Source organism: Oncorhynchus nerka, linkage group LG13 (genome assembly GCF_034236695.1).
Source record: "Oncorhynchus nerka isolate Pitt River linkage group LG13, Oner_Uvic_2.0, whole genome shotgun sequence".
Classification (NCBI taxonomy): Eukaryota; Metazoa; Chordata; class Actinopteri; order Salmoniformes; family Salmonidae; genus Oncorhynchus; species Oncorhynchus nerka.
The window spans coordinates 61,203,201-61,325,096 of NC_088408.1; the positions used below are offsets into that span (position 1 = coordinate 61,203,201).

At 42.8% G+C, this 121,896-nt stretch overlaps 2 protein-coding genes and 1 long non-coding RNA gene across 5 annotated transcripts in view; 2 read left to right on the forward strand and 1 right to left on the reverse strand.

The window, feature by feature from the left end:
• The window catches only part of LOC115139778 (solute carrier family 28 member 3), an 18,334-nt gene extending 15,666 nt beyond the window's left edge, over positions 1-2,668 (reverse strand). The window contains exons 1-3 of one of the 3 annotated variants that reach the window (XM_029677540.1): positions 2,561-2,668; positions 1,391-1,449; positions 1,195-1,286 (exon numbers count right to left, since the gene is read on the reverse strand). In XM_029677540.1, the coding sequence (XP_029533400.1) occupies positions 1,195-1,286; positions 1,391-1,449; positions 2,561-2,629 (220 nt within the window). In that variant the 5' untranslated portion in view covers positions 2,630-2,668. The remainder of the gene's footprint in view (positions 1-1,194; positions 1,287-1,390; positions 1,450-2,560) is intronic. The other 2 variants (XM_029677542.1, XM_029677543.1) reach the window with 2 other exon arrangements.
• A 5,207-nt stretch (positions 2,669-7,875) lies between these two features.
• Positions 7,876-12,446, forward strand: LOC115140544 (uncharacterized). The gene is made up of 3 exons (XR_003865256.2): positions 7,876-8,287; positions 8,583-8,706; positions 11,570-12,446. It is a non-coding gene; the product is annotated as an uncharacterized LOC115140544 (long non-coding RNA).
• Positions 12,447-33,662: 21,216 nt separating this feature from the next.
• LOC115139779 (BDNF/NT-3 growth factors receptor-like) lies at positions 33,663-120,160 on the forward strand. The gene is made up of 16 exons (XM_065026528.1): positions 33,663-34,414; positions 41,592-41,666; positions 41,772-41,843; positions 42,286-42,354; positions 42,665-42,813; positions 44,579-44,715; positions 46,074-46,206; positions 46,390-46,698; positions 48,484-48,521; positions 48,867-48,966; positions 76,803-76,988; positions 82,550-82,680; positions 85,913-86,085; positions 91,234-91,474; positions 116,592-116,750; positions 117,129-120,160. The coding sequence occupies exons 1-16, from the start codon at positions 34,200-34,202 to the stop codon at positions 117,312-117,314; spliced, it is 2,373 nt and encodes a 790-aa protein (XP_064882600.1). The 5' UTR covers positions 33,663-34,199; the 3' UTR covers positions 117,315-120,160.
• The last annotated feature ends 1,736 nt before the right edge of the window (positions 120,161-121,896 follow it).

A 121,896-nucleotide genomic window follows, 5' to 3' on the forward strand; every position in this document is an offset into this window, starting at 1 on the left:
AATGGAGAACACCATCGAGTCTCATCTTTCCATAGAGTGGTCAAACTCTTCGGGCGCAACGGGTGTTGTTTTCTTGAGAAGACCGATTTTCTGGATGTCTCCATGGTCTGACTATAACAGCTGTCGTTCGGCCACCTTCCACTGTAGAAGGCCAACATAGGTGGATGCCTATTGTATGCAGCCCATTAAAAAAAACATTTGTTACAGTTTATTAATATATTACTTAGATTGACGCACTGGTGCATCAATAGACACTTAAGGACACTATTACAGCACACCGAGTGAGTCCACGCAATTTATGTGACTTGTTACGCAAACGTATACTCTTAAATCTAAATCTAAATCTTGCCATAACAAAGGGGTTGAATACTTATTGACTCAAGACATTTCAGCTTTTCATTTGTAATACATTTTTAATTCAGGCTGTAAACGCAACAAAGTGTGGAAAATGTTGAGGGGTGTGAACGCTTTCTGAAGGCGCTGTAGGTAAAAAAAATGTGAAAGTGATTCCGATCTTTAGCTCTGGGGGGGGGGGGGGGGGGGATCCAGGAGAGCCTCTGCCTTTTTAAAAATATTATTTGACGATGTTCTTCTTTTAGTGTCTGTGTGTCCTTTGTTGTGTTTTGATTGGTGTTACATGTATTGGCTGGTGTAATGAAATGTCCCCTTTAGGGGATTATTAAGGTGCTATTTTACACAACAAAAGGCAAGTTAGTACTGTTAATGTTTCCCCTAATGGGGAAACTTGGTGAGATAATGGTCAGAGAATGATTTATGGGCAAGTTGTTGAAAGGTTTCTTTCTCTAAATACATGTTTGCCAAGGAGTAATGTGGAGCAAGTGTAAAAATCGCAGCCAAGTCTTTGAAGGGCTTTGTCTCCTACGTGGGTTTACAAGTTGATAAACTTTCCAAGCAGTATCCTCAAATTGCAGTGTAATGATACACCCTACTCTGAACTTTTATAAACTGTAAAAAAAAAAAAAACGTATATTGAATTTTGGATGATAAGCTGTGTTAGACGTGTTGAGTCACATTTATTGATGGATGACTGTTGCAGGAACCCCCCCCCCCCCCCCCATGTAATTACAGGAAATGTAACCATCAAACACCAAATACAGTATCCACTAACAACTATACTGTTTAAACAGCTCATTACATGTCAGACTGGTCAGAGGCCTGCATTACATTTTTTACCTGCAGCCAAGACAATGCCCAACACCAGCCTGATCCTAGTCCTGTGCTTCTCCAGATATCGGTGGATCCCTTCCATTCTCTTTTCCAAGAACCTGGAGAGATATCAAGCAGTACATACACTGTCACTTAGGGCTGACTTAGTGTAATTTTGAGGAATTGCTTGAAAATAAGTTACAATTGACAAAACCATAGAGACCTTTTCTTTAGCTCCTCTGATGGCCGATGAGCAACTTCTACATAAATGCAGATAGAGTCCTGTGACAGACAGACAGACAGACAGACTATAATACCCAGAACTTTGTATGTCAGGTGCAAAAGGTATATTGTTAATGATGTGCAAATAGTGGGGTTATTGTAGCTGGTAAATTACATTATGGGCCTGTGAACTCCAAATTTTAGAGGTGCAGCGCTTGCGCTTGGCAACCTTGTTGGCAATTCAAGTCATGTAAACAGACTTGGATATAGGGAAGTATAGTCTGTCTGAATGTTCACTCTCACTGTGTATGTGCAACAGGTAAAACAAATATTATGCAATCACAGGTGTGATTTGTTTGCACATTGTGAGTTTAATCTCGTGTTGAGTTTATTATTAATCTGTTCAAGAAAAACTTCACTGTTTTTCATCGATTTCTCGTAATGATTTCCAGTAACTTTGGATGGGGAGAGCACATCACCTTCTGTCCACATTCAGAACCCACATATTTTAGGCAGAAGTTGTTCTCCCTTAGTCTGTTTCTGCTCTCTTGTCAATTCCTTATGGAAATTGTTGTTCTGCAAGAGGTAGCAGGTAGCCTAGTGGTTAGAGCGTTGGACTAGTAACTGAAAGGTTGCAAGATTGAATCCCAGAGCTGACAAGGTAAAAAGCTGTCGTTCTGCCCCTGAACAAGGCAGTTAACCCACTGTTCCTAGGCCGTCATTGAAAATAAGAATTTGTTCTTAACTGACTTGCCTAGTAAAATAAAAGAGAGCAAAACAGACTGGCACCCAGGCTATTTCTTCTATTGTTTGAGAACAAACCCACACTCCTCTCTATCAGAGTTTATCTCTTTGAAATGTAATTGATTTCAGGCAGTGAATGGAGTGTTACAGGAAGTGAGAGAGTAAACAATTGAACATGAGTGCATGAAAAGCCTCATTTTAATCATCCACACACTCATCCAAGGATTGCACACACATAGCACCAGAGTAGTACATTATATTGAATGAGAGAAAGGGTCAGCAAGTGAGTAGCATTTAAGTCTACAGCGAGTGGATATCGAGAATTGTGTTTGTGCATTCGTCTGTGTCTGTTTGTGTACCTGCACATCTACCTGTGGATGTATGTTTCTAGTGTGTTTGTCGAGTATGAGGATGTGTGTACCCTTACCTGAGAGTGGAAGGCCTGGTTGTCCAGCCCATTTCTCTGGCTATTCTCTGATAAACCATTCAGCTCCATAGTAAACACCGACTGACTGCAGGTAGGCAGGAAGCTCTCTTATAGGAGACCTGCGCCCGCCTATTAGTGCAAACAGGGGTGCTTGTGTGTATGTGTGTGCGCGTGTGTGTGTGTGTTTCAAGTTCAGTTAGCTTTAGTCTAACTACCAGATTTATTTATTTTTACTTCCATGATTTTATATAAAATAAATACAATAATAAAACATATATATATATATATATTTTTTAAACTAGAATGACGAAGCTGTAAAACATTATCCAAAATATAATAAATACTGTTTGTGTTCAATATGAGGGTTTCAGCATGAAAGATTCTACCACGTTAGAATTAGAAGTTGTTCCAAATGTCACATTTTGATGTGTCTAAAGTTGAGTTTAGGCATTAACTCCACATTTTTATGGTTATGGTTAAGATCAGGCATTAACTCCAAATTCTTAAGGTTAGACATTAACTCTAATTGGTTAAGGTAAGGTTGAAGGTTTGGGATAAAATATCAAAAACAACTTTCTACAGCTGGATTTGAACTTACAACCTTTGGAATCAGAGGCAGAAGTGTATGTCTATTAGAGGTCGACCGATTATGATTTTCCAACGCTGATACCGATACCGATTATTGGAGGACCATAAAAGGTGATACCGATTAATCGGACAATTTATTTATTTGTAATAATGACAATTAAAACAATACTGAATGAACACTTATTTTAACTTAATATAATACATCAATAAAATCAATTTAGCCTCAAGTAAATAATGAAACATGTTTAATTTGGTTTAAATAATGCAAAAACAAAGTGTTGGAGAAGAAAGTAAAAGTGTAATATGTGCTATGTAAGAAAGCTAACGTTTCAGTTCCTTGCTCAGAACATGAGAACATATGAAAGCTGGTGGTTTCTTTTAACATGAGTCTTCAATATTCCCAGGTAAGAAGTTTTAGGTTGTAGTTATTATAGGAATTATAGGCCTATTTCCCTCTATACCATTTGTATTTCATTAACCTTTGACAATTGGATGTTCTTATAGGCACTTTAGTATTGCCAGTGTAACAGTATAGCTTCCGTCCCTCTCCTCGCTCCTCCCTGGGCTCGAACCAGCAACACAACGACAACAGCCACCATCGAAGCAGCGTTACCCATGCAGAGCAAGGGGAACAACTACTAAAAGGCTCAGAGCGAGTGACGTTTGAAACACTATCAGCGCGCGCTAACTAGCTAGCCATTTCACTTCGTTTACACCAGCCTCATCTCGGGAGTTGATAGGCTTGAAGTCATAAACAGCGCAATGCTTGGCGCACAACGAAGAGCTGCTGGCAAAACGCACGAAAGTGCTGTTTGAATGAATGTTTACACGCCTGCTTCTGCCTTCCACCGCTCAGTCAGATACTTAGATACTTGTATGCTTGTATGTCAGATTATATGCAACGCAGGACACACTAGATAATATCTAGTAATATCATCAACCATGTGTAGTTAACTAGTGGTTATGATTGATTGTTTTTTATAAGATAAGGTTAATGGTAGCTAGCAACTTACCTTGGCTTACTGCATTTGTGTAACAGGCAGTCTCCTTGTGGAGTGCAACCAGAGAGAAGCAGGTCATTATTGCATTGTACTCATTAACTGTAAGGTTGCAAGATTGGATCCCCCGAGCTGACAAGGTGAAAATCTGTCGTTCTGCCCCTGAACGAGGCAGTTAACCCACCGTTCCTAGGCCATCATTGAAAATAAGAATGTGTTCTTAACTGACTTGCCTAGTCAAATAAAGGTATATATAAAAAAAAAATCGGCACATCGGCGCCCAAAAATACCGATTTCCAATTGTTATGAAAACTTGAAATCGGCCATAATTAATCGGCCATTCCGATTAATCGGTCGACCTCTAATGTCTATCCACCATCCCCATCCGCAGCACCCTAACAAAACTGAAACTTACTTGAAGGTAACAGCGCTCACTGTTACTCCTAGTGGCCAGTTTCCAAGTCATGTCCCAACGTCCTCAGACATGGATGGATGTCAAATACTGACTTGTATCATGGGTGACCTGGCAGGAAATATCCTTCATATATTTACATACTTATTTATTTTACTATGTCAATATGTCTTTGTTGTAAATGTTTTGACACCACACTGGTGGCAGTTGTGAAAAAAAGTTATTTGGAAGAGTTGCAGAGTTAATTGAAAATTATGACATTGGTGATTAGCTGCTTTCATTAATAAGGCCATTTTTTTCTTGAACTAAAACTCATGGACAATATGGACACAGATACACATTGAGAAAAAAAAAAATTATATGCATAATTTTTGTAAAAGTTATTCAAGTTTAAATTAGCAAAAATACCATATAGATTGCCAATTAATTACCATAATTACAGATAATGTATTGTAACTTTGATAAATTACAGGTAGTTTTGCAACCCTAGTTCCATTGTTTTAAGAGGGCCTTTCCTTCTATAGTCAAGGGGTCTGAATCCTTTCCGAACGCACCGACCTTTTACGCATTTTGTTACAACATTATTCTAAAATGTATTAAATAAGAAAAGTCCTCAGTAATCTACACACAATACCCCATAATGACAAAGCAAAAACAGGTTTACAAATTTGACAAAATTAATTAAAAATAGAAAGCAGAAATACCTTATTTACGTAAGTATTCAGACCTTTTGCTATGAGACTCAAAATTTAGCTCAGGTGGATCCTGTTTCCATTGACCATCCATGAGAAGTTTCTTTAATTGAATTGACCGTAGGTAGAATCCAATCAAGTTGATTGGACATGATTTGGAAAGGCACACAACTGTCAATAAAAAGGTTCCGTAGTTGACAGTGCATGTCAGAGCAAAAACCAAGCCATGAGGTTGAAGTAATTGTTTGTAGAGCTTCGAGACAGAATTGTGTCGAGGCACAGTTCCAGGGAAGGGTACCAAAAAAATTGAAAGTCCCCAAGAGCACAGTGCCCTTCATCACTCTTAAATGGAAGAAGTTTGACACCACCAAGACTCTTCCTAGAGCTGAATCTGATCGAACATCTCTGGAGAGACCTGAAAATAGCTGTGCAGCAACTCTCCCCATCCAATCTGACAGAGCTTGAGAGGATCTGCAGAGAAGAATGAGAGAAACTCCCCAAATACAGGTGTGCCAAGCATGTTGCTTCATACCCAAGAAGACTCGAGACTGTAGTCACTGCCAAAGGTGCTTCATCAAAGTAGTGAGTAAGGGGTCTGAATACTTATGTAAATGTGACATTTCAGTTTTTTTTAAATGTATACATTTGGAAAAATGCCCAAATTCAAAATGGATTAAATATATTTTTTCTCACCCATAATGACAAAGAGAAAATATAGAATTTTAGAATTTTTTGCTAATTTATTGAAAAGGGTATATAACAAAGTATTGAGATTAACTTTTGTTATTGACCAAATACTTATTTTCCACCATAATTTGCAAATAAATTCATAAAAAATCCTACAATGTGATTTTCTGGAGAAAAAAAAATCTAATTTTGTCTGTCATAGTTGAAGTGTACCTATGATGAAAATTACAGGCCTCTCTCATATTTTTAAGTGGGAGAACTTGCACAATTGGTGGCTGACTAAATATTTTTTTGCCCCACTGTACATGGCTGCCCCAGGGAGGTTTAGGAAACCCTCCGGGCCAGTCAATCGTTCATGTCAAAATATTGTCATAATGCTATTTTCAATCTAATTTCAATATAATTAAAGTAAGAACATAATTTCCAGAAGCTGTTAGTACGTTATGTAGGTTATCACACACACAGCACAGCCTGAGCGGAATGGGCTATTATCTGTTGGGGCAGCAACAGCATGTAGCTCTCGACTGGTATAAAAACATTTTTAAATACATTTTCTAAACAGTTATGTTTGTATTGCATTGTTCAATAAATCCCTCTTGTAACTAAGGTATTGTGTTTTGTCATGCATATGACAGTCTTAAAGGGAAATGCAAACATTTTTCTACTTCATATTCATAATCTCCAGCCTCACCCCAACATATGTGAAAATGGTTTCTATGTTTTGTAGTAAAAAAAATGAGAAGACAAGTGTTTCCAATGACACCATCGGTGTGTATCATGTGATTTTAACCAAATTGGTTGATGATGTCAATGGAAACATCCATCTCCATCCTTCTCCTTTTGTAGATGAGGTGGTGCTGGAGTTGGGGCGATTAAACAACGGAAGCCCATTCATTTTCAATGAAGGAAGTGAAGTGGGTGATGCAAGCATGGGCGAGGGACGTAAACAGGGCGGGACCCAAGTTGGAATAAACTGAACTTTATTATAATACTCTGCGACATCGCATTTTGATTGACCAATCGAAGCTCACTGTAGTTTCCAACCCCTGCTGGATTGGCTGTTGATACCTAGCACTACCGATCTTGCTTGATAGCTTGCTAGCACAACATGAGGGTGAAGATGGTGTGGCTATCCGATATGATGGCATTTCCGCAGTCAAATGACCAAATCTTCCTCTAGTGGCCTCATGGGTGGAACGTTTTTAATATTTTTAATGATTTATAGTTAATCAACATTATAGATTAAAAAACAGCCCAAAATCTGGTGTCTATGTCAAAGGGTTCAGTTATATTTCAGTCTTCAGTGATTTATATAAAGCGTAATATTAGGATGCAAACTCAAAATGTGATACATTTCAACTCTACATTGGACATGGTGAAGGTTTCATTTTCTTCAGACCATAACCATGTGTGTAACGGTTTTCTTGAGTCGAAGGAGAGGAGGACCAAAACGCAGCGTTGTTATTATTCATGGTTCTTTAATAAAGAAACTATACATGAATAGACTAACAAAACAAGAAATGTGGAAAAAACCAAACCAGCCCTATCTGGTGCAAACACAGAGACAGGAACAATCACCCACAAAACCCAACACCAAACAGGCTACCTAAATATGGTTCCCAATCAGAGACAATGACTAACACCTGCCTCTGATTGAGAACCATATCAGGCCAAACATAGAAATAGACAAACTAGACATGTAACATAGAATGCCCACTCAGATCACACCCTGACCAAACAAAACATAGACACATACAAAGCAAACTATGGTCAGCGTGTGACAATGTGTATGAGGTGTATACTTTTGTTTCAAAGTATATTTGTTTAAGACTAACAAGAAACACTGTGTGACCCTGATTTAGCCCACTGCAATAAAAGGTTGTCATGTTTTTGAGGAACTAGTACATTTCTAGTTACTCTAAGTGGGCTGTACTTGTACTCTTAATCAAGTAATTTCACAAGGAAGGAACTTACTTTTTACTGGGTTAATTTGACCAAATCCCTTCAGTGACATAGATGTATATTATTATATATTATGTCACAGGGCTTGACATACAGGGCTGCCCACTGACCCAGGGAGATTTAGGAATCCCTCCAGGCCAGTCAATCATCCACATCAGTGACCCAGTTGGACCGTAATGCTGTTTTAAATCTAGGCTTCATAATTGATGAAAAAACAGATGGCTTCCCAAAGCTGTTAGTTCGTTATGCAGATTATTTAGTCTATCACACACACACGCAGCACAGCCCGAGGGGAATAGGCTATCATCTGGCAGGCAGCAAGAGAGTGCAACTCTTAACTGGTTGTCTGTTCACAAAAGCTCACAAAAGAACGACAGTGGTCGGGAAGGTAGGAAATACTTTTCAATTGATGATATCTAACAGTAAATTATGATTTGATGATGATTCGTATCAATCATGTCAGCATTTATTTTGCAAACTCTGCCATCATATGTAGGCTACGTCACTGTACATTGTAGCTTTGGCTACAGAAACACTACTAGTAGAGGGAGACAAGATGGCATCGCTGTGAGAGGGACTGTTTTCTCGCTTGTCCAAGCAACTTTGAGGGTTAGGTGTTTAACAGTCTAATATTGGCTATCAATGTGGCGAGAAACTAACAATAACTTGTTTTAACTACATAGGACAAGTTTGGAGTTCATTTTGGTCAAGTTGAATGGGAAGAACTTGGTAGAAGATGGAATATCCAAGTCTCACTGTCACGTCTACTCCCGCTCCGCTCCTCCCCTCCGGTGTTCTACGTCGCAGGTATACTAACCACAGGTCCTGGGAACAATCATTACATGCACCTGCACATCAGTCACACCTGGACTCCATTACCTCACTGATTACCCCCCTATATCTGATACTCCCTTAGATTCTTTCCCCAGGCAGTATTGACTGTGTGTTTCATGTCTATATGATACTCGTATTTGTTATATTGTTCGATGTTCCGTTTATTATTAAACTCAACACCTGCACTTGCTTTCCGACTTCCAGTGTATACATTACAGAATACTGACTCCAACAATGGAAGCAGCAGGAAAACAGAATATCTCCCAGACGGTCGACGAACAAGGACACCTTGTACATCAACACCATGAACAGCTGGAACAACTGGGGACTCTATGGAGGAGACTCGTCGCAGTGTGCAATGTCTCAAACATGCCCGGGAGGCATTGTCGTCAACTAGTGGAGGATACTCTACAACCAGTCAACCCAGCACAAAGCCCATTCTGCAAACCGCTCAGGTCAGCGATGCCTGTTTGTCCCTCCTGGATAAATATGACCGTACCCCATCTAAATGCAGTGGCTTCCTACATCCGTGCTCCCTCTACTTTACACACCAGATGGAAGCCCCCACCACCGAGAGGTCCAAGGTCGCCACGGTTATTTCTCTGCTGACTGGGCGGGCGTTGGAATGGGCCACGGCCGTCTGGGAGAGAGGAGAGGAGGAGCTAGGTTCATATGAGGGGTTCATGGCTCTGTTCAAAGGCATCTTCTATCATTCCCCGGAGGGCAGAGAGGGGGTGGGCACTTACTTCAATTACGGCAGGGGGACCAGACGGCTGCCGAGTATGCTCTCACTTTCCAGACAGTGGATGGTATGAGCCGGTGCTTCGCACACTATTCAGAAGAGGTCTGTGCGAGGAAGTCCAGACGGAACTGGCCTGTCAAGACCACTCCTTGGATGCACTCACTGCGATGGCCATCCGTCTGGATAACTACTTCAGGAGCGTCAGTACTCTCATCGCTTCTCTCCCTCCCTCAGTGAACACTCTGAATCAGAGCCTGAACCCATGGAGTTTGGGGTCACGCGTCTACCCGCGACGGAGCGATGCAGACAGAGACAGCTGGGGCTCTGTCTGTCCAACACTTCCCAATCCGGGATCCACAAGAGCAGAGGGACGGTCAGGTGATCTTCCACCTCCTGGGGCAGGAGTGAGTATTCCATCTTCATCACTTTCTGCTAAGCTCTTTTTGGTGTCCATCACACTAGTTTACTGTCCCTTATATACTGTCTTCAGCGTTATTGGATTCCGGTGCCACGGGGAATTTTATTTACCAGACCCTTGCCTCTCTTAACATCATCTCATACCCTCTCCTCTCATTTCCCGGTTCAAGCCTCGATAGTCGTCCATTAGGATCCGGAACTATCACCCAACCACTCACCCTCACCGTGGAGTCCATTCATCTGGAGAACATCACCTTCTTCACCACCAGCACACAGTACACAAGATCATCCTTGTGATCATCCATCGGCCTCCCTTTGCTCATCCTCAACGCCATAACCCCACCATCTCATGGTCAAGTATAAGAATCACAGACTGGTCACCTGAATGCTGGAGGACCTGCTTCCCCATCCCCTGTGGTTCCACATCAGTAGAGAGTCCTGTGGTTGCTCTTCAGCCCAACATCCCGGAGGTATACCAAGACCTGCGGGAGGTATTCTCCAAGACCCGCACCACCTGTCTTCCTCCTCATCGCCCCTGGGACTGTGCCATCAACCTGCTGGCTGGGTCTGCGCCTCTGTGAAGACGCATCTACCCTCTGTCTGTGGCTGAGACCCAGGCCATGGAGGATTACATCCAAGAGGCACTCCAACAAGGCTTGTCCACACGTCCACTTCTCCTGCGTCGGCTGGTTTCTTCTACGTGTCCAAGAAGGATGGAGGGCTACGTCCATGTATAGATTACAGAGGACTCAATGAAATCACCACGAAGTACCATTACACTCTCCCGTAGGTGCCAGCAGCCATAGAACAGCCCCGGGGGGCCCGGTTATTTATCAAACTGGACCTGTGGAGTGCATACAATCTCATCCGCATCTGGGAGGGGGATGAATGGAATACTGCATTTAGCATGATGCCTGGTCACTACGAGTTCTTGGTGATGCCATTTGGTTTAGCCAATGCTCCGTCAGTGTTCCAGGCATTCGTTAACGAGGTGTTCAGGGACATGTTTGGACACCAGGAGGAGGTTGTGTACATCAATGACATCCTGGTCTACTCGGCTACCCTAGAGGATAACATCACTCACGTTCAAGCAGTACTGGAACGACTCTTGGCTAACCACCTGTTCCTCAAGGCTGAGGAGTGCCAATTTCATCAGAAGGCTGTCTCCTTCTTAGGCTACCAAAACTGTCCCCATGGAGTGAGGATGAAAGACAATAACCTTATTGATGCGGTCAGGTCATGGCCAGTGCCAACCACCTTAAAGGGGCTACAACGGTTTTTGGGGTTTTCCAACTACTACCGCCATTTTATCAGGAACTTCAACTTAGTCGCCGCCCCTCTCACCTCTCTCCTCATGGGTGGTCCCCGTAGGTTGGTGTGGAGCCCAGCAGCCAATGTATCCTTCTGTCTACTCAAGGGATGTTTCACCTCTGCCCCATTGCTCAAACAGCCAGGTCCCACGATCTCCTTTGTGGTGGAGGTGGATGCTTCAGAGGTGGGCTTGGGGGCAGTTCTGTCTCAAAGACTGGGTAATCCACAGAAATTGTATCCGTGTGCATATTACTCTAAGACACTGTCCCCTGCAGAGAGGAATTACAACGTCAACGAGGTGACGTGTAGGTTACCGCTTCCCAGTGACTACCGTATCTCACCATCTTTTTATGTCTCCCTTTTCAGGTCTGTGGTTCCTGGTCCCCCATCGACTTGGGAAACGAAGATCTGATGGACCCCCTCGCAATGTCATCCTGCGCTTCACTATGCGCCACCACAGGAACATCATCTGGAAAATGGCCAAGGGCAACAAGTTTCTGGACGAGAAGAAGTTCCGCATCAAAGAGGCTCTGATACCGCAAGATCGGACAGCCAAGGAGAAACTGTGGCTGCTTATATAGAAGGCACGACAAGAGGAAAGCAGGCTGGGTTCAAGGGCCCAAACGTCTTCTTCGAAGGAAGAAAGATCACTTGAACTGTGAGTACTGCCAAGAGCACATGTACTGTACTGCCATGGGTAAATTTACAGTTTGAAATACAATTTATGAACACTTGCCAACTAAAAAATGGAAAAAAGGGATTTGTTATCCTGTTAACCACCGCTACATCAGCTGAGCATTGTTGGGCAATGTCAAGGTTCACTGTTTTGTTCACATTACTACATATGTTATCTAGTTTGTGTCTTTCTTTTTTTAATGCAGGAGTTTGTATTCAACTCACTCAATATCGTTAGTCCTGAATGCTAGGGGTTTGAGAGATCTTACGAAAAGAAAAGTCTTATTTTTACATTGTAAATGCAGTAACTTTCACGCCCTGACCTTAGAGAGCCTTTTAATGTCTATTTGGTTTAGTCAGGGTGTGATTTGGGGTGGGCATTATATGTTCTGTTGTCTATGTTTTTGTATTTCTATGGTTCTCAATCAGGGACAGCTGTCTATCGTTGTCTCTGATTGGGAATCATACTTAGGCAGCCTTTTCCCCTTTTGTCATTGTGGGAAGTTGACTTTTGTTAATAGCACTATAGCCCTGTAAGGTTCACGGTTGTTTCTTCCTTTGTTTTGTTGGCGTCATTTTAAATAAAAGGAAAATGTACGCTCACCATGCTGCACTTTGGTCCACTTCTTTCGATGGCCGTGACAGTAACGTGACAGTACTCCAGATATAACAAACTGACCCTAGCCCCCGACACAAACTACAGCAGCATAAATACTGGAGGCTGAGACAGTAGGGGTCAGGAGACACTGTGGCCCCATCCGAGGACACCCCCGGACAGGGCCAAACAGGAAGGATATAACCCCACCCACTTTGCCAAAGCACAGCCCCCACACCACTAGAGGGATATCTTCAACCACCAACTGAAAGTGAAAGTGACGTGAAATTTTCGAAGTCACAATGGGGAGACATGGCCTATTTCAGTCATGATTCAAACCATTCTGCTGGTGTTTTGACACTTATCCACAAGGTTAAAGGTGACATCCTAGAATCCACATCTTCACAGGATGGGAAATGAGTCGTAACTGTTCAAATGTGTATTTTATAATGTGTGTGGACATGCACCAAATAAGACCCTTTTTGCCCAACTTACCAGAAAATGACAAGATTTACCCAACAAATACTCAGAGGATTTTCTAATTATTTCAGGGGATTTTAATGAAACATCTGACTCTGCTGATCGTTTTCCTCCTAGAATGAGTCAAAGCTCTCAAAATAGCAATATCGTCACAACATTATGCAAGGAACTCTGTCTGATGCCTGTCGTGATTTCAATCCGGATCCAAAGGGTTATACCTGGACCAACAACTATGTCACGGAAATATAGAATAGATTTATTCCTAATTTCCCCATTTTTGTTACAATTTGTTATAGATGTAGATCTTCAGTTGGCTCCCTTTTCTGATCATCGTTTGATTTCCCTGAATTTCCAGGCTACTAAAAATTTGAGGATAATGGAAAATTAGCCACACACTACTTAAAGATCCTATTCTCATTGGAAACATAAAATTGTTAGCCAAAGATTTTTTTGCAAGAAAAGACTTGGGTCATGGAAGTAGATGGGAATTCTTCAAATATAAAGTCAGAGTTGAAGCCATTAAACATGCTGAAGCACCTAAGAGAGAAATATTTAATGAGCAAGCTTGACAGTTTTCTAAAGATAATCTATCTCAAGAAGAGTCTGTATTTAAATCTTTACAACTAGAATTAGAACAGCTTTACATGGATTTGGCAAAGGGTGCCTTTGTCAGATCAAGACCAAAATGGATTGAAAAAGGGTTAGAAACAAGTAATTTTTTGCACTTGAAAAGAGAAACCAGAAAATGAAATCTATGTCACAACTTCCGCCGAAGTCGGTCCCTCTCCTTGTTTGGGTGGAGTTCGGCGGTCACCGGCTTTCTAGCCACCGCCGATCCACTTTTAATTTTCCATTTGTTTTGTCTTAGTCTTACACACCTGGTTTCAGTCACCTAATTACCTGTTTATTATTTAACCCTCTGTTCCCCATGTTTGTTTGAGTGATTGTTTATTGTAATTCGGTCCGTGTTTGTGGGCTATCATTGCCTGTCAGTTCAATCCCCCAGCACCTCCGCTCCGACGCCCATGGAGCTGGGAGGTGCTGCACGTAGGGCGACTGGAGGAGGGGCCATTCCCTGCACCATCTGTGGCCTCAGAGGGCACACTGCTGGTCAGTGCTGGGGGGGTTGCTCAGGGAGTCGAGGTAGCAGGCAGGGCACTATCGTATCACCCCAGGTGAGTCGGCACCAGGCTCACCCAGAGCCCCTTGTTGCTCACATGTATATGTTTATTTCATTTCCTGAGTTTTCCCCGCATTCCCAGCATAAGGCGCTAGTAGATTCAGGCACAGCTCGGAATTATATTGACCATTCATTAGCTCATAGTTTAGGGATTCCCCTTGTTCCTGTGGATATGCCCTTCCCTGTGCAGGCCCTAGCATTTCCACTTCAGGGGTGGAGATGGAGAGTGACCGCATTTCAGCTGTGTGTAATTGGCCGACTCCCACCATGGTAAAGGAAGTGCAGCGGTTTCTAGGGTTTGCCAACTACTACCGGAGGTTATCCGGGGTTTTGGTCAGGTAGCAGCTCCCATTACCTCACTGCTGAAGGGGGGACCGGTGCAGCTGCAGTGGTCGGCTGAGGTGGACAGGGCTTTTGGTCACCTGAAGGCTCTGTTTACCTCGGCTCCCGTGCTGGCTCATCCAGATCCCTCCTTGGCGTTCATAGTGGAGGTGGACGCGTCAGAGGCTGGGATAGGAACCATGCTCTCTCAGCGCTCAGGCACGCCACCAAAGCTCCTGTGCTTTCTTTTCGAAGAGGCTCAGCCCGGCGGAGCGAAACTATGATGTGGTGGACCGGGAGCTGTTGGCTGTTGTCAAGGCTCTGAAGGCGTGGAGACATTGGCTTGAGGGGGTTAAACACCCTTTTCTCATCTAGACTGACCACCGCAATCTGGAGTATATCCGGGCGGCTCACTCCCCCCAGTGTCCAGCTGGGCGCCTGTACGTTCCGTCTGCTGTCCGCGACCGGTTGATCTATTGGGCCCACACGTCACCCTCCTCTGGTCACCCTGGCATCGGGCGGGCGGTGCGTTGCCTTAGTGGGAGATACTGGTAGTCCACCTTGGCCAAGGACGTGAGGGTTTATGTTTCCTCCTGCTCGGTGTGCGCCCAGTGCAAGGCTCCCAGGCACCTACCCAGAGGGAAGTTACTACCCCTACCCGTTCCACAACAGCCGTGGTCGCACCTGTCAGTGGACTTCCTGACGGATCTTCGTCCCTCACAGGCAACACCACGATTCTGGTCGTTATGGATCGGTTTTCTAAGTCCTGTCGTCTCCTCTCTTTGCCCGGTCTCCCTACGGCCCTATAGACTGCAAAGACACACGTCTTCTGGCACTACGGGGTGCCTGAGGACAGTTTCTGATCGGGGTCCCCAGTTCACGTCCAAGGTCTGGAGAGCGTTCATGGAACGTCTGGGGTCTCGGTCAGCCTCACCTCAGGCTTTCACCCCGAAAGTAACGGGCAGGTGGAGAGAGTAAACCAGGATGTGGGTAGGTTTCTGCGGTCATATTGCCAGGTCCGGCCGGGGGATTGGGCAGTTGTGAAAGCTACGTTTGCCACATTCAGAATTATATCCCTGTAATTGAGGATGATTTCCACTCAGTTTGTGATTCACCTGTGTCAATCGAAGAAATTAGAGAGGCTCTGAATTCAATGAAAAATGGGAAATCACCTGGCCCTGTTGGCTTGTCAGTTTAATTCTATAGGCAGTTTTGGGAGTTACCAGAAGACCCTATTTTTTATGTTTCAAGATTGCATTGAAAATGGTCTCCGCTATGAAACATGATTTCACTGATTCCGAAGCCTTATAAAGACCCTTCTCTCATTGACAATTGGAGATCATTATAAATGCGACTCAAACAGGATTTATGAAGGGCCGTCACATTAAGCTCCAACATTCGTTTAGTCTGGACCTCTTAGATTATTCAGTTGCAATTGATTCAGATGCTGTTGTTGTCACGCCCTGGCCTTAGATATCTTTGTTTTCTTTATTATTTTGGTTAGGCCAGGGTGTGACATGGGTGATTTATGTGTTTTGTCTTGTCTAGGTTTTTTTGTAGATTTATGGGGTTGTGTTCTTTTAGGTGTCTAGGTAAGTCTATGGTTGCCTGGATTGGTTCTCAATCAGAGGCAGGTGTTTATCGTTGTCTCTGATTGGGAGCCATATTTAGGCAGCCATATTCTTTGGATATTTTGTGGGTGATTGTTTCCTGTCTTTGTGTTTTATGCACCAGTTAGGACTGTTACGGTTTTCACGTTTATTGTTTTGTAGTTTGTTCATGTTTGAGTTTCCTTATTAAAGAACCATGAACTATAACCACGCTGCGTTTTGGTCCGCCTCTCCTTCCCAGGAAGAAAGCCGTGACAGTTGTCTTATTTTGGGACTTCTGCAAAGCCTTTGACACAATTGAACATGAAATTCTCTTTCGGTCTCTTAAACTTTTTGGTTTCGGGGAACATTTGATCAAAGTGATTTGGATGTTTTACGAAGATATAAATAGTTCTGTGTTACTAAACCCTAATGCATCCAAAATATACAGTATCAACAGAAGTGTATGGGATGCCCGATTTCACCCTTTTTATTAATTTTGCTAGTGGAACTTCTATCACTAGATATTCTGAATTATGCAAATCTGCATGGTTTATCCATTTTTAACAGACTGGCTGGATTAAAACTGAACGTTTCTAAATGTGATGTTTATATGACTCTGATGATAAAGAAATAGAAAATATTTCATTTTTTACTAAAATGTCATTATATTCCTGAAGATTACCCACTAAATTGCATAGGTGTACTGCACAAATTCCCCCCCAAATAAAGCTCTGTCATGACGTTGGCCTCTTTGGGTATAGCAAGCACATCCCTCTCCCCCTTGGCTCCTCCTCCTCTACAACAGCAACACGTGCTAAATGACTACGCTAAACCTGCCACAGCTTTGAAATTAGAATTCAGTGGTTCCGCGACTCACAAACACGATAGCTCACTGGCTAACACCGTCAAACAAGCTCGGAACGAACACCCACAAGCTTACTATCATAGGCTTCGTTCTGCTTACTTTGGCCTACTCACTGAAACAGGCATGGAAGACCTGTTACCTTTTAAACAAATGTTCCTGTCTAACATGTATCCTACCTTCATTACCTACTTGGGCCCTGCCGCCCAAGTTGGCTTGCCTATCTTACAACTCAGAGTTCACAACGCTAAGAGCCCTGACCACTCGGTTCTGAAGTTTGACCAGGAGCACTCCCTACAGTTAGAGGGTGCATTATCAGGTATTGGAGCGTTGAGAGATGACGCACAACAACAGTTTCTACCACGAAACCACGAATCCAATAACCTTCGCGGTCTCAATAACTGTAAAGTACGTCGCCATCAACATGACTACCGCTACAATCGACCGGTTCGCTACGTTCCTGCACCCAACACACAAAGTGTCAGAGCACAAGGGTAACAAAGGGGTGAAGAACGATCAAAACGTAGACCAATGTTCTCCAGAAGTTCCGCTACGTGAAGAACTAAAGCGAGAACAATTTGAGAAAAGGGTAAAAGACTAGACGGGGAATTACCGGACACCAGGTCCACAGGAATTAACACCCATAGCAAGGATGTTAAAGTTCTAATTTCTCCCGCTCTCATTCAAGACCCTATCCAGGGTCCGCTTGATCAAGAAACAAGCCTCCGTGCTTTGTCTATAGACTCTGATACAAAGGTTGCGAAGAAAAAGGTCAAACGCTTCGTTAAAGCCAAGCCCACTCAAAATCAGAAAAGTCAATCTGCTTCCACCTTGAACAGAAATGGCACATTACGTCGTTGCGAACAACCACTCCACTTTGTGGGGAATATGTCCACTAACCATGAATCTAAACGGCCATACCTGGAAACTGCTTAACTTGTCATGTGCTAATTGATTGGGGTGCGACAATATCACTCATCTCTCAAACATTGTTTGATGATCTTAAAAGGGCTTTGAAGCCAACTAAACGTTGGTTAAAAGTGGAACGATGCGACACTACACTTCGAGGGGTCTCTCAGACTACCTCGCCTCTCACATTGAGAGTCATGCTGAAACTACACTTCAAGGACGTATCGCTCGTTCACCCTGTGTATGTTACCAGCCTCGAAACTGTAACCCTGCTCCTTGGATCAGACTTGATGGATCGGTTACTCCCATTGATGGATTGGAAAACAAACCAGGTATGGTCACAGGCCACTGTGCCTCCTCCACTGACCATACTGTCTTCCCCTAATGCTAGCTGCAACGCAGTCATTCACGACAGGTATCTGTCGAAAGCACCCCTTGGGAAAAAGATGTTTAAAAACCTCTTGGGGCAGAATCCGATCCAAGGAGATATTACGATATCTCGACACATTCCATCAGCCAACCTGATTGACCATTCTTTTCATGATTTCGAGCCAGCTGTTTCTGTGAATAAGCAACTTCCCTCCTCCTTGCAGTCGTGCAATACGGTAGTTGAGAGGAACTCCTCTTGCCCTTCGAACACTTCCACAAGCACTGTGGCCGTCTCAGCAAGAAAAACATTGATGCGCAGAGTATACTCTGCTTCCGATGATACACCTTCTGCTATGTTGGGGACTGTCACCCCTTACAATGACACTAATGGTGTCAGTCCAGCAACTGACACGATGACTCCCACTGGTGAAACACTTTGCGATATCACAGACCGATATCCTCGTCTCAGTTCGCAGGTACTGAAGAGGTTGCCACACGCGGACGCGGTGATGACTGACATGCCTCTACAGCCACTGAGCGTTTTGAAGCACAAACACCAGGAGATTTGGTTGAAAAGTTACAGCCATTCTCATAACAACGCCGTCGCTGACAACTCGTACATAGGGTCTGACCTTTTCGTTTGCGCCACGAACACCAACACCACCCGCTGGTGGGGGGGTCCAGAGACACAAAGGGGGGGAATAGTAGCCCAGACCCATGATGAGCCTCATCGAGGCCGGTGGGGGGGGGTCGAGACTACGGACAACACCATACGAGGCCGCCAGAGCATAAATTCAATCTAGTTATAAACTCCCCTATGAGAACAGTGAGGAGCAGACAGGCCCCTAGACGGGGCTTATCTTAGAACACATCTAAGATAGTACTGAGGTGTACCACACTGGTCGTAAAGGAAGTCCAGTGGACTTGTCCACCTCCAAAACAATTGGCAGCAGTAATCATTCCTTGCCATGTGTAGGTTCAACTACAATACAACTAGTAAAATGCTCCAATCATGTGTTCCCGTAGTATGATATTTCAGAATAAATCGGTAGGATAACTGGTCCCTTTGAGCACCAGTACCAATACCAGCGACAGTCAGTCTAGCTACAATCAGTTAGAAGGTTAGAGACCTAACCAATCAAATTACCCTTGACGATAGCGACATAGGAGTCACTCAGAGTGCAACACGTGGAAGGGAATCTCCAGTGCACTCTTCTGATGGTTAACACACATGTCACTAATAAATAGAATCCTCAAAATTATTAGAATCATTAACCACAATCACACCACGTACGACTGGTCCAATACTTAAAGAGTACTTCCGTAGTGAGGTTAGCTCCTCCGTGGATAACATAGCTATTAAAGAGACTTCATACCTATCGCCACTACAATAGTGGAAGACACAGTGACTTGTAGTAAAAACTACTACAGACTCCCTCAACACCAATTCTGACTGACCTCTAGGCATTGACCTGAAAATTACCTGACTATGTCAGACTCATTCTGAACAAGTTGTAATCTGCCAGGATACTTGGTTTTCTTCCCTTGACATGCGCGCTTGTGTAAGCATAAACGCACATGCACAACGGAACATCCAATTAGGATTTATGCTAGGACCACTTAAGGGTTCAAGCAAAATACCAGCCTTAGTAAATAAAGTTGAACATTTACTTCTAGGCCTTTGACTCTACAGCACTCATCAGTTTTCTTCCCAGAAGTCCATAGGTCATCCCTGTAGACTGCCCAAAACTAGTGCCTTACAGCTGTGAACTTATCATATAGTTATCAACTTAGGATAGTGCCTAAGCAACACACCAAGTAAGAAAACCCTAGATATGGCATTAGAGACAATGCCATGATAGTCATTTTGCCAGAGCATTGGACGTATATAGAATACAGTCCAATTAGATGATTTTTATAGAACTATATTTTGTATATCTTTTGTTTATGCTTCCATTCATTTACATTTACATTTACATTTAAGTCATTTAGCAGACGCTCTTATCCAGAGCGACTTACAAATTGGTGCTTTCACCTTATGACATCCAGTGGAACAGCCACTTTACAATAGTGCATCTAGGTCTTTTAAGGGGGGAGGGTGAGAAGGATTACTTTATCCTATCCTAGGTATTCCTTAAAGAGGTGGGGTTTCAGGTGTCTCCGGAAGGTGGTGATTGACTCCGCTGTCCTGGCGTCGTGAGGGAGTTTGTTCCACCATTGGGGGGCCAGAGCAGCGAACAGTTTTGACTGGGCTGAGCGGGAACTGTACTTCCTCAGTGGTAGGGAGGCGAGCAGGCCAGAGGTGGATGAACGCAGTGCCCTTGTTTGGGTGTAGGGCCTGATCAGAGCCTGGAGGTACTGAGGTGCCGTTCCCCTCACAGCTCCGTAGGCAAGCACCATGGTCTTGTAGCGGATGCGAGCTTCAACTGGAAGCCAGTGGAGAGAGCGGAGGAGCGGGGTGACGTGAGAGAACTTGGGAAGGTTGAACACCAGACGGGCTGCGGCGTTCTGGATGAGTTGTAGGGGTTTAATGGCACAGGCAGGGAGCCCAGCCAACAGCGAGTTGCAGTAATCCAGACGGGAGATGACAAGTGCCTGGATTAGGACCTGCACCACTTCCTGTGTGAGGCAGGGTCGTACTCTGCGGATGTTGTAGAGCATGAACCTACAGGAACGGGCCACCGCCTTGATGTTAGTTGAGAACGACAGGGTGTTGTCCAGGATCACGCCAAGGTTCTTAGCGCTCTGGGAGGAGGACACGATGGAGTTGTCAACCGTGATGGCGAGATCATGGAACGGGCAGTCCTTCCCGGGGAGGAAGAGCAGCTCCGTCTTGCCGAGGTTCAGCTTGAGGTGGTGATCCGTCATCCACACTGATATGTCTGCCAGACATGCAGAGATGCGATTCGCCACCTGGTCATCAGAGGGGGGAAAGGAGAAGATTAATTGTGTGTCGTCTGCATAGCAATGATAGGAGAGACCATGTGAGGTTATGACAGAGCCAAGTGACTTGGTGTATAGCGAGAATAGGAGAGGGCCTAGAACAGAGCCCTGGGGACACCAGTGGTGAGAGCGCGTGGTGAGGAGACAGATTCTCGCCACGCCACCTGGTAGGAGCGACCTGTCAGGTAGGACGCAATCCAAGCATGGGCCGCGCCGGAGATGCCCAACTCGGAGAGGGTGGAGAGGAGGATCTGATGGTTCACAGTATCGAAGGCAGCCGATAGGTCTAGAAGGATGAGAGCAGAGGAGAGAGAGTTAGCTTTAGCAGTGCGGAGTGCCTCCGTGATACAGAGAAGAGCAGTCTCAGTTGAATGACTAGTCTTGAAACCTGACTGATTTGGATCAAGAAGGTCATTCTGAGAGAGATAGCGGGAGAGCTGGCCAAGGGACGGCACGTTCAAGAGTTTTGGAGAGAAAGAAAGAAGGGATACTGGTCTGTAGTTGTTGACATCGGAGGGATCGAGTGTAGGTTTTTCAGAAGGGGTTCAACTCTCGCTCTCTTGAAGACGGGAGGGACGTAGCCAGCGGTCAGGGATGAGTTGATGAACGAGGTGAGGTAAGGGAGAAGGTCACCGGAGATGGTCTGGAGAAGAGAGGGAGGGGATAGGGTCAAGCGGGCAGGTTGTTGGGCGGCCGGCCGTCACAAGACGCGAGATTTCATCTGGAGAGAGGGGAGAAAGAGGTCAGAGCACAGGGTAGGGCAGTGTGAGCAGAACCAGCGGTGTCGTTTGACTTAGCAAACGAGGATCGGATGTCGTCGACCTTCTTTTCAAAATGGTTGACGAAGTCATCTGCAGAGAGGGAGGAGGGGGGAGGGAGGATTCAGGAGGGATGAGAAGGTGGCAAAGAGCTTCCTAGGGTTAGAGGCAGATGCTTGGAATTTAGAGTGGTAGAAAGTGGCTTTAGCAGCAGAGACAGAAGAGGAAAATGTAGAGAGGAGGGAGTGAAAGGATGCCAGGTCCGCAGGGAGGCGAGTTTTCCTCCATTTCCGCTCGGCTGCCCGGAGCCCTGTTCTGTGAGCTCGCAATGAGTCGTCGAGCCACGGAGCGGGAGGGGAGGACCGAGCCGGCCTGGAGGATAGGGGACATAGAGAGTCAAAGGATGCAGAAAGGGAGGAGAGGAGGGTTGAGGAGGTAGAATCAGGAGATAGGTTGGAGAAGGTTTGAGCAGAGGGAAGAGATGATAGGATGGAAGAGGAGAGAGTAGCGGGGGAGAGAGAGCGAAGGTTGGGACGGCGCGATACCATCCGAGTAGGGGCAGTGTGGGAAGTGTTGGATGAGAGCGAGAGGGAAAAGGATACAAGGTAGTGGTCGGAGACTTGGAGGGAGTTGCAGTGAGGTTAGTGGAAGAACAGCATCTAGTAAAGATGAGGTCGAGCGTATTGCCTGCCTTGTGAGTAGGGGGGGAAGGTGAGAGGGTGAGGTCAAAAGAGGACAGGAGTGGAAAGAAGGAGGCAGAGAGGAATGAGTCAAAGGTAGACGTGGGGAGGTTAAAGTCGCCCAGAACTGTGAGAGGTGAGCCGTCCTCAGGAAAGGAGCTTATCAAGGCATCAAGCTCATTGATGAACTCTCCGAGGGAACCTGGAGGGCGATAAATGATATGGATGTTAAGCTTGAAGCTTGAAGGGCTGGTAACTGTGACAGCATGGAATTCAAAGGAGGCGATAGACAGATGGGTAAGGGAGAAAGAATGAGAATGACCACTTGGGAGAGATGAGGATCAGTAGGAGTAGCAGTGTTATCTGTGTGCCACCACCCAAGAAGTCGCTGACCAGAAGCTCTCCTTGGGGTGTGGCAGTTCCAGAGGCTACAGACGTGTGGGTCGGGCGAAGAGAGAGCAGTAGGTCTGTAGCAGTGTTATCTGTGACAAGTGATCCATGTTTCCGTCAGTGCCAAAATGATTAAAATGATACAGAGGGACTGGAGGGAGGCACTTTGTAGGCTGAGATGAACTCTGCCTTGTTGGCCAGCAGATCGGCAGTTCCAGAGGCTACCGGAGACCTGGTTAGCTGGCTAGCTAACAAATCAAACCGTTCTGTAAATGAAATAAGATAATCACTCTAAGACTACACACTCTAAACTACACAATTATCTTGGATACGAAGACAGCAAAGACAACTATGTAGCTAGCTAACACTACACTAATCAAGTCGTTCAGTTGAGTGTAATAGTTTTTTACAGTGCTAGTATTCGGAAGACGGTGGACGTTTGCTAGCTGGCTAGCTGGCTAGCTGCTGGGCAGATAGCAGTGTAGACTACGTTAGGACGACGAAATACGATAATTACGCAATTATCTTTGATACAAAGACGGCTATGTAGCTAGCTAAGAAGAAATTGCTAAGATTAGACAAATCAAACCGTTGTACTATAATGAAATGTAATGAAATGTAATGAAAAGTTATACTACCTGCAGACCGAAGCGCTCGGATGCGACCGCTCGCTCCAACCTGGAAGTAGATCGCTCTACTGTAGGCAAAGGAGACATCCAGGTCGCTTCAGAGACTTTGTTTGTTCCCTTTGTGGAACAAACAGACAACTGTGTGTTATGAGTTATGCTGTTCGTTTGTTGTGTTGTACTTACCAGTACCCAGTGTTCATGGGGTCCGACATGCCAGTCAACCTGCTATCTGCCAGCCTCGGGAGGGGGGGCACCGCATGTTTAAGACCATGGTTAGCCATTGTTCTCTCTCCTACGTTTTGTCTTAACAAGGGATGGTCATTGTTGTTTTATATTGGGATATTTTATTTATTTATTTATTTATTCGGCATGGATTTATTCGGCATTTATTCGGCATTTATTCGGATTTACCCAACAGTAGTCTGAGTTGGGTTGGGTTAATAAACCGCGAATTCGTGAACTCAAGCCTCTGTCTGACCTTTGTTTATTTATGACCTAGCCAGATCCTTACAACATGTTACTATTGTTCCTCTTTGGTGCATTTAACTATATGTCGCAAGTAAAAGCCCTGGGTGGCGAGTTGATACAATTCCAAGTCTGGAAGGTTAAAACCACCGTCAGACTTAGGGAGATGTTAAACTTTCCTTTTTAATTCTATGAGTTTTATTTGCTCATAAAAAAGTGTACTTTTTTAAAGAATGTCTTCAGTGGGGTAATTGGTATTACTGAGAATAAATATAACGACTTTAGGAGCCATGCCATTCTGAATAAATGTATTCTACCTGTAAGATTTATGGGAAGATTGTTCCATTTAATTAGATCTGCTTTCATATAGTTAAGTAATGGGATTAAGTTATCTTTATATATTTGTTGTTTATTGTCACTTACTGTACTTACTGTATTAAGACCCCTAGGTATTTGATATTTTTTTGGTCCACAGTAGATCATGAGTTATTATTTTTGAGATTTTAGAGTATTCTGAAAATATTTTTAGACGGGCGTTGACTTTTCAATATTGATCAGGTATATCAGGAGATCATCTGCAAATAGGTTTAGTTTATATTCATGTTTACCAATACTGATACCTGTTAAGACGCACCCATCCCGTTAGCGGGATCATTTTCATCAACATCCTCTGAATTGCAGTGCGCCAAATTCAAATTAAATTACTAAAAATATTAAATTTTCACAAAATCACAAGTGCAATATAGCAAAACACAGCTTAGCTTGTTGTTAATACACCTGGCGTGTCAGATTTCAATAAAGCTTTTCGGGCGAAAGCATAACAAGCGTTTATGTAAGAACATCTCTCTCAGTAGACAAAATATTACAAACAGCTAGCAGCCAAGTAGATTGGTCACGAAAGTCAGAAAAGCAATAAATTCAATCGCTTACCTTGGATGATCTTTGGATGTTTGCACTCACGAGACTCCCAGTTACACAATAAATGTTCCTTTTGTTCCATAAAGATTATTTTAATATCCAAATATTTGTTTGGCGCATTATGTTCAGAAATCCACAGGCTCGAGCGGTCACGACATCGCAGACGTAAATTCCAAATAGTATCCGTAAAGTGCGTAGAAAGATGTCAAATGTTTTTTTATAATCAATCCTCAGGTTGTTTTTACAATGTATAATCGATAATATGTCAACCGGAATGTAGCTTCTTCCAAAGGCGAGAGAGAGAAAATGGCCGTTGCGCATGATAAACTCTGCTGGCACCCAGCCATCCACTGACGTGATGGGTTCTTTCTCGCTCATTTTTTAAAATGAAAGCCTGAAACTATGTCTGAAGACTGTTCACAGCTTGAGGAAGCCGTAGGAAAATGAATCTGGTTGATATCCCTTTAAATGGAGGCAAGGCATCCAATGGAACAGAGAGTTTTCAGGAAAAACAGCACTTCCTTGTTGGATTTTCCTCAGGTTTTCGCCTGCAATATCAGTTCTGTTATACTCACAGAGAATCTTTTGACCGTTTTGGAAACTTTCGAGTGTTTTCTATCCTAATCTGACAATTATATGCATATTCTAGTTTCTGGGCCTGAGAAATAGGCAGTTTCAAATGGGTACGTTTTTTAGCCAAAAACGAAAATACTGCCCCCTACACTCAAGAAGTCAAATTTGGGTCCTGTCTAATTCTTTGGGTCCTGTCTAATTTTTGCATGCAGTTCAATTGCCAGCTCAAACAGGAGGTGGAAGAGAGGACATCCCAGTCTTGTTCCCCTTTCTAAAGCAGTTAATCAGATAATGTATTATTTGTGTATTTTTTTGCTTTAGGACATTTATATAAGATTTGTATTTAATTTAAATGATTTCAGCTGGAAAGTTGAAATCTTCCAAGATTTTGAATAGAAAGGGGCATTCAAGATGGTCGAAAGCATTTTCGGCATCAACAGCCATTATTAATATATCTATATTTTGTTTTTTAGCGTATTAAATTGAAACATGTTCTTGTATTTGTTTGAAGTTCTAAATTGAGTGACGTGTGTTGTCTTTTGTATAAATAGGTGCGGTACTTTGTCCCAAAATGTTAATTAGAATTCCATGGGAAAGCTGTCCGTTCCTGGGGCTTTTCTCCTCGTGAATGTTTTAACAGTGTCTGATATTTATTAACTCTGATGTATATAGATTTTCATAGAAGCTTTTAAAATTGTAATTAATCGCATTGGACTTCCTAATTAATGCATCTGTATTAAATTATAACTAGTTTGGCGTGTATTTGTTTTGTGAGGGCTGCAAGATGTTTACCAGGTTTATTTGCCATTAAGTAGTATGCTTTATTTGAGTTCAACATGTAGTTGTTGACTCTTCAAAAGTAAAGTATCATATTCCTGCTTAAGTTCTGACATTTTATTTTCTTCTTTACCTAGTAAAGATTTTTTATGGGCATTTTGTAAGATATTGATTTATTTTTTATTTCTAACACAGATTTAACTTTTGCTGTGTATGAGATTATCATTCCCCTAATGTACGACTTAAAAGCATACCACATTATATTGGGGTTCGGCTTTTCTCTGTCCTCTATGTTTACATTTGTAATGGTTTTTATTTTTTTATTTACATATTTAAAACATTTCGGGTCTTGAATATGGCCTCTGTTAATTCTCCATATTCTGTCGTTAAGTGTATTTTCTGTTGGTGTAATTAAGCATGATACCAAAGAATTATCAAATATCACAGATATTTTTGAACACAGTAAATTCTTGAGTGCATTTTTCGATAATGTCCATTATTTATGTCCAAGTAGTTACTTTTGTTAGCGCGTTTAGTACACAAATCCAAACGCTTGTGCAGGTCCATCCGAACATCGGGCGAAAACTTCAAAAGGTTATATTACAGGTCGAAGAAACTTGTCAAACTAAGTATAGAATCAATCTTTAGGATGGTGTTATCATAAATCTTCAATAAAGTTCCAACTGGAGAATTCCTTTGTCTGTAGAGAAGCAGTCGCTATCATGTGAATTGCGCATGACCAGGACCTGGCTCTTTGCCAGACATCTAACTCATTCAGCTCTCATTCAGCTTGACAACACAGTAGAAGCCTCATTCAAGTTTCTAAAGATGGTTGACATCTAGTGGAAGCCCTAGGAAGTGCAACTTCATTCATATCCCACTGTGTGTTCAATAGGGGCTGGGTTGAAAATCGACCAACCTCAGATTTTCCACTTCCTAGTCACGTTTCGTTGTTAGTTTATTGATTTATTGTTTTGTTTTTGCTAAGTTTCACTTTATAATAAATATGTGGAACTCAACATCCGCTGTGCCGGATCCAGCCATGGATCACGGTGTCAAGGAAGGCTCCTGCCATGGAGCGGGACTGGACACCAGCCCTGGCCTGGACATTGGTGCAGAAGAAGGTTCCTGCCATGGAGTGGGACTGGACGCCATATCTGGACTGAGCACCGGCGCAGAAGAAGACTCCGGCCATGGAGCAGGACTGGACGCCGTGTTTGGACTGGACATGGCCGGATCCGCGGGATAAGCGAGTTCTTCGTCCCGCACCAGTGCCGCCACCGATGCTGGCGTATCTGCGAGCTGAGTGGGTACTTCGCCCCGCACCAGAGCCGCCACCAACACTAATCACCCCCCCTACCCTCCCCATTTGGTTTCAGGTTTTGCGGCCGGAGTCCACACCTTTGGGAGGCCTGACCATAGAGAGCCTTTGTTTCTCTATGGTGTAGTAGGTCAGGGCATGACTGGGGGGTATTCTAGTTTATTATTTCTATGTGGGGTTCTAGTTTATTTTTTCTATGTTGGTAATTTGTATGATTCCCAAATAGAGGCAGCTGGTAATCGTTGTCTCTAATTGGGGATCATATTTAGGTAGCATTTTTCCCATCTGTGTTTGTGGAATATTAGTTTGTGTTTTGTGCTTGTGCACAATGTAGTCACATTTCATTGTTAGTTTATTGATTTCTTGTTTTGTTTTTGCTAAGTTTCCCTTTATAATAAATATGTGGAACTCAACATCCGCTGCGCTTTGGTCCGTCTCTCCACACGAACTTGACGGGTAGTTAGAGGTCGTTTTGTGAGCCAATGCTAACTAGTGTTAGTGCAATGGCTGGAAGTCTATAGGTATGTGCTAACATGCTATAAACATGCTATGAAATATGTACAATATTAACAGAGCTCTCTGCCTAGGCTACCTCATGGTGTCATGGCAACCACGAAACCAATATATACAGTACCAGTCAAAGGTTTGGAAACACCTACCCCTTCCGGGGTTTTCCTTTATTTAACTATTTTCTACATTGTAGAATAATAGTGATGACATCAAAACTATGAAATAACACATATGGAATCATGTAGAAACCAAAAAAGTGTTAAACAAATCAAAATATATTTGAGACTCTTCAAAGTCGCCACCCTTTCCCTTGATGACAGCTTTACACACTCTTGACACTCTCTCAACCAGCTTCCTGATGAATGCTATTCCAACCGTCTTGAAGGAGTTCCCACATATGCTGAGCATTTATTAGACACCCAGTGATGATTTAACAATGAAAAGACTCATTGAGGGCTTTAAAAAGTGACCATTTCAGCAACAAGTCTGACTGTTGTTCAGATAGTATTGGTTGACTGATACTGAACCTAAAACATGACCAATTAATAATTTATTCCAGATCATAAAGTTAGTACATCATTCCTGAGTCGACCTATTAGAATAAAGCTCAAGCCAAAACATAATACATTAGCCATTGTGACATCACTGCTGTACAATTCACTTCCTCCCAAACTTTTTAGCGCTGTGACCCACCTAAAGCTTTGGGAGTCTCTCATGACTCAACATGTCAACACAACCACTGCCATAATGCCATACTGTCTAATGTGCAACAACAACAATGTTTCTAGGCAGGACTGGACTATAACCGGTCCTCTTCCACCATTTGTGAAACGGTGAAGTAAGCACTGGAGAGCTATATTTACCATTGTAAATGTTTTTTTTTTAAACGGACTGAAACAGTGAGGGACTTCCTGGTATTGTCCTCAAAATATATATATATTTTTACGTTTTCCATTGTGTGCCCTTATAAACACTGCCCTGATCTGAAGGGATTAGAGAAGTGAAAGCAACATGGCTGAGATCCAGCTTGTTTCAGAGGCCAGGAAAGGAAGATTGGCATAGACAAACTTTGACAGATATTGATCTGCAGTGTCATGAGTAGTTAAGTATGCCTACTACACCCAAGTTCATTTTAATAACACACATAAATGAAATTTGCTGCAATGGATAATTGGGCAAATATCAACTTAAAGTCTGAATAGAAGAAAATTAAGGACTCTGAATGAATGAAACAAACAATAAAATAAGATTTTCATCATTATCTTAATATATTACACTATAGTGCCTATATGAACCATTAATATAGATATTAAGATCTTACTTTAAATAAATATTGGATATTTTTGTCACTCATTGGATGCAGCCACAAAGACAGTCATAGCTTCAGGACAATAGCCTACAATGTTTTTTCTTACCCATTGAGCTACTGTGTGGGCATGCATTCTTGCTCAATGACCACAGAGGGGCAGTACATGATTTGTCTTTAATACCATGGCGATAAGCTAGCTTTGAAATGGACTTGATTTCCCAGTACAAGCTGTAGGCCAATTTTGGGGGGATAAGACCACAGACGGAGGGGAAGTCAGTTATAAGCGAAGCCATACATGGCATATTTTCAAACCATTTTGCGAATGAACTAACTAGAGCTGTTGTAACTAGCCATTACAATGAAAAGGCTAATGGGCCTACTGCTTATCGACATGATATTCGGTTTACCTATGTTTACCAATCGATTGTTATCCCGTTGGATGATTAATGTGGACTATTTTCCCTGGAGTATTTGACAGAGTAATTGGAAAAGACGTTTAAGGTGTGGGTGGTGCTCCCCGGCAAGCACCAACTCAGTTAAACCAGTTCCGGTGCAAGAGCCACAGACCACTAATAAAACGTCCCACAATTCCACTCTAACGCTTTTCCATTTCACTCACTCACACCCCGTCCCACCACACACAAACTCTCCTCTGTTTCCTATAGGCCTCCTACGTCATAATATTAACACGACTTTAAACTGCTCTGTAGCTCATCCCAAGCAAGGTGAGAGAGGGTTAAGTGCACTGGCGCCAAATCTTATGATAGGCTCAGGCGGGCGTGTCCCTATCATCACATGGCACATCATTTTGAAGCATGTAACCAGAGAGGAAGAGGCAAAGCGAGAGTGTTTACTCCTCCCAACATCTTTCCATGAAAATAAGACCATGAAGTGAAACATTTTTGTATGAAGGTCAGTCAGCCAGTGTCGAATTTGATCAACAAAAAAATGTAGTTGCTAATTTGCTACCTGAGACTTATTTGATCGAATAGACGTTTCATCGTGGTTATTAGGTGGTTGTGAATGCACTGATTTAAAGTGGAAGCACTGGGTATTTCGGAAACTAAAAAAAGAATAGGACTTTATCTCAGAGTTGTTTGTACCTGTTGTTCACATGCGTATCTGCCCTCTCATTGGCTGAATAGTCCCACCTTATCTCGCATCCTCCCCCACTGCCTTACATCAAACAGCACAGTGCTTCCATCTTTGAGGACGTTTATTTCCATTGTTAAAGCGGTCACTCAACAATCTTGTCAATATAATAGATCATCTGTGGTGTAACAGCGTGTACCATGGTCTATAGGGGCTATATCATGTGTAAACATATTGTTACTTTTGGATTACTATTACAGTGTTATTTGGTTGTTAATTTGATTCGTTCTGACATTTCTTGATTCCTTGTTTTTAAAAAAAGAGATTATTGTGTACTTTGGCATGTAATGCATTGTTAGGAGCTAGTAACATAAGCATGTCACTGCACCCGCTACAACATCTGCTAAGCTGTGTATGTGACCAATAAACTTGTATTTGATTTGATATGCACACCGTGCTATGCTCAACCTCAATTTGGAGACACCCCCATAGATTTGTAGAGACAGATTCACCTCGGTAATTAGGCATATGCTCCTCAATGCAGACATAGGCTACATGTTGTGCGTCAGTGCGCACGTCACATCCTATCCTCACATGGGGAGAACGCGCGACTGAGAACTGGTGTGTGTGCGTGCGTGCGTGTGTGTGTGTGATCTGGCAACCCACTCAGCACGGACAGACACTGACGTCTTTTGGACGTGTTTTTTTTGTTTATGTTTGGTTCAGATTTTGTCCCATCCTGTACTGAACTATACTGTAATCTACTGTATTCTACTCAACTGAATTAAACTACTGTGTAGCACTGTACTGTAATGTGCTCTACTCTACTGAATACAACTCTACTGTCCTGTAACATACCATCAGTGCATTCAACTAATGTTTTGAAAAAACAACTTGTTGCAGTCATAGCAAGAAAAAAATATTTAAGTAACCATTACTGGGAATGTTATTGTAGTTGAAGTGGTCTGTTTAGTTAATTCTGTAGGTTGGACCACTTTGAACATCATCACTGACAGTTTTAAAGCTTTTAAAAAAGCTTACATAAGTGCATGTGACAGATGGGAGCAATAATAAATATGCTATGTTGCAATCTTCATTTGGCTCCTCTTTCCTATATTAAAGATTGAACAATCTTTATTTTGATATAATGCTTACTTAATTGAACATGTACAGTGACTTCAGAAAGCATTCACACCCTTTGAGTTTTTCAAATTTTGCTGTGTTACAGCCTGAATTTAAAATGGATTAAATTGCGTCTTTTTTTGGTCACTGGCCTACACACAATACCCCATAATGTCATTGGAACTTTGTTTCTTGAAATTTTTACACATTTAAAAAAATGAAAAGCTGAAATGTCTTGAGTCATTAAGTTCAACCCCTTTGTTAAGGCAAGCCTAAATAAGTTCAGGAGTACACATTTCCTTAGTCACATAATAAGTTGCATGGACTCACTCTGTGTGCAATAATAGTGTTTAACATGATTTTTGAAGTACCTCATAACTGTACCCCACACATACAATTATCTGTAAGGTTGCTCAGTCGAGCAGTGAATTTCAAACACAGATTCGACCAAAAAGACCAGGGAGGTTTTCAAATGCCTCATTAGGAAGGGCACCCAAATGGGTAAAAATAAATAAAATCAGACATTGAATAACTAATTGACACAGTGAAAAGAAGGAATCATGTACAGAATAAAAATATTCCAAAACATGGATCCTGTTTGCAACAAGGCACTAAAGTAATACAGCAAAAGAAATTGCAAAGCTATTCACTTTTTGTCCTGAATACAAAGTGTTTATGGGGTGGCAAATCCAATACAACACATTACTGAGTACCACTCTACATATTTTCAAGCATATTGGTGGCTGCATCAGGTTATGGGTATGCTTGTAATCTTTAAGGATTGGGGAGTTTTCAGGATACAAAGAAATGGAATGGAGCTAAGCACAGGCAAACTCCTAGAGGAAAACGTGGTTCAGTCTGCTTTCCACCAGACACTGGGAGATGAATTCACCTTTCAGCAGGACAATAACCTAAAACACAAGGCCAAATCTACACTGGAGTTGCTTACCAAGAAGACAGTGAATGGCCAAGTTACAATTTTGACTTAAATCTACTTTAAAATCTATGGAAAATCCTGAAAATTGTTGTCTAGCGATGATCAACAACCAATTTGACAGAGCTTGATGAATTCTGAAAATAATAATAGGCAAATGTTGCAGAACCCAGGTGTGGACAGCTCTTAGACTTACACAGAAAGACTCACATCTGTAATTGCTGCCAAAGGTGCTTCTACAAAGTGTTGAATCAGGGGTGTGAATACTTATATAAATGTGACATTTCTGTATTTAATTTTCAATAAATTTGCAAACATTTCTAAAATCACGTTTTCACTTTGTCATTATGGGAATTGTGTATACATGAGAGACAGAAATATGTCATCCATTTTGAATTCAGGGTGTAACACAACAAAATGTGAACAAAGTCAAGGGGTGAATACTTTCTGAAGGCACTGTATGTATAGTTGACATTTGACCATACAGTCAATTACCAGAAAATATATATCTTCAACATCTGTAGGCCTCTTTTCAGGTTCATTCAGAGCCGAAAATGAACCAACATCTGGAAAATACATATTTTTTACGTTTAATTTAGAACCTTAAATTAACTTAGCTTTTAGATGTCTTTTCAATGTCCCTCCATTACAGATGACATGTTATTGATTCACTACATGCTGAAATATTTATGGTTATGAAATTGAGCATAATGATTTAATAAGGTGATGGAGGCTGGTACACGGCGACTAAAGAGGGAATGATTGGTGACTGAGAGTAGTGCCCTTATACCCCGCTGTGCCAGTGGGATAAGTCAAATGTCATTGAAGCAGATGCACACCTGCGTTGTCATTTTGTTTTTTAATTAACACATGATTTTCTATTCGAATACACTCTGGCTGTAAACCTAGCCCCGTATTTCTCATGCCCGATGTTATGCTATTTGTCCATTATAGCCTACAAGGACACCAACGCATCTCGTCCGACCGAGACACTTCTAAACACAAGTCCGCCGGTGAATGACCGGGAGGAGAGCCCTTTAACCCCTGGCCATCTGGAACAATCAGCGTGGAATCGGAACTAAAACAATGGCTGGAGGGCGTATTCTTGACGGCGATCTATAACATGCTGTATGTTTTGATGTTGGTTGGCCTACCCGCGCCGCCTCCTCCTCAGTGCACTGCTTGAACAACGCAACAATAAACGGTGTGCGTATCAGCGCCGTCGTCTCTGTTCATTATCTATTCATCCACGGCTCTGCCTCTGGCAGACCTGCACAGGACATAGGGTTTTGTGTGGAATTATAAGTGCCAGTGTTTATCTGACTGAGAGAGAGAGAGAGAGAGAGAGAGAGAGAGAGAGAGAGAGAGAGAGAGAGAGAGAGAGAATCCTTGGCATACACACACGTCGGTGTCTCAATGTGAATTTGAGTGACTGGCTGGATTCTTGTGGAGACGAACGGAACGGATAAACCCATTTTCAGCATCTCAGCCATTTGCGCGGAGAGCGGCTGGTGCCTGCTCGTCTGGATTGAGCATTTGACAGCGTCTCTTTCTGCTGGAGCTTGGTTTATCCAAGCCGTCCCTGGTCGGGCATGGAGGGAGCCGAGATGAGCGCCTTTCGGAGGGGTAGTGGGGTGTTTCTGTTCGGGTTGTGTTGCGTACTAATGGGACTGTGGAGGCTCGGGACCGCCTGCCCCGCGTCCTGCTCCTGCAGCGGGACCAGGATCGCCTGTGTGGACCAGGAGCGGGGTATCATGGCTTTTCCCGTGTTGCAGTCGGAGCTGGAGATGGACAACATTACCGACATGTGAGTCACAGTCCATGATCCATCACCGGACCCAACATACAGGCCTCGGCCTATGACAGATGTGTCTTCCACGAAACGAGTGCCTTTTGAGTCACTTTGATATTTTAAGTAGCAATTGTGCACCAATATTGAATCGTAAAAGCCTATTATATTAATTCAATTGCCCTTTAATATAGACCACATGAGAATTCAATACATCTGAATTGTGACATGTCCTTCCATGCACCCTCTATGACTTCTAGGAAGATTTGTATCCACATAATCCCAACATTTCTAAAACATGTCATCATCGTTGTAAAGCTCTAGTTATGCTGTTTCTCTGACAGTAATTTCTGAAGATTATTATGTGATCCATTTACACCTGTCCCTCATTTTAAGGTAAACCCTATTAAATGAACTGAACTCTCATTTTAATGTCGTGAAACTGTTCCTTTGTAATACATCCTATAGTCAAACCACAGTGTAAAAGCAGGTGAGCTAGTTCTACTCTTTTTTTGGCCACGTTCTGGTGTTTTGTGAACATGTGCTTTTTATGACAGAATGTTAAAAGGAGGTGAAATCCAACGTTTAAAAAAAATCAGGTTACACTATTCAAAAGGCACACAATTGGTGGAAAGACCAGACATAACCTTCCTAATCGGCACACGATAAAGAGGTGAAAAAAAGTTCATGCGTTTTAGGCTATCAAGGAGTAGAATTGAAGGTTCAATCGAATGGCCAATTCTCAGTCAAAAGTTGGGCTATTTGAATTAGCTAATAAAACGTATTTTATATTTTTGCAGCAGTGATGTTAGGAAAATACATGTGTGTGTGTGTGTGTGTGTGTGTGTGTGTGTGTGTGTGTGTGTGAGAGAGAGAGAGAGAGTGTGTGTGCGTGTGTGCGGGTACATGCGCTCGAGTGTGTATGTCAGTGTGAGAGCGGTGGGGACTACTGAACCGCGAGGGAGACTGTTGTGGTGCTATCCGTACCGATCGACGCTCCACGGTGGCTCCGGGAAGAGGTGTAGTCCTAATCCCGCAAATATTTGCAAGGACAATGGGCCCGAAAACCTACAATTATATATTCAGATTTGTTTTGCATCTATTTTGGGGAAAAAAATGAATTGGAGTAGACGAAATTAATTTCCACACACGTTTCAGAGCTGAAGACAAACAGAGAATCAAAAGTAGAGCATTTGGAATGCTGAGGACATGATGTGAGCATCTCTTTGTCAAGACCATAGCATACCCTTTGATGCATAGCCTCTATTTCAAAAAGTTATATATTTTAACTTTATTTAACTAGGCAAGTCAGTTAAGAACAACGTTTTATTTACAATGACGGTCTACCGGGGAACAGTGGGTTAAATGGCTTGTTCAGGGGCAGAACGACAGATTTTTACCTTGTCAGCTCAACCTTTCGGTTACTGGCCCAACGGCCTAACCACTTGGCTACCTCGCGCTCGATTGTAAAGTTACAGTGTAAACATATGCAAAAAACATATACACTTAAAAAAATGCTTTGTTGATAAAATATTGAATAAATGTATTTATATGGAATAGACGACTGTTAAAAATGACAACAAGTTGACGAATGGAGTTAGGGCCTATCCTATATGTTGACAATCATCCCTCCATTTGTGAAATTTGTATTTTCAAACTACCTTGACAAAAGTCTTCATCAAAAACTCCCATCACGGAAAAACACCTAAACATTCAATGCTTGAAAGGGGCCTTACAGATAATTACATGAGGTAGTCATTCAACAAAACTCTAAAAGTCTAAGCTTTTGGGGGTGGTTGGGGGGTGTCTACTAACCTGACATATGGAATTGTTTTAAGATGGTCATACCATGGATCCTTTAGCTATTTGATTTGGAATTTTAGGACCCCTGTAGGTGAGAAACAAAAGAAGAAACCCGCACACTGCTTTCACTGCTCTTTAATAAGCTTAACTATCGGCCGTTTCCCCTATAGGTAAAAAAAAATCATCAGAAGGAATAAGGTTTTGAAGTGCCTCTCCTACATCTAGGAGATATAAACAAAGATCAGGAAATATATCTATTTTTCGAACATACAGTGCATTCGGAGAGTATTCAGACCCCTTGACTTTTTCCACATTTTCTTACATTCCAGCCTAATTCTAAAATTAATTAAATTATTTTTTTCCCCTCGTCAATCTAATGACAAAGCATAAACAGGTTTTTATACATTTTTCAAATGTATAAAACATTTAAAAATGAAATATCACATTTACATTAGTATTCAGACCCTTTACTTAGTATTTAGTGATTACAGCCTCGAGTCTTCTTGGGTATGACGCTATGAGCTTGGCACACATGTATTTCTCCCATTCTTCTCTGCAGATCATCTCAAGCTCTGTCAGGTTGGATGGGGAAAGTTGCTGCACAGATATTTTCAGGTCTCTCCAGAGATGTTAGATCAGGTTCAAATCCAAGTGGCTGATTATTTATTTAATCAGTTTTAGAATGAGGCTGTAACGTAACAAAACATGCTATCGTACACGTCAATCCAGAGCATCCCAAACATGCTCAATGGGTGACGTGTTTGGTTAGTATGCAAGCCATGGAAGAACTGGCACATTTTCAGATTCCAGGAATTGTGTACAGATCCATGTGACATGGGGCCAGTGCATTATCATGCTGAAACATGAGGTGATGGCGGTGGATGAATGGCACAACAATGGGACTCAGGATTTCATCATGACATCTTTGACCACTCAAATTGCCATTCATAAAATGCAATTTTGTTGGTTGTCTGTAGCTTATACCATAACCCCATTGCCACCATGTGGCACTCTGTTCACAATGTTGACATCAGCAAACCCCTCACCTGGTACAGTTGAAACAGGGATTCATCCATGAAGAGCACACTTCATCAGCATGCCAGTGGCCATCGAAGGTGAGCATCTGAAGTCGGTTACGACACCGAACTGCAGTCAGGTCAAGAACCTGGTGAGGATGACGAGCATGCGGATGAGCTTCCCTGAGACAGTTTCTGACAGTTTATATAGAAATTATTCAGTTGTGCAAAACCACAGTTGTCCTGGTGGCTAGTCTCAGAGGATCCCGCAGGTGAATAAGCCGGGCGTCCTGGGCTAGCATGGTTACACATGATCTGCGGTTGTGAGGCCGGTTGGACGTACTGCCCAAAAGACATTGGAGGTGGCTTATGGTAGAGAAATTAACATTACATTAGCTGTCAACAGCTCTGGTGGACATTCCTGCAGTCAGCATGCCAATTTCACGCTCCCGCAATACTTGAGACATGTGTGCATTGTGTTGTGTGAAGAAACTGCACATTTTAGCACGGCCTTTTGATGTCCCCAGCACAAGTTTCACCTGTTCAATCATCATGCTGTTTAATCAGCTTCTTGATATGCCAAACCTGTTAAGTGGATGAATTATCTTGACAAATCAGAAATGCCACTAACAAGGATGTAAACAAATTTGTGCCAAAAATCTGAGAGATATACGTTTTTTTTGTGTTACCTCTGCTGCAGAGGATAAGTTCATTAGAGTTAACTGCACCTCAGATTGTAGCCCAAATAAATGCTTCACAAAGTTCAAGTAACAGACACATCTCAAATTGCTGCAAAGAAACAACTACTAAAGGACATCAATAAGAAGAAGAGACTTGCTTGGGCCAAGAAACACAAGCAATGGACATTAGACCGGTGGAAATCTGTCCTTTGGTCTGATGAGTCCAAATTTGCGATTTTTGGTTCCAACCGCTGTGACTTTGTGACACGCATAGTAGGTGAATGGATGATCTCCGCGTGTGTGGTTCCCACCGTGAAGCATCACTTTTCTGGTGACACTGTCAGTGATTTATTTAGAATTTAAGGCACACTTAACAAGAAGCATGGCTACCCCAGCATTCTGCAGCGATCCGCCATCCCATCTGGTTTGCGCTTAGTGGGACTTTCATTTGTTTGACCAAGAAGCAGAGTGATGGAGTGCTGCATCAGATGACCTGGCCCCACAATTACCTGACCTCAACCCAATTGAGATGGTTTGGGATGAGTTGGATGACAGTGTGAAGGAAAAGCAGCCAACAAGTGCTCACCATATGTGGGGACCTCCTTCAAGACTGTTAGAAAAGCATTCCAGGTAAAGCTGGTTGAGATAATCTCAAGAGAGTGCAAAGCTGTCATCAAGGCAAAGGGTGGCTACTTTGAAAAATCTCAAATCTCAAATCTATTTAGATTTGTTTAACACTTTTTTGTTACTACATGATCCCATATGTGTTATTTCATCAATCAATCAAATGTATTTATAAAGCCCTTTTTTCATTAACATAAATCCAGCCTAAACCCCCAAACAGCAAGCAATGCAGATGTAGAAGCACAGCGGATAGGTAAAACTCCATAGAAAGGCAGGAACCTAGGAAGAAACCTAGAGAGGAACCACGCTCTGAGGGGTGGCCAGTCCTCTTCTGGCTGTGCTGGGTGGAGATTATACGAGTACATGGCCATTTAAAGCCAGATTGTTCTTCAAGATGTTCAAACGTTCATAGATGACCAGCATGGTCAAATAATAATCACAGTGGTTGTGGAGAGTGCAAGGTCATTACCTCAAGAGTAAATATCAGTTGGCTTTTCATAGCCTAGCATTCAGAGGTCGAGACAGCAGGTGCGGTAGAGAGAGAGAGAGTAGAAAACAGCAGGTCCCGGACAAGGTAATGTAGCACGTCTGGTGAACAGGTCAGGGTTTATTATCCACAGGCAGAACAGGAGCAGCACTACGACCAGGTGGACTGGGGACAGCCAGGAGTCATCAGGCCAGGTAGTCCTCAGGGATGATCCTAGGGCTCATGTCCTCCGGGAGGGAGAGAGGGAGAGAGAGAGAATTCGAGGGAGCATACTTAAATTCACACAGGACACCAGATATGACAGGAGAATTACACCAGATATAACAGACTGACCCTAGCCCCAGCACATACACTATTTCAGCATAGATACTGGAGACTGAGACGGGTGGGTCGGGGAACACTGTGGTCCCGATCGACAATACCCCCGGACAGGGCCAACCAGTCAGGATATAACCCCATCCACTATGCCAAAGCACAGCCCCAGCACCAATAGAGGGATATCAACAGACCACCAACTTACTACCATGATACAACTTACTACCCACAAAGATCTCCTCCACCACGTGTGCCTGAGGAGGTGCAAAACCGGACAGGAAGATCACGTCTGTGACTCAATCCACTCAAGTGACGCACCCCTACAAGGGACAGCATGGGAGAACACTAGTAAGCCAGTGACTCAGCCCCCGTAATAGGGTCAAAGGCAGAGAGGGGAGCCGGCCAGGCAGAGACAGCAAGGGCAGTTTGTCGCGCCAGTGCCTTGCCGTTCACCTTCATACCCCTGGGCCAGACTACACTCAATCATAGGACCTACTGAAGAGATGGGACTTCAGTAATGACTTAAAGGTCGAGACCAAGTCTGCATCTCTCACAGGGATAGGCAGACCATTCCATAAAAATGGAGCTCTATAGGAGAAAGCCCTGCCTCCAACTGTTTGCTTAGAAATTCTAGGGACAATAAGGAGGCTAGCACTGGAGTAATATGATCAACTTTTTTGGTTCTAGTCAGGATTCTAGCAGCCGTGTTTAGCACTAACTGAAGTTTATTTAGTGCTTTATCCAGATAGCCAGAGAGTAGAGCATTGCAGTAGTCTAATCTAGAAGTGACAAAGTATGGATTAGCTTTTCTGCGTAATTTTTGGACAAAAAGTTTCATATTTTTGCAATGTTACGAAGATGTAAAAAAGGTGTCCTTGAAATATTATTGATATGTTCGTCAGAAGAGAAATCAGGGTCCAGAGTAATGCCAAGGTCCTTCACAATTTTATTTGAGACAACTGTACAACCATCAAGATTAATTGTCAGATCCAACTGCAGATCTCTTTGTTTCTTGGGACCTAGAACTAGCATCTCTGTTTTGTCCGAGTTTAAAAGTAAAACATTTGCCACCATCCACTTCCTTATGTCTGAAACACAGGCTTCCAGGGTAGGCAATTTTGGGGCTTCACCATGTTTCATCGAAATGTACAGCTGTGTGTAGTCCGCATAGCTGTGAAAGTTGACATTGTGTTTCCGAATGACATCCCCAAGAGGTAGAATATATAGAGAAAACAATAGTGGTCCTAAAATGGAACCTTGAGGAACGCTGAAACTTACAATTGATTTGTCAGAGGACAAACCACCCACAGTGACTTAGTGATATCTTTCCGACGGATAAGATCTAAACCAGGCAAGAACTAGTCCGTGTAGACCAATTCGAGTTTCTAATCTCTCCAAAAGAATGTGGTGATCGATGGTGTCAAAAGCAGCTCTAAGGTCTAGGAGAACGAGGACAGATGCCTTGGTCTGACACCATTTAAAGGTAATTTTCCACCTTCACAAGTGCAGTTTTAGAAATATGATCCGTTCTAAACCCAGATTGAAGCATTTTGTATACATTATTTGTCTTCAGGAAGAGACAGTGAGTTCATAGTTTTGATGTCTTCACTATTATTCTACAATGTAGAAAATAGTAAAAAAAAAATCAAGAAAAACCCTTGAATGAATAGGTGTGTCCAAACTTTTGACTGGTACTGTATATTTTATTTCACCCTTTTTTTGTGCTCACAAACCTACTTCCATATTTCCATAACATGTTGAAACTGGTACCGGGTCATAGAACATTGTGGGGGTCATAGAACAAAACGAGTCTCCCCTTTCCATTGTCGGGTCATATTATTTTGTCGCCCAAACTGTTTGGATGCTGTAGTCAGAAGTTGGCACATTCACAGTACCAACTTCAGACGAGTCCTGTGGGGCTTGTTGGGGTCGTGTTAGTTTGTAGGCCAAACCATTTTGGACGCTGCAGACGTTTTCACGAGAAGACCGATTTTCGGGATGTCTCCTGGTATGACAAACAGAGCTGTAGCTCTGCCACTTTCCACAGCAGATGTGATAGGCTGACATAGGCTGATGCAGTAGATTGAGATGCAACTCATACGAACCCCCCTGATGTCTCTAGCTTTTAAAAATTATGTTAATTACATTGGTCGCACGGGTACGTCGATCGACTCTTAAGGATGAATATCTGTTGAAATGTGTATCGGTTGTTCAGTGGGCCTGCTACTTCTGTTTAACTAACCTATTTTTCCCAATTTCATTTTTGACAGATATATTGCAAACCAAAGTAGCTTCTCGTCCATCAATGACAAAGACCTGCATTATTACCGGAACCTCACGAATCTGTAAGTCCTTTATGCTATGTGATGTCTTATACTTGCGGTCATGATGGGGCCCAGATTGTCAACTAGTGCAGTATGATCATGTTTTTGTGTGTATTTGCTTTACAGAACTGTGACTAACAGCCGGCTTACCTATGTATCTCGAATGGCCTTCCAGAACAACCTCAAGCTTCAGTATCTGTGAGTGGCTTCTACAGGCCTAAGGCAACATTTATCTCAATGTGAAGGCCAAATTAGAGTTCTTACAAAAACAATTGTTGACTGTCAGACAGACAACCCATTGGGAAAAAACTGGTTGAATCAACATTGTTTCCATTTAATTTCAATCAAAAAATTCTATGTGATGACATTGAATCAACGTGGAAAACTGATTGGGTTTGAAAAAAGTAATGAAAGTAAGGGAATTTCATGTTTTTTTCACTCAACTTTTAACCTAAATCCAATGACATGGTGGCATGTTTGGTTGGTTTCACGTTGAATTCAAATCAACCAAATGCAAATCTAAACTAGATGTTGAACTGACATCTGTGCCCCGGGGCAGTTGTTCGAATGGTTGTACAGTTTAGAATTTCTTTTGGATATTTTTTTTCGCATTGTCAATAATGTTAATTCTGATTGACAGGAATTTGAAAGACAACAACCTGTCATCTCTGTCTTGGAGGATATTTCGACATTTAAACATATCAAATCTGTGAGTTGCTTTTTAAATCAACTGTATTCTGTCTAATACTCGCCTGTCTCTGTCTTTCTCTCTCTCTCTTTCTCTCTCTCTCTCCCTACCTCTCTCTCCCTTTTTAACTTTCCCCCTCTTTCAGCAGTGTTTTATGTACCCCCGATTGACAATGTGTCATCATGGATCCCCAAAAAACATTTGAGTGTGTGTGCGCGGATGTGCTCATCGGTTTGTGCTTATACGTGTGTTTATGTGTGCATGTGTGCGTGTGTGTGTCAGTGTCCGTGTGTGTGAATCGACACTCAGCGCTGTGTTTCTGTCTGTGTAGGATTCTTTCAGGGAACCCGCTGCACTGTTCCTGTGAGAACATATGGATGAAGCTGTGGCTGGGAGAGGAGGCCGATGCTCAGGACCTCCAATGTACAGCGGAGGGTGGCGGGAGGAAGCCCCTGACCAGGCTCAAGCTCCCTCACTGCAGTAACGGCCCCACTTGATTTGTTTTTTATTGAAAATGTATCCTTCCCATGCTGATAATGACCCCCCCCTCCTCATCCCCCTCCTGCCCCCCTCTTATGTCAGAGCGGGCTTACTGTCAGAGACAGAGAGATAATGTTCATAATGGAGAGTGGGCAACGCTGGACTTGGGATATCCAGTATCAGCAGAGAGAACTTATGTCACGGACAGTCATTCTTTAAAGTGGCTCGCTTGGAACAACATGCCCTCCTTAGTCATACCCAGAGAGTCAACGCCCTTCCAACCCTAAACTCAATAGTTTTCGGGCATTGTTTACTTTACAGGCTTTCCGTAAAAGCTCATATTAAGATTCTAAGACGTAACTCATCTTGAGGTAAGAAAACAGTTAAGGTTGGGTGAAAATGTCAGAAAACTATCCCTTTACTGGGCTTTGCTGAATAAAGGAAGCTGTCCTTAGATTCACATGCTGTATCCTAATGTGAAATTTGCCCATTATGAGTACCCACAAACCAAAGCTGGTCTAGGACCAGTTTCCCCCTTCCACTCAGTAACTCTCACCAGTCTGTATTAACACAAAGGAACCTGGGCCTGTACTAGTGTGCTCTGGGGTACAGAGGAGGCTATATAATGACATTGATAACACTTATTGATCCGGCTGCCCAGCCTCCACTCCATTAGGATGCTATTTTCACCTTCACCACAGTTACGTGCGGGCCCCTGGAAAGACGGCAGGGGGACCCCGTTGTATGAAGACGACACACGGGAGAGGCCCCACATGTGTACGATGCCGCATGGCTGCCAGCCAGCCAGAAACACTGAGTACCCTGCAACCCCCCTTTCTCTCAGTCATTCTCGCTGTCGTTCCCTCTCACTCTCTCTTGACCATCTCTCTCCCAGGGAATCTCTCCGCCGTTTTCAGTGAATCTCTCTGTTCATCTCACCCCCCCCCCCTCTCTCTCTCTACCCCCCTCTCTCCCTCTCCCTCTCTCTCTCTCTCTCTCTCTCTCTCGCTCTCTCTCTCTCTCTCTCTCTCTCTCTCTCTCTCTATCATCCTGTACTATATGAGCTCCACTGCTCAGTGCTGTAGTTTTCATGTGTTGGATGCAGAGGTTATCTGAGGCCAAGATATAGTCTTCACTGCTGCCTGTCAGTATTTATATTGGAGATGTTGATGCTGATAGTTTTACTGGTGTCTAAAACTGGTTTCAACCAGTATACAACCATTGCAACCAGTTTAGCCCACGGGGTGTGTTGTTAAAGATGGACACATTGTAAAGGTATACTGTGCCAGCTGGCAGTGCTTGTAAGAGAGTTGCATACGATGGTAAGGGCTGATATTGCGCTCTGAGTGCTGAAATTAATAGTTTTCTGGGTTTTAGAATGATTGAGAGGGTTGCCATGCTGTTAAGAGTCTTGGCGACGTCCCTGAGTGGAGATAAGAGATCTGTCCATTTCATCAGCCAGGACTTTCGACAGACATTGGCCCTTTTTCGCCAGACGCTCCCATGCCATTGACCATGTCTAAGAGGCAGCCAAGTTTCTGATTGGACACATAGTCAGGTCACAGTCAGGTCACAGTCCCCTCCCCTCCCCTCCAACGTCTGTTGTGTTGTTGTCTCCCTTTAGAGAGGCTCCAGACAGTGTCCAATCGATTTTATCGGAGTTGCGAGACACATGGAGTTGTAATCTGTGTGTGACCACTGCCGTGTGTGTGCTGTGATTTTTAACTAAGATGGCATTGAATCTCCCCTTCGTTGTCGTTGGCAGTGGTTCCCATGGCGACTCTGAGCCCGTCCAAGGTTATGGTGCAGGAGGGTGCTGATGTGGTGCTGACATGCAACACCTCCGGAGAGCCCTCTCCTGAGCTCATCTGGAAAATGACCCCACTCATCTCCTACTATGAGGTCAGTCACCACGCCACCCCCCCACCAGAAAGCCCATGGCCCCGGCTCAAATCGGTCTCGGGTCAAAAGTAGTGCACTATATAGGGAATAGGGTACCATTTTAGACACACCCATGAGTAGGGCCAGGAGTTTTACTGACCACATGACCTGACCAAGAAACAGATTTATTCATGGTCAAGTAAAACTCCTGGCCCTATCCATCAGCAGGTGCAAAAATAAGTGTTTCGTGGTTAAGTAAAACTCCTGGCCCTACCCATCAGCAGGTGCAACAATAAGTGTTTTGTAGTTCAGTAAAACTCCTGGCCCTACCCATCAGCATGTGCAACAATAAGTGTTTTGTGGTTAAATAAAACTCCTGGCCCAACCCATCAGCAGGTGCAAAAATAAGTGTTTTGTAGTTAAGTAAAACTCCTGGCCCTACCCATCAGCAGGTGCAACAATAAGTGTTTTGTGGTTAAGTAAAACTCCTGGCCCAACCCATCAGCAGGTGCAAAAATAAGTGTTATTTATTTCAAGCTGGAATCTTTAATGGTGAAACTGCCACGTCTGTTTGCGACATTACAACAGCAAATAAGTTACTGCAAACAATGAACACTGTTATTTCCCCTCTGACATCATTGCAAACGCGGTAGAACAACAGAAATGTACTGCCATTTTCTTTGTACCACGTTGTGCGACGCTCCTCACCTCCCTTCATCAACTAAAAATAAACGACAACGGCGGTGGTGCTGTTTGCCCTACTGCAGATTCCATCTTTAACAGTAAAGTTGATGAGAAGACTGGATCCAAAATATGCAAAAAATGCAGAAAAATGCAGAAAATGTTTTCACAAAAATAATTAACTTGAAAAACAAACTTACTTGGCCAATAGCAAAATTACCTCAAGTTGAGGAGGACTAAGGCAAACCGTCTCAAACACAGGGCAAAACGTCTCAAACACAGGGCAAAAGGCCTATAAACTCACACACGTGAGTATATGGCAGGGCTATAGCAACAGCGTGTTACCTAGACAAGCAGCTGAATGAGGTGAACAGGGATCCTACCTCACCACGGATTTTAACACCAATTATTCACTAGTATTGGCCTATAATGGTACTTGCTAATCTAGCTGTGTAACACCATTTGTTTTAGCATAGGTTCTCATACAGAAGAGACGGCACGATGTCAAAGAATCTAAGAAAGAAACTACTAGGGAAGGATATCTGTTTATAAATGGTAAAGCATGATCTTACAATATCACTAACAACCAGCAACAGGTATTGTGTTTGCGAAATAAATAACTGTTGATGTGTTAAAGCATTGGTCATGTGGGTGAGATGGGTACCTGACTCACTGTGTCTCTGTGTGTTCTTCTGCAGATTGAGACCTCGGGCCAAGTGTCTGAGCTCCATCTCTATAACCTCTCCTCCCTGGACAACAACTGTAAGATCACCTGCAGTGCTGGGAACATTGTGGGCGAGAATGAGTCCACAGTCCTCCTCAACATCCTCTGTGAGTTCCAAACATGACTCACATCTCTAGACAAGAGGGGGAAAGGATGAGAATAACACCTGCCTTAACTCGTTCCCCCTTCTTTTCTCCCCGTTATGGCTTCTACTTCTATCTGTCTCACTCACTCGCTCACTCACTCCCTCACCCCCTAACTCACTCTCTCTCTCTCTCTCTCTCTCTCAGTTCCCCCTAACATCAGTAAGTTGAGTGATGCCTACCAGGACCACCACTGGTGCATCCCATTCAGTATGTCTGGGAACCCAAAGCCCGAGCTCCGCTGGCTGTTAGACGGGGAGCCGGTCATTGAGGGACCCTACATCATGACCATGATCCATGACTTCTCTGAGAGGGAGTACCACGGCTGCCTGCAGCTGGACAGCCCCACACACATCAACAACGGACCGTACACCCTGCTGGCCAGCAACAAGTACGGACAGGACCGCAAGACCGTCAATGCCCACTTCATGCACAACCCCTTTGAGGGAGGTATGTGTTGTGTAGTGTAACCACTCTCTGAATCCCAATTAAACCCCTATCCCACTTTTGTCATTCTGAGAGGATTGGATAGTCTGCAATATGGCAACAACTCCACCTGGCCTATCAAATGGTAAGATGGAGCTACAGTATTACCATATAGTTTACATCTATCTCCAATCCTCTCAGATCTACTGAAGTTATTAGGGCGAGGGGCTAGGGGTCAAATTGCACATATGACGCGTGTCAAACTGAATTCCTAGAGAGCCGTGTGTCTGCACATTTTTAAAACTGTAATTATACTGAAAAAAATGTAAATGCAACAAAATAAAAGATCCCAGAAATGTAACATATGCACAAAAAGCATATTTCTCTCAAATTCTGTGCACAAATTTGTTTACATCCATGTTAGTGAGCATTTCTCCTTTGCCAAGATAATCCATCAAGCTGACATGTGTGGCATATCAAGAAGCTGATTAAACAGCATACTAATTACACAGGTGCACCTTGTGCTGGGGACAATAAAAGGCCACTCTAAAATGTGCAGTTTTGTCACACAACAGAATGCCACAGATGTCTCAAGTTTTGAAGGTGTGTTCAATTGGCATGCTGATTGAAGGAAAGTCCACCAGAGCTGTTGCCAGAGAATGTAATGTTCATTTCTCTACCATAAGCCGCCTCCAACGTCGTTGTAGATCATTTTGCAGTACGCGCAACCGGCCTCACAACCGCAGACCATGTGTAACCATGCCAGCCCAGAACCTCCACATCTGGCTTCTTCACCTGCGGGATCTGCTGAGACCAGCCACCTGGACAGCTGATGAAACTGAGGAGTATTTCTGTCTGTAATAAAGCCCTTTTGTGGTGAAAAATGAATTCTGATTGGCTGGGCCTGGCTCCCGAGTGTGTGGGCCTATGCTCTCCCAGGCCCACCCATGGCTGCGAGCCTGCCCAGCCATGTGAAATCCATAGATTAGGGCCCAAGGAATTTATTTCATTTGACTGATTTCCTGATGTGATCTGTAACTCGGTACAATCGTTGAAATTGTTGCATGTTGCGTTTATATTTTTGTTCAGTATATTTTCAATTGGTGTCCAATTAAGACCTACAGTAGACAAGCAGGTGAGCGGAGTTCTTATCTAATCTATTACCTTTATTGATTAATCAAGTACTTTTTGTATTTTACCCAACAGGAACAGTGACAGAACCTCTTTACTATGGTGAGTTGCTGTTCAAATATTTACATGGAAAATTGACTGTCTAAATCACTGATTGAACAGTTTAGCAATAACCAATGTGCTTTCCTTTTATGATGTCCTGACACCTGAGGATTATTGACTTGAGAAATGCTTTGGAAACTGATTGCTGAGCGTTGCGTTTTGTCTCATAACATGTTAGTACTTTCTTTTCTCTTTCCTCTCCTCGTGTCACACTGTCTCTGGGCACCACAGACCCAACTACAGGTATAGTCACTGTCCCTTCACGTGACCTATTCACACAGCGGAGCATTCAAAGCACACAGGCCTATGTCACTCTGACACACTCATAGAGGGAACACTTTACTTGAAAGGGGGACCTTCATGAGGACTTCATAACCCAACCCATACATACTGCATTCGTGAACAGCAATGTTTATGCCAACAACCGCAAGCCATAATACAAAATATTCTTATTAAGTCCTTATGTGGGCACCCCTTCAACTAACGTGCTACCCACACGGACAGACATATTTGATCAACGACTTTTGAAATGAGGGAAACTTTAGCATCTGCTGTCTTCTCTTCTCTTCTCTTTGAAAACAGACGACACACCTCTAGATCCACCGGAAGACAGAGTGGCTGTAAGTCACACTCCAAGACACCTCGTTGCGCACTTGTGCTGTGTTTTGTGTTTTGTGTGAGCCTTAGAACTGTTCTGGGAGCAGTGCTGTTGTGGGAGCTGAACATTTGTGTTTACAGTATATCCTATGTTTTAATGTGGTATGTTTCACCGGGACTATTGTTATTAATAGTACCATATAGTGTGTTTATAGTTGACAGTATGTTTAAGTTTTAGACATTTATATGTCCTGTTTCTATGTGGTTGGTGTCATGTGTCTCGGTGCTAGTAGGCTACACGCTGCGGCACAATGTGTTTCAGAGTGAGAAGTGGTGGTCCTGGCCCAACAGCTGTGTCATTCCTTCAGGTGTACGTGGTCGTAGGGATTGCAGCAGTAGCCTTCACGGGTTTCCTCTTGATGCTGGTCATCCTAAAATCCGGGGGGAACTCAAAGTTTGGAATCAAAGGTACAGTAAGTCTCTTTACACTGTAAACTACTGTAACCTATGTCAATCGCTAGCATGGAAAGACCGGGGCTTTCTCTCAAATCTGAAATGGCAGCCTATTCCCTAAATAGTGCACTTCTCTTGGCACTGGCACTGCATAGGATGTAGGGTGCCATTTGGGATTAAAGCATAGGGTGGGGTCTGAATGGTGGTAAAGAGGTACTCAGATGTTGCTGGTGAATAACATGCATGTGGATGTCAGTGATGTCAGTGATGTCATGTGGATGCCGTCTCAATGTCTCATTGTGTCTTGTTCCACACTAATCATCCCGCAAACCTTTATTGCGCATCCCAAATAGAAAGAAACCGGTGCACTGTGGCCCACCTCTGTCTTTACTGATGCTGTTGTCGTCTAACGCGAGTTGTTGTCCAACTAAGAGGATTTCGATACTAACCGACATGAGCAGAAACAGTGGAGGGGTCAACTCACTCTCACTCAAATCTCTTAGTTTGTACTAATACTGAACCAAACTGGAAAATGATATGAGGATCAAAACGAAAAAAAGCACTTTTGAAATCCTCTCTCTGCAATGGATTGAATCCTGACCTGAGTGTGTATGAGTGTGTGTGTTTTTGATAAGATAGTCTATGTAGGAGTCTGGGAAGACCACAGCTGCCTCAGTATAGCCTGTTATTTCGACACTGATTGGTTTGTTGCCCCTCTGAGGGTGACAGGTGTGAAAGAAAGCTGTAGAGGGACAGTGGTGGTGTCTCCTTGGAGGATGAGGTTCCACTGGAGGCTGTCGATTGCTCTCCTCCCTCTCAGCGCCTTCCCTCGCAGTGCATACGTGCATACGTGTACAATATGTGTGCATAAATGTCTGTCTGCATTTGTGTGCGCGCATGCGCATCTTAGTAGGGAGTTAGCTGGAGTTTCAGCGTCGCCCACACAGATGTTCACCTCGAGTCTCTTGCGCCTCACTACATTTCCTATCCTTTCCTTTCTGATGGAGGAAGTGACACTACTGTCACTCAAAAGCATGATCCACACTAAAAGCAAACACTTTCACTTTTAGACACACACACACACACACACACACACACACACACACACACACACACACACACACACACACACACACACACACACACACACACACACACACATAGGACAGTATGGATGTACAAGTGTGTGCGATACGAAAGGTTTGAAGAGAACGTAGTGAGCCCTGTTCTTTAGACACCTCAGTACACACACACACACACACACACACACACACACACACACACACACACACACACACACACACACACACACACACACACACACACACACAGACACAGACACAGGTGTACATGGTTGCATGCATTTTTCATATCATCCTGCAACTGCTCTTCTGTTATAAATAAGACATGGCGTACAGTAAGGATCGGAGATACTGTCTTTTACTCTATACTGCCTATGTGTGTGTAGATTTAGGTTGTTATTGTATTTTACAGTTTGTGAGAGTCAATATGAATGTGTGCGTGTCCAGAGTGTTAAGGAGTCAGATGTCTGTGTTACCAACTCAGAAAATGTTGTGTCTGTAAAGATAGAATAAGTCCTAAGAAAAAGATCTGTAATGGTCGTCAGAGAAAAGCCATTGTCAGGTATTGGTGTCCTTTCTAAATCTGTTTGTTTGCCAAAATACATTTAAATTAGATCATCTGTCTGAAAACTTAGAATTGGTCTCTACAAATATGTCGTTTCATGACAAAACAGACCCAAACCTGTTTGAACTTCCTTGGAATGGAAAAAAAGAGAGGACGAGAGAGTGAGAGAGGGAGAGAGCACTTCTGTATGCTTATCAATGATTCAGGAGGGCAGGTATCAGTTTTCTCTGTGTTTGGAAAAGTGCCGGACAATCAATAGGAACAGTGCCGGACGATCAATACATTTCTCTCAAGGTCAGAAGTATCTCTGATCGTACTCTATAGAGCATGCTCACTCTATGTGTTCTCCTCCTCATGCAGAGCACACTTAGGCCCCCTTCAATTATCAAACGCCTGCCCTCATGGACCTACCTCACACCTTGCACTACCCCTGTGGGGAATGGGATTTGTACAGAATGGGGCCCATTCTGAGCTCCAGACGTCTTCAGAGGGCCACAAGCACATGTAGTGGAGGAACTTCACAGGCACAACGGCAATGAGTAACCTTGCCAAAGACCAGAAGCTTTAGCTTAATGGGCAATCAATCTTGAGGTACGCAGATGGCCTGGGTATTTGGTATGTGGTATTTTATTAGGATCCCCATTAGCTGTTGCGAAAGCGGCAGCTACTCTTCCTGGGGTCCACACAAGTTGTGAAACATGATTTAATAAAGAACATTAATAGACAAGAGCAGCTCAAGGACAGAACTACATCCATTTAAAAATGGCACACGTAGCCTACATGTCAATACATACACACAAACTATCTAGGTCAAATAGGGGCGAGGCGTTGTGCCGTGAGGTGTTGCTTCGTCTGTTTTTTGAAACCAGGTTTGCTGTTCATTTGAGCATTATGAGATGGAAGGGAGTTCCATACAATAATGGCTCAATACCTGGTAGGTTGCAAGCATGATGCAGGCAGGCACGCACACACACGCACACACACACACACACACACACACACACACACACACACACACACACACACACACACACACACACACACACACACACACACACACACACACACACACACACACACACACACACACACACACACACACACACACACTGTTCCCCCTGAGTGCTTGAGATGTGTGTGGAATGCTTTTGTGACAGTCTGTGGGAGTTGGACGTCACTCATCTATCCTCAGTTAATCACAGATAAAGTGCCCACTTGAGAGGTCAAAGGTCAATGTGTGTGTGAGAGAGGTGCCGGCTGGACAGGAAACAGCAGGTCTCCTTCCTGTCCCATAGCGACAGGAAATGTCTCGCTGTTGCTGAGTGTGTTTGAGGTTTACTACATGGCCTAGTGACAACCTTCTATTCAAATTGCTAGAACAGTTTTTTCTGCTCAGGCCACACGGGGAGGAAAAACTCCTGGCCCTATGACATCATGAGTTTTTACTCACTACTCCTGCTTTCCCTCAACAAGTTGTTCTTTGCGCCAATGGCCTTTATGTTGGACCTTGATCATGTTGGCAGCATTATAAATGTCCAATAATTCAGTCCATGTTCATTTGTTTTGTATTTATGGAATGGCTGCGTATCATGTTGCTCTGAGGTACTACTCTGTCCAGCTCTAATTCACCACCACACTGTTTCTGTGCAGTCACAACTCTGTACAGAGCACTGGGCTGGGAGATTTGGAACTGCACTACAGCAGAAAAGAGCTAAACAAAGGAGTCGATTGCTGAGGGAACATGTCCGATCCACATCAACGGGTCTGCAGTAGAGAGTAAGCAGTTTTAAGTTTGTCGGCCCCACATTACCAAGGTCTTGACATGGACCAAAAACACCACCACTCTTGTCGAGAGGGCGTAACTTCCATGAGGCGGCTGAAGAAATTCAGCATTCCATCCCGGGTCCTCTCCAAATTCTGCCGCTGCACCATCGAGAGCGTCTGATCGTTTGCATCACGGCCTGTTACCGGATTTGTTTCATCCACGACCGCAAGGCCCTCCGGTAGGTGGTGAAGACGGCCCAGTACATCACCGTGCGCCCACCCATCCAGGACACCTACTCAAATCGGTGCCTGAGGAAGGCCAACAGTATCATCAAAGACCTCACCAGCCCCAGCCATGTGCTGCTGACTCCCTTACCGTCGAGCAGACGGTGACGGAGCATGAGGTCTGAGGAACAAGTTATCAGACTGCTGAACACTTCAACTGACCACCTGCACTGACTCTCCATGCTTTAACACACACACACACACACACACACACACACACACACACACACACACACTACAGACACATCACAACTGCTGATACCAGACTCTTATTATGATTGCTAAACACTGCACAATTTAAACACTTGGCACCCAATCTCCCTTCCCCAAAACACTTGTAAATATTGGACTATAAATTGCGCCTTCCCGTATTATGCTTTAATGTTTATTCTATTTTATTGAGCCATTTACTTTATGTTCATATCCTTGTCTTTCATCATTTCTTGTTGTTGTTGCATTGTCGAGAAGGAACCTGCAAGTCAGCACTTCGTTAGACTGTGTACACCATGTGTATCCCGTACATACGACTAATGAAACTTGAAACTTGAATATTGATCAATTGGGATCAGCACTATACCAGATAGAGCTTATTGATCGACTGATCGCAGGCCTGTCTGTCGCAAGCAGATTCCTCTCTCATGGCCTATCGAATCTTATCCCTTTCCATCACACTGTTTCGCTAAGGTCAGCAGACTTGTTCAGGCGCTCAGTGTGTGTGTTTGTGTGTTTGTGTGTGTGTGTGCGTGCGTGCGTGCGTGTGTGTGTGTGTGTATGTATGTATGTATGTGTGTGTGTGTGTGTGTGTGTGTGTGTGTGTGTGTGTGTGTGTGCGTCACACATGCTCCTGAGTTATAGGGCTCAGCAGATCATTGCTCCTCTATGTGCAGGAGGCCTAAAGCAGGACTGTTGGGAATGGCATGGCTGACTATTGAGTTTTCAGTAGCGGGGAGAAATCAGCTGCAGTTAGTAGCATTTAGGGAAGGTAGTGCTGAATATTAAGTAGTAGACCTGCGACAGATGTCTATCAATTGAGTGTACTAAAATGCATTACATGACCAAAAGTATGTGGACATCTTTTCGTCGAACATCGAACGTCGAACACTTTTCTGGGAAGGCTTTCCACTAGATGTTGGAACGTTGCTGTGGGGACTTGCTTCCATTCAGTCACAAGAGCATAAGTGAGGTCGGGCACTGATGTTGGGCGATTAGGCCTGGCTCTCAGTCGGCATTCCAATTCATCCCAAAGGTGTTCAATGGGGTTGAGGTCAGAGCTCTGTGCAGGCCAGTCAAGTTCTTCCACACTGATCTCGACACACCATTTCTGTATGTGCCTAACTTTGTGCATGGGGCCATTGTCATGCTGAAACAGGAAAAGTCTTTCCCCAAACCATTGCCACAAAGTTGGAAGCACAGAATCGTCTAGAATGTCATTGTGAGCTGTAGCATTAAGATTTCCCTTCACTGGAACTAAGGGGCCAAGCTCGAACCATGATAAACAGCCCCAGACAAGTATTCCTCCTCCACCTTTACAGCTGACACTATGCATTCGGGCAGGTAGCATCTCCTGGCATCCACCAATCCCAGGTTTGTCCGTCGGACTGCCAGATGGTGAAACGTGATTCTTCACTTCTTCATGTCTGTGAGCTTTACAACACTCCAGCTGATGCTCGGCATTGCACATGGTGATCTTAGGCTTGTGTGCGGCTGCTTGGCCATGGAAACCCATTTCATGAAGCTCCCGACTAATAATTATTGTGCTGACGTTGCTTCCAGAGGCAGTTTGGAACTCGGTAGTGAGTGTTGCAGATGATTTTTACACGCTGCTCGCTTTAGCACTCGGCCGTCTTGTTCTGTGGGTTTGTGTGGCCTACCACTTCGTCGGCTGAGCCGTTGTTGCTCCTAGATGTTTCCACATCACAACAACAGCACTTACAGTTGACCGGGGCAGCTCTAGCAAGGTAGAAATTTGACAACTGACTTGTTGGAAAGGTGGCATCCTATGACTGTGCCACATTAAAAAACACTGAGCTCTTCAGTAAGGACATTCTACTGCCAATGTTTGTCTCTGGAGATTGTATGGCTGTGTGCTCAATTTTATACACCTGTCAGCAACGGGTGTGGCTGAAATAGCTGAATCCACTCATTTGAAGGGATGTCCACATAGTTTTGTATATATAGTGTTCTAATCTTTGTTGCGTGAGTATCACAGTATTCAGTGTCGTTGTGCTGATCAGGGTCTGGTGTTTCTAAATTGTGTGGCAGGGGTACAGTAGTGTTGAGTTCTATTGAATGTAGTGAGTGGTGTTGAACAGTGTTGAGTGGAATTGTAGTTTTCAGGAGGACTGCAATAAGACACAGGAGGGGGATGGCCCCAGAAGCCCACTGCATGCAGTTGCCACGGATACACACGTCATAACCAGCCCTGCTCCAAATATGAATCACCATCACACACACACTCGCACTCACCCGCCGGACTATCTGCATTGACCCTCTTAGTTTGCACGGACTCCTTTCACTCCTTTCCATCTCCTTTCATACGCTGCTGCTACTGATTATTTCTATTTTTCGGTAAAACTTTTGTAATTCTATTGCTTATGAGCTTTGTTGTGTTCTTGTCACATTTTATTCAACTTATGGGTCGGTAATCAGCTGGTGACTCTCCAGATTTGATTGGTTTTAATATAACTGAAATAACTGTTTGATACATGGAACTAGGAAGCACTGAATTTAGTAACGTGTGTTGTCATTTGTGTAAATAAGGGCACTACTTTCTCCCAAAAATGTTCATTCGAGTTCTATGGGAAAGCCGTCCGTTCCTGGGGCTTTTCTCCCCGTGAATGTTTTAACCGTGTCTGATATTTATTTTTGGGTGATCTCTGTTTTAAGTGATCTGCTGATAATTGCTTCAGGGTTGTTGGGTCTAAGAAGGCTGTAGGATCAGTCCCACTGTTGTTTATTCAGATTCATATCGATTTCCAAAGAAGCTTTTAAAATTGACATGAATTAATTCATTTGAAAATTACAATTGTTTTGGTGTGTATTTGCTTCTTGATGGCTGCAATATTTTTTACCAGGTTTATTTGCCATTAAAGTTGTGTACTTTATTTGTAGTTTAACCTGTAGTTGTTGTCTCTCTTGAAAGTAAAAGATCATATTCCTGCATATGTAAAAAATATATGTTGTTTTCTTCTTTACCTTGTAATGATTTTTATTGGCTTTTTCCAAGAGACTGATTCATTTTTCTTTACTTTTAATTCCTAACTCAGATATAACTTTTTCCATGTATGAGATTATCATTCCCCTAATGTACGTCTTAAAAGCATCCCAAATTATATCTGTTGTTGGCTTTTCTCTGTCCCCTATGTCTACATGTTTAATGTTTACATTTTTGCCCATTTACGTATTTAATAAATTTGGGGTCTTGAAGATGCGCTCTTTTCATTCTCTATATTCTGTCACATGACATAGTGAATTTTCTGTTGGTGTAATTAAGCATTATGCTGGAGAATGATTCGATGTCACTACGTCATGGATTTACAAACCCAGTAAATTGTTGCGTGCATTTAAAAATAGTAATCTCCAGGTGTCCTGTAAATTATTTTTAAATTTGACATTTTTCATCATCTTTGCAGGCTCCTTGAGATTGAATGCTACTTCTGTCAATCTTATCGAATATATGATTTAGGTCGCCTGCTAAAATAATAGTTATTGTCTGGATCTGACTTTTTCTAGAATTTTGTTATGTTACAGCCTTAATCTGAAATGGATTAAATATGTTTGATTTTTATCATCAATACCTCATAATGACAAAGCGAAGACAGGTTTTTAGAATCTGCTTGCAAATTTATAATATTTTTTTTTTAAATACCTGTTCAGACCCTTTGCTATGAGAAATTGAGCTCAGGTGCATCCTGTTTCCATTGATCATCCTTGAGATGTTTCTACAACTTTATTGGAGTCAACATGTGGTAAATTCAAATTCAATTGATTGGACATTATTTGGAAAGGCACACAACTGTCTATATAAGGTCCCACAGTTGACAGTGCATGTCCGATCAAAAACCAAGCCATGAGGTCAAGGGAATTGTCCGTAGAGCTCCGAGACAGGATTGTGTCGAGGCACAGATCTGGGGAAGGGCACCAAAACAATTCTGCAGCATTGAAGGTTCCCAAAAACACAGTAGCCTCCATCATTCATAAATGGAAGGAGTTTGGAACCACCAAGACTCTTCCTAAAGCTGGTCACCCGGCTAAACTGAGCAATTGGGGGAGAAGGGCCTTGGTCAGGGAGGTGACCAAGAACCCCATGTTCACTCTGACAGAGCTCCAGAGTTCGTCTGTGGAAATGGGGGGAAACTTCCAGAAGGACAACCATCTCTGCAGCATTCCACCAATCATGCCTTTATTGTAGACTGGCCAGACAAAATCCACTCCTCTGTAAAGGACACATGACAGCCCGCTTGGAGTTTGCCAAATGGCACCTAAAGACTCTCAGATCATGAGAAACAAGATTCTCTGGTCTGATGAAACCAAGATTGAATTCTTTGGCCTGAATGCCTAGCGTCACGTCTGGAGGAAACCAGGCACCATTCCTACGGTGAAGCATGGTGGTGGCAGCATCATGCTGTGGGGATGCATTTCAGCGACAGGGACTGGGAGATTAGCCAGGATCGAGGGAAAGATTAACAGAGAAAAGTACAGAAATGTTCCATGATGAAAACAGCGCTTGAGAGGATCTGCAGAAAAGAGTGGGAGAAACTCCCCAAATGCACGTGTGCCAAGCTTGTAGCATTATACCCAAGAAGACTGAAGGTTATAACCACTGCCAAAGGTGCTTCAACAAAGGACTGAGTAAAGGGTCTGAATTTCTGAAAAGCTGTGGTTGTTTTGTCATGAGGTATTGTATGTCGTTTGATGAGGGGGGAATGATTTAATACCTTTGAGTAATTGTAACATAACAAAATGTGGAAAGAGTCAAGGGGTCTGAAGAATTTCCGAATGCACAGTACAATTAAATCAATGTGTATTTTGTAACATGTAAGGTAATATTCAACATTATAAAATGGGAGATTCACCGTATGAACACCTAGTTATTGTTTACAGTATATATATAGAGCGTGTGAGCATGTGGGCTGAGTGGACATTTAACAGAGAACACACAAAAAAAACATAAGGCAAAGTACTTCTTTGTACTTTGAGGAACTGTGCCTTTTTAGGGCTTTTAAGCTCCTACTCCTCTCCTAATGTACCAACAGTCTGTGGATTATGTCATTGGAGAAAGACTGCCACTTAGGTACTGTGGTCAGTTTTGTATTACCTTGTAAATTAAAAGGGAGAGTGGGTCAGAGTGGGTCATGAGATGAGTAGAGGGCCCCACACATACTTCTGAGAAGTGTCTGATGCCCTCCCAGTCACCCTGTCCCAATCCCTCGGATAGAGCCCCTCTCCACTCTCACCAATAACGCCATTGAATCTTAATGACAAACAGAATAATAATGACTCAACACTCTCTCCTAATCTGTCCAGAACACTTTTTCATTTTAAAGTAGGTTTCGCAAGTCAGATGACATTGTAGTATAGTTAAATCCTTCCTTCTCTCTCTCCCAAGCCAAACCCATCCCTCTCCACCTCCCCCTCCCAGATTGCACCCCCTTTACACCACCCAAGCCAAGTTTGCCCCAACCTCCCATCCTTACCCATCCAAGCCAAGCTTGTCCCAAGCCAAGCTTGTAGCTTGTTTGGGGCTTCATCCGTGCTTGTGAACTCTATCCTCTGCGCTCCCCTCCACACCCACAGCACTGCCGGGAAGCTGAGGTGAGACTTGATCCTCTTTTCCTCCACTGACTGTCTAATTGGAATGTATTCCTTGAGTTTCTCTCTCAACCTAGCAGACAGGTCCTAGACGAATTGAATGGACCGGCCGTCCTTTCTCCCTGTCCCTCAGAAAGTTTATTTTGGTCTGATAGTTCCACATCTCTCCTCCTCTAAACTTTTCCCTCCGCTTGTGGACTTCAGTGCACAACACATCAGCTATCTGTGACCAGGCTAAAAAACCTTTCCAAGCCAAACCTTCATATCATAACCGCTAACCGCTAACCGCTACATCGTTAATGTCACCATATTAGCTAACGTCATAGCTTATCAACATAGCTACTAGAACTAACGTGTAAGTAAACCCACTACAATCATGCAGTACAGTGAACAGTCAGCAAGCAGTTTAGCAGTTACACCGGCTCTAGTACTTCATTTTTAAAGAAATGAATTATTTGTTCAAAACTGTTCAACTGTTGTCTTTCTCTTTGAGTCAACTACTCACCACATTGTATGCACTGCAGTGCTAGCTAGCTGTAGCTTATTCTTTCAGTACTAGATTAATTCTCCGATCCTTTGATAGGGTGGACAATACAGTGCCTTCCGAAAGTATTCGGCCCCCTTGAACTTTGCGACCTTTTGCCACATTTCAGGCTTCAAACATAAAGATATAAAACTCTATGTTTTTGTGAAGAATCAACAACAAGTGGGACACAATTATGAAGTGGAACGACATTTATTGGATATTTCAAACTTTTTTAACAAATCAAAAACTGAAAAATTGGGCGTGCAAAATGATTCAGTCCCCTTAAGTTAATACTTTGTAGCGCCACCTTTTGCTGCGATTACAGCTGTAAGTCGCTTGAGGTATGTCTCTATCAGTTTTGCACATCGAGAGACTGACATTTTTTCCCATTCCTCCTTGCAAAACAGCTCGAGCTCAGTGAGGTTGGATGGAGAGCATTTGTGAACAGCAGTTTTCAGTTCTTTCCACAGATTCTCGATTGGATTCAGGTCTGGACTTTGACTTGGCCATTCTAACACCTGGATATATTTATTTTTGAACCATTCCATTGTAGATTTTGCTTTATGTTTTGGATCATTGTCTTGTTGGAAGACAAATCTCCGTCCCAGTCTCAGGTCTTTTGCAGACTCCATCAGGTTTTCTTCCAGAATGGTCCTGTATTTGGCTCCATCCATCTTCCCATCAATTTTAACCATCTTCCCTGTCCCTGCTGAAGAAAAGCAGGCCCAAACCATGATGCTGCCACCACCACTTTTGACAGTGGGGATGCTGTGTTCAGGGTGATGAGCTGTGTTGCTTTTACGCCAAACATAACGTTTTGCATTGTTGCCAAAAAGTTCAATTTTGGTTTCATCTGACCAGAGCACCTTCTTCCACATGTTTGGTGTGTCTCCCAGGTGGCTTGTGGCAAACTTTAAATGACACTTTTTATGGATATCTTTAAGAAATGGCTTTCTTCTTGCCACTCTTCCATAAAGGCCAGATTTGTGCAATATACGACTGATTGTTGTCCTATGGACAGAGTGTCCCACCTCAGCTGTAGATCTCTGCAGTTCATCCAAAGTGATCATGGGCCTCTTGGCTGCATCTCTGATCAGTCTTCTCCTTGTATGAGCTGAAAGTTTAGAGGGACGGCCAGGTCTTGGTAGATTTGCAGTGGTCTGATACTCCTTCCATTTCAATATTATCGCTTGCACAGTGCTCCTTGGGATGTTTAAAGCTTGGGAAATCTTTTTGTATCCAAATCCAGCTTTAAACTTCTTCACAACAGTATCTCGGACCTGCCTGGTGTGTTCCTTGTTCTTCATGATGCTCTCTGCGCTTTTAACGGACCTCTGAGACTATCACAGTGCAGGTGCATTTATACGGAGACTTGATTACACACAGGTGGATTGTATTTATCATCATTAGTCATTTAAGTCAACATTGGATCATTCAGAGATCCTCACTGAACTTCTGGAGAGAGTTTGCTGCACTGAAAGTAAAGGGGCTGAATAATTTTGCACGCCCAATTTTTCAGTTTTTGATTTGTTAAAAAAGTTTGAAATATCCAATAAATGTCGTTCCACTTCATGATTGTGTCCCACTTGTTGTTGATTCTTCACAAAAAAATACAGTTTTATATCTTTATGTTTGAAGCCTGAAATGTGGCAAAAGGTCGCAAAGTTCAAGGGGGCCGAATACTTTCGCAAGGCACTGTATGTCAGTTCATGCTGCAAGAGCACTGATATGTTGGAGGATGTCCTCCAGGAGGTTGTTAGAATTACTGTATAAGTCTATGGAAGGGGTTGAGAACCATGAGCTTCCTAGGTTTTGTATTGAAGTCAATGTACCCGGAGGAGGACGGAAACTAGCTGTCCTCCGGCTACACCATGGTGCTACCCTACAAAGTGCTGTTGAGACTACTGTAGATATTTATTACAAAACAGTGTGTTTTAATCAATTATTTGGTGGCGTGAATATATTTAGTATAGTTTTATCTAAAAAGGATAACTTTTTAATGTTTCACCATTTAAAAAAAAAATATTCACGGAGGATGGTCCTCCCCTTCCTACTCTGAGGAGCCTATACTGTTGTGTATATAGCCAAGTTATCATTACTCATTGTGTATTTATTCCGCGTTATTATTTTTTCTATATTTTTCTCTTTGCAATGTTGGGAAGGAACCAAGTAAGCATTTCACTGTTAATCTACACCTGTTGTTTACGAAGCACGTGACATATCAAATTTGATTTGACGCACACTGTCGTGCACGCACACACACACCTTCATGTTCACACACACCACACATTCATACGGGCCTACAATCACATGCAAACACACATATGATCAGTGGAGTTGTATACAGGTGAGGCAAGTTGGCAAGGAAGGGCCATGGCTAGAAAGTGATTACCAGGAGATGTGGTTCAGACACCTAGGTTGTGTAACATCTTTGTGTGAGGTGTGGAGCAGCTGCTGTTCTCTCCCATGGCGTGTCTGTCCAAGACACATTCCAATCCCTCCTTACTGTTCCAGTTATCAACCTGATGGCGATTAGGGTATTGTTTTTGGCTCGATACTCGCCCTCCACTCCGCCACTCCTCCATTCCCAGGCAGATGGAAAATTCTAATAAGAATCTGTGTCAGCTGCTGCCACTCCTCCTGCCACTCTGATTAATTTCCAATAACAAACCACTAGTCCATTGTTGATATAGTCCTAAAATGTGTTGCATGTCAGCAATCAAGTTTTAAAGATGTATAACTTGCAAAATACTGAAATATTTTGCATTGTGTGATGCATGCCTTGGCATGCTGTCAATTAACTTCTGGGCCACATCCTGACTGATGGCAGCCCATTCTTGCATAATCAATGCTTGGAGTTTGTCAGAATTTGTGGGGTTTTGTTTCCCCACCCGTCTCTTGAGGATTGACCACAAGTTCTCAATGGGATTAAGGTCTGGGGAGTTTCCTTGCCATGGACCCAAAATATCGATGTTTTGTTCCCCGAGCCACTTAGTTATCACTTTTGCCTTATGGCAAGGTGCTCTATCATGCTGGAAAAGGCATTGTTCGTCACCAAACTGTTCCTGGATGATTGGGAGACATTGCTCTCAGAGGATGTGTTGGTACTATTCTTTATTCATGGCTGTGTTCTTAGGCAATATTGTGAGTGAGCCCACTCCCTTGGCTGAGATGCAACCTCACACATGAATGGTCTCAGGATGCTTTACTGTTGGCATGACACAGGACTGATGGTAGCGCTCACCTTGTCTTCATCCAGATTTTTTCCAGATGCTCCAAACAATCAGAAAGGGGATTCATCAGAGAAAATGACTTTACCCCAGTCCTCAGCAGTCCAATCCCTGTGCCTTTTGCAGAATATCAGTCTGTCCCAGATGTTTTTCCTGGAGAGAAGTGGCTTCTTTGCTGCCCTTCTTGACACCAGGCCATCCTCCAAAAGTCTTCGCCTCACTGTGCGTGCAGATGCACTCACACCTGCCTGCTGCCATTCCTGAGCAAGCTCTGTACTGGTGGTGCCCCGATCCCGCAGCTGTATCAACTTTAGGAGACGGTCCTGGCGCTTGCTGGACTTTCTTGGGCGCCCCGAAGCCTTCTTCACAACAATTGAACCGCTCTCCTTGAAGTTCTTGATGATCCGATAAATGGTTGATTTAGGTGCAATCTTACTGGCAGCAATACCCTTGCCTGTGAAGCCCTTTTTGTGCAAAGCAATGATGACGGCACGTGTTTCCTTGCAGGTATCCATGGTTGACAGAGGAAGAACAATTATTCCAAGCACCACCCTCCTTTTTAAGCTTCCAGTCTGTTATTCGAACTCAATCAGAATGACAGAGTGATCTCCAGCCTTGTCCTCGTCAACACTCACACCTGTGTTAACGAGAGAATCACTGACATGATGTCAGCTGGTCCTTTTGTGGTAGGGCTGAAATGCAGGGGAAATGTTTTTTTTGGGATTCAGTTCATTTGCGTGACAAAGAGGGACTTTGCAATTAATTGCAATTCATCTGATGACTCTTCATAACATTCTGGAGTATATCCAAATTGCCATCATACAAACTGAGGCAGCAGACTTTGTGAAAATTAATATTTGTGTCATTCTCAAAACATTTGACCACGACTGTATATACACTGAGTGTACAAAACATTAAGAACACCTTCCTAATATTGCGTTGCACCCCTCCCCCTTTTGCCCTCAGAACAGCCTCAATTCGTCAGGGCATGTAGTCTACAAGGTGTCGAAAGCGTTCCACGGGGATGCTGGCCCATGTTGACTCCAATGCTTTCCAGAGTTGTGTCAAGTTGGTTGGATGTGCTTTGGGTGGTGGACCATTCTTGGTACACATGGGAAACTGTTGAGCCTGAAAAACACAGCAGCATTGCAGTTCTTGACACAAACTGGTGCGCCTGAAACCTACTACCATACCACGTTCAGAGGCACTTAAATATTTTGTGTTGCCCATTCACCCTCCGAATGGCACACATGCACAATCCATGTCTCCAATTGTCTCAGGGCTTAAAATCCTTCTTTAATCTGTCTCCTCCCCTTCATCTACATTGATTGAAGTGGATATAGCTTTGACCTGGATTCACCTGGTCAGTCTATGTCATGGGAAAGAGCTTGTGTTAATGTTTTGTACACCTGCCCTTGCACTGTAGGACTAATTCACTAATCAACCTTAACCCACCACTCAATGCTGTTGATCCCACTAACTATACTAAGCACCACTGTCTTACCAGCAACTGGGACCTACTTTCTACTATTGGGGATTGTTTTACATGTAGATATGATTTGAATATATTATTTCTAATCACATATGCTTTATATATCATTGGTTTTATTATGATTTCACCATTGTCCTTTATGTTGCTGCTCATTTTATTCGTTTGATCTGTGTTTTTCTTCAGGCTTTGTGTTATTCATTAATGTTCCAGTGGAGGTGGTTGGGCGCTAGGAGAGACGGACTCACAAACACAGACAGACAATCAGACAGACAAAAACAACAAGTGGAACAGACAACTAGCAGGATGGTGTCATGTAAATAGAGTGTGGCGGTTGAGGTGTACACGGCACAGTGAAGGTGAGCTATAGGCCCAGTAGAGGAGCCGGCCATCCAATCAGCAGGAGGTCCGGTGGTGAAACCCTGAAAGCCTCTCTGTAGATGAATAATGCAGAGCAGAGGGGCCGAGATAAGACGGCCATTAACCTACATCTGCCCCCCCCACACACACACACACGCACAAACAAACACACACACGCACAATTAATCCAGAACACTGTCTACCCCCAACACACACACCAGAAAATCTAGACTCTATACTAGATAACACTAGGCTCTCTCCTCCAGCACCACTTTCATCACCATCTACAGAGGAGTCTGTCCAAGGAATTTAGAGTGGGTTAATGGGGTAGGTGTTCAGGTAAGGCCATAGTGAGATATATGTTAGTGCCCAGACACACTCGATCTAACTCTGTCTCAGCACTCTGTGCTGAGATCTCATGTATTAAACACACACCTCTGGAAGGCTGTGTTAAATTAATCATCACAGTATAATTCCCCCAGCACTCCAACTCTGCGTCAGACAGACATACACACAACACACACACATACTTTGTACATGCAGATACAACTTAACACATTTACAAACATAGAAAAGACACACAATCACACATGCATCTCCACATGCTAACACGTGAACTTACACAATACTTTCAATTTACACAAATAGGTCAAATGCACGCAACACACACACACACACACACACACACACACACACACACACACACACACACACTCAGTTCAAATGTAGGTCAGGTTTGATGTATTTAATTGATGATCTTACACAGGGTCACTGTTGAGACACATTTATCAGACAGCTTCCATGAGATACAGATACACAGGGTTACACTTCCATAGGAAAATAAAATGGTTTTCATAAACCATTAACCTTCTGTTACCAGGACATATAGTATATCAACATGTTTTGCACATATTTGTACCTATTTCAGTGCTATATATTTTTTAAGAGAAATGAGATAGTCATTCTAACAATGAGGAAAATAAATACTGTATTAACATTTAATAAACTGGAAGTGCATCTTAAAGGTCTAATGCAGATGTTTTTATCTCGATATCAAATCATTTTTTGGGTAACAATTTAAGTACCTTACTGTGATTGTTTTCAATTAAAATGGTCAAAAAGAAACAAAAATATATTTTTAGCAAAGAGCAATTTCTCAAGCAAGAATTTTGCTAGGACTGTCTTGGGGTGACCTGAGTGGGGAGGGGAAAACTGAAAACTAGCTGTTATTGGTAGAGAAGTTTTAAACACTCTTTCTTATTGGTCTATTAACAAATTTCCCATTTGGTGATGTCACCAGGCAGGCCAAAACTCCATCCCACCAAAACAGGCAGAAATTTCAGACAGTGTTTTCATACAGCTCTTACACTATCATCATTTTCACAATTTCACAGTATTATTCCCTCATAGTGCGGAAATACAGTACCAGTCAAAAGTTTGGACACACCTACTCATTCAATGGTTTTATTTATTTGTACTATTTTCTACATTGTAGAATAATAGTGAAGACATCAAAACTATTAAATAAATTCTAAATAAATCACCGACAAAGTAGGTGAATGGATGATCCCTGCATGTGCGGTTCCCACTGGGAAGCATGGAGGAGGAGGTGTGAGGGGGTGCTTTGCCTGTAACACAGTCTGTGATTTATTTAGAATTCAAGGCATACTTAACCAACATGGCTACCACAGCATTCTGCAGCCATACGCCAACCCATCTGGTTTTTGCTTAGTGGGACTATCATTTGTTTTTCAACATGACAATGACCCAAAACACACATCCAGACTTTAAGGGATATTTGACCAGGAAGGAGAGTGATGGAGTGCTGCATCAGATGACCGGGCCTCCACAATCACCCGACCTCAACCCAATTGAGATGGTTTGGGATGAGTTGGACCAGGAAGGAGAGTGATGGAGTGCTGCATCAGATGATCGGGCCTCCACAATCACCCGACCTCAACCCAATTGAGATGGCAGCCAACAAGTGCTCAGCGTATGTGGAAACTCCTTCAAGACTGTTGGAAAAGCATTCCTCATGAAGCTGGTTGAGAGAATGCGAATAGTGTGCAAAGCTGCCATCAAGGCAAAGGGTGGCAACTTTGAAGAATCTGAAATATAAAATATATTTTAACACTTTTTTGGTTACTACATGATTCCATTTGTGTTATTTCATAGTTTTGATGTCTTCACGATTATTTTACAATGTCGAAAATAATACAAATAAAAACCCTTGAATGAATAGGTGTGTCCAAACTTTTGACTGGTACAGTATATGTGACCCATTTCAGGAAGCTAGGCATATGCGGCACGTCACCACTTCACAGGGGAAGCATTTGAACATAAAAAATATGTTTTTTGGGTAGAAATGCCTTCTGGAACATATTCACTTGCATGTGCTTTAATAACAAATGTGTATGCCATCTGTAAATATGAATACATTTGCTAGATAATTCTGAGTTAGTTTAGTCACAGAAAAAGACACGAACCTCCCCACTAGACATGATTGGCTGAGATAATGGATGGGCTGGAGATGCCGAGAGATGAGTTCTGATTGGTCTGCCATGTAAAATGCTTCTGTCTATAACATGAGCTGCTGATTATGTGTAGATAATCATTGCTACCACTGCTTTTTTGAAAGATATAACGTTAGCCATGGAGTACTGCAAAAGTGTTGCTACTGCTCTCAACAACATTGTTGCCCTGAATTTGGCATGCTCTATCGACCAAGATCAGTGGGAAAAAGTTGTGATGGACTACTTTCTGCACACAGTCAGCGTGAACCGCAGTGACTTGACAGAACAGGCCAAACAAACATTCATCCATGTATACGGGTAAGAGTGTAGCTACATTTTCAGATATTATACAGTGCATTCGAGACTCTTCCTAGAGCTGGCCGGTCGGACAAACTGAGAAATCGGGGGAGAAGGGCCTTGGCCAGGGAGGTGACCAAGAACCCGATGGTCACTCTGACAGAGCTCCAGAGTTCCTCTGTGGAGATGGGAGAACCTTCCAGAAGGACAACCATCTCTACAGCACTCCATCAATCAGGCCTTTATGGTAGAGTGGCCAGACAGAAGCCACTCTTCAATAAAAGGCACATGACAGCCCGCTTGGAGTTTGCCAAAAGGCACCTAAAGGAGTCTCAGACCATGAGAAACAAGATTCTCTGGTCTGATGAAACCAAGATTGAACTCTTTGGCCTGAATGCCAAGCGTCACGTCTGGAGGAAACCAGGCACCGCTCAAAACCTGGCCAATCCATCCCTACTGTGAATGGTGGTGGCAGCATCATGCTGTGGGGATGTTTTTCAGCGGCAGAGACTGGGAGACTAATCAGGATCGAGGCAAAGATGAACGAGCAAAGTACATTGAGATCCTTGATGAAAACCTGCTCCAGAGTGCTCAGGACCTCAGACTGGTGTGAAGGTTCACCTTACAACCGGACAACGACCCTTAGCACACTGCCAAGACAATGCAGGAGTGGCTTCAGGACAAGTCTCGGAATGTCCTTAAGTGGCCCAGCCAGAGGCCAGACTTGGACCCGATCAAACATCTCTGGAGAGACCTGAAAATAGCTGTGCAGCAACGCTCCCCATTGAACCTGACAGAGCGTGAGAGGATCTGCAGAGAAGAATGAGAGAAACTCCCTAAATACAGGTGTGCCAAGCTTTTTGCGTCATGCCAAAGAAGACTCACGGCTGTAATTGCTGCCAGTGGTGCTTCAACAAAGTACTGAGTAAAGGGTCTAAAGAGTGATATTTCAGTTTTTTTCTTCTAAAAAACATTTCTAAAAACCTTTTTTTGCTTTGTCATTATGGGGTATTGTGTGTAGATTGATGAGGGGGAAAAAAACATTTAATTCATTTTAGAATAAGGCTGTAAAGCAACAAAATGTGGAAATATTCAAGGGGTCTGTTTGTTTCTAATTTTGTCAAAGTCATTTTCATTTCAAGTTAAAAAGTACTGTTAGCGTGCTAGCGAACTCTAGCTTGCTGGCTCGCTAGCTAACATTACGTGCAATATTCCCTCAATTTTTTTTCATCACAGAGCACATTTCAGGTCTTCTGAGCGCAAACTTGAACGTTGTAAAAAGTCTGTGTAACTTCCAGCGCGTAGCTGCTTTAAGTTAAATTTTTAACAGTGGCCATATAGGCTACTGTGGCTATTTGATTATAATGTAGACCTACCAGAGTGGCCTATCATCAAAAACAATTTCCCCGAAAATGCATCCCATAACATTTTAATGTGGAAATAGCAGCCAATGTGTGGTGTTCAATGTAGGTCTACAATTCATGAAACTTTTGAAAAAAATATATGTAGGGCTTGACATGAACCTGTTTATCCACTTGTCCTTCAAACAAGGAGGTGACTGAAAATGTTGTTGTGTTGTTTGAATCAAGAAACCACTACAAAATAAAATATGTTATTATTCCAATACCATTATTACAGAGAATCAGACAAATTATTCGACCCTCTGCCTATTGGTTACTTAGCTTATTCAAGCCTGTTGCATTGAAAGTGCCTAATATTGTGTTGATTCGATCACAATTGCCACAGTAAAGTGAAACATTGATATTTTTAACAGGGAAAACTCTAGAACAGTGGTCACCAACCTTTTCTGGGTCAAGATCACTTTGAGTCAAAATGCAAGCCGAGATCTACCGCTCAACATTAACCAATTAAAAACAGTACTGTAGCAAATGAGGTTTGTGCAGTAAGCTGTAGGCCAAATACATTATCACCGCATTTTGGCTTTGATAGAATTTCTATAGGCTGTATGATCACACCAGTAATCGATCCGTTGTTGTATTACTTGTGAAACACAGCTGAGTGAGCATACATTTAAATAATTTGCTTTTAATTAGAATTTTAATGGACTGATGGAGCCTGCATCTGATTGTCCGTCTCAGCAGAGGGAAAGAGCAGCAGACTTAGGGTCCGCCTCTCAACATCCCTAGGCTCTCCCCTTTCCTCCACTAACCAAAAAGGGACACCATCTTCCAGCTGGAAAAATTTGAGTCGCGGCGAATTATTTCTGCCTCATGCACAAATTCATGTTGTTACCCCTATGAACAAAGAAAGTGAAATATTCCTCAATATTAAAAAAGCCACTAATAATAACAGCGCAAGCCTATAGATACACTTTCCTACTCATTCATTACTTATAAAAGTGTTGAATACAAAGTGTTGACAGTGCTGAGTAAGATCTTAAACAGCATCTCTTTGTTGTATTCGTTGACAGCCTCTCTCTAGTCATGGTTTTAAACGTTTTGAAATCTCACAGCATCAACTTTGCTGTAGCTTTCTTTTATGCCTGCTACGTTACTGCAGACACGGTCATCTGAGCCATCCGATTGGCTAGCGGTAGGCCTATAGTGCACTTGATTTGCTCCCTGGGCCCGCCGGGAAGGCAGAGCTTGTACCTTCAGACACATGTAATGGTTCAAAATGGCAGTGGTGTAAAGTACTTAAGTAGAAATACTTTAAAGTACTACTTACGTAGTATTTTGGGGTATCTGTACTTTATTTGACTATTTATATCTTTGCCTACTTTTACCTTTACTTCACTACATTCCTAAAGAAAACTATGCACTTTTTACTCCAAACATTTTGCCTGACAACCAAAAGTACTAGTTACATTTTGAATGCTTAGCAGGACAGTTAAAAGTCCAATTCACACGCTTAACATGAGAACAACCCTGGTCATCCATACGGCCTCTGATCTGGTGAACTCACTAAACATAAATGCTTTTTTGTAAATGATGTCTGAGTGTTGGAGTTGCCCCTAGCTGTCAAAAAAAGTAATAAAACAGGAAATGGTGCCATCTGGTTTGCTGAATATAAGGAATTTTATGTATAGCATTTACTTTTACTTTGTACTTTTACTCAAGTATGACAATTGAGTACTTTTTCAACCTCTGTACTTAAGTACATTTAAAATATTTTACTCAAGTAGTATTTTACTGGGTTACTTTCACTTTTACTTGAGTCATTTTATATTAAGGTATCTTTACTTTTACTCAAGTATGACAATTAAGTATTTTTTCAACCTTTGCAAAATGGCAACAGTTCGCCTACGGGCACACAGGGCAGCAGAATCGGGTGCACCAAACCAACAGCCCGAGACGAATAAGAAAAAACCAAGGCTTTATCGTTGTTTTTTTTACAGAAATGTTTGGCAATAGCCTAGGAATACGTTGGACCGGTAGGTGACCATTGCTCTAGAAAGTTGAGTGAAGTTCAATCTCGTGCTTCTGATATTTCTGCGTGGCAGTCCAGGGGGAGCTGCACGGCAGTCTCGGGGCTACTGCGAGAAGCTTAGAGGGAACATTGGTTATGTGCATTATCTGTGTAGTAATATTATTTCTATCTCAGATAGTCATCTGCATTGCTAGTTAAAGCCTAATGTTAGCTAGCTAGCTAACATTGAACCCGGTTGGTTAGATTTAGCTACCTGCAGATTCATGCAACAGCAGTTCATGCATGGTGGCTAGCTATGACAATCTGTTCGTAGTGTAGCTATGGGTTTGGATTAATGTTCATTGTTTAGCCTCGTCAGATGATTACATGGGGATGATTACGGCCAACTACTGTATTTCATGAACATGTGTATATGTCTAGACAATAAGGACCAATCAATTTAGCTAGATGTGGCCGGGGGCTGGTTATAGCATTTCTTTCACATGACCCATCAATTTAGACACGTGTGGGTAAGCATCATCTAATATGTATACTATATTTTTATCGGGACATGTTCTATTTTTGATATTTCTACTATGCAAATATGTAAGTTACCATTTAACTGTAGCATTTACACCTTCTGTATCCTGTGCATGTGACAAATAAACTTCGATTTTTATTTGATATATTTGGTGTTTACCAGAGATGGTAATGTGAAGAACAACATGACCTGCACCAAAGTCAGATTAGGATTTTGGCCAAGGACTAGATAACATGTATTTTTACTACTACTTTTTGCCACTACTTTCACCACTTTTAGTCTTGAAATCTTTGGTTGTTTACTACACTACCTTACTCACTCTGTTTAGCACATGGCCTCACATGTGAATCCTTAAGGAGATGGGTGGGGCTAAGGCTTAAGTGGTTGTGAATGATGTTGAATGGGTGTAGACAAAGAAATACATTCAAGGGCCATTTTCTCAAAAGTGGGGTTTCAAGTTTATCAACTTTCAAAGCAGAATTACTTTCCCATTCTTCCTTAACTGCAGTGTATGATATACCATTTTGTAGTCTGTAATTTTATCCAATAAAAAAATGGAATAAAAAACATAAAAAATGTCGCTACATAAGACCGAATTAAGGATCACTTTCATAAAACGCAGGAAAATCACATTGTTGATTGCACTGGGCCTTTAAAGTTTTTTTTCTATTGGAATATATGTGTACCCTCCAATAGGCAATATAAAATATGTTTTTATAGGCTACTTGCTGGAATATTTGGAGCCAAGAGCCTCTGGTAAGTGTATTATGTGGTTGTTGTGCTATACATGATGGATTGATTGCTGTAGTGTTTTTACGTCATATCCAAGAGGCATATAGTTACAGTAAACTATGATATAGGCCCTCATGTGAACCATTTCCATTTTTGAGCCTGTTTCTCATGCTGAGGTCTATAAAGCACAACAAGCAATGGAGAATAAAAAGTATGCAGGTCCAGACAACCTGGACCGCTACCTTTTAAAGATAGCAGCTGGTATTATTACTGAACCTGTGGCTCACATTTTCAACTCGAGTCTCTTGACCAATTTCATACCCAGCATTTGGAAATCAGCTTATGTCCTCCCACTGCTAAAGGGTGGAGATCCCTCAGATGCTAATAACTATCGTCCTATCTCTAAACTCCCTAACCTGGCCAAAGTATATGAATCCCCCTAGTGAACTCAGTTAAAAACGTCTTAATTAAAAAGAACATACTGAGTGGGGTTCAGTCTGGCTTTAGATCAGGACACAGCGACACAACTGCAGCTATGGCAGTGGCAAACGACATCATTAATGCACTTGATAAAAAGCAACGTTGTGCTGCTCTGTTTGTTGAGTGTAAATGCTTGTTTTGGGCTGGATCATGTTGTTGTATTGTATTTTTGTATGTTTAATTCTGTAATTTATTGATCGTTGCTGCCTTCTTGGCCAGGGGTCTTCCTCGAAAAAGGGGCTCTGGGTGTCAATGGCCTTTTCCTGGTTAAATAAATGTTTAATTTTTTAAAATTTTAAATTCTATTGAGGTTCACTCATTGACAATAAACACAAATGGAACTGTATATTGGTAGTCACTAAAGTGAATGCATTTTTCTCATGTCCACCCTCTCTGTCCTTCCTCCCCCTCTCTAGTGTGTGTTTGGGTTCTGTAGAAGCCCATCCACACACTCCGTCCACACACAGGCCATGAGCGCTGCATGGACATGACACACACACACACACACACACACACACACACACACACACACACACACACACACACACACACACACACACACACACAAATAGCGGCTGAAAGAGTGCAATTCAAAGCCCTCATTGACACTCAGACTGGATTGTCAAAATGTCATCATTCCACGCATATGTGTGTATTAATGTGGCCATTCAACATTAAACACATCAGGGAACCTACAGTGTGCCCCACCACACTTACAGCCATTCATTTACAAGACAAACAATGGATGGCAAACAATATTGGGAGGTTTTTTGCCTGTCTCTCTTTCTCTTCCCTTTTCATTATTCTTCCTCCCTCCACTCTACTCCACTTTCCTTCCTTTTCCTTCTCTCTCGTCACCTTTGCTTTTATTGAGTGGGACGAGGGGAGCTGGTTTCCTAGTGGCATATGAGAAGGTGAATGTGGTTTTTTATTAAAAATAGAAAAGCACTGACAGAGAAAGAGAGAGAGAGAAATCTCTATTTTTAAATGGAGGGGTTTGGTTAGGAATCTGATATGCTGTTGACTGCAGCTAAGTCCTGCTCTGTCAGGTACAGAGAGGGCTGGATTCAGAGCCTGTCATTTCATTGCAGTGTAAATGAAATTGTATCCTTCTTTCTATCTCCATCGGTCTTCATCCCTTCATCCTTCTCTCTCTCCCCCTATTCAATTCATTCATTTGTCCATCATCCTCCTCCTCATCTCCTTTCTCTATCTCTCCCCCTCTCCCCCTCTCCTCTCATTCCTACGTACACTTTTTTGTCTCCTCCTCCTATCCCTCCACCCTTAATTTCCTTAGTGTACATGAGATCGATAGATCACTTCCTGTGTTCAGCGGGGTTAGAGGTGGATTTAGAGAGCAACATGCTCGGGTTACCCTGCTGGAGGGCCCTGGGGTGGCTGATTTGGGGGGGGGGGGGGGTCAGGGGCCAGAGGGGTGACAGTGACAGGACACTTTACTGGTCACTCGACATCACTGCCGGTTAGCACTGAGCATGTCTGAAGTGGACGAGGAACGCAAGTTCCTCCTGGGTTCAATCTCAGCATCTCCCCTCATTTTGACAACACTGATAGACATGATGCCATTTTAAACCGTTTAATACACTCCACATGACCATAACCCCAACAGCCCTTAACCCCCATGTCCAATAAATGTTCTGCTGCTGTCAGTCTGTCTGTCTAAGGGAGAGCGCCCAGCAAGCCAGAGGAGATCAATATAGTCAACCAGGTCACCGGTGATACAAGTCCGTATTCAACGTCCATCCATGTCTGAGGATGTCAGGAAATGATGTGGAAACCGGCCACTAGGAGCATCAGTGAGCAGTGTTAGCTTCAAATAGGTTCCGTAAGCATCTGCCTTTGATTCCAAAGGTCGCATGTTCAAATCCAGCAATAGCAAGTTGTTTTTTGAGATATTTGTTTAAAGCCTATCCCAAACCTTAACCCTTACCGTAACCAATTAGAGTTAATGCCTAACCTTAAGAATTGGGAGCTAATGCCTGAACTTAACCCTAACCTTAAAAATGTGGAGCTGGTGTCTAAACTTAACCTTAAACACTTTGAAATTAGAAATTTGAGAAACATGGAGTCACCCCCCCCCCCCCCCCCCAGTCCAGCCGGCCCACCCCAGCAGCGGAGCAGCTCTCTGTCTGTTTAATGGTGTTAGGTTAGGACCTGACCCCACTTAAGCTTTTACCTACACCCCCCAGCCCCAAACGACTCCCCGCGGCCCACTGACCTGCTCCCTCCCCTCCCTTCTCCAGGCTAAATAGCATTTATAATGATCTGACCCTGGACCTCACGTTAAAAGTGAGCACCCCCCCCCCCACACACACACTCACTTAGAGACAATAACCTGCTTGGGATGCTGTGTGTGTGTGTGTGTGTTTTTTAAGCACATGCCCACTAATATCATGGCTGAAAACCATAACTCTCTAATTACTGTAGTATCTGGTGTTTGATTGAGATACAGAACGAGGATAAGTTCATTACTCTCAGATTTTGTCAGGCCTAGAGTGTGTTTCTGTGGGGTTCAGAGAGGCGTGTATGTGGGCCGCCGGACGTCACTGTCTCTGGTAAGTCATGTACATGCCCTAACTGCCTGTCGTCTACCAGGCTGTCTGCACCTCAGGTCAACCTGATTAGACCAGCCGTGCTCGGAGGATCACTTCTCTCAGTCAGAGAAAATCCATACGTACGTCTCTTTTTACACTGCCCAGAACATTGGGGTCCAGTCAGATCCAAGATGGACGTCTCTCCAGTCTCAACAATGCATTGAAGTGCAGCCACTACTGTACAATGTGGTAGCGTCACGGCTCTTCCTGAGGACGGCGGTGGGGAGGGAGGCATAATGGGGGCACATAATTTGAGCACCCACAGGGGAGAGAGAAGCCTGTTTGCGGAGAAACCACTCAACACATTAGCGGTGGAGAATGAAAGAGCTCCTCTGTAGAGCGCGATAGTGTCCTCGCTCCGCTTGAACCTCAAGTAGCAGAGAGAAGCCACGGCAGCCCAGTAAAGAAAGGCTGGACGAAAGAGATCCGGTGTTGTGAGATCGTAAAGTTTAGTTGGAATTCTCAAACCACCAGGAGGCGAGGCTCACCTTTAGTCCTAAACTAAGACCCCTGCAGAGGTTTTCCCGGTCAGATGTTGTGGTGAGGAAAAACTCCTGGCCCTAGTCAGTATGAATTAGGGTAAATCAACCCACTACGGGATGGTTAACTTGCCAACCACTGCTCCACTAGGCTTAACCTTCGTGAGGGAGATCATAACTACCTCGTTATTACCTTGGTAAGGGTCGCTACAATGCTTTTCATGAGTGCTGCTGTCATGCGCCAGGGCTTATGTTGTGTCCTGTTTCCACAATGCATCTACTATTTTCGACGGACCTGTGCTTTGACTTGTAGGAACATACCAGTCATGTTTCACCACAATCCGATGATCAGGGTGCACGCATGGAAGCATACACCCACACTATCACACACACACACACACACACATACTAGCACACAGACATACAAACACACACACAACCTTATAAGCCTGCTGAGAGACAATCCCTCTTTGTTTCTCTGTCCTTTTCCATTGCCTCCTCCTCCTGAGGAATGCACCACTTCCATGACTCCACTCCTCCAAAAACAACACTGTGGTGTGTGTGTGTGTGCGCGTGCACGAGTGTAGGTGCGTGTGGGGCGTGTGTATGTGTTCGTGTTTAGAGATTGAGACTGTGTGTATGAGAATTATAGCTTAATTGTTTATTTTGGGATGGGAAGTGGAAACCAGAGAAGAAACAAGAGTTTGGTCCACAAAGAAATGATGGACAAACAAAGGAATGAGCACGGGCTCAGCGTCAGACCATCGCTCTCTTTCCCCATTCACAAAGCACTCTATCAACGCACTTTCTCTCACCATGACCTAAACTACTGTTGTACGTTCATCGCCTCTGAGGGGATACACACATGCAATTTGAATACATTTTTAAAAAATAGGTTTGGTCCTCAACTTCCGCTATTTTAAAGAGGTCATTCACAATTGCCAAATCCATTTTTAGACTTTCAAATTCATGATATATAGCCATTGATCTTGAGGAATTTGACTGTAAATGCCGCATGAGCTTATTTCAACTGTCTGATCTGGCTTTCCTAGCTGCCAATGCATTTGAGAGTGGTCACATTTCTCCAGCCCCACCCCTTAGATGTTTACGGGAGGGGGGAAATTGCCTTGCGATGAGGAATGTTGGGCCAGTAACTGAAAGGTTGCTGGTTTGAATACCCGAGTGGACTAGGTGAAAAGTCTGTCTGTGCCATTGAGCAAGGCACTTGACTCTGATTTCTCCAATGAATCACTCTGGATAAGTGCGTCAGCTGAATGTAAAAATGTAAAATGTTCACTGAAACAGTGGAGGGGCGGATGCTTTGTTGTTGTTTGCAACACAGATTTCCCATTTAAAGACCAATTTTCTGTTGGTGGATCAGAGGAGACCGATGAAATCCTAGACAGTAATAATACAAAATGCACTCAAAATGTACTATTGTACTATATTTGAATATTACCTGTTGTAAAGTTGCATATAAAATGTGTTATACCCATATTGCGTGCTTTGGATATGGGCTTTGACAATGAACAAGGACGGGTGTGGTGATTGGTATGTAATTAAGCTTTGTGCTTTTTTGCTAAGACAAAAACATGCCTCCCCTTCCATTTTTTCTTTCCTTCTTCCACCTTCATTTTCCTCAAACACCTCTTCTCTTTTCTTCTCTTCATCTCTCTCCTCTGAATTCCACTCCCCTCGCTTTCTCTCCTCTCTCAGGTGCATCGTCTGTGATCAGCAACGATGACGACTCAGCCTCTCCTCTCCACCACGTGTCCAACGGCAGTAACACTCCGTCCTCCTCTGAGATGGGCCCAGACGCCGTCATCATCGGCATGACCAAGATCCCCGTCATCGAGAACCCTCAGTACTTCCGCAGCAACAGCATGCTCAAATCAGACACCTGTGAGTAGAACAACAAGACCATGGCTTACGCACACACACACACACACACACACACACACACACACACACACACACACACACACACACACACACACACACACACACACACACACACACACGCACAGAGACAAGTATGCAACACACATATGAATGTCTTCCCTTCACCACCAGTTCATTTTAACTGGTAACAACATGTTCTGAGCTGACATAGCCTACTATGCTGCAGCGAAGAAGAGTAACGTGCGGACTAGGAGATCTCAGGGGATCTGAGTGCTGATGTCCCCGTGAATCTGTTACACCAACACATATTGTAGACGCCATCTAAGAACCCACACCTGAATGTGCGTATGCATGGGTTGCCATAGCAACAACCTCTCCGCTGCTATGGAACTGGCCTTGGAGCTGCTGATAAAATGTGTTGAGTGGGACAGGACGCGTTCTCGGTGTGTGTGTGTGTGTGTGTGTGATGTACAGTATTGAGTGTAATTGACTGACATTTTATTTAAGAAAATGTATTGGCTGGTCTCCAGAATAGTGCAGCGTTCTAAGGCACTGCATCGCAGTGCTTGAGGCGTCACTACAGCCCCGGGTTCAATTACAGGCTGTGTCACAGCCGGCCATGATCGGGAGACCCATGAGGCGGCGCACAATTGGCCCAGCGTCGTCTTGTTTAGTGGAGGGTTTGGCCGGCCAGGATTACCTTGTCCCATCGTGCTCTAGAGACTCCTTGTGCCGGGCCGGGCGCCTGCAAGCCGACTCCGGTCGCCAGTTGGATGGTGTTTCCTCCAACACATTGGTGCGGCTGGCTTCCAGGTTAAGCAAGGGGGGAGGGTGGGGGGGTTCTTCTATCCTTGTGGGGGCCTTAAATCCACCAAAGTCCCCACAAGGTAAAATTCTCTGTTGTGGCAACATTTCCCACATCCCCATGAGGACAAACACTATTTTAAGATTAGGGATTAGGTTTAGTATTAGGGTTGCAATTAGGGTTAGAAATAGGATTAGGGTTAGGAGTTAGGTTTACGATTTGGGTTTGGGTTAGGGTTACAAGTTAAGGTTATGGTTATGGTAAGAGTAAATGTTATGGTTAGGGTTAGGGTTTAGGGAAAATAGGATTCTGAATGGAAAATAATTGTAGGTCCCCACGAGGATAGAAGAACAAAACGTGTGTGTGTGCGTGTGTGTGTGTGTGTGTGTGTGTGTGTGTGTGTGTGTGTGTGTGTGTGTGTGTGTGTGTGTGTGTGTGTGTGTGTGTGTGTGTGTGTGTGTGTGTGTGTGTGTGTGTGCATGTACAGTCCCAGTGAAAAGTTTGGACACACCTAGTAACCAAAAAGGTGTTATGTTAAATTTTAGATTCTTCAAAGTAGCAACCCTTTGCCATTGATAACAGCTCCTGTGTCTATGACAGTTCCTGTGCATATGACATTTAGAGGCAAAGATAACCTCTACAATAGGACTGTGTCTCTCAGTGTGTGTGTGTGTGTGTGTGTGTGTGTGTGTGTGTGTGTGTGTGTGTGTGTGTGTGTGTGTGTGTGTGTGTGTGTGTGTGTGTGTGTGTGTGTGTGTGTGTGTGTGTGTGTGTGTGTGTACAGTACCAGTGAAGAGTTTGGACACACCTAGTAACCAAAAAAGTATTATGTTATATTTTAGATTCTTCAAAGTAGCAACCCTTTGCCTTGATGACAGTTTTGCATACTCTGGGCATTCTCACAACCAGCTTCACCTGGAATGATTTTCCAACACTGTTGAAGGAATTTCCACATATGCTGATTACTTGTTGGCTGTTTTTCCTTCACTCTGTGGTCCAAATCTCAAACCATCTCAATTGAGTTGAGGTTGGGTGATCGTGGAGGCCAGGTCATCTGATGCAGCTCTCCATCACTCTCCTTCTTGGTCAAATAGCCCTTACACAGCCTGGAAGTGTGTTGGGTCATTGTCCTGTTGAAAAACAAATGATTGTCCCACTAACCAGATGGGATGGCGTATGGCTGCAGAATGCTGTGGTAGCAATGCTGGTTAAGTGTGCCTTGAATTCTAAATAAATCACAGACAGTGTCCTTTAGTAGTGGTTTGTTGCAGAAATTTGAACATGAAGGCCTGATTCACACAGTCTGCTCTGAACAGTTTATGTTGAGATGTGTCTGTTACTTGAACTCTGTGAAGCATTTATTTGGTCTGAAATTTCTGAGGCTGGTAACTCTAATGAACGTATCCTCTGCAGCAGAGGTAACTCTGGGTCTTACATTCCTGTGGCGGTCCTCATGAGAGCCAGTTTCATCATAGCGCTTGATAGTTTTAGCTACTGCACTTGAAGAAACTTTCTTGACATTTTCTGCATTTACTGACCATTTCTCTTTGCTTATTTGAGCAGATCTTGCCATCATAGGGACTTGGTATTTAGGGCTATCTTCTAAGTAGGGCTATCATCTGTCTATCACCCCTACCTTGTCACAACACAACTAATTGGCTCAAACACATTAAGAAGGAAAGAAATTCTACAAGTGAACTTTTTACAAGGCACACCTGTTAATTGAAATGCATTCCAGGTGACTACCTCATAAAGCTGGTTGAGAGAATACAGAGAGTGTGCAAAGCTGTCATCAAGGCAACAGGTGGTTACTTTGAAGAATCTCAAATATAAAATATATTTTGATTTGTTTTTGGTTACTACATGATTCCATATGTGTCATTTCATAGTTTTGATGTCTTCACTATTACTCTACGATGTAGAAAATATTACGAATAAAGAAGAACCCTTGGTAGGTGTTCTAAAACTTTTGACTGGTATTGTATGTGCATGTCTGTCTCCGGCTTCTCCTGTATGGGCCAATGGAGAGAAGGTTGTGATCTGACTGGATCTCTGCAGCCCCAAAAAATGGATTCGTAAAATGTCAGTCAATGATGCTCAATACTGTACAACTCAGTGTTTGTGTGTGTGCGGGCGCATGTGTGTGTATAAATGTAGTATTCACTTTGATGAGGAAGAGCTAAACAGTTCTAGGTAAGGTATTCTGTCAGGGGAGTGGGTGTGACTCTAATATCTTGGCCTCCATTGGTTTGTCCGCTCCATTAGAGTAGTCATAGCTCATTAAGAACATGAGACACACACACACACACACACCCAGCTGATAGACACGCTCACAGATGCACTGTCAACTTGCATGCCTTGCAACGGAAGGACTAAAGGCCGACACAACAGAGGTTTCCTCCTTTCTTAGTGCAGTCTACTCTTCTTTCAACCCCTGTTTCTTCCTTTTCTTCTCTCCATCCCGGTCTCTGGGTTTAGAAGGATTAACATTGTACTGGAAAGTTTGATTCACAAATGTATTTTTACCAGGATGTTTACTTGCAGAAGGGCTCTCCTCCTGTGGAAATGATCCCGTTCACCCATGACATCAGAACACAGGGACTAAAGTCTAAAGCCAACCCCTATTCTACCATCCAGAAGGCTTTGAAAAGCACAGCTACTTAGCCGAAACTAGAGAGGATGACAGACTGTGGACGGGGGTGGACTTGGATAGGGAACATGTCTCTTCTTGACATGTACATATTACGTACTTACAAAGAATGATAAAAGAGTACATGTGTCGAGTTTGGTTGTGTAAATGTATATTTACTGTACACGAATTGGCGGTAATGGTGGAGTTGTATGGTTGTAATGGTAGAAATATCTGAGTTTTAACTTGAAAGTATTTGTGTAACCATGCTATTATTGTTGTGAAAGAAGAGAATTAGTGAGCAATGGTAACGAGCTGTGGCTTTTGTGGATAGATGTTCTGGGAACTGTGGGAACTTACATGTAATTAATTCCCTGAGCTGTTGTTTTGGCAGATGTGATGTCATCAGGTCCACATGTTTTGGCAGATGTGATGTCATCAGGTTCACACACATACACACAAAGCTGCGCTCAGGTCTTGAGTCTGTATGTGCTAGTCTAATGGCCTAGGCTCTCTGTCTCCCTCTCCCTGTCTTTTTTTTAACATAATATTGGGTTATGCCTCTCAGTAAGTTAGTGCAGATCGATGCAGCTTCAAAGTCTAGCCCGCTGTAATGCAATAGCTCGAGTGGTGAGCTTTTCTTCAAATGCATTTCTTAATCAGATCAGAAATAAATCTTGATGGTTTGTGTCCGGGTCCACGGTTTCTCTCTCTGAAGACAGTAACCTGCTGATGAATATGTTTTGGTGTTCTCCACTGTCCTCGTGCTGTAGAGGGAGGCCTGGGTTGAGATAAGTGGGTGCAGAGCATCTACAGTATCTGGCTGCATGAAAACCGCTCTGGGAGAAAGCACTGGGAAAAGCCTGCTATGTTATTACCACCAGACTGATCTCAGTGTTTGTTCAGTCAAAAATCGTTGTTTCAAATAGACTTTCAAACGTCAATTTCTGACGATTCCCACCTGACAGCTATTACATTTGCTGAGAGACAGAGCTGAGCTAACACTGTGCAACACGATGTTACAAATTGCTATCATCACAATAAAAAGACAGATTACAAAATGAATAGTAAAACTCCCTTTCAATTGAAAATACATTGATTACACAAAACACATCACCACAATGTACAGTACCAGTCACCTACTCATTCAAGGGTTTTTCTATTTTGACTATTTTCTACATTGTAGAATAATAGTGAAGACATCAAAACAATGAAATAACCCATATGGAATCATGTAGTAACCAAAAAAGTGTTAAACAAATCAAAATATATTTTAGATTTTAGATTCTTCAAAGTAGCCACCCTTTGCCTTGATGACAGCTTTGCACACTCAATCACTGACAGTGTCTCCAGCAAAGCAACCCCACACCATCACACCTCCTCCTCCATGCTTCATGGTGGGATCCACACATAAGGAGATCATGCGGTCATGCGGTCCTCCTGAGAGCCAGTTTCATCATAGCGCTTGATGGTTCTTGAAATGTTCCATATTGACTGACCTTCATGTCTTAAAGTAATTATGGACTGTCATTTCTCTTTGCTTATTTGAGCTGTTAATGCCATAATATGGACTTGGTCTTTTGCAAAATAGGGCTATATTCTGTATACCACCCCTACCTTGTCACAACACAACGGATTGGCTAAAACGCATTAAGAAGGACATAAATTCCACAAATTAACTTTTAACAAGGCCCAGCTTTTAATTCAAATGCATCCCAGGTGACTACCTCATGAAGCTGGTTGAGAGAATGCCAAGAGTGTGCAAAGCTGTCATCAAGGCAAAGGGTGGCTACTAGGAAGAATCTCAAGTAGAAAATATATATTCATTTCTTCAACACTTTTTTGGTTACTACATGATTCCATATGTGTTATTTCATAGTTTTGATGTCTTCACTATTTTTCTAAATTGTAAAAATAAAGGAAAACCCTTGAATGTGTAGGTGGGTCCAAACTTTTGACTGGTACTGTATATAAATAAAATAAAATAGTAGCTAGATCATTCGGTGCAACAAATGATGGCTCCCAGACCCCTTATCCAACCATAAGCCATCTCTTGTCATATACAATACATCCAGTTTAGGAAGTCACACTGATATCTGTAATAACTAGGTTCTGTCTGTCTTGCAGTTGTCCAGCACATCAAGAGGCACAATATAGTTCTGAAGAGGGAGTTGGGAGAAGGGGCGTTTGGCAAGGTTTTCCTGGCCGAGTGCTATAACCTGTCTCCTGAGCTCGACAAGATCCTGGTGGCTGTCAAGGTAACGCTGCTCTTCACTGTCTATCACAACCTACTGTAGACTACATTGTTTGACCAATTTCCAAATGGACTCCTAACCCCCAACCCCCTAACACTCTTATAGGAAAATCTGCCAAATAGCCTGCTTCCACCAAGGCTTCCAGCGTTCTAAGTCTGTGGTGAAACGAGATCTCATTGGAGAGTTTTCATAAAAAATACATGACATGATGGGAAAGAATCCCCCCCCCATCCCCCTGACCTCCTGTACTTTCTGTGTCCCACTGTGGGACTCCCACATTATTCTAAGTGTGAAGTGGAGCTTTCTGTATGTACTAGCAACCTGCAACCAAGTCACATCTAAGATTATAGATGTGCCATGGCACTTTCCAAGTTGCCATCTCTACGGTCTAACATATTCATATCCACTAATGGTAGCGGTTTTACAAGAAAATATTGGACAGGCATGCAGCCATATAGGCTAGGCTACCATGTTTATGGAAAAATATGCAGAGGAGCCATTGATCAAGATACTGAACAGTGATATTAGCGATATTAGCTAATGCGTTAGCAGTCTCATGAAAAGATGCTAGAAGTCACACAGGCGATCAAAGGCACCAATGTCCTGGTCGGTTGTACAATATCATAGGTAAATCACGTTCAGGGGGTAGTTTTCTGAAAGCTATGTGTGAACAAACGTCTTCTGTACGTGTGAATAAACTTCAGAACTTGTCGAAAGAAGCACTTCAATGTTGGGTTGGTAGTGCATGGACGTGCAGTTGCCCAACACTGCCTTGCAGCTCTCAGGGACCCACTGCCATCATCTACAAGTCCAGAGCATCAGTTCAGAACTATCAGCCCGCTCCAGCAGGATCTCACTGATCATCCCTAAAGCCAACACCTCATTTGCGGGTAGATTGAACTTCACACAACTTTCGAGAGTTTTCCCTGTTAGTTGACACCATCAACGTTTCCCTTTTTTATACAAATGAGAACTTTTTCAACTATTTTAAATAAAGGTGAAATAAATAAAATAAAATTATAATTACCTTTGCTAGAAGTCACACAGGCGATCAAAGGCACCAATGTCCTGGTTTGTACAATATCATAGGTAAATCACGTTCAAGTTTTCTGAAAGCTCAAACGTCTTCTGTACGTGTGAATAAACTTCAGAAACTTGTCAAAGAAGCAGTCACCATCAACGTTTCCCTTTAGTGTGGCAATTGTGATCAAATCAACGCAATATTAGCCACTTTCAATACAACACACCGCAAACTAAACAAACGATGCACTAGTAAGATTCTATCGTGCAAGACTCAGCCTGTACGCTACACAGACTGGTGCGGCATAATAATGGCCGTAATGGAACAAATGGAATGGCATCAAACACATGAAAACCATGCTTGATGTATTTGATACCATTCCACTGATACCGCTCCAGCCATTCCCACGAGCCCGTTCTCCCCAAGTAAGGTGCCACCAACCTCCTGGGATGGATCTGTGCTATTTACTTTGAACTGGACTGTGTTTACAGCTGTGGTCGTGAGTAGATGCACTTGTCTTGAGATCAAAGCAAGAGCTGCATGTAGCCACGTGTGCACATTCTGTTCATATCCTTTGCTAGTTAGTGAGTTATTAGCCCAGTTATAGATCATTTGTAGTCAGCAATGGGGGAGTCATTGATTCCTACAAGAGCACAAAACGTGTACATTTCTAGCCATCTTTGAAAAGAGAGTCAGGTAAAGAGCTTTTCTTTTGTCTTAAAGGGTCAGTGATGTATTTTGAGAAGGCTTGAATAAACTAAGTAGCCAATAGGCAGAGGGTAGCATAATTTGTCTGATTCTCTGTAATAATGTTTTGGGAATAATAATGCATTTTATTGTATAAAGTGGTTTCTTGCATCAAACAACACATTTTCCGTCACCTCCTTGTCTGAAGGACAAGTAGATAAACAGGTTAATGTCAAGCCCTGCATGTTTTTTTTCTTCTCAAAAAGTCTCATGGAATGTTGGCCTAAATTGAACAGCACACATTGGCTGCTACTGTAGGCTGAATGGTAGAACAGCTATTTCCATGTTAAAATGTTATGGGATGCATTTTCTCCATTGTTTTTGATGGTAGGTCACTCTGGTAGGCCTACATTATTATACAATTGCCAGAGTAACCTACTTGTCCACTGTTAAAACTGCAACTTAAAGCAGCTACAGCCTCAGTGTTCACAGTAAAGTTTGCGCTCAGCAGACTTAGTGACATTTTTTTTGTTGAGGGAACACTGCCCAAATCCATTTCTGTTCTGATCATAGTGATGAGTCCTGTTTCCTGGAATGGACACTTCAGTTCTCTGTAAGCACAAAACACCCTATGTACTCATATACCCACTTTTTGTAGAACCAAATCAATTATTCATACAGAATCATTTCTATATATTTCTGTAGATATGAATATAGGCCCATATCGCTTACATTTCCTGAAACTCTCTCTCTTCATCCCTCTCTCTCTATCTCTCTTGTTCCTTCTCTCTCTCTCTCTCTCTCTCTTGTTCCTTCTCTCTCTCTCTCTATCTCTCTTGTTCCTTCTCTCTCTCTCTCTCTCTATCTCTCTTGTTCCTTCTCTCTCTCTCTCTCTCTCTCTCTCTCTCTCTATCTCTCTTGTTCCTTCTCTCTCTCTCTCTCTCTCTCTCTCTTGTTCCTTCTCTGTCTCTGTCTCTCTCCCTCTGTCTCTGTTTCTCTCTCTCTCTCCCTCTCTGTCTCTGTCTCTGTCTCTCTCTCCCTCTCTGTTTCTCTCTCTCTCTCTCTCTCTCTCTCTCTCTCTCTCTTACTCTCTCTCTCGCATTTGCCTCTGCACTAAAAACGCTATGACAGATTTAATGAAAATAGCAAAGATCAGAACATGAGAACCAATAACACTACTTCTGTAAACAATGACACAGTAATCACTTACTGTATAAAAGTGTACACCATCTCTGCTTGGTCATTGCCAATAAGCTAACATTGTGGACTATGGTTTTGTTTCTATAACTCATTTTTACTTTAAGAGCCACTTAAGTCTGCACTTGGTGGACTTGAGCCAAAAACATCTTGTGGCAGAATAGTACCCTGTCAGTAAACATTTCTCAAACTCAGTGTGCATGTAGTGAGTTTTGAGGAAACGTCGGTAGTAACCTGTGTGTGTGTGTGTGTGTGTGTGTGTGTGTGTGTGTGTGTGTGTGTGTGTGTGTGTGTGTGTGTGTGTGTGTGTGTGTGTGTGTGTGTGTTCAGACCCTGAAAGAGGCCAGTGAGAATGCGAGGAAGGACTTCCATCGAGAGGCCGAGTTGCTGACCAACCTGCAGCACGAGCATATCGTCACCTTCTACGGTGTGTGTGTGGAGAGCGACCCCCTCGTCATGGTGTTTGAGTACATGAAGCACGGGGACCTCAACAAGTTCCTCAGGTAAACCATTCTTTGGGCATGTACAAATTGTACAAAACGTTTTTTGAACTCCAAGTACAGATAGGACAGATGGAAATTAATTTCCTTAGGCATTAATCACGCAAACACATTTATTTTTTATTGTGACACAGCATCAGTGAGATCCAAACCTATAATTTTATTTTCTTTATCGATGGAATTAGTCCACTGCGATACCAGGATGAAGCTCGCTTGCCATGTTTTTTTTACGCATACTAAGCTGTTCATTTTAGTCTATTCAAACAGCCCCCATTTCAAAGTAAACAATCACTCAATTAGTGGGCGGCGGGCGCGGCCGACACACCTGAACACACTTAACAAGATAGAGGATAATGAGAGTTTTGTTGATGCTGAGAACAAAATGTATATATTTTCTCTTTCTCTGAACTTGACTAAACTTGACATTCTGAGAATGGAATGTATATGTTCTTAGAATGTTTTCTGAACGTTACTAAAGTTCCTTGTGGTTTTAATGGAAAGTTTTCTTAATGTTCTCAAGAACAATTTGGAAAACGGCTTTAAATAGAACGAGGAAACCTTTATGAAACATTATGCTGAAGTACTGAAAGTCCCACAGAAGAACGTTGTTTCTTAACGTTCTATGAACTATTTAAAACGTTCCCAATGTCGAACCGGATGGAGAATGCTTCTAGAACATTACCATCATTGAAATATAAATGTAACCATGTTTGAACTTTTAGGAAACGTTCGGTTCAAATAATGAAATACCAAGAATATTGTTTTTTTGTCAAGTTCCTTAATTACTCTAGTGGGCTAAATCAGGGTCACACACACTGTACAGTAGTGATTCTCCTCGACTCATCCCAAAACCATCTCAATTGGGTTGAGGTCAGGTGATTGTGGAGGCCAGGTCATCTGATGCAGCACTCCATCACTCTCCTTCTTGGTCAAATAGCCCTTACACAGCCTGGAAGTGTGTTGGGTCATTGTCCTGTTGAAAAACAAATGATAGTCTCACTAACTGTCAAGGGGTGCGTAACTGGTGGCATGGAAGTCAAACACAGTAGAGCAGAACTTGGTAAATGGCGGGAGCCGTTTAATGCACATAACTCCCGGCTTACAAAAATCACAAAAAACACATGGGCACAAAACCCGTCACCAGTCACAAAAGGCACACGTACTTACAATGAACAATTCCCGACAAGGATATGGGGGAAACAGAGGGAACATATACAACATGTAATTAGGGAATTGAAACCAGGTGTATGTGACAATCAGACAAAACAAATGGAACATGAAAAATGGATCGGCGAGGGCTAGAAGACCGGTGACGTCGACCGCCGAACACCACCCGAACAAGGAGAGGAACCAACTTCGGCAGAAGTCGTGACACTAACCACAAACCAGATTGGATGGCGTATCGCTGCAGAAAGCTGTGGTAGCCTTGCTGGTTATGTGAGCCTTGAATTCTAAATAAATCACATACAGTGTCACCAGCAAAACACCCACACAGCACCTCACCTCCTCCTCCATGCTTCACGGTGGGAACAACATATGCGGAGACCATCCGTTCACCTACTCTGCATCTCACAATGACACGGCAGTTGGAACCACAAATCTCTAATTTGGACTCATCAGACCAAAGGACAGATTTCCACCAGTCTAATGTCAATTGCTTGTGTTTCTTGGCACCAAGCAAGTCTCTCCTTCTTATTGGTGTCCTTTAGTAGTGGTTTCGTTGCAGCAATGAATAACCTCAACCAAATTCCAAAGACTGGTGACATCCAGTGGAAGCGGTAGGAACTGAAAACCAGTTCCTAAGAAATATCATTTGCCAATGAGAACTCACTGAACAGACAGAGACCTAAAAAAAAAAATCTGAACGGTTAGTCCTCGGGGTTTTGCCTGCTACATAAGATCTGTTATACTCACAGACATGATTCAAACAGTTTTAGAAACTTCAGAGTGTTTGCTATCCAAATCTAATAATATGCATATCTTATATTCTTGGCATGAGTAGCAGGACGTTGAAATTGGGCACGCTATTTATCCAAAAGTGAAAATGCTGCCCCCTATCCCAAAGAGGTTAAAGAACACCATATATATTCTGTTAGACAAGTAACTCTTTATCCACAATATAGAATATATATGACATTTGCTTCCCTCCAGATCTGAGGGCACACACTTTCTCGTAGGCTTAAATTGAAGATATGTCAAATAGGAGTGGCAATATCGTCTACTATTATCCTCAGTTATTTTCCATCCAGGTTGTCAGACCGCAGTGGCTTGTCTATGTTGATAGACAACAATACTTTTTTCACCTCTTCCACACTCACTTTACGGAATTCAAAAGTACAGTGCTTGCCTTTTGTACTTTGGTCAGATATACTTGGATGTGTAGTGTCAGAGTTTGTTGCAGGCAAGTTTGCTAATCTTGCCAATGAAAAAATCATTAAAGTAGTTGGCAATATCAGTGGGTTTTGTGATGAATGAGCCATCTGATTCAATGAATGATGGAGCTAAGTTTGCCTTTTTTCCCAACATTTCATTTAAGGTGCTCCAAAGCTTTAAACTATCATTCTTTACATCATTTATTTTCGTTTCACTGTATAGTTTATTTTTATTTAGTTTAGTGACATTATTTCTCAATTTGCAGTACGTTTGCCAGTCGGTTGGGCTGCCAGACTTATTTGCCATACCTTTTGCCTCATCCCTCTCAACCATAATATTTTTCAATTCCTCTTCAATCCAAGAGGATTGAACAGTTTTTACAGTCATTTTCTTAATGGTTGCATGCTTTTTAGTAACTGGAATATGGAATTTCATAAATCTGTCAAGTGCAGCTTCTGGTTGCTCCTCATTACACACCACAGACCAGCAAATATTCTTTACATAGTCAACATAAGAATCACTACAAAACTTATTGTATGACCTCTTATCAACTATATCAGGCCCAGCCTTTGGAACTTTAGTTTTCCTAGATATGGCTACTATGTTGTAATCAATACATTCAATGGATTTGGATACTACTTTAAAGCAGATTTCTGCAGCATTAGTAAAGATGATGATTTCATTCCTGTGCTGTTTGTAACTACCCTAGTAGGCTGACTGACAACTTGAACCAGGTTGCAGGCACTGCTCACAGTTTGACGTTTTTTCTTCAGTGGGCAGCTTGATGAAAGCCAGTCAATTGTCATGTTGGTATGAATGATTCGGGAGACAGGCGCAGGAATGCGTAATAGTTTTTAAAATTAAACCCAAATTACGGTGTGCTGTGTAAAGGCACGGGGACGAAGTCCAAACAAACACTATACAAAACATAACACATAACTGCACCACATATCACACTTTCACAAAATGCTTGAAGACATGGCTAAAGGTCAATCAGATTTGTGAACATGGTCCCTAGCTGTGTGTTGCCACTTTCCATGTTGTCTGTTGTCTGTAGCTTGTGAGGTGTGGAAACACTTTGTTGCTTTTATGAATTCTGTATTGCTGCTTTTTGTTCTGTCTGTATGCTACGTCTTGCTTGTCCTATGTTGCTCTGTCTGTATGCTATGTCTTGCTTGTCCTATGTTGCTATGTCTTGCTTGTTCTATGTTGCTATTGTCTATATTGTAATTGTTTTTAATAACCTGCCCAGGGACTGCGGTTGAAAATTAGCCGGCTGGCTAAAACCGGCACTTTTACTGAAACGTTGATTAATGTGCACTGTCCCTGTAAAAATAAAAAATAAACTCAAACTCAAACACAGGGTAGAAACCCAAACTAAAGAGCGAGGGGTACCTCGAATAAATAACACACGTGCACAATGATTAACACACGGGACAAGACCCGTAATCATCTGTGCAATCCACAATGGCACAAAAGCCAAAATACACAGCGCAGGTACACACACTCACCAATAGACATAGTAACAAAAATCGACAATGGAAACCAAAGGGCACACTTATACAAGTACTAATCAGTGGGAATAGGGGACAGGTGTGCGTAATGACATCAATATTTAAATCACCCAGAAAATATAATTCTCTGTTGATATCAGATACATTATCAAGCATTTCACACATATTATCCAGATACTGACTTTTATCACTTGGTGGTTTATAGCAGTTCCCACCAGAATGGGCTTTAGGTGAGGCAGATAGCCATATTACTTCAACAGTATTTAACATGGGATTTTCTCTAAGCTTTACAGGGATGTGGTTTTTAATATAGACCTCAACAACGCCCCCATTGACATGTCTGTCTTTTCGGTAGAAGGCATAACCATGTATTGCTACCACTGTATCATCAAAGGTATTATCTAAGTGTGCTTCAGAGATTGTTCGAATATGAACATCATCTGTTAAAAGCAAGTGATTGACTTCAGGCACCTTGTTTCTTAGTCTACATATGTTCATATGGGCTATTTTTAGCACTTTTCTGGGTTGCTTGATTGTTATTAATGTTTTACTGGGAAGCTTGTCAGAAGTAGACTTGCTCATGTTATGTACATTGGAGCTGATAGTGCACAGTGAGCTGCACACAGTGGACTTCCTACTAAGGCACTCCGCCTCAGTGCTGACAGTGTAACTGGTTCATAGGCACATGGTTACTGCATACAATAGCTGTAGGATCAACAGAGGTATTCAGGGCAGTTAGGGGGACATCAACTAAGTTACTTACATTGTGTCTGCCAACGCCCCTGGGATCATGCACATTTGATGCAGCACTATGACAACTTAGTGTCACAATGGTAGGGATTAACAGAGTTGATCTTGTGTCATTGATAACTAATTGTCTCAACGGAGCCTTGAAATGCTTGGACAGAGTCCAGGAGCCAAGATGATTTGGATGGACCCCATCATTCCTGTAGAGTATCTTCTGTTTCCAGCATGCGTCAGAGTTAACTATAAAAGTGATTCAAACAGAGCTACAGTAATATTTTTGCCAGGTGTGTAATGACAGTAGCCATTGACTGCAGGAAAGGCCTACATATGCTAAGAATGTTCCAAAGCCAAGCAACTATCCTGCACCATTCCTAGAAAGTCGTGGGAAAGTTGTATGCAAAATAGCAATAGGACAACCACGCCATCACTAAGTTCTAAGAAAGATATGGGATGTCACATTTCTGGTAGTGATTTGTAATTTCAATTGATTTTTTTCTCCCCTCCTCTCCTCCTGAAGGGCTCACGGTCCCGACTCTGTGATGATGGGTGACGGTCCGACAAACCGACCCGTGGAGCTGACCCAGTCCCAGATGCTGCACATCGCCCAGCAGATCGCTGCAGGCATGGTCTACCTGGCCTCCCAGCACTTTGTCCACCGAGACCTGGCCACACGTAACTGTCTCGTGGGAGAGAACCTGCTGGTGAAGATCGGTGACTTCGGCATGTCCCGAGACGTGTACAGCACGGACTACTACAGGGTAAGTGTATGTGTCGCCCTCTTTTTTCTTGACCTTGTACTACCTCCCTTTGCATGGTTCTCCCTCTCTCTCCCTGCATGGGCATGATCTGCAGGCTATAGAATCTTCGTCCTCTTCAGAACTGTTACAATAAAAACGAGTATTCGAGCACATTCAAGTTTCAAGTTTTTTATGTCACATGCACAAGTACAGTTAACTACCTTTTTTGCAAACTCAAAACCCAACAATGCAATAATCAATAACAATGTAATACTAGGAAAAAACACACAAGAAATAAGAAGAAATATGAAGAAAACAATAAGTGAGTAAATAAGTAAACATACTATATACAGGGTCAGTTCCAGTACCAGAATTACAATGTGCAGGGATACTGGAGTGATGGAGGTAGATGTGTATAAGGTTAAGGGGATTAGGCAACAGGATATAAGACAGAGAAGCAGCAGCTTGTATGTGAGGGGGGGGTGTAGTCAATATAAATGTACAGTATGGACATATTATGTGTGAGTGAGCAGATGATGGAGTTAGTGTGTGTGAGTGTGTAGGGCCCTGTGAGTGTGCATAGTGACAAACAGTTGAAATAAAAAGGTCAATGAGGATACAAGGTTAATTCAGATTTTGTTAGTTCTTTATCAGTCGTATTGTTTTGGAATAGAAGCTGTTCAAGAGCCTGTTGGTGTCAGACTTGATGCACCGGTACCGCCTGCCATGCAGAAGCAGAGAGAATAGTCTATGGCTTAGGTGGTTGGAGTCTTTAACAATTTTCCGGGCCTTCCTTCCACACCACCTGATATAGATGCCCTGGATGGCAGGAAGCATGGCCCTAGTGATATACTTGGCTGTCCTCACCACCCTCTTTAGCTCCATGCGATCGAGGTTGGTGCTATTGCCATACCAGGCAGTGATGCAGCCTGTCAAGATGCTATCAATGGTACAGCTATAGAACCTTTTGAGGATTTAAGGGCCCATGCCAAACTTACTGACATTGAGGGAGAGGCCGTTGCTCTGGCACCACACTGCCAGGTCACAGACTTCCTCCCTGTAGGCTGATCAATCGTCACCGGTGATCAGGCCTACCACCATCGTGTCATCAGCAAACTTGATGATGGTGTTGGAGTCATGCTTGGTACGCAATCATCGGTGAACAGGGAGTACAAGAGGGGACTAAGAACACACCCCTGTGGGGCACCTGTGTTGCGGGTCAGCGTGGCAGAGGTATTTTGCCTACCCTTACCACCTGGGGTTGGCCAGTTTCCAGGTGCAGAGGGAGGTGTTCAGACCCAGAGTCCTAAGCTTGGAGACATGTTTGGAGGTGACAATGGTGTTGAACCCTGAGCTGTAGTCCATGAACAGCATTCTCATATAGGTATTCCTCTTATCTAGGTGGGTGAGGGCAGTGCAATTGAGATTGCGTCATCTATGGATCTGTTGGGGCGGTATAGAGTGGGTCTATGGTGTCTGTGATGGTGGAGTTAATGTGTGCCATAACCTGCCTCTCAAAGCACTTCATGATTACAGAAGTGAGTGCTACAGGGCGGTAGTCATTGTCGGATGACGCCTTAGAGTTCCTGGGGACAGAAATGATGGTAGTCATCTTAAAACATGTGGGGATTACAGACTGGGACAAGAAGAGTTTGAAAATGACCTTTAATATGCCTGCCAGCTGTTCTGCGCATGCTCTGAGAACGCACCCTGGAAACCCGTCGGGCCCAGCGGCCTTGCGGATGTTGACCTGTTTAGAGACCTTTCTCAAGTCGGCCTCAGAGAGCGAGATCCCAATCCTCTGGGTCGGTGACGGCTCTCACACCCGGCACGATGTTATTGTTGTCGAAGCGTGTATTGGGTTCGTCTGGTAGAGAGGCATTATGGGGCAGATCACGGTTGGGTCTTCCTTTGTAATCCGTAATCGACTGTAGTCCGCACCACATGCGGCAGGCGGCAGAGCCTGTGTAATATGAGTCCACCTTATTCCTATATTGTCCTTTTGCTCGTTTGATGACTCTGCAGAGGTCAAAGCGGAACTTCTTGTACATATTCCAGTCCTCGGCCGAAGCAGTGAACCCTCATCGAATGCATTTTCGAATGAAGGCGGAGACGGAGGTGGTTAACTCGTCAATGTTATCGGCGGAGTGTGGAAACACATTCCAATCAGTGCTAGCAATGCAGTCCTGTAGCATAATCTCTCATTCTGGTGACCATTTCTCAAATGTTTGAATTTCTGCTTGTAAACTGGAAACAGGAGTACGGATTGGCGGATGAGGGAGGGCCTTGTATCCTTGGTTGTGAGTAGAATAACAGTGGTCAAGGACCTTATCGCCCCTAGTGGCGTTGGAGATGTGTTGATAGAAGTTGGGCATCAGGTGTCTTAGTGACGCCAGCAACCAGAAAAACAGCCTCTGGATGTAGTTTTTCTTGCTTGCAGTGAACTTACCAATCAAGTATCTAACTAACTGAACAATCGATCAGTCAGCAGCAACATCCTGTATGGACTGTGTATGGACTGGGTTGAGAAACACTGTAGAGGACTTATTCATAGGTGTCAGTGTATAGATGTCAGCAGTATAGTAGTTACTATGCAACCCGGCCTAAGGTCAATTCGTAGGATTTGGGATGTAAATTTGTTCGCATTTAGTAGGATATTTTACATTACCAATGGAATAGGAAATGGAGGATGTATAGTATCATGTGTCTTACCCTGCCATACAATATCACATTAATTGGATGATGTAATTTATCAAACATCTTGGAGGATGTATAGTATAGTAAGTCTTGCCCTGAGGCCAGGCTGCTTGTTGCATGTAAGCGTTTGTGGCTAACGTTAGCGGCTAATGCAGCAGGTTAGGATTCTAACGCAGCAGGTTAGGAGAACTAACGTAGCAGGTTAGGAGAAATTACGTAGCCGGGTCAAGGGAAGAGTTAGCTAAAATGCTACAGTTGTCCTCAACACGAGTCAAACACGCTGGACGGTCACATTATAAGGCCACCCATCCTCCCCGACCAATCTACTTTCGTTTCTATGTTAAGTAACCAGACCATGAATCCATTTGTAACGTAACACATAACACTAAATGGAGGTACACAAATGTATGTAACATATCCCTGACAGACAGACGGATGGACAGCTGAGAGCTGAGAGCTGAGAGCTCTGTCTGTCTGTGCTCTGCCAGGGATTAATAGGATTGACAGGAGCATAAAAGGGCCCTAAACGACACCCACCCTTAGCTCAAATAGTGTCTCTGTGTTTGGATCTTACTCCATCTCTTCATTCCTCTAGCTCTCTCACCCCGTCTCAGTCAGTCAGTCAGTCTGTCTGTCTGTCTGTCTGTCTGTCTGTCTGTCTGTCTGTCTGTCTGTCTGTCTGTCTGTCTGTCTGTCTGTCTGACTGTCTGTCTGTCTCTCTCTCAACTTTTATTCCAATCCCCACACACCCCAGAAACACACACACACACGCGCACACGCACACGCACACGCCTCCTCTTAGTACAATTAACCACTGGAGTTTCGCCATAGCAATGTGCAAGGGCAGCACAGCTTAAGTTATATCAGACAGTCCCTATGAAAAAAAGTAATTAAAGAACTCTATTAGTATGCAGCTCCGATACTACAGAGAACGAGAGAGAGGCAGAAAAGGAGGGAAAGAGAGAGAGGGAGAGAGAGATGAGGAGAGAGGGCGGGAGGCGAAATGGAGAGTGAGTCAAAGAAATCCACACAAATATAGACGCAAGAGAGGAGGGGTACGGGAGAAAAGAGAAGAGAGGCTTCAGAGTGAAGAGGTTGAGAGAAGGGACCGAGTGTGGAGAGAAAGAAATGAAAAAAAGAGAAAGGAGCCAATGATAGATGCTGAGAAATAGACTGAGAGCTGCTCCCTCCCCCTATAGTTGGGTGAAAGAATGATGAACAATCATGTCATAGGAGGGATCAGAAGGTGGACCAGCACAAGTGGCTTCCTGTCTAGAGATTATGCCTGACAGTGGCTGCATCTGAAATGGTACCCTGTTCACTAGAGCAATTCAGACGCACCAACATACTCAGGGAAAAAAGGAGACGAATTGTACGTAAAGATCAGCCTCTTTTATAATTTCTCTTTAATCCACATGACCACACAAATCTGTATGCTTTTTAATTACAGACCGACAGACAAGGCTCGCTATACTCACTCCTGGGGATAAGAAACACAGTGATTCCCAGTGGAATGACAATCTCCGTAGAAACACAAGGCTACGCAATTCAGTGTACTGGAAAAATGAGGGGGAGTTTTGGTCACAGGTCCTGCAATGGCTGAAGAATTGCAACATTTACCTGGAGCTAACTCTGCAGATAGCACTACAGGGTGATCTGAAAAATCATAGTCAATCAATCAATAATATAATAATACTTTAAGCAAAAACATTTATTTTTAATTTACAATCTGTAGAAATTCTGAGAATAGAAAGGTTCAGAACTTCAGTGAAACATCACAGCACAGTTGAAGAATATATAAAGCCAATATGGATGGTGTTAAGAGACAGATGGGAGGAGTTGAATGGAGCTGAAGTTTGGGAATAACAACTAGTAACAAGAAACTAATGTAAAACATACTGTGTCCATAAAACATATATAGGTTCAGAACTTTTGTGAAAGAAATAGATGGGAGAGGTTGAGGTTAGAGGAAGGACAGGAGTAAAAACAAACAAAATATAACTATTGTAAAATACATTGTATCCGTAAAATGTATATAGTATGTATAAGCTGGAAGTAGAAGCCTAGGTGTTGTTCACTAGTTTACTCCAATTAGGAGAAGGGTGGTTGGGTTAGAAGGTAATAAAGCAAAATATATATATTTTTAAAATGTGTTTATATATGTATGTATATATGTTGTGGTGGTTCATTTCTTTACTATCAAATGAGGAGAGACAAACTTATCACACAAGTCAGAGTTATACTTAAACTAAATCTTTAATCACTTGTTAATAAGGGAGCAGGTCAACACAACACACACATATAAAGTGAATCGATTGAGTGCTCTACGATAATGATGGCTGGTCATGGCTGGTTGACGATTCACGCTCAGATGATTCGTTGAGAGCCCCGAGACAAAAGTACAAAGGTATTTTATAGCCAAGATACACCCCTTTCAACCTACATGATGAACAACAGATATATAGAATGGGTCACAAGGTTAACATTTGTATGAAAGATACCTATAATACATAGCAGACAGTATCTGCTGTTTCATTGTGTAGAGACCAGTGTCTGGCCCTGTATAGAACAGAAACATTAACCTGGGATATTCGGGACAGTAGCGTCCCACCTCGCCAACAGCCAGTGAAAGTGCAGGGCGCCAAATTCAAAACAACAAAAATCTCATAATTAAAATTCCTCAAGCATACAAGTATTTTACACCATTTTAAATGTACAATTCTCATTAATCCAGCCACAGTGTCTGATTTCAAAAAGGCTTTACAGCGAAAGCACCACAAACGATTATGTTAGGTCACCACCAAGTCACAGAAAATCACAGCCATTTTTCCAGTCAAAGAGAGGAGTCACAAAAAGCAGAAATATAGATAAAATTAATCACTAACCTTTGATGATCTTCATCAGATGACACTTATAGGACTTTATGTTACACAATACATGTATATTTTGTTCGATAAAGTGCACATTTATATCCAAAAATTACATTTTACATTGGGGTGTTATGTTCAGTAGTTCCAAAACATGCGGTGATTTTGCAGAGAGCCACATCAATTCACAGAAATCCTCATAATAAACGTTGATAAAAGATACAACTCTTACACATGGAACTTTAGATACACTTCTCCTTAATGCAACCGCTGTGTCAGATTTCAAAAAAACTTTACGGAAAAAGCACACCATGCAATAATCTGAGTACAGCGCTCAGAGACCAAACCAGCCAAAGAAATATCCGCCATGTTGTGTGTAGACCTCTGCAATCAACCTGATACCCCAAAGTCTAAAACAATTTTGGGCACAGTTGACCCCCCCCCTTCAGGCACTGATTCTTCTGGCGTCCTTTTCGTCTTCTTCAGATAGCTTTACAGTTCAAAGTGGATGGCCATGATAATGTCCCAATTTCAATGTTTCACCTGAGCCGCCATCACCTTTACCACCCATTATTTGTTGTCCATTCAACAAATCAGTAAACCAGTAACATAAGAGAAGTTTGGAACATATTTCTCCCCATGCTCACTCCACGTGGACTCCTCTCACACTCCTGAGAAAAGACATGAGAGAAAAGCAGTTAATAGCTTTGATCAGATGCTGTACACCGGTTGCTGGCTCGGACTCATTTCTCTCAGTAGAAGTGGTGCGGACAGGGCCATATTGAACGCCTTTGTTGCTATTCTTCAGCCAATTAGAGGGGGGTTTGAGGTCCACACACTGTTCGGTCCAATTATCTCTTCCATGCATTAAGATACCGTCTGATCAGAACAACAGTTTAGTTCAGTTCATTAACCATATGATAAATGATTACTTTGACCAATTATTCTTAATACAAATGTCTAAACATATGTCAAAGAGAATAACAACACATTCTATTGAAACTGTTCTTTCAAATGGGCTTATACTCCCCATCACACCATTAACTCTATCGCAGAGCCACAGGATCAGGAAATTAGACCTATGACCCATCGGGAATAGAACAGAACAAAACAACACAACAATACACTCCTTCACATATCACTCCATATACATCACTCAAGATATGTCAACTTTAATCCAAAACCTCAGAGGGCTGTTACCTCCCCCATTTTGACACATAACTCCCTATGTGAGTAACGTGTAAAAATAAAAAACGCACTACTGGTCAATAAATAAAACAACATTTCAAAAAACAAAATAGAATTAAAATCACTACTCTTAAGAACTCCATAAATAAAAAATAATTGTATCCATACGGTCGTAGGAAAATAGACTTAAGGCAGCCTACCTTTAGTCAAAGGCAACGCCCTCTCCTTTTTCACATTGATCCAAATCACAAATATGGCTAAGAACTATAAACTTCATCATAATTATCAATATTACAAATGACCTTTAAATCAGTATTACAAATTACCTTAAAATCATTAACCAAATGGCTTTCCAATGAGGGTGATCAAACCACAATGGAAAGTCATTGACAGAGGTCATAGGTCATGCAAACCCTTCAAAGAAGTGTTTCTTACAATATTAGACAATTTAATGAAAGATGTGTGTGGCAGATGTGTTGCTACCTACCCTCACCACCTGGGGGTGGCCCTTCAGGAAGTCCAGGATCCAGTTGCAGAGGGGGGTGTTTAGTCCCAGGATCCTTACCTTAGTGATGAGCTTTGAGGGCACTATGGTCTTGAACGCTGAGCTGTAGTCAATGAATAGCATTCTCACATAAGTGTTCCTTTTGTCCAGGTGGGAAAGTGCATTGTGGAGTGCAATAGAGATTGCATCATCTGTGGATCTCTTTGGGCGGTATGCAAATTGGAGTGGGTCTAGGTTTTCTGGGATAATGGTGTTGATGTGAGCCATTACCAACCTTTCAAAGCACTTCACGGCTACGGACGTGAGTGCTACGGGTCTGTAGTCATTTAGGCAGGTTGTCTTTGTGTCCTTGGGCACAGGGACTATGGTGGTCTGCTTGAAACATGTTGGTATTACAGACTCAATCAGGGACATGTTGAAAATATCAGTGAAGACACCTGCCAGTTGGTCAGCACATGCCCGGAGCACACATCCTGGTAATCCGTCTGGCCCCGCAGCCTTGTGTATGTTGACCTGTTTAAAGGTCTTACTCACGTCGGCTACGGAGAGCGTGATCACACAGTCATCCGGAACAGCTGATGTTCTCATGCATGCCTCAGTGTTGCTTGCCTCGAAGCGAGCATAGAAGTGTTTTAGCCCGTCTGGTAGGCTCGTGTCACTGGGCAGCTCGCGGCTGTGCTTCCCTTTGTAGTCTGTAATAGTTTGCAAGCTCTGCCATATAAGACGAGCGTCAGATCCGGTGTAGTATGATTCAATCTCGTCTTGGAGTGTGCTGTTCTATCTTGCCGGTGCATCGTATATAGCCATGTCGCATTCAGCCACGATTCCGTGAAACATATGATATTACAGTTTTGATGTCCAGTTGGTAGGATATATTTGTGATCGTACCTCATCTAATTTATTGTCCAATGATTGCACTTTGAGTAGTATTGACGGTAACAGCAGCTTTCCCACTCTCCTTCTCCGGGTCCTGACAAGGCATCCCACTCTTTCGGCCCTGTGGGGTGTTTGGAGATTGTCCTCTGCATCCTCCTACTCAAACAATGTTCTGCTCTTACCTCTATCATAAGATTCAAAACCAACTTGACAACTTTCTCTTCTCGTTCAGCTTCACATTTATGAAATCTCCAAGACTTTAAAAATAACATGTAATGCGCCAAATGTATAAAATACATCAGTCAATCCATAAGAAGAAAAAAATGACAATTTGTTGGGCACAACTCTATCGCAATTACCTATCCACCATTATTTGAATTCATTCGATTTAGGTAACTGTCTCTTCTTTGATTCAGTTATTTAAATACAACTCAATTCTCAATATGTTATTCCAGCAGACCATTAAGGCAACAGACAACGTATTACATCGAAATCACCTCTCTATTTATGTTGAATGAATTAGTCTTTCAATTTGAACTAAGCAAGCTGTTAAAACGTTCAGTTTATATCTTAAGCAAACACTGGTGGCTGTATCTTTCCAGGCAAATTCAATCAGAAACTCAGATTGTAGTCAATACCATAGACCCAATGCTATTGACATTTTATGTTTACCTTTATTTAACTAAGCAAGTCAGTTAAGAACAAATTCTTACTTTCAATGATGGCCTAGGCACAGTGGGTTAACTGCCTTGTTCAGGGGCAGAACAACATATTTTTTACCTTGTCAGCTCGGGGATTCAATCTTGCAACCTTTTGGTTACTGGTCTAACGCTCTAACCTGCCACCCCAAATCTAGAACCTTTACATTTTCTAGAAATTACAAAGATTTCTAGAAATTACGAAGAAACACTGCAAATAAGCCAATTTACAATTGTCTGTAGTCGTAAAAACAGGCACATAATAACGTCACAATTCCCAGAAAATAGCCTTAATCTAAGGTCCAAGCGTTTCTCCCGCGAGATTCTCACATGCCAAAGGAATAGATTAGCAAAGAGTTAAATTGACATTCATTGACGAGGAAACAAATCTTGCGCTTTTAATAAAAGTAGATTATGTTTTCTCATGCAACGTATTTAAATTACTTTACTACATCACATTAATCACGCAATGATAATTTGTTTGATGGATACCCTAGGCTTTGTACGACATTATAAATTACGTTGAGATTCCATCTTAATTCACTCTAACTTTATGGAAAAAGGTTTATTCAATAAACCCAGCAACTCCTCTCATACTAGGTAGAAACATTTAAACACATTTTCAGGCCTTAAGGGCAGTTGTATTTCAAATGTAGCACCCGGACATAGAAAATCCAATAAGCGTTTTATAGTTACATCGTTAGGGTAAGTTAACCAAAAGTGGACACACCAATCAGTTTCTGAGACAATTGCCAATACATTGTAGACCGTTTAATAATGCTTAAACCTCATCTTTATCAAATTATCCATTAAAGATACCAACTCAAAACCTACGTACGTCTACGTATGGGTGGTTTAAATTGTATATAATCATATTCCCAGTATTACTTTATCAAATCTCTAGTAATCGATTATACACACATACAATTGATCATATTTTCATATATTCACAGAATCCATATAAAACGCTCAGCAGAACAAAACAAAAAAAACTTTTGTTTCCCGGACAATGACCAGCCCGTCATGGGATCCTCAACGGTTCTCTAACCTCCCAGAGACCATGGCAAAATCAAGCCTCTCAGGAACTATAGACCTTCCGCTGCTTTCTAAAATATCATCCCGTTCTCAATATCACTCCGTGATATTCTATGATGGGCAGTGAAGGAACAGAACCCCAAGATAACTTTATATAAATGTCTATTATCCAAATTTCAATCATCTGAGTAAGCATATTTCTATATGTTACTATCCAAACGTCAGATTAAGACTCATTTCCATATTCACACAACTCTCAAATCACAGTCACACAATGCTATTCTGAAACATACCTAATGAATTCATTGTTTTTCAACAATATTTTAACCTGTAGGAATATTTTCTTATTTCTATCTCATGATTAGTTCGTAGGATAATGCAACTCATACATTTACATCTTTCAATACTTCTAAAATGGGGTACATGTTTGAAAACAATTACAGGTGCAACCTTCTTTATTACACTATGTCATGAATGGTCTTAACTAGTTCACACAGATTCAAGATGTTTTAATATTAAATGGCGGTCACACAGACACTTTTCAGAATGAGGTCCTTCTTCCAATAGGGTTTCACCAGGTACCGTGTTTCACACAGAACCCACAGTCACCCTGGCCCCTCACCCTTACAGACTGCACCAATTCAGTGTCAGGACGGCTCTTGGTTGTTAAAAACACCTTGAGGATGGATTCTAAACAACTTTTGCCATGTTTCTGTCGATATTATGGAGCTAATTTGGAAAAAAGTTTTGGCGTTGTAGTGATAACATTTTCCGGTCGATTTCTCAGCCAAGCATGATGAACAAACGGGAGCTATTTCGCCTACAAAAATAATATTTTTGGAAAAAAGGAACATTTACTATCTAACTGGGAGTCTCCTGAGTGAAAACAACCGAAGTTCTTCAAAGGTAAATTATTTAATTTGATTGCTTTTCTTATTTTCGTGAAAATGTTGCCTGCTGCCAGCAGAGCCTAACATAGCATTATGCCATGATAAATTTACACAAATGCTTACACAAAAATCTGAGATGACAGTGTGATTAACAAAAGGCTAAGCTGTGTCTCAATATATTTCATTTGTGATTTTCATGAATAGGAACATTTTCTAGGGGTATTTATGTCCGCTGCGTTATGTTAATTTGTTTGAGGCTATGATTACGCTCCCGGATCCGGGATTGCTAGTCACAAGAATTAAAGTAGCCCTATGGACAGATACTCCAATCTCCACTGTGGAGCTTTGCAGCTCCTTCAGGGTTATCTTTGGTCTCTTTCTTGCCTCTCTGATTAATGCCCTCCTTGCCTGGTCTGTGAGTTTTGGTGGGCGACCCTCTCTTGGCATGTTTGTTGTGGTGCCATATTCTTAAAAAAAAATGTATAATGGATTTAATGGTGCTCCGTGGGATGTTCAAAGTTTCAGATTTTTTTTAGAACCCAACCCTGACCTGTATTTCTTCACAACTTTGTCCCTGACCTGTTTGGAGAGCTCCTTGGTCTTCATGGTGCCGCTTGCTTGGTGGTGCCTCTTGCATAGTGGTCTTGCAGTCTCTAGGGCCATTCGGAACAGGTTATATATATTGACATCATGTGACACTTAGATTGCACACAGGTGGACTTTATAGCGTCCCACCTGGCCAACATCCTGTGAAATTGCAGAGTGCAAAATTCTAACTACAGAAATATCAATATTCAACTTTCATAAATCACAAGTGTAATAGATCAAAATAAAGCTTAACATCTTGTTAATCCAGCCGCTGTGTCAAATTTCAAAAAGGCTTTACGGCGAAAGCACACCATGCGATTATCTGAGGACAGCGCCCCGCATACAAACACATGAAAATAATTTTTCAACCAGGCAGGTGCGATGCAAAAGTCAGAAATAACGATATAATAAATGTCTTACCTTTGAAGATCTTCTTCTTTTTGCAATCCCAAATGTCTCAGGGACACAATGAGTGGTCGTTTTGTTCGATAAATTCCTTCTTTATATCCCCAAAATGTCCATTTATTTGGCGCGTTTGATTCAGAAATACACCGGTTCCAACTCGCCAACATTAGATACAAAGTATCTAATAAGTTACCTGTAAACTTGGTCCAAACATTTCAAACAATGTTCCTAATCCAACCTCAGGTATCCCAAAATTTAAATAATCGATCAAATCTAAGACGGGATAAACAGTTTCCAATACCAAAGAAAAATAACACAAGCACGCTCCTGTTCACGCGCACCAAAATACTAGAGCCCTTCAGAGTGACACGTACAAAGGACAGAATTACTTCTTAATTTCTCAAAAGAAAAACATTGACCAATTTCTAAAGACTGTTGACATCTAGTGGAAGCCATAGGAACTGCAATATGGGCCCTAATAAATCAGGATTCCCGTAGAAAAGCATTGGAAAACACAATGACCTCAAAAAAAATCCTGGATGGATTGTGCTCAGGGTTTCGCCTGCCACATCAGTTCTGTTATACTCACAGACATTATTCTAACAGTTTTAGAAACATCAGAGTGTTTCTATCCAAATCTACTAATTATATGCATATCCTAGCTTCTGGGCGTGAGTAACAGGCAGTTTACTTTGGGCACGCTTTTGATCCGGTTGTGAAAATACGGCCCCCTATCCAAGAGATGTTTAACTAATGATGTGACTTCTGAAGATAATTGGTTGCACCAGATTTTATTTATTATATTTATAGGGGCTTCATTACTAAATATGTTCTTTTTTAATTTCACTTCACCAATTTGACCTATTTTCTGTATGTCTATTACATAATATGCAAATAAAAATCTATTTAAATTACAGGTTGTAATGCAACAAAATAGGAAAAATGCCAAAGGGGATGAATACTTTTGCAAGGCACTGTATACAGTACCAGTCAAAAGTTTGGACAAACCTACTCATTCAAGGGTTTTTCTTTATTTGTACTATTTTCTACATTGTCGAATAATAGTGAAGATATCAAAACTATGAAATAACACATATGGAATCACGTCGTAACCAAACAAAGTGTTAAACAAATCTAAATATATGATGACAGGTTTGCACACTCTTGGCATTCTCTCAACCAGCTTCATGAGATAGTCACCTGGAATGCTTTTCAATTAACAGGTGTGCCTTGTTAAAAGTTCATTTGTTGAATCTTTCCTTCTCAATGTGTTTGAGCCAATCAGTTGTGTTGTGATCAGGTAGGGGTGGTATACAGAAGATAGCCCTATTTGTTAAAAGACAATATTATGTCAAGAACAGCTCAAATAAGCAAAGAGAAATTACAGTCCATCAGTCCAGGCATTTAGGTCAGTCAATCCGGTATATTTCAAGAACTTTGAAAGTTTCTTCAAGTGTAGTCGCAAAAACCATCAAGCGCTATGATGAAACTGGCTCTCATGAGGACCACCACAGTAAAGGAAGACCCAGAGTTACCTCTGCTGCAGAGGATACATTCATTAGAGTTATCAGCCTCAGAAATTGCAGCTCAAATAAATGTTTCACATAGTTCAAGTAACAGACACATCTCAACATCAATTGTTCAGAGGAGACTGCGTGAATCACAGCTTCATTGTCGAATTGCTGCAAAGAAACCACTACTAAAGGACACCAATAAGAAGAAGAGAAATCTGTCCTTTGGTCTGATGAGTCCAGATTTGCAATAGTTTTTTGTTCCAACCACCGTGTCTTTGTGAGACGCAGAGTACGTGAACGGGTGATCTCTCCATTTGTGGTTCCCACCGTGAAGCATGGAGGTGATTTGATGGTGTGAGGGTGCTTTGATGGTGACACTGTGAGTGATTCATTTAGATTTCAAGGCCCACTTAACCAGCATGGCTACCACAGCATTCTGCAACAATACGCCATCCCATGTGGTTTGTGCTTAGTGGGAGTATCATTTGTTTTTCAGCAGGACAATGACCCAACACACCTACAGGCTGTGTAAGGGCTATTTGACCAAGAAGGAGAGTGATGGAGTGCTGCATCAGATGTCCTAGCCTCTACAATCCACCGACCTCAACCCAATTGAGATGGTTTGGGATGAGTTGGACCACAGAGTGAAGAAAAAGCAGCCAACAAGTGCTCAGCATAACTCCTTCAATACTGTTGGAAACACTTGTTTGGTTAATATATGTTATTTCATAGTTTTGATGTCTTCACTATTATTTTACAATCCAGAAAATAGTAAAAATAAAGAAAAACCCTTGAATGAGTAGGTGTGTCCAAACTTTTGACTGGTACTGTATATATTTGAAAAAAAAATGTTTTATGGGTGATTGGAAGTGATGCAGGCAATTACATTGATGGAAGTTACAATCTATCTGCAATATTAAAGCTGATGTACCCCCTTAAAAAAGGAGGGGGAGGAGTCTTATAGTGAAGCTCCTCCCACACAGCCAGCCTAAAGCCTCCCATAAGCGCTCTTTCAAACCCGCCTCGTTGCCATGGATACCACGGCCTCTGAGGTCACTACACTAAACTCACAATTTGTAATTTTTACTTCTTCTTTGAGGTCTTCTTGCCCAGACTAGCGGTGAGTTAGTTATTTATGAGAGAGAGAGAAAGAGAAAGAGAAAGAGAAAGAGAAAGAGAGAGAGAGAGAGAGAGAGAGAGAGAGAGAGAGAGAGAGAGAAAGAGAGAGAGCGAGAGAGAGAGAGAAAGAGAGAGAGAGAGAGAGAGAGAGAGCGAGAGAAAGAGAGAGAGAATTTTCTCAACTCAGAATATTGAGCTATAAAAACCATTGGGCCCTCTGTCTGAACATGCCAGTAAAACTGCTTCTCTTAATTTTTGATGAACCCAGGATGTTAAGAACAATTAATCAAGGGCTTCCTGACAATGAAACACTCAAACGCACACACAGACATAAACACAAACAAGCACACACATACACTTATGTACATACTGAGGACGCATTTCGTTCTGAACCAAACCAATATTTTTTCGTTACATTCCACTGTTCTGACCAGCAAAATAGCAAATAGCAAAACAGCAAAAAGTTATTAGATTCAAGCTCCAAAAAAGAAACGGTTTATATCATTAATTTCTGTTCCTTTTTAAACCTCTGAAATAAATCTACATTGTTTTACATTTAGCTCGACATGAAATTAATTCACCAATCAGTGAGGATAAAGCAGCTTGCTATGAAGCGGCAAGCTATTTACAAACATTGGACAGACAAGTGTAGGGTGCAAGATCTGACCAAAATTTTGCAGGTGGGGAGAGGTTGTAGGAGGGTGTAGTACTAGGCTTGGCTTGAAGTACTGGACGTCTTGTTTTGTTGTGACATGCATTATCTTATTTAGGCCCACAGAATTATAACTACAGAGGAGCGGCTTCTATGAAGGAACTTTGAATGTCTTTGAACTTCAAAAAGTTGGCTCAACATTGGACCAGTTTGTGTGTGCAGAGCGGCAGCAGAATTGAAATCAAAACCTGTCTTACCTTTTTTTTAGTTAATAAATTTGATGTGAAACGTGATAACTATAGTATCCTTAACTAGCATTGAAAAAGTTAATTGAATCTTCTCTAATTAAAAATCTTTCTCCCTAATTTCTGAATTACACTTGTAATGTCAGTAGGCTTTGCGTCAGAGGGAGAGGGTCTCGTAGTCTACACAGGATTTTCAGCTGGCAGGCAGACACTGGATTAAGTTTCTGAGTGACAGACTGAGGGCTTTGCATAGGTGCTTTGTTACGTTTTTTTTGTGGGACTGGGAAAAAAAAGGCCAGGAATGTAAAATAACATTATTAACCGCTTCCCATGCTTTTAAAATGACTTTCTTGTTCCAGAACATTATAGATCACTTTCATTCCCGGTTCTGATTCTGTTCCTCAATTTTTTGTAAAAATATTTTCCAGTTTTTGGTTGTTTCCTGAACCTGTTCCAACCCCAGAAACACACACAAACACACTCTAACATACAGTGCTGCTAGGAAACTGTAAAAAAGTTGCAGTCACTAAGATCAGGAGCACAGCATTAATATTTCAAACCACTCCACGTTTTACAATGTGATAAAACAAACAACGATAAATAAATACACTCACTAGATGTTGGCTTCGCCCTCAACCCCACACTGTTCTTGACCATGAATCCATCGCAACATACACACTGTACTTGGAAACTCAAGTGGGGTTTTAGTTATGTGAAAACACTTACAGTGAGTTATTTGGTGAGGAGGCGTCAGGAGCCTTTGAGAAGGCGGACTAGAGATGGAGCCAGATTGGTTTACACAAACAAACACACATACCAGGGTTGACTATCTCTTGGCTTTAATGGACTGATAAAGTAAAGGCTACTCTGACGGATAGGAGAGAAGAAGAGACCACGCAGGGCTGAGTGGGCAGCAGACAGCGGTGACCAACAACAGCTTCCTGTATCGTGCAGTGTCTGGGACGATATGACTGTACTGTAGCTACAGTCCTAAGCATTAATAAGTCCACCTTTCCTGAAGCACAGTGGGAGTAACTGCACATGAGGGACAGGGACATACAGTCCATTCAGAAAGTATTCAGACCCCTTCACTTTTTGCACATTTGTTACTTTAGTCTTATTCTAAATACATTAAATTAAATGTTTTCCTCATCAATCTACAAATAATACCCCATAATGACAATGCGAAAACAGGTTTTTAGATATTTTTTTTAAGGTATAAAAAACAGAATACCTTATTTACATAGGTATTCGAACACTTTGCTATGAGACTTGTAATTGAGCTCTGGTGCATCCTGTTCTATATCGTGGAGCTCCACCCATATGGGAGCTCTGCTCCTAGTGGTTTACCCTTCTGCCTAGGCAGCGAATAGCCTGAGAGAAACTTATGCACACACCTGCAGCCAATGGGAGTACAGGTGTCCCTATGTTGCAGATAGAGTTCAGTGTGTCAAATCGGAGGGCATGCTGTCCGGTCCTCTGGCAGTCTCTATGGGGGTGCCACAGGGTTCAATTCTCGGGCCGACTCTTTTCTCTGTATATATCAATGATGTTGCTCTTGCTGCGGGCGATTCCCTGATCCACCTCTACGCAGACGACACCATTCTATATACTTTCGGCCCGTCATTGGACACTGTGCTATCTAACCTCCAAACGAGCTTCAATGCCATACAACACTCCTTCCGTGGCCTCCAACTGCTCTTAAACGCTAGTAAAACCAAATGTATGCTTTTCAACCGTTCGCTGCCTGCACCTGCACGCCCGACTAGCATCACCACCCTGGATGGTTCCGACCTAGAATATGTGGACATCTATAAGTACCTAGGTGTCTGGCTAGACTGTAAACTCTCCTTCCAGACTCATATCAAACATCTCCAATCTAAAAATCTAATCTAGAGTCGGCTTTCTATTCCGCAACAAAGCCTCCTTCACTCACGCCGCCAAACTTACCCTAGTAAAACTGACTATCCTACCGATCCTCGACTTCGGCGATGTCATCTACAAAATAGCTTCCAATACTCTACTCAGCAAACTGGATGCAGTTTATCACAGTGCCATCCGTTTTGTTACTAAAGCACCTTATACCACCCACCACCTCGACCTGTATGCTCTAGTCGGCTGGCCCTCGCTACATATTCGTCGCCAGACCCACTGGCTCCAGGTCATCTACAAGTCCATGCTAGGTAAAGCTCCGCCTTATCTCAGTTCACTGGTCACGATGGCAACACCCACCCGTAGCACGCGCTCCAGCAGGTGTATCTCACTGATCACCCCTAAAGCCAACACCTCATTTGGCCGCCTTTCTTTCCAGTTCTCTGCTGCCTGTGACTGGAACGAATTGCAAAAATCGCTGAAGTTGGAGACTTTTATCTCCCTCATCAACTTCAAACATCTGCTATCTGAGCAGCTAACCGATCGCTGCAGCTGTACATAGTCCATCGGTAAATAGCCCACCCAATTTTACCTACCTCATCGCCATACTGTTTACTGTTTTTTGCACACCAATATCTCTACCTGTACATGACCATCTGATCATTTATCACTCCAGTGTTAATCTGCAAAATTGTAATTATTCGCTTACCTCCTCATGCCTTTTGCACACAATGTATAGACTCTCTTTTTTTTCTACTGTGTTATTGACTTGTTAATTGTTTACTCCATGTGTAACTCTGTGTTGTCTGTTCACACTGCTATGCTTTATCTTGGCCAGGTCGCAGTTGCAAATGAGAACTTGTTCCCAACTAGCCTACCTGGTTAAATAAAGGTGAAATAAATCAAATAAAAAAATGTTAGGGGATGCTTCCCCTCAATCACCCTCCCATTATCTTCAGTAACTTTGGCTGGGCTGAAGAAGCCGAGAAGAGAAGAGAAGAGAAGGGAAGAGAAAGACTCAGGACGAACCCGCCATCGAATTCCAATTCTCAACGTCATCCATCTCAATGAGCACATCTCTTTTAAGAGCTCAGTGTCGCTGCTTCTCTATGGTAGCTATGGACTCACACAACTTTTGTTTCATGTGCTTAGGGTCACAGCACACCAGGAGTGGCCTCACCAATCCCCCCAATGCCTGTGCTGCGCCCTCCTTTCTTTAACCTCTCTAGGGTACGTGGGACACGAATGTCCCACCTGACCAACATCCAGTGAAAGTGCAAGGCGCCAAATTCAAACAACAGAAATCTCATAATTAAAATTCCTCAAACATACATGTATTATACACCATTTTAAAGACAGACTTGTTGTTAATCCCACCACAGTGTCCAATTTCAAAAGGCTTTACGAGAAAAGCATAATATGCGATTATGTTAGGTCAGTACCTAGTCACAAAAAAAGAGCCATTTTTCCAGCCAAAGAGAGGAGTCACAAAAAGCAGAAATAGAGATAAAATGAATCACTAACCTTTGATGATCTTCATCAGATGGCACTCATAGGACTTCATGTTACACAATACATGTATGTTTTGTTCGATAAAGTTCATATTTATATCCAAAGATCTCTGTTTACATTGGCGCGTTGTTATGTTTTACCTCCAAAAAATCTGTTGAAAGTGCAGAGAGCTACATCAATTTACAGAAATACTCATCATAAATGTTGATGAAAATACAACTGTTATGCATGGAATTAAAGATATACTTCTCCTTAACCTCTTGCGACGAGCAATCCCGTATCCGGGAGCGTAATCATAGCCTCAAATGCATTAGCATAACGCAGCGGACATAAATACCCCTAGAAACTTTTCCTATTCATGAAAACCGCAAATTAAATGAAATAAATATATTCAAACACAAGCTTAGCCTTTTGTTAACAACACTGTCATCTCAGATTTTCAAAATATGCATTACAGCCAACGCTAGATAAGCATTTGTGTAAGTTTATCATGGCATAATGCTATGCTAGCTCTGCTGGCAGAAGGCAACATTTTCACGAAAATAAGAAAAGCAACCAAATTAAATCATTTACCTTTGAAGAACTTCGGATGCTTTCACTCAGGAGACTCCCAGTTAGATAGCAAATGTTCCTTTTTTCCAAAAATATTATTTTTTGTAGGCGAAATAGCTCCCGTTTCTTCATCATGCTTGGCTGAGAAATCGACCGGAAAATGCTACAACTAATAACGCCAAATGTTTTTCAAAATTTGCTCCATAATATCGACAGAAACATGGCAAACGTTATTTAGGATCCATCCTCAAGGTGTTTTTAACATATATATTCGATAATATATCCGTCGAGGCAAATGGTTTCTCATAAGAAGCGATTGGAAAAATGGCTACCTCAGTATTTTACGCAAGATTTTCTGCGGGAGACACCATGTGACCACATGCTATATATGGTCCCTTACGGCCATTCTTCAATGGAAATGACTAAAAAGACGTCACAATGCTGTAGACACCTTTGGGAATACGTGGAAAACGTAAGCTCATTCGTAGCTCATTCACAGCCATATAAGGAGTCATTGGCATAAGGCGGTTTCAAAAAATGCGGCACTTCCTGGTTGGATTTTTATCTGGGTTTCGCCTGTAACATCACAGACAATATCTTTGCAGTTTTGGAAACGTCAGAGTGTTTTCTTTCCAAAGCTGTCAATTATATGCATAGTCGAGCATCTTTTCGCAACAAAATATCTTGTTTAAAACGGGAACGTTTTTCATCCAAAAATGTTAATAGCGCCCCCTAATGCATAACTGGTTAATGCAACCGCTATGTCAGTTTCAAAAAAGCTTTACGGAAAAAGCACACCATGGAATAATCTGAGTACAGCAATACAGATACCCGTCATGTTATGGAGTCAACAAAAGTCAGAAATAGCATTATAAATATTCACTTACCTTTGATGATCTTCATCAGAATGCACTCACAGGAATCCCAGTTCCACAATAAATGTTAGTTTATGATATCCATAATTTATGTCCAAATATCTCCTTTTTGAACGCGCATTTAGTACAGTAATCCAAATGCGCAGGCCCTAGGTCCAGACAAAGCCAAAAAAGGTATATTATAGTTTGTAGAAACATGTCAAACGATGTATATAATCAATCTTTAGGATGTTTTTATCATAAATCTTCAATAATGTTTCAACTGGAGAATTCCTTTGTCTTTAGAAATGAAAGGGAACGGAGCTAACTCTCACGGGCACGCGCCTGACTGAGCACATGGCCTTCTGGCAGACCCATGACTCAATCAGCTCTCATTCCCTCCCACTTCACAGTAGAAGCTTGAAACAAGGTTCTAAAGATGGTTGACATCTAGTGGAAGCCTTAGGAAGTGCAATATGACACGCACTTGAGGGAGAGTGTGAGGAGCAGGCACAGGATGCACAGGGCTGTGGAGACGCACTGGAGACCTGGTGTGTATAGCCGGCATCAATGGTACCGGAACTTTAACACACTTCTTATGACGAGTACGGGGAGCTGACTCAGGTGGCACCAAGCTGACAACACGTTCCTTTAGGCCAAATCGGTGCATCCTCCACCAACTCAACAACTCCCATCTCTCTCTCCTCCAAATTCTCCTTCTTCTCCCAGACTGGCTCTGGTTCACTCCTCGGCTCCGCCGACTGCTCCATGTGCCTCCCCAAAAAATGTTCTTGGGGTTTTTGTGGCCTTCCTCCCGACTTCGTCGCTGTACCTCCTTCGCTGCTTCCGCCTGCTTCCATGGCAGGCTCTTCTCTCCTGCCATTATGTCGTCCCAAGTCCAGGAGGTTCTCTCCCTAATCTCCTCCAAAGACCAGGATGCCATTACCTCCCAGGCACACTGCTTGTTCCGTTGTTGGTGGGATCTTCTATCACATTCGTTATAATAAGTGGACCAAAGCGCAGCGTGAACTGGGTTCCACATCTTTTAATTACTAAGTGAAAAATTACTAAGTGAAACTCACAGCAAAACAAAACAATAAATCTCAACCGAACCGTGAAGCTAACAGTAGTGCTAACAGGCAACTATCCATAGACAAGATCCCACAAAACACAATGGAGAAATGGCTGCCTAAATATGATCCCCAATCAGAGACAACGATAAACAGCTGCCTCTGATTGGGAACCATACCAGGCCAACATAGAAATATAAATCACCTAGATGACCCACCCTAGTCACACCCCGACCTAACCAACAGAGAATAAAAAGCTCTTTATGGTCAGGGCGTGACATATTGACAGAATACTTAAGCATCTACCTGCTGGTTCAGATTAGTATGGCTCATATTCTGTTATCTGCCCACTAGCCATTGACAGTGTCTCCAGGCTGAGTAGGGAGGATTGTACTGAGGACGCAGTATATTGTGACACATTGTGTTACGGTACTGTGGGACTGTATCGCCGCAATTGCTGGGCCAGACCTTTTCATTAGGTGGGAAGTGTTAGGTTCGGCAGGGAGTACATTTTGGAGCGTTGCGCTAAAACCACTAGGTGCAGAGCTCCCCTATGGTGGCGGAGCTCCACAATATAGAATGATATTTACTGGAGCTGTAACTCCAGTTCTATGAGTGGAGCAGAGCCCCATAGGACTTAAGGCCCTGCCAACCCCCAGTCTCGCTGAAGATAATATTTTTGAGAGGCTGATTGAGAGGAAGCATCCCCTTATATAGGGACACCTGTACTCCCATTGGCTACAAGTGTGTGCATAATTTTCTCTCAGGCTACTCGCTGCCTAGGCAGCGGAGTAAACGACGAGGAACAGAGCTCCCCTATGGGGCTCCGCTTCATTCATAGAACTATAGTTACAACTCAGTTAACTATTGTTTCCATTGATCATCCTTGAGGTTTCTACAACTTGATTGGAGTCCCCCTGTGGTAAGTTCAATTGATTGGACATGATTTGAAAAGGCATACACCTGTCTATATAAGGTCCCACAGTTGCCAGTCCACGTCAGAGCAAAAACCAAGCCTTGAGGTCAAAGGAATTGTTCATTGAGCTCCGAGACAGGATTGCATTGAGGCAGAGGTCTGGGGAAGGGTACCATACAATTTCTGCAGCATTGAAGGTCCCCAAGAACACAGTGGCCTCCATCCTTCTTAAATGGAAGAAGTTTGGAACCACCAAGGCTCTTCCTAGAGCTGGCCAACCGGCCAAACTGAGCAACCGGGGGAGAAGGGCCTTGGTCAGGGAGGTGACCAAGAACTCGATGGTCACTCTGACAGAGCTCCATAGTTCCTCTTTTGAGATGGGAAACCTTCCAGAATGACAACCATCTCTGCAGCACTCCACCAATCAGTGGCCAGACAGAAGGCACTCCTCAGTAAAAGTAAAAGGCACATGACAGCCCGCTTAAAGTTTGCCAAAAGCCACTTAAAGGACTCTCAGACCATGAGAAACAAGATTCTCTGGTCTGATGAATGCCAAGCATCACGTCTGGAAGTAACCAGGCACCGCTCATCACCTGACCAATACCATCCCTACGGTGAAGCATGGTGGTGGCAGCATCATGCTGTGGGGAGGTTTTTCAGCAGCAGTGACTGAGAGACTAGTCAGGATCGGGGGTAAAGTTGAACAGAGCAACGTAGAGAGAAATCCTTGATGATAACCTGCTCCAGAGCGCTCAAGACCTCAGCCTGGGGCGAAGGTTCACCTTCCAACAGGACAACAATGCTAAGCACACAACCAAGACAACGCAGGAGTTTCTTCGGGACAAGTCTCTGAATGTCCTTGGGTGGCCCAGCTAGAGCGCGGACTTGAACCCGATTGACCATCTCTGGAGAGACATGAACGACCTGAAAATAGCTGTTCGGCGACACTCCCCATCCAACCTGACAGAGCTTGAGAGGATCTGCAGAGAAGAATGGGAGAAACTGCCCAAATACAGGTGTGCCACGTTTGTAATATCATACCCAAGAAGATTTGAGGCTTTAATCGCTGCTAAACATGCTTCAACAAAGTATTAAGTAAAGGGTCTGAATACTTATGTAAATGAGGTATTGTGTGTAGATTGATGAGGGGAAAGGCTGTCACTTAAGTGAAGGGGTCTGAATACTTTCCGAATGCACTGCATTTAAGAAATGTATTTTATGACATGGGTTATTGTTAGATGATTACCTGTTTGTTACATTAACCATGTGCCTTGCTACAGCAAGACATTAAACAAACTAGACTTAACCTTTTAGTGCTCAGAACTACAGTATATATAGTGAGCTCCAAAATTATCGGGACAGTGAAAATGACTATGAGGTTAAAGAGCAGACAGTCAGCTTTAATTTCAGGGTATTTCCATCCATATCCGGTGAACCGTTTAGAAATGAAAGCACTTTTTGTATTTCAAAGTATTGGGACAACTTGACTCATACGGTGCTGTGGGAAAGTATTTGCCAATTTCTAATTTTCGCTACTGTTATCAGATCTTCAACCAAAACCTAGTATTAGAGAAATGGAACCTGAGTGAACAAATAACACAACAATGACATACCTCTTTCATTTATTTAATAAACCAAGTTATGCAACACCCAATGCCCCTGTGTGAAAAAGTAATTGCCCCCTTACACTTAAAAACTAGCTGTGCCACCTTTAGCTGCAATGACTCCAACCAAACACTTCCTGTAGTTGTTGATTAGTCTCTCACGTCACTGGGGAGGGATCAGCGGCATTTGTGGGTTTTCAAGCATGAAATTCTTGTTTCAAGTCCTGCCACAACATCTCAATTTGGATTAGGTCTGGACTTTGACTAGGCCATTTCGAAACTTCAGATTTGTTGCTTTTTAGCCTTTTTCATGTAGACTTGCTACAATGATTACGGATAATGCTATTAAACCAGTCAGTGTGACCACCATTTGCCTCATGCTGCGCGGCACATCTCCTTTGCATAGAGTTGATCAGGCTGTTGATTGTGGGCTGCGGAATGTTGTTCCACTCTTCTTCAATAGCTGTGTACAGTTGCTGGATATTGTCGGGAACTGGAATACACTGTCGTACACGTCGATTCAGAGCATCCCAAACATGCTCAACGGGTGACATGTTTGTTGAGTATGGAAGCCATGAAAGAACTGGGACAAATTTTTGCTTCCAGGAATTGTGTACAGATCCTTGCGACATAGGGCCATGCATTATCATGCTGAAACATGAGGTGATGGCGGTGGATGAATGGCACGACAATAGGCCTCAGGATCTCATCACGGTATCTCTGTGCATTCAAATTGCCATTGATAAAATGCAATTGTGGTCGTTGTTCGTATGCCTGCCCATACAATAACCCTACCCTCACAATGTTGACATCATTAGAGTGGCCTTTTATTGTCCCCAGCACAAGGTGCACCTGTGTAATGATCATGCTGTTTAATAAGCTTCTTGATATGCCACACCTGTGAGGTGAATGATTTATCTTGGGATCAACACTTTACATGTTGTGTTTATATTTTTGTTCAGTATACTTTAAAGAATTCATCACAACTGGTGACTTGGTAACAAATGAAGCCTAGTTGCACTTGATTCAATGAATTCCAAGGAAATAAACAAGTAATTTGCAGGCCATTAATGTTTATTGACCATTTCCCCCCAATGGTGGAACAAACTCCCTCACGACGCCAGGACAGCGGAGTCAATCACCACCTTCCGGAGACACCTGAAACCCCACCTCTTTCAGGAATACCTAGGATAGGATAAAGTAATCCTTCTCACCCCCCCCCCCCTTAAAAGATTTAGATGCACTATTGTAAAGTGGCTGTTCCACTGGATGTCTTAAGGTGAACGCACCAATTTGTAAGTCGCTCTGGATAAGAGCGTCTGCTAAATGACTTAAATGTAAATGTAAATGTAATTTGACCATTTGATTAATGACCAATTAAGTAGTTTCACAGCAAACAACATTTCTGTATCATTCAAAGAAAAGGTGTGTACAGCAGAACAGTGTCCAGGCTGACTGTTTGTGTTGGTGTTGGTGTAGGTGGGCGGTCACACCATGCTGCCCATCCGCTGGATGCCTCCAGAGAGCATCATGTACAGGAAGTTCACCACAGAGAGTGACGTGTGGAGTCTGGGCGTGGTCCTCTGGGAGATCTTCACCTACGGCAAACAGCCCTGGTACCAGCTCTCCAACAACGAGGTCAGTCTCACCTCTCACCGAACCTTAACCCTGACCCTTTGACCATACTCTACCTCCATCCTAGCCTTGGTGCCAGTCTGATTCTGCTCTCTTGCCACCTCCTTATAACAATTCCATGAGGAGGTGGCAAGAAATCAGAACAGACTACCAGGCTAGCTCCAACCTAACTCCCTAGCTGGAATCTTATTCTAAACCCTCACATCCTTTACTTTGGTAAAGCTTTCCAAAGCTTTAGCCTAAGCCTATAGCTCCAAGGCACATGTGTAGGTCTGGAGAGGATTGGAGAGTAAGAAACGCAAAGACAATTAAATCTGGCATATCGGCTGGCATTCTGACACTAACCCTGTTTACCTCCCCCCCCCACACACACACACACAGGTGATTGAGTGCATTACACAGGGGCGTGTCCTGCAGCGGCCTCGCACCTGTCCCAAAGAGGTGTACGACCTGATGCTGGGGTGCTGGCAGAGAGAGCCCCACATGAGACACCACATCAAGGAGATCCACAGCCTACTGCTAAACCTAGCCAAAGCCTCTCCTGTCTACCTGGACATCCTGGGCTGAGCGGGTGTGCGTGTGTGTCGTGGCGTGTGTGCGTATGCGTACATGCACATGGCTGTACAATACAATACAAGAGAGAATGAGTGTGTGCCTGTACGTGTGTGTCTATTGATGCACCTGTCCTCGAGTGTGTTTTAAGCTACGATCAAACTCTTTAAAGGCAATCAGAAGATTCCCCAACTGTTCCCTTGTGCCCTCCCATCTCCTCTCGCTCTCTCTTACTTTCTGCCTACTTCTACTCTTTCATGCATCTCTTAACCTACCACCTTCTTCCTGCTCAAGATACTTTAAGAATGGTTTGCAGTGGGAAGGATTCTCCCATCGTCACAAAGGATTTTAAACTGTGGCTAAGTAGTCTACATTAAATGGCTGAGGGCTCTATTCGAGCAGGCAGTGGGGTTTTTTCCCAATTGGTTTCTGCAAACGCCATCCTTCTGTAAATAAAACCCCTGAGGTCGAGAAGAGGTGCCTCCACTGCAGATAGGCTGTTTCTTCTCTGTACATAGAGGACCAGACATCGGACCCCGCAATGTCCTGCAAAGAGTTGAGATGCGTTGCTCCGTGGAAGGAGACATGGAAGCAACCAGACTGTTATTTTCCCCTCATGTCAACAAGTCATGACATAACAAGATATAGTATTGCCCCTCATGCTGATGAGCAGCAACAAATGACATGCTATTGTATAACTGAAGCAATGATGAAAGTATACTTAAAAGGGAGATTTGTGGCTGTTCACCAGTGGGTGCTCTTCAGCTGTCTGTCTGTTGTCATTGTCTGTGACTATGTACACGAAAGAGGGTATTTGATACATTTTGAGGGGATGAAGATGTTTTAATTCCCATGTCAAGTGCTGATGTCATGTAATTTATCAATGTATGTGTCCAACATTCTCGGACAATCCTGAGACAGAGAGTATGAGCAGGATCTGTGTCAGATCGCCCGTTCATGGTCAGTGGCGAGGATCTCCGTTTAGGCGTGGTTGGGTCAACTGTGGTAGATTCCTGGCACACACACATATCCCCCACCCCCTACTACTACACACACACACTCAAAAGGCTTCTGCAGGAAATTGAATTCTGCATGTTTTATTATTTTAGCCCCACAGTGCTTTAGCGACGGAGCCCCAGCCCTCGTCAGTAATGGTGTAATGTATATTTCATTAAGGAGCTAATGTTGGCCATTAGCACAGTCTCCCCCTCAGACATTTAAGACGTATTGTTTAATGGGAGAGAGGGAAAGGAGATGAGGAAGTGGAGGAGAGAAAGATGGCGAGATAGAGATGAGTGGAGAGAGAGAGAGAGAGGAGGCCTGAATGTCTGCGGGGAAATAGTGAGATAACATCCATCATAGTGCGGTCTTGTCGGTTTTCGAACCCACAGCTGTTTGCTTCACACACCTCACATTCCTGTGGTGGGTTCCTCAACCACACACACAGACACATACACACACCACCCACAAAACCTTCTCTTACACATTCATGGTCAACTGTAGGCTCACCTAGACTTTCAAGATCAAACGCCTGCATTATCATAGACACACAATAAACAGACTTACTGAGATGTAATAACTTCATACAAGACTGTTTGAGTATCATGATATTGTCATATGCTTCTGTAACTGATTGCATGTGACTGGTTTGGTCATATCCTCAGTACTTGATGGTATTGATATTTGTGTTCATAATTATTATTTTATTAAAAAATTATACATTTTTTATGAGACAACGTTTCTGAGGTCTAAATCAATTATGTGGTCTGAATCGGGGCCTGACTCCAATTTAAAGTGATCTAATTGATTATGCTGACAGTATTATGTGCGTGTGCCTCCGAAAGAGTGCAATACTTGGGCCCACATTGGGCTGTGGTCAAAAGTAGTGCACTATACAGGGAATAGGGTGTCATTGCAGACGTAGACTGTGTGTGTCTGTTTGGGTCCTTGCACATGCTCTTTGTTGCATTTTCCTGCCTGCCTCTTGAATTAAACATTAGATCCAATAATGTACCATCCGTTCCACAAAGAGAATGGATGTCTTTCTGTGCGAGAGTAAGTAGAAAATGCTTCACAGGTATTCAATATTGTTTACACAATAACGCTGTGCAATACAAAGCAACATTGTGTGCAACAACCTTCAGCGCGAGAGTAGTTGGCAGTGAAATAACTGCCCATGTGAACTAAGAAACCACTCTTAAAGCGCTTATAGCCTACATGAATTGGCTAAAGTGGGACATGGCAGTGGTGGCGAGTAAGTTAATTGTCTATCAGAGGACTGAGTAAGTGAATTGTCTATCAGAAGACTGAGTAAGTGAATTGTCTATCAGAGGACTGCACTGGAAGACGTTTCTATGTGGCTCTCTTCCATCACCATGGACCCAGTCTGAGTTTACTCTCCATCCTGGTACTGTGACTAATTATGGAGCCTTCCCAGAATCCTTTCTGTTGAAGGTTCAACATTTCCGCCTACCGATAGGCTCTAGGCAATGGGCGGCACCAATCACAGTGCTATCGTTCTCTTTGCTAAAGACAAATGGACACCTCAAAAATGACTGACAATCACAACCCTTAACAAGTGACCTGCTGTGTAGTTACGAACCTCTCCTCTCTCGATGTATCTTCACTTTCTTTCTTTCTTGTTCTCTCCCAGCTGTTACACTGTCCAACTGTGGCATCCCTGATGGGTCAGGGAGAGGCGTGTGTGTATACGACCTATGTGGCTCTGATGGCTTTAGTCTCAGTGCTGTGACTGGAGTTTCTCAGAACGTGTGTAATACTAACGTGACCAGCTTCTCTCGGTGAACGGACCAGTCTGTTGTGACACGGTATCATTAATAAAAGTGTTATGTCTTACGTCATCCTGGGCAGATCTGGTGTCTCTGTGTGAATAAGGGAGTGTTAGTGCGATGAGTGTGCGTGGTAGTGTTTTGCGTACAGTAGCCTATAGATCACACTTTAAAAGAGCTGTAACTTATGTCTATAAATGTGTGGTCTTTACAAGGCCTACGTAGATGCTTCACAAATCAGTTGTAATGTCACAGTAAATGTGATTGATATAACAGGTCCTTACATCTAGACCGTGATGCATAGGCATACGTTTATAAGCCGTGGCACAGGCTATATATAACCCTTTATACTGTGACATTTGCTTACAAATGATTTGAGAAGTATGTGCAGCACCTATCATAAGCATTCACCCCTCTTAGATTTCTTCACTTTTTTTTATTGTGTTACAAAGTGGGATTAGAATGGATTTTAATTGTCTTTTTTTTTTTTTTCTTCAACAGTCTACACAAAATACTCTAATGTCAAAGTGGAAGTTTAAAGATAAAAAAATAAAGCACTAATATACCTTGATTGGATAAGCATTCACCCCCCTGAATCAACGCGTGTTAGAAACACCTTTGGAGCAATTACAGCTGTGTAAATGTGTTATGCAGGTGAGTGAGGACCCAAAAGCGGTTTAACAGAAACAGAGTCTTTTAATGTCCAAACAGGGAAAACATAAATCCTCAATCTTTACAGGAGAGTCCCCTTCTAGCAGTAGAGGAGAATAGCAGGGCTAGCGGCAACAGACTGCAGGTCCCTCCGGGTAGGCGCGGGCCGTAGAGGACAGAGACACCTGCTCACACGCAGCATCTAATGAAGAGGCAGATTACGACAGGACGGGACAAGGGCAAAGCAAACGAGAATCCGACAAAGACAGAAGCAGAAACAGAGAGAGAAATAGAGACTTAATCAGAGGGAAAAGAGGGGACAGGTGTGAGAGAGTAAACAAGGTCGTTAGGAGAATGAGGAACAGCTGGGAGCAGGAAAGGACCATAGAGAGAGAGAGAGAGATAGAGGGAGAGAAAGTAACCTAATACGACCAGCAGGGGGAAACAAAGAGAAGAGAAAGAACAGGGACAAGACATAACATGACAATACATGACAGTACCCCCCCACTCACCGAGCGCCTCCTGGCGCACTCGAGGAGGAAACATGGCGGCAACGGAGGAAATCATCGATCAGCGAACGGTCCAGCACGTCCCGAGATGGAACCCAACTCCTTTCCTCAGGACCGTACCCCTCCCAATCCACTAGGTACTGATGACCACGGCCCCGAGGACGCATGTCCATAATCTTCCGGACCCTGTAGATAGGTGCGCCCTCGACAAGGACGGGGGGACGAACGGGGCGCGAAGAAAGGGCTTGACACAGGAGACATGGAAGACCGGGTGGACGCGATGAAGATGTCGCGGAAGAAGAAGTCGCACTGTGACAGGATTAATGACCTGAGAAATACGGAACGGACCAATGAACCGCGGGGTCAATTTGCGAGAAGCTGTCATAAGGGGAAGGTTACGAGTGGAGAGCCATACTCTCTGACCGCGACAATACCTAGGACTCTTAGTCCTACGCTTATTAGCGGCTCTCACAGTCTGCGCCATATAATGGCAAAGTGCAGACCTGACCCTCTTCCAGGTGCGCTCACAACGTTGGACAAAAGCCTGAGCGGAGGGGACGCTGGACTCGGCGAGCTGGGACGAGAACAGAGGAGGCTGATACCCGAGGCTACTCTGAAAAGGAGATAGCCCGGTCGCAGACGAAGGAA

Excerpts from the sequence above, each read along its gene's own strand:
- LOC115139779 (XM_065026528.1), top strand. The coding sequence starts at position 34,200 with ATGGAGGGAGCCGAGATGAGCGCCTTTCGGAGGGGTAGTGGGGTGTTT. Across the intron at positions 44,716-46,073 it reads CACTCATCTCCTACTATGAG|ATTGAGACCTCGGGCCAAGT; the intron begins GTCAGTCACCAC and ends GTTCTTCTGCAG. Across the intron at positions 91,475-116,591 it reads ACAGCACGGACTACTACAGG|GTGGGCGGTCACACCATGCT; the intron begins GTAAGTGTATGT and ends GTGTTGGTGTAG.